We start from the raw sequence: 116,961 nt of genomic DNA on the forward strand, positions 1-116,961 counted from the left end.
GCTTTAGCGAGCTGATATCAGCAGCACCAGGTTACCAGCATCACTCAAGCATGACCGTTCCGCTTCCACACTGCGGCTTTGAGCGAATGACGAACTGTGAAATGATTGCTATGTTTCATTATTATAATGGGGAAGCTGGAGCAGGGACAAGAGAGGGAACGATAAAGAGGCCGGCTAAAAAATAAACAAACAAATAAAAAACTTTTACGGGCACCCTTCTTGTGTAAAACAAACTAGAGATATTAATCTGTACACTGTGCATGTACACACACGCACACACACAGCAATCTGCCTTATCCCCCACCTGCTATTGTTACAGGACAGTAATCAATTATCTCAGTATGATGTCATGGTGCCTACCCTCCCCCAAACAAGCACAGCCCACTTCCATCTTGCTGTGCACTTCAGGTCCACATTGCATCAAGAGTCCAGAAGCAAAAGGACAATCATACATGCATGGACAGAATGCACGGATGTTAGATTTGAAAAATGAGGCTTAATCAAAGGCGTTGACACGATGCAAACTGCAAAGAGGCATTTATACACACATATGCATGCATATGCTGCATTATCTCATACAGCGCTGATTTGATTAGTGCCAAGCGAATCCCTGGGCTTGATCACACCGAGTCATCTGGTCTGCATCCTCAATAACGGTATAATTAAATGAGAGACGGTAATGAAGAGCTATGAATGGGAACATCAAGGGCAAAGTGAGCTCTTTATTTCGGGCTCCTCTCTTTAAAAGGTCCTTAGCTCGGCATAAACAAGGCCTCCCATATGAGGTCATCGCTGTGACAAAGGCCAGATTTTTAAAAAGGGTGCAATGACGTCTTCACAGGAAGCACATAAAAAGTGCCCTGCTTTCTCCCAGTTGTTTACAAAAACCCCAAAACCAGTGCAGTTGGCACGTTGTGTAAATGGTAAATAAAAACAGAGTACAATGATTTGCGAATCCTTTACAATTTATATTCAATTGAATACACTGCAAAGACAAGATACTTAACGTTGTTATTTTTTGCAAATAGGAGCTCTTTTGGAATTTAAAGCCTGCAATATGTTTCAAAAAAGCTGGCACGAGTGGCAAAAAAGACTGAGAAAGTTGAGGAGTGCTCATCAAACACTTATTTGGAACATCCCACAGGTGAACAGGCTAATTGGGAACAGGTGGGTGCTGTCATGCCAAATTTCTTCTCCCTTCTCCCCCCCACCCCCCCTACCCCGCCCATTTATTTCCGGGGTCATGATTAATACAGACGTTTTGTTAACGCTATATTATAAAAATATAACGCTACGTTAAAAAAATATAACGCTACGTTATAAAAATACAGACGTTTTGTTAACGCTATATTATAAAAAAATGTAAAAAACAGTTTACAAACACAAGCTATGGGATGACATAAGAGGAAACGTGACCCCGGAAGTAAATGCGTCATCCCATAGCTTGTGTTTGTAAATTGTTTTTTAATTTTTTTTACAATATAGCGTTAACAAAATGTCTGTATTTTTATAATATAGCGTTATATTTTTATAATATAGCGTTAACAAAACGTCTGTATTAATCATGCCCCCGGAAGTAAATGGGGGGGGTGATATTACAGTCAGTAATATCATCAAAAGGTTCCGAGAATCTGGAGAAATCACCGCACGTATGCGCCAATGCCGTGACCTTCGATCCCTCAGGAGGTACTGCATTAAAAAGCGACATTAGTGTGTAAAGGATATCACCACATTGGCTCAGGAACACTTCAGAAAAGCACTGGCAGTAACTACAGTTCGCCGCTACATCTGTAAGTGCAAATTAAAACTCTGCTATGCAAAGCCAAAGGCATTCATCAACAACACCCAGAAACGCCAAAGGCTTCGCTGGCCCAAGATCATCTAAGATGAAGTGATGCAAAGTGGAAACTTGTTCTGTGGTCTGACTAATCCAAATTTCAAATTGTTTTTAGGAACTGTGGACGTCGTGTCCTGCGGACCAAAGAGGAAAAGAACCATCCGGACTGTTATAGGTGCAAAGTTCAAAAGCCAGCATCTGTGATGGTATGGGGGTGTATTAGTGCCCAAGTCATGAGTAACTCACACATCTGTAAAGGCACCATTAATGCTGATACATACAGGTTTTGGAGCAACATATGTTGCTATCCAAGCAACGTTATCATGGACGCCCCTGGTTATTTTAGCAAGACAATGCCAAGCCACGTGTTACAACAGCCTGGTATCATAGTAAAAGAGTGTGGGTACTTTCCTGGCCCGCCTGCAGTCCAGACCTGTCTCCCATCGAAAATGTGTGGCGCATTACGAAGCGTAAAATACGACAGAAGAGACCCCGGACTGTTGAATGACTGAAGCTCTAACTAAAACAAGAATGGGAAATAATTCCACTTTCAAAGCTTCAACAATTAGTCTCCTCAATTCCCAAACATTTATTGAGTGTTGTTAAAAGAAAATGTGATGTAACACAGTAGTGAACATGCCCTTTCCCAACTACTTTGGCAGGTGTTGCAGCCATGAAATTCTAAGTTAATTATTATTTGCAAAAAAAAAAATAAAGCTTATGAGTTTGATCATCAAATATGTTGTTTGTAGTGCATTCAATTGAATATGGGTTAAAAAGGATTTGCAAATTATTGTATTCCGTTTATATGTACATCAAACACAATTTCACAATTCATGTGGAAACGGGGTTTGTAGTTACAATTCCATCAAGTAAATGTATCCCTATGTGTTAAGGTGATGCATTTTAAATCATCTCTTCTTGCAATTCAATTAGTCTCATCTTCACTTGATCTGCATTTAATTTTGTATTTTAGGGCGTCCCTCTGAGTACATGTTGCCTCTGAGCCAGCTCAGACATGCCTCTTTTCCACCTCTCAAAGCAGGGCTAATCCAACTCCATTTTGAAGTAATACACTCATAATCCTGCACACAATTATCAGGGTGCAAAATTGAAGCTGTCACATATCTGAAGAAATGATGAGCCACCCACATTTTCCAAATTTGAAACAAGATAAAGCCGGGAGACATGTTGAATCTAATCTTGATAGCACGTGGGGAATGATACGATCCATTGTTATTACCTGCTCCAATATTTGATGACATTAGCTGGAGACGTGTTATTGATCACTTAGACTTCATGTGTCAGACAGAGAGGTTGTATGTAATTACAACACGGGACGTGATATTGAACAGGAGATATATTGGAATCCATGTTGGGAATATCTACAGTCTTTTTGTTGGTTACAGTGATATCTTTAAGGCTGTTTTCAAATAGTTGAATATTCAACCATCAACCTCAAAGTACTCCCTGTATGATCAGTGTCAGAGCTTGGTCCGCATTGCCGGCAGTAAGTCGGACACATTTCCAGTGAGGGTTGGACTCCGCCAAGGCTGCCTTTTGTCACAGATTCTGTTCATAACTTATAAGAACAGGTGCAGTCAGGGCGTTGAGAAGATCCGGTTTGGTGGCTGCAGGATTAGGTCTCTGCTTTTTGCAGATGATGTGGTCCTGATGGCTTCATCTGGCCAAGATCTTCAGCTCTCACTGGATATGTTCGCAGACGAGTGTGAAGCAACTAGGATGGGAATCAGCACCTCCAAGTCCGAGTCCATGGTTCTCACCCGGAAAAGGGTGGAGTGTCATCTCCGGGTTGGGGAAGAGACCCTGCCCCAAGTGGAGGAGTTGAAGTACCTCGGAGTCTTGTTCAGGAGCGAGGGAAGCGATCGTGAGATCGACAGGCGGATCGGTGCGGTGTCTTCAGTAATGCGGACGCTTTATCGATCCGTTGTGGTGAAGAAGGAGCTGAGCCGGAAGGAAAAGCTCTCAATTTACCGGTCGATCTACGTTCCCATCCTCACCTAGGGTCACAAGCTTTTGGGTTATGACCGAAAGGAAAAGATCACGGGTACAAGCGGCCGAAATGAGTTTCCTCCGCCGGGTGGCGGAGCTCTCCCTTAGAGATAGGGTGAGAAGCTCTGCCATCCGGGAGGAGCTCAAAGTAAAGCCGCTGCTCCTCCTCATGGAGAGGACCCAGATGAGGTGGTTCGGGCATCTGGTCAGGATGCCACTCGAACGCCTTTATCGAGAGGTGTTTAGGGGATGTCCGACCAGTAGGAGGCCACGGGGAAGACCCAGGACACGTTGGGTAGACTATGTCTCCCAGCTGGCCTGGGAACGCCTCGGGATCCCCCGGGAAGAGCTGGACAACGTGGCTGGGGAGGGGAAAGTCTGGGCTTCTCTGCTTAGGCTGCTGCCCCCACGACCCGACCTCGGATAAGCGGAAGAAGATGGATGGATGGATAAACCTCAAAATCGATCAAAATCCAAGTACAGCGGGTGGGTGTATGAGTACATATTTCTTGTGTGTAAACTAGGGCTGTCAAACAACTCAAACATTTAAACACGATTAATTAAATTGTTCAAAATTAATCGTGATTAATTATTCAGAAAAATATATAATAATTATTAATATTAAAAATAAGTGTACTGTTGGCAGATGAAGTTTGGACAATTTGTTATAGTGAAATATTGTTTTCAAAGTTTATGCTTTTTTTTTTAATGACCTGCAAGTGCGTTTGGTGCCTTGAAAGATTTTGTAGGAATACAGACTTTGTATTAGTGCTCCAGTAGGAACACTTACATTCAAAGAGAATTTACACCATGTCTAGCAGAAAATGTGGTGTGTTATGATCATTGTTTGATTGTCAAAAATGTTCGGTAATGTAGTCTGTGATGTTTCTATCTTTATAAATGCTTCTGATATTCTGTACATTACATGTTGTACAAGTCATAATACTCATATCTCTGCATGACAATGTCTTAACCTTCTGTACATTCTGCAGCTCAGTACTATCAACAGGTACATGTTATAAAAGAATATACACTTTATTTCAATCTGCCACAAAAATGCCCCACTCTATTCCTCAATTGATGTTCTAGATTTCATTTAGGTAGAAATATCAGATTACATAACAAAACATATTTGAACAAAGCATCGTAATGTAAGACATTTTTATTTTGTTTTTTTAGTTAGACCGAATGCAAAGCGAAGCGCTTTTATTTTAAAGCTGGAAATGTGTGATTGATTTGAGAAAACGTGTCTTGAAATGTTTTGATGATATTTTGCAATAAAAAAAGGTGCCTCTTGACTTCCTGCAGACCGTCTTTCATTTCTGTTGCGATTTTATGCCATCTTCTTAAGCAGTCACTGGAACAATCTATATTTTGTTGACAATGCACCTTATGGTTTGTGGGGTTATATAAAACCTCAGGGAGTTGAACGCCACTGCATTACATAAAAAACCCCGTTTCCATATGAGTTGGGAAATTGTGTTAGATGTAAATATAAACGGAATACAAATTTGCAAGTCATTTTCAACCCATATTCAATTGAATATGCTGCAAAGCCACGCTGTTGTAACACGTGCTGATTGTGGCTTGGCATTGTCTTGCTGAAATAAGCAGGGGTGTCCATGAAAAAGACGTCTCTCAGATGGCAGCATATGTTGTTCCAAAACCTGTGTGTACCTTTCAGCATTAATGATGCCTTCACAGATGTGTAAGTTACCCATGCCTTGGGCACTAATGCACCCCATACCATCACAGATGCTGGCTTTTGAACTTTGCGTCGATGACAGTCTGGATGGTTCACTTCCCCTTTGGTCCGGATGACACGATGTCGAATATTCCCAAAAACAATTTGAAATGTGGACTCGTCAGACCACAGAACACTTTTCCACTTTGCATCACTCCGTCTTAGATGATCTCGGGCCCAGAGAAGCCGGCGGCGTTTCTGGATGTTGTTGATAAATGGCTTTCGCTTTGGATAGTAGAGCTTTAAGTTGCACTTAGCGATGTAGCAACACATTGTATTTAGTGACAGTGTTTTTTCTGAAGTGTTCCTGAGCCCATGTGGTGATATCCTTTAGAGATTGATGTCGGTTTTTGATACAGTGCCGTCTGAGGTATCAAAGGTCACGGTCATTCATTGTTGGTTTCCGGCCACGCCGCTTACATGGAGTGATTTCTCCAGATTCTCTGAACCTTTTGATGATATTATGGACCTTAGATGTTGAAATCCCTAAATTTCCTGAAATTGCACTTTGAGAAACCATGTTCTTAAACTATTTGACTATTTGCTCACGCAGTTGTGGACAAAGGGGTGTACCTCGCCCCATCCTTTCTTGTGAAAGACTGAGCATTTTTTGGGAAGCTGTTTTTATACCCAATCATGGCACCCACCTGTTCCCAATTAGCCTGCACACCTGTGGATATGTTCCAAATAAGTGTTTGATGAGCATTCCTCAACTTTATCAGTATTTATTGCCACCTTTCCCAACTTCTTTGTCACGTGTTGCTGGCATCAAAATTTAAATTTAATGATTATTTGCACACAAAAAAAAGTTGATCAGTTTGAACATCAAATATGCGGGTACTTTTCTGGCCCACCTGCTGTCCAGACCTGTCTCCCGTCAAAAATGTGTGGCGCATTATGAAGCGTAAAATACGACAGCGGTTGAACGACAGATAGTTGAACGACTGAAGCTCTACATAAAACAAGAATGAGAAAGAATTCCAAAACGGTGGTGAACATGCCCTTTCCCAACTACTTTGGCACATGTTGCAGCCATGAAATTCTAAGTTTATTATTATTTGCAAAAAAAAAAATAAAATAGTTTATGAGTTTGAACATCAAATATCTTGTCTTTTTAGTGCATTCAATCGAATATGGGTTGAAAAGGATTTGCAAATCATTGTATTCCGTTTATTTTCACATCTAAAATAATTTCCCAACTCAGAAAACGAGATGAGAATGTTGACAAACAAAATCCAATCATATTTAATTTCGCTTAGTTGATAGGTGGGACAATTTCGGAATATATCCAATCACAGCTTTATAACTACTACTTAAGAGGGGTGGGGGTTAGTTGTAAAGGACAGCCAATCAAATATTTTTTATTTTGAGATGAGGAAGTCGCCGCCAAAACCAAAACCAAAATGTGTCGCTTTAACATGTTTCACATCCTAATAAGTGTACAACTGGGAGAAAGTAAAGAAGACATTTAATTTTTACAGCAAAGACGCCATCAGCAGGCGGGTCATCGATCGTGACATCTACACCACGGAAAAGGCTGTCTGTGCCCTCTTCAAATGAGGATGTTGTTGTTCTGGATAAGTTTGCCTGTTGTGTGGAATAGAGAGTTATTGTTAATCAGTTTGGAGTGCACAAATGCAGCGTGAAGAGGTTGGTGCACGCTTTCTTTTTTGCCAAATATACCTGATTGTATTTGTTCGGGTCCCAATGAAGCTTGGCACTCCCTCCATTTCCTTAGCAATCTTCCTAAATAAATGTATTTATTCCTCCCATTGATACACTTCAAAATAAACAGTCTCCTCTTCATTCTAGTTGTTGGTATATTTTTAGCAAACGGAATGTTTCTAGGCACACACTAACTTGAGAGATCTGGTTTTCAGTCGCATAATCTAGGTGTCAGTCCGTTTTTTCAAAAGCCAAACGCGATCAGATTAAGGTGTTTCAATGGTTGATGAGAATTATTTGAAACATCAAACTTATTTAGTGTGTAGAATCGTAGCGTGACGAACCGAACATACTTCTGAGGGGATTGTAAGTGCTCTCAGCCATACTAGACCACAACAGAGTATGTTGGAAGTACAAACCTCGTTTCCATATGAGTTGGGAAATTGTGTTAGATGTACATATAAACGGAATACAATGATTTGCAAATCATTTTCAACCCATATTCAGCTGAATATGCTACAAAGACAACATATTTGATGTTCAAACTGATAAACATTTTTTTTGGGGGTATAGTGCAAGTATTTGTTTTATGACCATAGTTTTGCCTTAGAGCAAGTTTTCTTTTCATAGCCAAGTTTTGTATCTCCATTGTGAGCGCCTTTGGTTTGTTCCTTTTTATAGTATAATTAAAAGATGTCTTTACCTTCACGCCGTGTCCGCTCCAATCACTTTGCACCACGGGAAAACAATCCACACCATAGTTCACATTTCAGGCTCTGGAAACACTCCCCACCCACACTGCTTGGTACCTCATCTGAGCTGCTGTCACTTACATTACCATAGTAACTAATTAGATGGCCATAGTAACTAATTAGATGACCATAACAACTCATTCAGGGGTCACCAACACGGTGCCCGCGGGCACCAGGTAGCCTGTAAGGACCAGATGAGTAGCCCGCTGGCCTGTTCTAAAAATAGCTCAAATAGCAGCACTTACCAGTGAGCTGTCTCTATTTTTTAAATTGTATTTATTTACTAGGAAGCTGGTCTCGCTTTGCTCGACATTCTTAATTCTAAAAGAGACAAAACTCAAATAGAATTTCAAAATCCAAGAAAATATTTCAAAGACTTGGTCTTCACTTGTTTAAATAAATTCATTTATTTTTTTACTTTGCTTCTTATAACTTTCAGAAAGACAATTTCAGAGGAAAAATACAACCTTAAAAATGATTTTAGGATTTTTAAACACACTTTTTACCTTTTAAATTCCTTCCTTTTCTTTTCTGACAATTTAAATTAATGTTCAAGTATTTTTTTTTTTTTTTTATTGTAAAGAATAATAAATACATTTTAATTTAATTCTTCATTTTAAGTTCTGTTTTTTCGACAAAGAATATTGTAAAATATTTCTTCAAATTTATTATGATTAAAATTCAAAAAAATATTCTGGCAAATCTAGAAAATGTGTAGAATCAAATTTAAATCTTATTTCAAAGTCTTTTGAATTTCTTTTAACATTTTTGTTCTGGAAAATCTGGAAGAAATAATGATTTGTCTTTGTTAGAAATATAGCTTGGTCCAATTTCTTATATATTCTAACAAAGTGCAGATTGGATTTTAACCTATTTAAAACATGTCATTAAAATTCTAAAATTAATCTTTTTTAGGAAAAGTTACTAATATTTTTTCAAAAAGATTCGAATTAGCTAGTTTTTCTCTTCATATTTTCCGGTTGAATTTTAAATTTTAAAGAGTCGAAACTGAAGATAAACCATGTTTCAAAATTGTATTAAAATTTTTTTTGTGTTTTCTCCTCTTTTAAACCGTTCAATTAAGTGTTTTTTTCATCATTTAATCTCTACAAAAAACCTTCCGTAAAAGGAAAAAAAATGTACGATGGAATGACAGACAGAAATACCCATTTTTATATATACATATAGATTTATTTATTAAAGGTAAATTGAGCAAATTGGCTATTTCTGGCAATGTATTTAAGTGTGTATCAAACTGGTAGCCCTTCGCATTAATCAGTACCCAAGAAGTAGCTCTTGGTTTCAAAAAGGTTGGTGACCCCTGAACTAATTAGATGACCATAGTAACTAGTGTATCATGCAGATTCCAAGCATTGAAACACTTAGTATAGTCAAGACTTCCGGTCATTATAAAACATCACCGCACATCATAACGACAGTTACATTTTATATCTTAAAGATCTAAAAAAAATATTTGGGAATTTTTGGCGGCCCAGATTGAAAAGCTTAACAGGCCGCGTGTGGCCCCCGGACCTTAATTTGCCCAGGTCTGTTTTAGAGTTTATCTTGCTTTTGTCAAGACAAATTATGAACAACAACTCTCAGTTGTTGCCACAGGAGATCCTCACTTGTTCGCCTGAAATATTAATGCATCCAGACGCAGAAAGCTTAATCAATATTAGCCAGGGCTCACACATGCATGCACAGATGCACACACACTGACTGGATGAACCCTCGTTAATAATTCATGTGAGTTCAAACTCTGAACGTGTCAGCTTGAATGCAAATGCTGTTGACTTGAAAAATTACCTTGCTTAAAAATGAGTTATTCGTCTTTCGTCGGCCTTGATTACTTCACTGATGTTCAGTGCTTTAAATGTGTTGTTTGTGTGTGTAAATGTTGCAATGACAGTGAAAAGTTGTAACACCGAGCTGGCTAAAAAAACAACTAAAACAGGTGACAACCAGGCAGTTTGTCAGTTTTGACAATAATTCACTCTGTAAGGGAACACCTAATTCCTGCTGCAAACATATGCAGCAAGGGGCTTAAAATGGAATCCATGGACAAATTGTCTCTTGAAATGACAGCGTCCAACTAAGGTTGGGTGATATATCGAATATTATCGATGTATCACGGGTTTGTCTCCGTGCGATATAGACACTGACTATATCGTGATATTGGAGTATACTTTCTCACGCAGTTGCTTTTACCTGCGGGCATTACAATGCAGGCGTTTCTCACTCTTTCCTGTCTCCCCTTTTCAGAGCGTTAAAACAAGCGCATCTTCTTCCATACGTCACATACTATAGCGCGTGCAACGTCATATGCCAGGGGTGTCAAACTCAAATACAGAGTGGGCCAAAATTTAAAACTGAACAAAGCCGCGGGTCAAGGTCGAACAAATTAACCTTTTAATAAGGACCCAAACAAGTTTTGAATTGAACATTGAACAAGCAAGGCTTATATACAGTAACTATGTCCCACTCTCCCTTGTGGAAGGGGTCCGGTCCGATCCGGTGGCCATGTACTGCTTGCCTGTGTATCGGCTGGGGACATCTCTGCGCTGCTGATCCGCTTCCGCTTGGGATGGTTTCCTGCTGGCTCCGCTGTGAACGGGACGCTCGCTGCTGTGTTGGATCCGCTTTGGACTGGACTCTCGCGACTGTGTTGGATCCATTATAGATTGAACTTTCACAGTATCATGTTGGACCCGCTCGACATCCATTGCTTTCTTCCTCTCCAAGGTTCTCATAGTCATCATTGTCACCGACGTCCCACTGGGTCATTATTGTCACCGATGTCCCACTGGGTGTGAGTTTTCCTTGCCCTTATGTGGGCCTACCGAAGATGTCGTAGTGGTTTGTGCAGCCCTTTGAGACACTAGTGATTTAGGGCTATATAAGTAAACATTGATTGATGATTGAACTTTATAGTGACATGCAAAATCGAGTTTCTAATAATAATAATTAAAAAATATCAATGGCATAGCAAATACAATTTAAATACAAATTGAATGCCTCTTTTCTATTTGCAGCCTTCTGAGGTAAATATCAAAATATATTGTAGCGTCCCGAAAGAGTTAGTGCTGCAAGGGTTTCTGGGTATTTGTTCTGTTGTGTTTATGTTATGTTACAGTGCAGATGTTCTCCCGAAATGTGTTTTTCATTCTTGTTTGGTGTGGGTTCACAGTGTGGCGCATATTTGTAACAGTGTTAAAATTGTTTATACGGCCACCCTCAGTGTGACCTGTACGGCTGTTGACCAAGTATGCCTTGCATTCACTTATGTGTGTGTAACAGCCGCATATATTATGCGAGTGGGCCTGCACGCTGTTTGTATGGAAGAAATGCGGACGTGACGACAGGTTGTAGAGAATGCTAAAGCACGCCCTCAATATTGTTGTCCGGGTGGAAATCAAGAGAATGCTTGCTCCGGGAGATTTTCGGGAGGGGCACTGAACTTCGGGAGGATTGGCAAGTGTGAGAAATCGCGGTGTTACAGTGGCACCGCTGCTGTGTGATAACGGCGGGCCAGCTGTAATGTTAATTTCATACTGCCTCAAGGGCCAAATTAAATTACACGGCGGGTCAAATCTGGCCCGCGGGCCAGAGTTTGACACCCATGTCATATGCCCTCCTACTTGCTAACCCACCCGGATTTTCCGGGAGACTCCCGAAATTCAGCGGCTCTCCCGAAAACCTCCCGAAAGAAGTTTTCTCCCGGAAATCTCCCGAAATTCACGCCCCCTCCAGCTCCATGCGGACATGAGTGGGGACAGCCTGTTTTCACGTCCGCTTTCCTGTTATATAAACAGCTTGCCTGCCCAATCACGTTACAACATCTACGGATTTTTAATAAAAAACTGCACACACAAGGAGACGAAGCAGATAAACGAGGAAGTCACAGCCATGGTGGCGCCATCTGTAATAGAGTGATTCTATGTTGTCTGTTGCCATCTCCTGGTGAATGTTGGCTATAGCGTTATGGGGTTGCTTTTTGATTGGCCAACGATTTACGTGGTGTTGTGCACCTGACGGCAAGTGACTCTCGCCAGTACGCAAATGGCAGAACAAAGGTTACTCAAATCGTGAAAGGTAAGTGTTGTTGTTTTTTAATAACCAGCAAGCACAGTACAGTTAGTAGAACTGTGTTTTTATTACTGTGTATTTGATAGGTGCCATCTGAAATTCAACTATTTATCTTATTTATATATATAATAGAATAAATACATATGGCTAGAATTCATTGAAAGTCAAGTATTTCACACATATATCTGTATTTATATATATATATATATATATATATATATATATATATAAAATATGTATGAACTACTCGAGTTGATGAACTATACTCGTCCCATCTTAACCATGCCCCCCGCCCAAACCACGCCCCCTCCACACCCCCGACCACGCCCCCTCACCCTCCACCTCCCGAAATCGGAGGTCTCAAGGTTGGCAAGTATGTACGCCCTTGCCGAGTATAGAGGTAGCGGAAAAGGTGATGCTAACAGAGCGGTGCGAGTGGTAATACGAGAGACAGAAAGTGCGAATCTGGTAACAAAAGAAGAATAATTAATTCCCAAGAAAAACAGCACGGGGTCCATCGTCTGGCAGCGGTTTGGCTTCAACATTTATGCGGAAAAAGCGTTGCTACAAAAAGTAGCAGCTCTACTAATGTAGCATCATTTGAAAAGTCACCCGCTAGAGAATGAAGCGTCCTTGAAACTCCGGATATCAACATCTGCGTTCGGTGCCACACCCACAACATGCCGAAGCAACTATTTCCACATCAACGTCCTCTTTGGTCAACAAAAGCACCTTGAAGATTCTAGCGGGGAACTCTCGTTCAACCCTTTTTCGATTACGCTTGCACCTCCTGGTACCCCAGCACCTCCAAAACCCTCAAATCTAGACTACAAACATCCCAGAACAAGCTAGTCCGGTTACTTTTAGACCTCCACCCCAGATCACACCTCACTCCAACCAACTTCTCCAAAGTGGACTGGCTCAGGGTGGAGGGCAGAGTAAAACACCTTGCACTGAGCTTAGTCTATAAAATCCGCTACACCTTCCTGATACCGAAGTACATATCAAACTACTTCCTTAACCTAAATGACTGCCATAACCACACCACCAGCAGGAGCTCCACAAACCATGTTAAACCCAGATTCCGATCTAACAAAGGTCTTAACTCATTCTCTTTGTATGCTACATCATTGTGGAATGCATTCCCAACAGGTATAAAAGTAAGTGCATCTCGATCCTCCTTCAAAACCGCTCTAAAACAACACCTCCAGGCAATTTCAACCCTTTACTAATACCCTCCTCCATCCACATCCCATCTCCCCGGATTGTAAATAACCTAATGTAAATAATCAAATGTATTTCTAATGTGGATACTTGTTCTTATGCTATCTGAACTCAATATGTTCACCACTCGCTGTACATATCCTACAAAGTAAGACCTCCACTGTTTCAATGTCCAATTCTCTGTTGATGCAATTGTTGATGACTGAAGTACTGATATCAACCAAAGCTCCTCATCCCACCCCCCGGATTCCAAATAATGTAAATAATTCAATGTATATACTATGATGATTAACTTGTGTGATGACTGTATCAGTTGAAAAACTTATTCGGGTGTAACCTTTTAGAGGTCAATTGTACGGAATATGTACTGAACTGTGCAACCTACAAATAAAAGTTTCAATCAATCAATCAATGAAACCAATAGTCAACAACAGAAGGAGATAACGTCCGCAATAACCTGCCACATAGTGAAGGACATACACCAGGAGTGTCAAACTCAAATACAGAGTGGGCCAAAATTCTAAACTGAACAAAGCCGCTGGCCAAAGTTGAACAACTTAACCTTTTAATTAGATTAGATTAGATTAGATAGTACTTTATTTATTCAGTCAGGGGAGTTCCTTCAGGAACATTACAATTTTCAGCACAATCCCATTCAAGATCAGACAAACATTACAGGGAGACAGAACAGGATCGCTGACGGGTCTGCCGGCTTCCAGCGCCCCTTACAAAAAAGATGACATACAGGTAAACAAGGGGGGGTGGGGGGGTGGGGGGGATAGAAGATTAAAATAAAATTAAAAATCGGTCTTAGCCTGGGCCCTGGAGTGGGGGTGCAGACTGAGGCCAAGGGAAAAGAACAACTCATAGCCATAGTACACATCCCTCTTACATGTGTGTAAGAGGGAAACATCAAACAACACAAAGGACATTAAAGACATTAAAGCAGCAGATACAACCAGACACTTCTACATACAGCTATGAATAAAAAGTAAAAGAAACATATCCACTGTGGTGGCCTCTGCGGTGTTCCACGCCATCGTCCGCTGGGGAGGGAGCATGGCCAGAGACAGAAGCAGATCCAACAAAGCAACCAATACAGCCGACTCCACTCTCGGCCAATGTCCAGTCCGCATGGATGAGCGAGGACCCAATAGGGACTAGGACTAAGGAATAGGGACCCAAACAAGTTTTGCATTGAATATTGAACAAGCAAGGCTTATATAACTTCATAGTGACATGCAAAATCGAGTTTTGGTGGTAGCGGGGGTGTATATTGTAGCGTCCTGGAAGAGTTAGTGCTGAAAGGGGTTCTGGGTATTTGTTATGTTGTGTTTATGTTGTGTTACGGTGCGGATGTTCTCCCGAAATGTGTTTGTCATTCTTGTTTGGTGTGGGTTCACAGTGTGGTGTAACAGTGTTAAAGTTGTTTATACACCCAACCTCAGAGTGACCTGTATGGCTGTTGACCAAGTATGAATTGCATTCACTTGTGTGTGTGTGTAGAAGCCGCATATATTACGTGACTGGGTCGGCATGCTGTTTGTATGGAGGAAAAGCGGACGTGACGACAGGTTGTAGAGGATGCTAAAAGCAGTACTTTTAAGGCACGCCCCCAATATTGTTGTCCGGGCGGGAATTCGGGAGAATGGTTGCCAAGGGAGATTTTCGGGGGGGGGGAGTGGGGGGGCACTCAAATTCGGGATTATCCTGGAAAAATCGGGAGAATTGGCAAGTATGGGAATTAGCGTTGAATGCGGTGATACAGCGGCACCGCCACTTATTTAATTCCGGCAGGCCAGCTCTAATGTTAATTTATTATTGCCTCAAGGGCCAAATGAAATTACACGGCGGGCCAAATTGGGCCCGCGGGCCAGAGTTTGACACCCATGGCATACACTATTTGATTTCCTATTATGCAGCTAATTTTTATTTGACAGTTATTGAAATATCTTGTGTGACATCATGCACAAAAGTGCACTTTATTTGTTTTAAACTATTGGACTGGTGTTCTGTACAAAAAGTGCACTTTAATTTAGTGTTTTGATATATCATCTTAGTGACATCATGCACAAAAGTGCACTAATTGCTTGTTTTAAAATATATGCAGTCTTGCACTTTGTTTTAAAATGACATGAATGTTTGTGCCACTGCTTAATAACTGTTTAATAAATACAGTTTCCCTCTCTGCATGAATGTTTAAAATGAGCATGTATTAATGCAGTATGAACAATTATGTTTTAATGTACACACATTGTATCATACTGGTGTGGTTATATGCATCAGGTGTTCATTAAAGGCTAAGGCAAAATATCAAGATATATATCGTGTATCGTGACGTGGCTTAAAAATATCAAAATATTAAAAAAACGCCATATCGCCCAGCCCTAATGTCCAACCAGGTAAAGTACAGGTTTTTGGAGGTAAGCATAGTAGGGTGACAATAACTTCCTTAGTTGCAGAAATTAGCCCACTTCAACCCATTTCACACCTTCTATCATTGCCCTCATCACTCACAGTTGCCCTTTCACCTTCCTCTCGCTGCTGTCTCCATCATTCTTTTTCTACCTCTCCCCTGAGCAGGGTGCACGGATCATTGCCATGGAAACAGACAGCCATCACAGGTGGCGATAACAGGTAGCGCAGCGATGCATGACCCCCTTTGGACGTGCTGAATGCCAACGGTGTAGAATGAAAACTAGCAGAGAATGCTCCCTCCTACAAAGTGGACCAGCGTGGAACAATTACGCTCAATGGGCTTCTCACAATAGCGTAACACCATATTAAACACAGACCAAGGCACCGTTGAGTAATAGTGTCACTGGCTTCCCAGAACGTGGTTACTGTATACATTTGTTTCTATTTAATTGCTCGCTATGGACAGATCTGAAGCAGGTCAGGCCAGTCCGGGTCTTGTTAATACAAATCCTCTGCAATACACTGCAGGAACATCTTCTATGATGCAAAACTGCATGGACCACATTTCACTGCACTTTACTCACACACATAAAAAAGCATGTACGACCACATATCTCAATTGCAGACACTCCGTTTATTGCTGGTCTCTGAGGGATTCTGCAGAACCACGCTGCATTGCCATGTGGAGTGCTGAGACAAAAGCTTGACTTTACATGAGTCTGATGTCAAAGTGGCACATTTCTTTAAGTCAGAGGGAAGTTATTGGAATATCTTCCTGATGAATGGTAAAGGGGACACGCACAAGCTATTGAGAGGGGGAAATGCATGGTATATAATAATACGGAATTCTGGAAACTCACCATGAGCAAACACACAGCCGATTCAGGCACGAGCTGGACAGCCATGACCCAATTCTTCTGGTTAATTTCCTTAACGAGAACCCTCTTGCGTTCTTTCTGCTCTGAATCTCCGCTCTCAGTCTAGATGGAGGGACTGGTCTCACCTCCTCCTCCTCCTCTTCGTCCTCGGTCTGTCAGTCACTGAGTGCCGCAGACAGCCTCTGGTCTCCGGTTGTAACACCGGTCTCTGGAGAGTCTGTGGCTCTCCGTTGTCACTGCGACTCTTCAGGCTGATTGGGAAGTGATTCCTCCTCCTTCCGGCGCTTTGATGTGAGAGGAGGGCTGTATTTTGCCCTCCCACATCCAAACACCTCCTTTTCACTTTTTAAAAGCACTCTCTGTAGACTCCCCACCTCCTTCAGCTGACAGTAGATCCTCAAAACTCTCCCTTCCCTCCTAACGCTGCCTTCTGTCTCTTCACAACACAAAGCACACCAGAAAACGCACGTGGGCTTGCGGTCTCGCTTCTCTCTGATAGGATGTGATATTCAGCTCACTAGGCATTTTCCCACACATGGATCTACGAGAAGAACGCTTGTGACAGAGGATAAATGATGTGAACTGAGAAGGAAAGAGAGACAGCAGACCGCGCCTATCAAACCGACTGCAAGGGAATAAGATAGGTATATACGCTTCAGCTTGAGGACAGGTGAACACGTGACAGGGATGTGTAGTGGGTGTCACATCCACCAGCACCTGTGCGTGATTAGATTTTTCAATAGAGCGCAAGATGTTAATAATTTACATAACTGTTAAGTCTGGCTCTAGGCACAGATTGGGTGACAACTTGATAAACGAATGTACCGTATTTTTCGGACTATAAGTCGCAGTTTTTTTCATAGTTTGGCCGGGGGTGCGACATCTACTCCGGAGCGACTTATGTGTGAAATTATTAACACGTTACCGTAAAATATCAAATAATATTATTTGTCTAATTCGCCGAAGAGACGAAGAAAATGTCAGCAACTGTCACACACACACGCCAGCAATCGTCACACAGACGTCAACCAACAAGAATTTGGCGGGGGAGGGTCATGGAATGCTAACTGCAATATGCTACTGCGGTAGCTATTAAAATGGATCATTTCATCGTTGGCGGTAACTTGTAAAAACTGAGAAGGGCTGAACAAAAATGGCACGGAAAAGAAAATCATGTACTGCAGATAACACAATATCAAATTATATCATTTATCTCATTCGCGGAAGAGACCAAGAAAATGTCAGCAATCGTCACACACACGTCAGCAATCGTCACATACACGTTAACCAATAAGAATTCGGCGGGGGAGGGTCATGGCAGAAGTGCATTGTGGGTCATGGAATGCTAACTGCTATATGCTTTATGCCGTAGTTATTAAAATAGATCATTTCATTGTTGGCGGTAACTTATAAAAACTGAGAAGGGCTGAACAAAAATTGGACCGAAAAGGAAATCATGTACTGCCGATTACAAGCTGGACATAGTGAAATATGCAGCAGAAAACGACATGAGTAAGCGGCGCATACATTTGGAGTTGGCAGAGTTGTTTGGAAGCGACATCGAGGAAGAAAACTTCATGGGATTTATCGATTAGGAGTGACAGATTGTTTGGTAAACGTATAGCATGTTCTATATGTTATAGTTATTTGAATGACTCTTAACATAATATGTTACGTTAACATACCAGGCACCTTCTCAGTTGGTTATTTATTCGTCATATAACGCACACTTATTCAGCCTGTTGTTCACTATTCTTTATTTTTTTATTTTAAATTGCCTTTCCAATATCTATTCTTGGTGTTGGATTTTATTAAATACATTTCCCCCAAAAATTCGACATACTACAGTGCGACGTAAATATGTTTTTTTCCTTCTTTATTAAGCATTTTCGACCGGTGCGACGTATATCCGGAGCGACTTATAATCCGAAAAATACGGTAATCATGCCACTGATGGCTGTTTGTATAATATTTGCGTGCATGTTTAAATACACTACAGAAATATAAAAGCTCACAAAAAAAAAAAGCACATCCTAAATTCAACAGTAGCTATACGTGTGGTTCAGTGGGCATGCCTAACCAAGACAGACCCAATGTTGAATAAATTGTGTACACGTAACAAATAATAAACCACAGAACAGTTTATTCAGAACGCTTCACACCGAGCTTGATTAGCATTTGGAACCAAAAGTTAAGGTTGCACGAGTTGCTAATTCCATCCATTCATCCATTTTCTTGCGCTTATCCAAGGTTGGGTCGCGGGGGCAGCAGCCTAAGCAGAGAAGCCCAGACGTTCCTCTCACCAGCCACTGGTCAGGATGCCACCACTCGGGTGGCATCCTGACCAAATGACCGAACCACCTCATCTGGCTCCTCTCCATGTGGAGGAGCAGCGGCTTTACTCTGAGTTCCTCCCAGATGACAGAGCTTCTCACCCTATCTCTAAGGGAGAGACCCGCCACCGGGCGAAGGAAACTCATTTTGGCTGCTTGTACCCATGATCTTTTCCTTTTGGTCATAACCCAACGCTCATCACCATAGGTGAGGATGGGAACGTAGATCGACCGGTAAATTGAGAGCTTTGCCTTCCGGCTCAGCTCCTTTTTCACCACAACGGATCCATACAGTGTCCGCATTACTGAAGACGCTTGCTCACAATAGGGGGAAGAGTTGCTAATTATCACGGTAAACTATATTTTTGTACCTTATTTTTGTACCTTATTTTACGGACTATAAGGCGCACTGAAAATCCTTTTTTTTTTCTCAAAACCCGACAGTGCACCTTATAACCCGGTGCGCCTAAAGTAAAGAATAAGTTTGGTTGAGTATACCCACCTCGAAGCAATTTTATTTTGTACATGGTGTAATGATAAGTGTGACCAGTAGATGGCAGTCAAACATAAGAGATAAGGTAGGCTCGCCGTTTGATGTGCTTCAACATACATGTAAGGTAAGACATTATCTGGCGTTTTGTTTCGCAATATTATGCAGAAGCGACTTTTTCAAACCTTATGGTACCTGCTGATCTGTATTTGGGATCTGCATGAATCCTGAAAATTTAAGTGCTTCCACCTTTGTAGTCCGTGACGACCCAATAGTTGATAAGCTTTTTCTCTATCTTCATGGTATGTGACATCCATCTTCCGCTGTTGCCATTTCTATTATAAAGTAGTGTAAAGTTCTTACTTATATCTGTCAGTAAACTCGCCATGAAAGCGCTAAAACATACCGGTGTAATGAGTTTACATAATTCACCCAAGGAACTTTAGTTATTACAGTTCCGGTCGGACAGATGAGGAAAAATTTGGATTTCGAAAAAGTCAGATTTGGGCCAACCGCTTTGGCCTGCAACATAAACACAATCTTATTTTTTGGCATCTTAGACTTGTGTGGCTCTGCTCGTAGTTTTTTCCATTCAAGATGAGGTGGCGACTTGTCCAGGGTGTACCCTGCCTTCCGCCCGATTGTAGCTGAGATAGGCGCCAGCGCCCCCCGCGACCCCGAAAGGGGATAAGCGGTACAAAATGGATGGAAGGATATTTTCTCACTTCAGTTTTCCTGTAAAAATCTTAGTTGTGATTTTTTTATTTTTTTCTAATTAATTGTATACCCTGTATCCACATTTATTGTTGGCTTTTTGTCATTACATTTTGTGAACTCCATACATAGTCTGTTTCTACTTTTTGGTCCAACTATCAGGCGTTACCGCCAACGTGTGACATGCAAGGTCTTTTTAGTAAAAAATAAATACATAAATAGAATAAACATATGTGTGTGTGTGTGTGTGTGTATATATATATATATATATATATATATATATATATATATATATATATATATATATATATATATATATATATACATATATATATATATATATATACATATATATATATACGTACGTATATACATACATATATATGTATATATACATAGACATACATATATATACATACATTATATATATATACACATAAAAATATACATACATATTATATATACATATATAAATATACATATATATATATATATATATATATATATATATATATATATGTATATATACACATAAAAATATACATACATATTATATATACATATATAAATATACATATATATATATATATATATATATATATATATATATATATATGGGGTGTGGGAAAAAATCGATTCGAATACGAATTGCGATTCTCACGTTGTGCGATTCAGAGTCGTTTTGAATCGGAAAAATATCGTTTTTGAATCGAGAATCGTGTTTAATCGGAAAAAAAAAATCGATATATAATCGAATCGCGACCCCAAGAATCGATATTGAATCGAATCGTGGGACACCCAAAGATTCGCAGCCCTAATACAGGTTAGTGCGTCTGCCTCACAATACGAAGTTCCTGCAGTCCTGGGTTCAAATCCAGGCTCGGGATCTTCCTGTGTGGAGTTTGCATGTTCTCCCCGTGAATGCGTGGGTTCCCTCCGGGTACTCCGGCTTCCTCCCACTTCCAAAGACATGCACCTGGGGATAGGTTGATTGGCAACACTAAATTGGCCCTAGTGTGTGAATGTGCGTGTGAATGTCGTCTGTCTATCTGTGTTGGCCCTGCGATGAGGTGGCGACTTGTCGAGGGTGTACCCCGCCTTCCGCCCGATTGTAGCTGAGATAGGCGCCAGCGCCCCCCGCGACCCCAAAAGGGAATAAGCGGTAGAAAATGGATGGATGGATAATTATTATTTCAGATGAGCAAAATTGCTTGGATTTCCACATATTTAAAGTGCAGGATATTTGCATACATAACATTCAAATGCAACAATTTGCATATTCATACAGTTAATCTGAGCCTAAAAACAAATCAGTCATGCTGTTTTTGTGTGAGGTTTCCCACAGCAAATCCCGCTTATGCTAAACTCTATATCAACTTTTCAGTTTTTCTAGGGCAAGCTCTTTCCTGAATAAACTCTTCAAATGCCTGTAGGAGGAACTTATTGTATTTATGTTTTACCTCCGGTGACTGCAGTGCCAAGAGTGAATTAAAGTTCATGTATTGTGTGTATTAGGAATGTAATGATGAAAGGTAATAATAATAACCGCCGTAAAACTTAGTAATATTATATTTTTAATTAAAATGATCTAAAAACTGTGATTGATAATTTCACCTTGATTAACTCACAGACTTGCCGGCGCCAGCTTAAATGGTAACATGAAAACAAGAGACAGTAACATATGTCCCTGTTAAGAAACAACACCCCAATCTAAATTTATACAAACACAATAATGTCTGAGCAACTAACATAGTCAATTATGTACATTGAATCTACAATCTGTGCTCTCTTACTGTTTCTCTATGAGAATGTTCTTCACTCAGAGGAACGAAGACAAAAGGTGTTTTTAAAGTACCAGTAGAGTGGAAAAACAAGTTGACTTTATATGCTTAATTGTGTTTTATTCAAGGGTTTCCCACACATTCATTTATTTGTGGCGGCCCGCTACGAAAGAATTACGGCCGCCACAAATAAAATAAAAATAAAAAATAAAAATTTGCTCATAAAAGCAATGGGACTCTGTCTGTGAATGGAGCTTGTAGTTACATATTATGTAAAAATGTAAATATTATATAAATATGTATATAAATATGTACATAAAGTGTTATAATTATATTCCAAATCTGCGTTCTTCTTGGTCATCGCCGACTCAATGGAGGCTCTCTATTTCGCTCACAAAACTCACTGAATAACCATCCAAAACCCACCAGCAATACTCCTTATACATATTGTGACGAGAGATGTCCAATAATATCGGCCATACATTTTAAATGCTTTAAAATGTAATATCGGATATTATCGCTATCGGTTTCAAAAAGTAAAGTTTATGACTTTTTTTTAAACGACGCTGTACGAAGTGGTACACGGACGTAGGGAGAAGTTCAGAGCGCCAATAAACCTTAAAGGCACTGCCTTTGCTTGCCGGTCCAATCACATCATATCTACGGCTTTTCAAACACAAGTGAATGCAAGGCATACACTTGTCAACAGTATAAACAAAGTATAAACAACTTTAACACTGTTACAAATATGCGCCACACTGTGAACCCACACCAAACAAGAATTACAAACACATTTTGGGAGAACATCCGCACGGTAACACAACATAAACACAACAGAACAAATATCCAGAACCCCTTGCAGCACTAACTCTTCCGGGACACTACAATACACCCCCCCACCTTAACCCTGCCCACCTAAACCTCCTCATGCTTTCTCAGGGAGAGCATGTCCCCAATTTAAGCTGCTGTTTTAAGGCATGTTAAAAAAAAAAACGCACTTTGTGACTTCAATAATAAATATGGCAGTGCTTTGTTGGCATTTTTTTAACTTTAGTTGATTTTTTTTGTAAAACCTTGTTACATTGTTTAATCCAGTGGGGCATCACAACAAAATTAGGCATAATAATGTGTTAATTCCACAACTGTTTGTATCGTTATTGGTTGATATCGGAATCGGTAATTAAGAGTTGGACAATATCAGAATGCCGGCGAAAAAGCCATTATCGGAAATCTCTAATTGTGACCTTAATATTAACCCTATTGTTATTATAAACCCTAATGTCGACAGACTACTTTTTAGCGGCGAATTAATATGACACAGCTCAGTAGCCCTCTGCTGCTTTACTGTGAGCTCGCCGTGTTGTCCTGCTGCTCCCGCATCATCGCGTCTCGGATCATCGAAATTATTCTAGATTATAAATCATGCCTCTCATCTGGATTATAAAAGGCTTTAGCCTTGAATCTAGAAGTTCTTTATCTGTGACAATTTAAAGTATACTCCGAGATGGAGAGAAACACACAGAATCGAAGAACGACATAGGGAGACTTTTTCATGTTATCCCTTTGTGTGCATCATGATTAATTCTTCATCTAAACGGAAAGATATGTACATTCTTTCAGTCGTCATCACATTGAAAGCAGACAGTGTACAGTAAGCTATCGTTTTATTATGTGTGTATTTCTTGTTTAGTTGAAATTCAAGTACCAATGATTGTCACTCACGCACTAGGTGTGGTGAAATTTGTCCTCTGCATTTGACCTATCCTCTTGTTCACCCCCTGGGAGGTGAGGGGAGCAGTGAGCAACAGCGGTGGCCGCGATCGAGAATCATTTTGGTGATTTAAACCCCAAGTCCAAACTTTGATGCTGAGTGCCAAGCAGGGAGGTAATGGGTCCCATTTTTATAGTCTTTGGTATGACTCAGCCGGGGTTTGAACTCACGACCTACCAATCTCAGGGCGGCCACTCTAACCACAAGACCACTGAGCAGGTCGTATGTATGTCAAATGTAGCACTTAGCAATAGTGCGACATGTGTGTTTCAATAAAACTGGATTTGTTTAGCGGAGCTTCTAAAACTTGTAGATCATCCTTCATATATTCAGGATCGACAACATAACGTTCTGGATCCAAGTTTTAATTGTTATTGGCTCTTACAAAGTCTACATGAGTTGCATTGTTGCTGGTGATGAAAGGATCTCTGCTTCCTACTTCTACGTCAAGCGATGACGTGTCTGGCAAACTCATTATCTCTCAAAATGGCTCAGGAATCTGGGTGATTGAGATCATTTTTAATCATATCTATTTATTGCAAAATTTGGAAGTCTTTCAGTGTCATGCAATAGATATATATGATAAATAAATGATGATAAATGGGTTGTACTTGTATAGCGCTTTTCTACCTTCAAGGTACTCAAAGCGCTTTGACACTACTTCCACATTTACCCATTCACACACACATTCACACACTGATGGAGGGAGCTGCCATACAAGGCGCCAACCAGCACCCATCAGGAGCAAGGGTGAAGTGTCTTGCTCAGGACACAACGGACGTGACGAGGTTGGTACTAGGTGGGGATTGAACCAGGGACCGTCGGGTTGCGCACGGCCACTCTACCACTGCGTCATGCCGCTGAAATATTGAGGCAACATGTTTTTTCACTTTACTGGTACTAAGAACAGCCAGAAATAATAAATAATAACAATGCATTTTATTTGTTAGAAGTGGCGACTTGTCCAAGGGTGGACCCCCCCTTCCGCCCGAATGCAGCTGAGATAGACTCCAGCAACCCCGAAAGGGACAAGCGGTAGAAAATTAATGGATGGACACACTTTTCATTTAAAAAAATCTTCAATCTGCTGGCGCTGGCCGTGTCACGCCCACATTCCGGCAAGGCTGGGGGCGATCAGCAATCTGCACACTTGGTGCTCATGATCAGACCTGGCTTCATAAGCCTGCACAACCTGCCATCCTTCACCGGAATATAACCTTCTGTTGATGTCCCGCAAGCGATCATCGTGCTTTATGCAATCTTGCTCTCTCTCTGTTTTTCTTCCCCGCCATTTTTGATTGTCTCGTGTCCTCTCTGTCGATCATACTGCAGACCTCCGTTGCCGCGTTGACGTTGCTGTGTGTCTCGTCATTCCTTGTCCCCCCCGTTTCCCTGACTGTGTCTTGGATCTCGACCCCCTCTCGCATGGACACAAACCCCCTACGCCTCGCCATTCGCTCATCGGGCTGCCTTCATGCCTTGTTGCTCCTCTCGAGTCAACACTTCTGGTGAACACTCAGCAATTAATTCCTACACATAGTCTTTTACCAGACACACTTTTGGATTTTGTCACAGTCCATTCTCTAGTTAATTTATTAGTATTGTTCATTATTTATTATATGGATATGGTAGATACATAAGAGTAAATAAATAGAGCAATATTTCCCCCTTGTGGTTCTGTGCTGTCACAACTCCCTCCTCCAGCCTTTAAATAGACCCCCCTTTTAGACCTGCTGATCTGCCGCCTGTTTTCTGCTCTGCCCCCCTCTCCTGCGCGGGAGAGGTTATTAGGTGAGCAGAGATGACCCGCTAGCTGTTCAATGTCGGGACCCGGGGTGGACCACTCATATGTGCAACAGTTGGGAACGTCTCTGCCCTGCTGACTTGTCTCCACTCAAGATGATCCCCTGCTGGCCCCACTATGGACTAGAGTCTCTCAATATTAAACTAGATCCATTCGACGTCCATTGCACCGGTCGCCCAGAGGGGTCCACACATCTGCGGTCCCCTCTAAGGTCTCTCATTGTATCCCATTGGGTTGAGTTTTTTCTTGCCCTGAACTGGGCTCCGATCTGAGGATGTCGTTGTGGCTTCTGCAGACCTTTGAGGCACTGCCTCACCTTGCCACCAGGTGGCTTAACCATGAGACGTTCAAAAACGAAGTAATACAATAAAATACGTTTTAATATTTCTCTTTTGGTCAATGTTTTCTATGTGATTTTGGTCTGATAATTTTCATGGTCAAAATCGCGGAAATTCCGTGTTTCCCGATCAAAATAACGCGGCGGACTCAAAGTGAGGTAGACGCAAGTAGTGCCTCCTGAGGCAGACACAGGTAGTGCCTCCTGAGGCAGACAAAGGTATTGCCTCCAGAGGCAGACAAAGGTATTGCCTCCTGAGGCAGACAAAGGTATTGCCTCCTGAGGCAGACACAGGTATTGCCTCCTGAGGCAGACACAGGCAGTGCCACCTGAGGCAGACACAGGCAGTGCCTCCTGAGGCAGCCAAAGGTAGCGCCTCCACGGCTACACACAAAGTGTATTGAGCATGTGCATGCGAGGGGGCGGTGTGTTTATTACCACGGGGAAAAGGCAGGCTACTGTGACTTCTCCAATATTAATTGAACAAATTGCAAAAGATTCAGCAACACAGATCTCCAAAATACTGTGTAATTATACCGTTAAAGCAGACGACTTTTACCTGTGTGTGCGTAGCGCTCATACTTCCTAAAAACGCGTGACGTCCTGCGTACACGTCATCATTACACAACGTTTCCAAGACGAAACTCCCGGTAAATTTAAAATTGTAATTGAGTCAACTAAAAGGGCCGTATTGGCATGTGTTGCAATGTTAATATTTCATCATTGATATATAAACTATCAGACTGCGTGGTGGGTAGTAGTGGGTTTCAGTAGGCCTTTAAGCTATAATATAGAAATGCACGCACTTTCTGACTTTACCTGACTTCACCAGCAGATGGCACTGCAGTGCAGCGCACCAACACTACGGCTGTTGAGTTCCATTGAGGGTTTGCTGTCAGTCGGTCCATTGCGATCCTAAAGTATCAGCGTAAAAATGCATGTTTTATTATAAACAAACTGAGATATATATAAATAATTATATGAGAAATAAGTTTGTAATTGTAGGAAGTATGTCACTCAGTGATCCAGCAGGCAGCGGTGAGCGAGCTATTTTCCCCTTCCAGTGCAACATTCTGTTTTTAATGTTTGTTAAACATGACAAGAGTTGAACGCTACACAGGCATCAAACATGAGAGCATGACGATTTAAAATGAAATGACTGGTAAATATTTCAACACGTATTTTGTCGTCATCATTACGATAATGGTTCAATTTGATGGTTTTGTCTTACCTGTAATGCAAGTTACTATATTCCCTTGAAAGACCCCAAAGCTGCCCCCAAGTGCCTGTATAAAAAATTTATGTTACGTTCATCTTCTACAGCATATTCTGTCAAAAACGAATATAAATATGATGTACTGTATACTTATAAATATAAATCGAGTATTTAAATAATGAGTTTATATACCGAAGACTGCTAATGTAAGGCACATCAGGAACATGCACCAAAGCCTTGAACTGAGGTGTAGTGGCGTGTTTTCTTTACAAAAATGTTTCAGAGGTGGGTAGAGTAGCCAGAAATTGTACTCAAGTAAGAGTACTGTTACTTTAGAGATTTATTACTCAAGTAAAAGTAAGGAGTAGTCACCCAAATATTTACTTGAGTAAAAGTAAAAAGTATGTTGTGAAAAAACTACTCAAGTACTGAGTAACTGATGAGTAACCTGTTCGTTTAATGATTCCAGGAACAAATAATGCACAACAACATAAAAATAGCAATACGCAAATTCAGAGCCAGGAATATCTCTTAAGGAACTAAAACAATATTATATATTAAATAATAATACATTAAAATTAAAAAAAATTAAGGCAAATTGAGCCACAATAACTTAACAGCACCATAGGCTCAGTAGGCATTGATTGATTGATTGATTGATTGATTGATTGAAACTTGTATTAGTAGATTGCACAGTACAGTACATATTCCGTACAATTGACCACTAAATGGTAACACCCCAATAATAGTTTTTCAATGTTTATCAATTATTTAATAAATAACCAAGTCGAGGTGATCTACCTCATATATACATATACATACACACATATCATATATATATATATATATATATATATATATATATATATATATATATACATACCTTTATATATATACAGTATATAATTTATATTTATGTATTTTGCCATTTTTGTTGACATGTTAAAGGTGTTTTAATGAATATACATGCATGTTTAACAGATAGATTCCTATCTTTAATGAAGACAAGAATAAAAGTTGGTGTATTACCTGATTCTGATGACTTGTATTGATTGGAATCAGACAGTAGTGCTGATAACGTCCCGGTTTTCAAATGGAGGAGAAAAAAAGTTCCTCCTTCCTGTCTAATACCACATGAAAGTCGTTGGTTTTTGGCATCTTATTTGTCCAGCTTCCATATTCGTTTTTTATACACTTTACAAGAAATACATTGGCGGCAAACTCCGTAGCTTGCTAGCTTGTTTGCGCTGGCTTTCGGAGACTCTTATTTTGTTAGCGCAGGCGCGATGGAGCAGCACTTTTATTGTGAAGACAGGAACTGTGCGATCAGTCTTTAGGCTTTTGACGGGAAGTACGGTTGAAATAAAGTGTCTTTTTTCCTTTACACTTTTGATTGATTGGTTGGTTGATTGAAACTTTTATTATTAGATTGCGCAGTACAGTACATATTCCGTACAGTTGACCACTAAATGGTAACACCCCAATAAGTTTTTCAACATGTCGGGTTCCACGTGTGACGGTCACGTGACCACCTGGTCCAACTTCACCAGTGACTGCATGTGATTGGTGAAACGCAGGCATGCGTAGTTCTTACTTTGAATGCGTGTCTGACAAAATCAAAACAAACAAAGCGTGCATTAAGAGATGGATTAAAAAAAAAGTAGCGAGTAGCGACCTGATTGCAGATAAATGGAGCGGAGTAAAAGTAGCGTTTCTTCTCTATAAATATACTCAAGTAAAAGTAAAAGTATGTTGCATAAAAACTACTCTTAGAAGTACAATTTATCCCAAAAGTTACTCAAGTAGATGTAACGGAGTAAATGGAGCGCGTTACTACCCACCTCTGAAATGTTTAACCTTTTTTTTTTTTTTTTTGAAGCAAGGCATATTTTTTTCATTAAGAAAATGCGTAGGCACACCACCAGCAGAAAATGTTAAAAAAATGAAACTCCACCGGGTCGTCGTGCCTTATTTTGAGTTTGTTGGTGTTTTCCTGCGTGTAGTGATTTAGTTCTTGTCTTGCGCTGTTATTTTGGTGGCCCTACCTGTTTCCTGTTGCAGTTTCATGTCTTCCTTTGAGCGCTTTGTGTTGGCAAGCAAGGCTATTTAAGTTGTTGCGATCCATCTTTGTGTGGATTGTCATGTCATGTACAGATGTACTTTGTGGACGCCGTAAGTTTTTGCTGTCGTCCAGCAATGTGTTTCTGTTTACGTTGTAGCCAGTCCAGTTTTACTTTCGTTTTGCATAGTCATTGCCTTTCCCTTTCCCTTTTTTGTTCATTTGTGGTTTTAGCATTACATACAGTGGGGCAAAAAAGTATTTAGTCAGCCACCGATTGTGCAAATTATCCCACTTAAAATGATGACAGAGGTCTGTAATTTTCATCATAGGTACACTTAAACTGTGAGAGACAGAATGTGAAAAAAAAAATCCAGGAATTCACATTTATTTGTAAATTATGGTGGAAAATAAGTATTTGGTCAACAATTCAAATCTCTCACTGATGGAAGGAGGTTTTGGCTCAAAATCTCACCATACATGGCCCCATTCATTCTTTCCTCAAGACGGATCAGTCGTACTGTCCCCTTAGCAGAAAAACAGCCCCAAAGTATGATGTTTCCACCCCCATGCTTCACAGTAGGGATGGTGTTCTTGGGATGCAACTCAGTATTCTTCTTCATCCAAACAAACGAGTTGAGTTTATACCAAAATGGATACATGGATGATACAGCAGAGGATTGGGAGAATGTCATGTCGTCAGATGAAACCAAAATAGAACTTTTTGGTATAAACTCAACTCGTCAGGCTTGGAGGAAGATAAATGCTGAGTTTCATCCCAAGAACACCATACCTACTGTAAAACATGGGGGTGGAAGCATCATGCTTTGGGGCTGGTTTTCTGCTAAGGGGACAGGATGATTGATCCGTGTTAAGGAAAGAATGAATGGGGCCATGTATCGTGAGATTTTGAGCCAAAACTTCCTTCCATTAGTGAGAGCTTTGAATGGTTGTCCAAATACTTATTTTCCACCATAATTTACAAATAAATTCTTTGAAATTCCTGCAATGTGAATTCCTGGATTTTTTTTCACATTTTGTCTCTCACAGTTAAAGTGTACCTATGATGAAAATTACAGACCTCTGTCATCATTTTAAGTGGGAGAACTTGCACAATCGGTGGCTGACTAAATACTTTTTTGCCCCACTGTACCTTTTTTACCTGCGCCCTGCCTCCCGCTGTGGTCTGCACTTTGGGATCAAAACAAACCGTCCTCGTCTCACCCGACACATTCCGACTTTTACAATGCAGTAACTACTAGCTGCCACCTACTGACGTGGAGTATTACGTGGTTACCCTGCCGAAGTTTACACAGCACAGAAACTAAGCAACGGCACATTATTTGCAGATTAAAATTATTGATTTGCAAAAAATATTTTTGTGACCAATTATGCGTGGTTGCACAATTTCCCATAATTTCAACCTTTTTTGAGCCAAAGCACAATTTTTTTTTGTTGAAAACATCTGGATGCACACCATCAGCAGAAAATGCAGCAGTCGATATTGACAGTAAAAAGTCGTTCTCACAATTGTTGGATATTAATTCAAACCATTAACCAACCATGCATCACAATAGCTTTTGTCTCAAAGTAGGTCTAGAGTCATGACCTGTCACATAACGACTTATTTTAAGTTTGTTGGTGTTTTCTGTGTGTAGTCTTTTAGTTCTTGTCTTGCGCTCCTATTTTAGTGGCTTTTTCTCTTTTTTGGTATTTTCCTGTAGCAGCTTCATGTCTTCCTTTGAGCAATATTCCTCGCATCTACTATGTTTTATCACTCAAGAATATTTCAGTTGTTTTTATCCTTCTTTATGGGGACATTGTTGACTGCATGTCATGTTCGGATGTACATTGTGGACGCACCGTCTTTGCTCCACAGTAAGTCTTTGCTGTCGTCCAGCATTCTGTTTTTGTTTACTTTGTAGTTTTAGTTTCGTTCATTATAGCCTTCCCTAAGCTTCAATGCCTTTTCTTACGGGCAATTATCTTTTGTTTATATTTGGTTTAAGCATTAGACACCTTTTTACCTGCACGCTGCCTCCCGCTGTTTCCGACATCTACAAAGCAATTAGCTACTCGCTGCTACCTAGAGTATTACACGGTTACTCTGCCAAGCTTGAGACAGCACAGACACTGAACAACGGCACATTATTTGTGGATTTTACCAACTGGTTGACCAAAAATACATTTAACCCAGCAAGGTGAAATCACATGGTTTTAGCACGACATTTATGACTGACGTAGTGCGCTTATTAGCACAGTGTTTTTCAACCTTTTTTGAGCCAAGGCACATTTTTTTGTGTTGAAAATATCCGGAGGCACACCACCAGCAGAAATCGTTAAAAAAACGAAACTCTGTTGATAGTAAAAAGTCGTTGTCGCAATTGTTGGGTATGACTTTAAACCATAACCAACTATGTATCTATATAGCTCTTGTCTCAAAGTAGGTCTACTGTCACCACATGTCACATCACACCATTTTTTTTCTGTTTTCCTGTGTGTAGTGTTTGGTTTCTTGTCTTACGCTCCTATTTTAGTGGCTTTTTCTCTTTTTTGGTATTTCACTACAGCAGTTTCATGTCTTCCTTTGAGCGATATTTCTCGCATCTACCATGTTTTATCACTCAAGAATATTTCAGTTGTTTTTATCCTTCTTTACGGGGACGTTGTTGATTGTCATGTCATGTTCGGATGTACTTTGTGGACGCCGTCTTTGCTCCACAGTAAGTCTTTGCTGTCGTCCAGCATTTTGTTTTTGTTAATTTTGTAGTTTAAGTTTCGTTCTGCATAGCCTTCCCTAAGCGTCAATGCCTTTCCTTAGGAGCACTCACCTTTTGTTTATTTTTGTTTTTTAAGCTTTAGACACCTTTTTACCTGCCCCCTGCCTCCCGCTGTTTCCGACATCTCCAAAGCAATTAGCTACCGACTGCCACCTGCTGATACGGAAGAGTATTACACGGTTACTCTGCCGAGCTCTAGACAGCGCAGATACTTAACAACGGCACATTATTTGTGGATTATAACTACTAGTTTGCAAAAAATACTTTTAACCCAGCTAGGTGATATTACATAATCTCCCACGGACCACCAGACTGTATTTCACCTCACGCTAGTGTGGTTGAAAAACACCGCACTAGGCTATATTGATGATCTTAGGTTTTTGTTTACAATGTACAAACTATAATCTAACTTTAATACTGGACTAGTAAATGTTTATTTCCAGAATCTCACGCACACATGGTGGAGTGAAATGATAATGTTATTACCATAAAGAGGGGGACGCCCGGCTTGTTTCTTTCAGTCACCAGGGGAGAGTGAGTGAGAGAGACTGGGTAAGAGGCTTTTCTGGTTGAGTCCCTGGGTAACTGTCACAAGCAGTCAGTCAGTCACCTGCAGATGATAGTATCAAGGGCACGCCGGGTAACATACACTGTATGCATGCTCCTGCTTCCATTATTGTTGACACACTATAGAAAATATGGGGGGGCCACATGGAGGAAAATGTACTCCCAGGTGGGCCGTACTGGTAAAATCCGTCACGATAATTAAAAAATAAAGATTAGAATTGTTTTCTTTGTTTAAAAATAGAACAAGAACATTCTGTACACATCAGAATGTTGTTGTTTTTTTGTTATTTTACAATTAATAAATACTATATTTGTTATTTATATTTTTTAAATAAATTATGTGATGATTAGGGAGGTAACTGTCATACTTCATATGATTAGTTATTTAAACATAACTCCTAAAATAACATGCATCATGTCTAATAATGCCTTAAATAATGTATCTTTGTGAGTTTTACCAGAAACAAATGCTTTTGTAAGGTTTGCAAACACAAAAAATTGTTTTTTACTCAAAAGGACACTAATGTTCTTAGAATCCTAAAAAACATTTTCTATCTATTAAGATAAAAAAATTATATAAAAATCCAATTACAGTATGTTTTTTATGTAGCTTGATCATTGTCCTCAACTGATGTACTAACATCATGTGGTTTATTTCGTACATATGTAGCGTCATCTACAAGCCCCGTTTCCATATGAGTTGGGAAATTGTGTTAGATGTAAATACAAACGGAATACAATGGTTTGCAAATCCTTTTCAACCCATATTCAGTTGAATGCACTGCAAAGACAATATATTTGATGTTCAAACTCATAAACTTAATTTTTTTGTTGCAAATAATAATTAACTTAGAATTTCCTGGCTGCAACACGTGCCAAAGTAGTTGGGAAAGGGCATGTTCACCACTGTGTTACATCACCTTTTCTTTTAACAACACTCAATAAACGTTTGGGGAACTGAGGAAACTAATTGTTGAAGCTTTGAAAGTGATATCCTTTCCCATTCTTGCTTTATGTAGAGCTTCAGTCGTTCAACAGTCCGGGGTCTCTGCTGTCCTATTTTAAGCTTCATAATGCGCCACACATTTTCGATGGGAGACAGGTCTGGATTGCAGGCGGGCCAGGAAAGTACTCGCACTCTTTTTTTTACGAAGCCCCGCTGTTGTAACACATGGTGAATGTGGCTTGGCAATGTCTTGCTGAAATAAGCAGGGGTGTCAATGAAAAAGACGGCGCTTAGATGGCAGCATATGTTGTTCCAAAACCTGTATGTACCTTTCAGCATTAATGGTGCCTTCACAGATGTGTAAGTTATCCATGTATTGGGCACTAATGCACCCCCATACCATCACAGATGCTGGCTTTTGAACTTTGCGTTGATAACAGTCAGAGAAGCCAGCGGCGTTTCTGGATGTTGTTGATAAATGGCTTTCGCTTTGCATAGTAGAGCTTTAACTTGCACTTACAGATGTAGCGACCAACTGTATTTAGTGACAGTGGTTTTCTGAAGTGTTCCTGAGCACATGTGGTGATATCCTTCAGAGATTTATGTTGTTTTTTGATACAGTGCCGTCTGAGGGATCGAAGGTTACGATCATTCAACGTTGGTTTCCGGCCATGCCGCTTACGTGGAGTGATTTCTCCAGATTCTCTGAACCTTTTGATGATATTATGGACCGTAGATATTCAAATCCCTAAATTTCTTGCAATTGCACTTTTGAGAAACGTTGTTCTTAAACTGTTTGACTATTTGCTCACGCAGTTGTGGACAAAGGGGTGTACCTCGCCCCATCCTTTCTTGTGAAAGACTGAGCATTTTTCGGGAAGCTGTTTTTATACCCAAATCATGGCACCCACCTGTTCTCAATTAGCCTGCACAACTGTGGGATGTTCCAAATAAGTGTTTGATGAGCATTCCTCAACTTTATCAGTATTTATTGCCACCTTTCCCAACTTTTTTGTCACGTGTTGCTGGCATCAAATTCTAAAGTTTATGATTATTTGCAAAAAAAAAAATGTTTATTAGTTTGGACATCAAATATGTTGTCTTTGTCGCATATTCAACTGAATATGCGTTGAAAATGATTTGCAAATCATTGTATTCCGTTTATATTTACAACTAAAACAATTCCCCAACTCATATGGAAACGGGGTTTGCACAAAGATACAAATAATTGCTATTGCGACATCCAGTGTAAACATTTAGAACAGCTGTTTTTTCATGCTATTTTCTATGAATTGATTAACGTGGACCCCGACTTAAACAAGTTGAAAAACTTATTGGGGTGTTACCATTTAGTGGTCAATTGTAGGGAATATGTACTGTACTGTGCAATCTACTAATAAAAGTTTCAATCAATCAATCGATTCCTTCAAAAATTTCCGGTTAAATTTTATACTTAGCAAACTCAACCCGCAGGCCGGAAAAAACCTGATCCGGCCCTTGGTCCGTACATTTGACACCCCTGACATAAAAGATAGATGTATTTGGAAAATTAAAGCTGAGGATTGTCAAATCACCCTGATTAACTTTTCCTTCAACTTTTGTGTTTGAGTATTAAGAAAAAAAATTGTTAAAAAATACTTTACTCACTTACAAAAAAACAAGTCTGGCTTCTCCCTTCTTTCTACCTTCAAAGGGTCAAAACCTCCTACCAGCAGCTTGGTGGGACTTGACCTAGGTCTCATTCACAGATCCGTCTCCTTGAGCTTGGCAAAAACACGCACATTCACACCATGCTAATCCTCCGAGAGGTTCAAGTGTCTTCTTGACCCATCCTTCTCCCTCTCTCTCGGTCTCTCTCTCAGCCTCACGCCGCCCTACACACCCACCTCACTCCACCGCATCCTGTATTAACATTTCCAATCCTCTTTGAGGCAGAGTGACGTCTGCTACTGTCAGAAGCAGAGTTAAGCTGCAGTAGAAACAGTGGCGAGAACCTTTGGTCAGGAATAACCTATCGGAACAGTGCTGGTTTCCAGGGAGCCTCCAGGGAGGAGTTATCTCTGCCACTTAAGAATTGACTCCCATCCCCAGCCGAAGCTCAAACCGTAAGGTGACTAACATGACAAACAAAAAGTCTCCCCAACTGCTGGAAGGAATACAAGAACGACTGATGTGCTAGATTAGTGCTATGCTGGCTCTTGTATTTGAAAATAATTTAATTGCCAATATTCTTCACTTTTGTAAGGATATTCCAGACCAACTAAGAAATCCAGACTTGTTCAATGACATCTCCTTTTTGTTTGGGACACGCTACAGAAACAGATGACAGGACAATATCAGCCAATGTCAGGTGTGTTTGAAAGGTTAGTATGAACATGCACTCTAAGGGCTGGAATGATTCTAATGGCTTTTATCTCAACAGAAAACTCGGAGTGTGTATGTCTGTTGGGTGGTGCTGGGCCCACTTAGTGTGACAGTGCTGTGGGAGCGTGGAGTGTCAAGACCCTGCTGACCGTAAACTGTAGCCCTGGATTTCCTGGAGATGGAAGGTCATAATTATGACCGCTTTGGGGAAGGGGAAAGGGAGAACTACCAGATTGACTACAGGAGGATCGTAGGGGACATGGAACCAGCAAGTCCCCATGTGCCCAACAAGGACGGGGACAACCTTTATAGCACCTATGTCCAACCAACGACGCATGGTCATGGGCATGAGACGGCTGCGCAACGGTATAGTGCGACACGTATCCAAGCTGGGTATGAACCAGAGAGGTTAGTGTCACTCACAGCATACATGTAAGGTTACAGTACGACCAGAATATCACTTCACAACTACCAAGTCCAAGATGTTTTCAGTTTCTTAGTTTCCCGTGCACATTTACAAACCTTCCATAGGAGTTGGGAAATTGTGTTAGATGCAAATATAAACGGAATACAATGATTTGCAAATCCTTTTCAACCCATATTCAGTTGAATGCACTACAAAGACAAGATATTTGATTTTCAAACTCATAAACTTCATTTTTTCTTTTGCAAATATTCATTAACTTGGAATTTCATGGCTGCAACACGTGCCAAAGTAGTTGGGAAAGGGCATGTTCACCACTGTGTTACATCACCTTTTCTTTTAACAACACTCAACAAACGTTTGGGAACTGAGGAAGCTAACTGTTGAAGCTTTGAAAGTGGAATTCATTCCCTTTCTTGTTTTATGTAGAGCTTCAGTCGTTCAACAGTCCGGGGTCTCCGCTGTCGTATTTTACGCTTCATAATGCGCCACACATTTTCGATGGGAGACAGGAAAGTACCCGCACTCTTTTTTTACGAAGCCACGCTGTTGTAACACGTGCTGAATGTGGCTTGGCATTGTCTTGCTGAAATAAGCAGGGGCGTCCATGAAAAAGACAGCGCTTAGATGGCAGCATATGTTGTTCCAAAAACCTGTATGTACCTTTCAGCATTAATGGTGCCTTCTCAGATGTGCAAGTTACCCATGTCTTGGGCACTAATGCACGCCCACACCATCACAAATGCTGGCTTTTGAACTTTGTGTCGATAACAGTCTGGATGGTTCGATTCCCCTTTGGTCCGGATGACACGATGTCGAATATTTCAAATAACAATTTGAAATGTGGACTCGTCAGACCCCAGACCGGTTTTCCACTTTCCATCAGTCCATCTTAGATGATCTCGGGCCCAGAGAAGCCGGCGGCGTTTCTGGATGTTGTTGATAAATGGCTTTCGCTTTGCAGAGTAGAGCTTTAACTTGCACTTACAGATGTAGCGACAAACTGTATTTAGTGACAGTGGTTTTCTGAAGTGTTCCTGAGTCCATGTGGTGATATCCTTTAGAGATTGATGTCGGTCTTTGATACAGGGCCGTCTGAGGGATCAAAGTTCACGCTCATTCAATGTTGGTTTCCGGGCATGCCGCTTGCGTGGAGTGATTTCTCCAGATTCTCTGAACCTTTTGATGATTTATGGACTGTAGATGTTGAAATCCCTAAATTTTTTGCAATTCCACTTTGAGAAACGTTGTTCTTAAACTGTTTGACTATTTGCTCACGCAGTTGTGGACAAAGGGGTGTACCTCGCTCCATCCTTTCTTGTGAAAGACTGAGCATTTTTTGGGAAGCTGTTTTTATACCCAATCATGGCACTCACCTGTTCCCAATTATCCTGCACACCTGTGGGATGTTACAAATAAGTGTTTGATGAGCATGCCTCAACCTTATCAGTATTTATTGCCACCTTTCCCAACTTTATTGTCACGTGTTGCTGGCATGAAATTCTAAAGTTAATGACTACTTGCACAAAAAAAATGTTTATCAGTTTGAACATCATATATGTTGTCTTTGTAGCATATTCAACTGAATATGGGTTGAAAATAATTTGCAAATCTTTGTATTCTGTTTATATTTACATCCAACACAATTTCCCAACTCCTATGGAAACGGGGTTTGTAAAAGTGTTGACTGGGTTTTCCCTGACAAGGACGGATTCTTTTTAGTCCACACTTCCTGTGATGACACTGTCGTTTGCAGTGGGTCTGGCAAGAGCATGTGTGCGAGACAAAGGGCTTTTTTTTTTCCATACCTAGAATGGCACTAAGTAGAGTGTACATCTCTGCCAAGATGGAAACATTTCTAAAGACAGCTTCTGCTTAGGGTGGCCTAATGTTCTCGAACGACTGGAAATGACATATGTGGTACCCATGGCCGCCTTTATGAACAGGTTCACCTGGGGTTTGAGGTTCTGGGCACCCACAAAACCTCAAACCCTACTCAGTGGCCTAGCGGTTAGAGCAGGGGTAGGGAACCTATGGCTCTAGAGCCAGATGTGGCTCTTATGATGACTGCATCTGGCTCTCGGATAAATCTGAGCTGACATTGCTTAACACAATAAGTAATGAATAATTCCACTTGTAATCATAGTGTTAAAAATAACATTCAAAATATAAAACATTCTCATGCATTTTTGTGTTCAAGAAGTTACGTTAATGGTAAGAAGTAATTTATTTATTATTGGTTAGTGTTGGGTTTGCCCTCCTGGGGGGTTCTTCAGACCACCAAGCACCGACAGGAGAGCCTGTTTTAGGGTTAAAATATTGTTGTTGTTTTTTCAATTAGTCTCTCAGTTGCTTTCCAGCAATTGTCTTTTTCTCTTTCGTCTTCATTCGCCCTCTGGCTCCAGCCCCAACCCTGTCTCTTCTCCCGGCTGCTGCTTATAACAGAGCGACAGTTGATTAGATGACAAGGCCCAGGTGGGCCATCTACGCACCTGTCGCTGATTTGGAGGCTGGTCCTGGCAACACCCTGCTTTGCTGCAAGCCCGCAGGCCACGCCCCCTCCACAGTTAGCTTCAGAATAACAATGTTATTACAAAGAATAAGAGACCTATTATACTCTGGAAATGTTGGTCTTACTTAAAAATGCACATGTTTAGTTGTGTTCAGTGTTAAAAAAAAATGATATATGGCTCTTAGGGAAATATATTTTAAAATATTTTGCTTCTTGGCTCTCTCAGCCAAAAAGGTTCCCCACCCCTGGGTTAGAGTGTCCGCTCTGAGATTGGTAGGTTGTGAGTTCAAACCGAGTCATGCCAAAGACTATAAAAATCGGAGCCATTACCTCCCTGCTTGGCACTCAGCATCAAGGGTTGGAATTGGGGGTTAAATCACCAAAAATGAATCCCGGGCTGCTGCCCACTGCTCCCCTCACCTCCCAGAGGGTGAACAAGGGGATGGGTCAAATGAAAAGGACAAATGTCACCACACTTAGTGTGTATGTGACAATCAATGGTACTTTTACTTAACTTTAACTTTAACCTCGGCCCCTTAAGTTAATGCGGCCCAGGTGCATTGTGGTAAGGATGTTTTGCATGCATGTAATACATACAGTCTTGGTCAAAGTTTTACATACACTTGTAAAGAGCTTCATGTCATGGCTGTCTTGAGTTTCTAATAATTTGTACAACTTTTATTTTTTTGTGATAGAGTGATTGGAGCACATACTTGTTGGTCACAAAAACATTCATGAAGTTTGGTTCTTTTATGAATTTATTTTGGGTCTACTGAAAATGTGACCAAATCTGCTTCTGGTTGAATTGTTGACCACTCCTCTTGACAAAATTGGTGCAGTTCAGCTAAATGTGTTGGTTTTCTGACATGGACTTGTTTCTTCAGCATTGTCCAGACGTTTAAGTCAGGACTTTGGGAAGGCCATTCTAAAACCTTACTTCTAGCCGGATTTAGGCATTCCTTTACCACTTTAGATGTGTGTTTGGGGTCATTGTCATTGCGCCCATGACCCAACCTCCTGATGACTTTAGGTTGTCTGAAAGAATTTGGAGGTAATCCTCCTTTTTCACTGTCCCATTTACTCGCTGTAAAGCACCAGTTCTAATGGCAGCAAAACAGGCCCAGAGCATAATACTACCACCACCATGCTTGACAGTAGGTTTGGTGTTCCTGCGATTAAAGGCCTCACTTTTTCTCCTCCTAACATATTGCTGGGTATTGTGGCCAAACAACTAATTTTTGTTTAATCTGACCACAGAAATTTACTCCGGAAGGTCTTATCTGTGTCCATTTTATGCCAGAAAGCTCAGCACTCTAGACCAGTGGTCCCCAACCTTTTTGTATCCGCTTAATAATTTGTCCCGCGGCCCGTGGGGGGGGGTCCTTCTTTTTTTTTTCTTCTTTTTTTTCTTTGTCATGAAAAAGGGAGTTTTTTGTGGTTGGTGCACTAATTGTAAGTGTATATTGTGTTTTGTATGTTGATTTGATTAAAAAATATATATATTTTTTAATTTATTTTTATTTTATTTTATTTTTTAATAAAAATGAATAAAATATTATTCTGCGGACCACTGCTCTAGACATTAACCAGAAGTAGGTCGGAGCTATGTGGTAGGACGAAAATTGTGGCATTTGAGCAATAAATAGTTGACATACTGTTAAACATTGCTTTTCCTGCTTTGTCTAAACCACAAAAAAACGTATGTTTTGATTAGACAGTTGATGCGCTTGTTTGAATGCCGCTCAGGAACATATTTGATTGACGAAATTGAAACCGATTAGCCAAAATGTGCAGGGAAGCGCTGGGCATCGGACAAAAGCGGGGATTAGTTGAATTTGCGTGAATTGGCGCGATCATGACGAATTCCTGTAGGGACTGAAACACCCTGGGCTAACACGTCACGGGTCACTCAACAGACGCAACCTTTTTTAAATTCACACACTCATAAAGTTACACATAATACATGGTGCACTCTGATCTCATGAAACATTTCTTCACGGTACGGCAACACATTTTATTCTCCTTGGTAAACAGTTACAAACTCCGTTTCCATATGAGTTGGGAAATTGTGTTAGATGTAAATATAAACGGAATACAATTATTTGCAAATCATTTTCCACCCATATTCAGTTGAATATGCTACAAAGACAACATATTTGATGTTCAAACTGATAAACATTTTTTTGTGTGCAATTAATCATTAACTTTAGAAATTCATGCCAGCAACACGTGACAAAGAAGTTGGGAAAGGTGGCGATGAATACTGGTAAAGTCGAGGAATGCTCATCAAACACTTATTTGGAACATCCCACAGGTTTGCAGGCTGATTGGGAACAGGTGACTGCCATGATTGGGTATAAAAACAGCTTCCCAAAGAATGCTCAGTCTTTCACAAGAAAGGATGGGGCGAGGTACACCCCTTTGTCCACAACTGCCTGAGCAAATAGTCAAACAGTTTAAGAACAACGTTTCTTAAACGTATTTCAACATCTACGGTCCATGATATCAGCAAAAGGTTCAGAGAATGTGGAGAAATCACTCCACGTAAGCGGCACGGCCAGAAACTAACATTGAATGACCGTCACCTTTGATCCCTCAGACGACACTGTATGAAAAACAGACGTCAATCTCTAAAGGATATCCCCACATGGGCTCAGGAACACTTAAAAAAAACTACCGTCACTAAATACAGTTCGTCGCTACATCAATCAATCAATGATTAGTTATATAGCCCTAAATCACTAGTGTCTCAAAGGGCTGCACAAACCACAACACAAACCACTACGACATCCTCGGTAGGTCCACATAAGGGCAAGGAAAACTCACACCCAGTGGGACGTCGGTGACAATGATGACTATGAGAACCTCGGAGAGGACCACATATGTTGCCCACATATGTGGTCCCCCCCAGGAGACCGAAAGCAATGGATGTCGAGCGGGTCTAACATGATACTGTGAAAGTTCAATCCATAGTGTAAGGACAAGTTAAAGCTCTACTATGCAAAGCGAAAGCCATTTATCAACAACATCCAGAAACGCGGCCGGCTTCTCTGGGCTGAAGTTAATTATTATTTGCAAAAAAAAAAAAATACGTTTTTGAGTTTGCACATCAAATATGTTGTCTTTGTAGTGCATTCACCTGAATATGAGTTGAAAAGGATTTGCAAATCATTGTATTCCGTTTATATTTACATCTAACACAATTTCCCAACTCATATGGAAACAGGGTTTGTACATTTATTTAGGAGTCATTTATTTTTCGGAACAATAACTGAGAACTGTTTGAGTGATTTCAGATGTGTGAGAGATTTCAAGTCAAGTGTGACTAACGGGGTTAAATAGCTGTGCCACAGTGTTGTGTATTTTTCAGATAAATAGGAAGACGAGTAACACAGTAGTGCACATTTTGACAGATGTTCATCCTATTTTGTGCAGTCCTTCAGAAATATAAATACCGTATACGCAGTAATGTGGTAGTTATCTCCTTCTCACCGTGCCCATGTAAAAAGTGGTTCATCTTCACTGCCTATGTTTGAGTTTCCAAGACTTGTCATTATTGAGGATAATGGCAATGCTGACAGAGATTGACAATGGTAAACCCATTCTTCCATAATCAATCAATCAATCAATGTTTATTTATATAGCCCTAAATCACAAGTGTCTCAAAGGGCTGCACAAGCCACAACCACATCCGCGGTACAGAGCCCACATAAGGGCAAGGAAAAACTCACCCCAGTGGGACGTCGGTGACAATGACTATGAGAAACCTTGGAGAGGACCGCATATGTGGGCAACAAACCCCCCCCAAACCCTCTCTGCCCGCCACCCATCTAGGGGAGACTGAAAGCAATGGATGTCAAGCGGGTCTAACTTGATATTGTGAAAGTCCAGTCCATAGTGGATCCAACATAGCAGTGAGAGTCCAGTCCATAGTGGATCCAATATAGTAGATACTGGAGACCCAAACTCTCTCGTACAAAACTTTGGCCTCAGGACAGTTGTATGTTTCAGACATTACCTCCAGAATTTGAGAGTGGCCTTACCAAAAGTTCTAACCTCAACCCAACTGCACACTCGTTCGATTTTCTTGGACTTGCCGTTTTTACCAGAGTGAGAATCTCAACCATGTTGGCAGACCTTTTAACTCGTGGTTGAGGAATGCATTTCAATCAACTAATCCTCACAAGTGTTAATAGAAAACAGAATAATTAGCTTGTTTGAAATACAGTCGCGATCAAAAGTTGTAAAGAGTATAATGTCATGGTTGTCTTGAGTTTCTAATAATTCCATCCATCCATCCATCTTCTTCTGCTTATCTGAGGTCGGGTCGCGGGGGCAGCAGCCTAAGCAAGGAAGCCCAGACTTCCCTCTCCCCAGCTACTTCGTCCAGCTCCTCCCGGGGGATCCCGAGACGTTCCCAGGCCAGGCGGAAGACATAGTCTTCCCAATGTGTCCTGGGTCTTCCCTGTGGCCTCCTACTGGTTGGACGTGCCCTAAAACCTCCCTCGGGTGGCATCCTGACTAGATGCCCGAACAACCTCATCTGACTTCTCTCGATGTGGAGGAGCAGCGGCTTTACTTTGAGTTCCTCCCGGATGGCAGAGCTTCTCACCCTATCTGTTAGGGAGAGCCCCACCACCCGGCGGAGGAAACTCATTTCGGCCGCTTGTACCCGTGATCTTGTCCTTTCGGTCATAACCCAAAGCTAAGGACATTAGGTGAGGATGGGAACGTAGATCGAGCGGTAAATTGAGAGCTTTGCCTTCCTGCTCAGCTCCTTCTTCACCACAACTGATAGATACGGCGTCCGCATTACTGAAGACACTGCACCGTCGATCTCACAATCCACTCTTCCAGACTTCCAGGTACTTGAATTCCTCCACTTGGGGCAAGATCTCCTCCCCAACCCGGAGATGGCACTCCACCCTTTTCCGGGCGAGAACCATGGATTCGGACTTGGAGGTGCTGATTTTCCAATAATTTCTACAACTCTTATTTAGGCCTTTAATCCCAAGAACACCATGCTCACCGTCAAGCAAACACATGTTTGACAAATGAGGAAACCGTTACAGACATACAGTATATGATGTCATGTTTTGTGGTCACGTTCTGTTTGGTTTTGGACTCATTGCACTCTTGTTTATTTTTTCACCATGACTACCAATTAGTTTTCACAAGTCATGTCACACACCTGGTTCATTTGGACTCAGGCACCTGTTAATCACCACACCATTATTTAAACCTGTAGTTGCCAGGCTACCTGCCTGGCAACTACAGGCTCACCCTCTACCATTCTCTACACCAGGGGTCACAAACCTTTTTGAAACCAAGAGCTACTTCTTGGGTACTGATTAATGCAAAGGGCTACCAGTTTGATACACACTTAAATAAATTGCCAGAAATAGCCAATTTGCTCAATTTACCTTTAATAAGTAAATCTATATATATTAAAAAAATGTGTATTTCTGTCTGTCATTCCGTCGTACATTTTTTTTCCTTTTACGGAAGTTTTTTTGTAGAGAATAAATGATGAAAAAAAACACTTAATTGAACGGTTTAAAAGAGGACAAAACACCAAAAAAAATGAAAATTTTATTTTGAAACATAGTTTATCTTCAATTTCGACTCTTTAAAATTCAAAATTCAACCGATAAAAATGAAGACAAGAATTTATGGAACATCATTAGTAATTTTTCCTGATTAAGATTAATTTTAGAATTTTGATGACATATTTTAAATAGGTTAAAATCCAGTCTGCACTTTCTTAGAATATATAACAAATTGGACCAAGCCAAATTTCTAACAAAGACAAATCATTATTTCTTCTAGATTTTCCAGAATTTTTTTTTTTTAAATAAATTCAAAATACTTTGAAATAAGATTTAAATTTGATTCTACAGATTTTCTAGATTTGACATAATATTTTTATTTTATTTTAATCATAATAAGTTTGAAGAAATATTTCACAAATATTATTCGTCGAAAAAACAGAAGCTAAAATCAAGAATTAAATTTAAATGTATTTATTATTCTTTACAATAAAAAATAAAAAAAATACTTGAACATTGATTTAAATTGTAAGGAAAAAAGACAAAGGAATTTAAAAGGTAAAAAAGGTTAAAAAAAATCCTAGAATAAATTTTAAGGTTGTATTTTTTCTCTTAAATTGTCTTTCTGAAAGTTATAAGAAGCAAAGTAAAAAAATAAATGAATTTATTTAAACAAGTGAAGACCAAGTCTTTAAAATATTTTCTTGGATTTTCTAATTCTATTTGAGTTTTGTCTCTCTTAGAATTAGAAATGTCGAGCGAAGCGAGACCAGCTTGCTAGTACATAAATAAAATGTAAAAAATAGAGGCAGCTCACTGGTAAGTGCTGCTATTTGAGCTATTTTTAGAACAGGCCAGCGGGCTACTCATCTGGTCCTTACGGGCACCACGTTGGGGACCCCTGCTCTACACACCCTTGCTCCATGCTGATGATCCATGCTCTTTTTTCATTCCCCGTAAGTTTTGTTATTCATGCCATAGTTTGCGAGTTTTGTTTTATGTCCATAGTTTATGTTGTAGTAATAGTTTTGTTTCATCACCAAGTTTTTGTACCTACTCTGTGAGCGCCTTCGTTTGTTCCTTTTTTTGAGTTGAGATTAGAATGTGTTGTTACCTTCACATCGTGTCCGATCCACTCGCTTTGCACCTCGGGAAAACAAACCACGCCATAGTCCCAGTCTTGATAATATACAGTATCGTACAGTACTAAGAAAACGTGCAGTTCCACAACATCCCATCTTGTCATAGTATTGCTCAGCTGAAAAATGTTGAGTGAATTGACCTGTGAGACAGCGCCTTGTGTTGGATTTATAGCTGCAACACCCTTTTGTTTTCTATAAATAGCGCCATCAAGCCACTTTCTATTTAAGTTGACGTTTAAAAGTATTATGTTCTGGGCCGGGCAGCACGGTGGAAGAGGGTTTTAGTGCATCTGCCTGACAAAACGAAGGTCCTGTGTAGTCCTGAGTTCAATCCCGGGCTCGGGATCTTTCTGTGTGGAGTTTGCACAGCAAAAACTGAAATCTAAGTAAGATTAAATATCTCTAATAAGGGTGATATTTGCTTATTTTCTGTCTGATAAGATCATTCTTATCACTAAGCAGATTTTATGTTCGAGTGTTTTACTTGTTTTAAGGGTCCTAAATGATCTCAGTAAGATATTACAGCTTGTTGCTGAGATTTGATGACCTATGTTGAGTAAAACATGCTTGAAACTAGAATATCAACTTTTGCAAAGCTGTGTCATCAACCCTCACAAGTATAAAACTAAATTTTTAAAGTAGTAATTTCTTCTTTCAAGCATGAAAAAAATGACTGACACAATTGTGTCTCATAATTAAAACAGATGGCAGCCAAATGGACTTCGCTGTTTTATTTTCAATGAAACAATAGAACATACATACTCATATAGTAGTACAATTAGCACAGTACAGTAAACTGACAGTTATTTTTAAACATTTAACACGTGCCATTTCCAACAATTTTGAACAGAAATAGTTCATGCACATTCAGAGGAATTCTTCAAAATTACAATCAATTATGCGCACTAATTGACTGATGATGTCTTGTTATCGATGGAAAAATGCATCAGTAACAAGCTGTTGCCTTGTTACCTTTCCATTAAGAACAATAAATTAGTTTTTAGTATAAGTTTGCTGGTTTCAGGAAATGTTGTCTGGTTGTGTTGGTGACGAACCCCAAGATGCAGAGAAGGCGACAGGCAATGTGCGGGAAAACATGATTTAATCTTCAAAAACAAAAAAACACTAACCAGGAACAGGAAACAGGATGCTAGGAAAACAGGAACTGGAAGACGAGGAACAAAAAGACAGCAAGCTACAAACAGCTACAGAATATAGCTCACCGCTACCGCATACAGCTACACTGACATCGACAAGTAGAAATGACAATAATCCAGCATAGACCGGATGGGAAGGCAGGTTCAAATAGCAGCTGGCTGATTGACACCAGGTGTGGCCAGGTGCCAATCCGCCACAGCTGAGGGGACACAGCACTCAGGGAGACAAACAGGAAACAGAACCAAAACAAGAGCACTGGCAGGAAATACTACACACACAGAGGAAAAACTAAAACACAACCAAACTGTCAGGGGGTAAGCCTGACAAATTTAATGCCGAGCGCATATATTATGTCAGGATATTGGCACTATCATTTACTTAATTTAAGAACATTTTTCAACATATTGAGCAAAAAGGTCATTGTTTTTTCCTACCAATAAAAGTGCACTTGTTATCAGTGAGAATATACTTATTTTATTATTATTAGTGATTCCCAAAGCCCAAAAAAAGTCTGTGGGCTATAGAGCGTTTTCATTTCGGGCTCCAGTACTCTGGAATGCCCTCCCGATAACAGTTCGAGATGCCACCTCAGTAGAAGCATTTAAATCTCACCTTAAAACTCATTTGTATACTCTAGCCTTTAAGTAGACTCCCTTTTTAGACCAGTTGATCTGCCGTTTCTTTTCTATTTCTCCTATGTCCCACTCTCCCTTGTGGAGGGGGTCTGGTCCGATCCGGTGGCCATGTACTGCTTGCCTGTGTATCGGCTGGGGACATCTCTGCGCTGCTGATCCGCCTCCGCTTGGGATGGTTTCCTGCTGGCTCCGCTGTGAGCGGGACTCTCGCTGCTCTGTTGGATCCGCTTTGGACTGGACTTTCGCGACTGTGTTGGATCCAGTATGGATTGAACTTTCACAGTATCATGTTAGACCCGCTCGACATCCATTGCTTTCGTCCTCTCCAAGGTTCTCATAGTCATCATTGTCACCGACGTCCCACTGGGTGTGAGTTTTCCTTGCCCTTATGTGGGCCTACCGAGGATGTGGTAGTGGTTTGTGCAGCCCTTTGAGACACTAGTGATTTAGGGCTATATAAGTAAACATTGATTGATTGATTTAAAGTATTTGTGGGTTCATTAAAATTAGCTAATTTGACTTGTTTTGGAAAGTCTTGACCAGCCAAGTGTTCTTGTTGTATTGGCAGGCTTTGGGAAGGCTGTCCTAAAATCTTAATCCTAGCCTGATTCAGCCATTCCTTTACCACTTTTGACGTGTGTTTGGGGTCATTGTCCTGTTGGAACACCCAACTGCGCCCAAGACCCAACCTCCGGGCTCATGATTTTAAGTTGTCCTGAAGAATTTGGAGGTAATCCTCCTTTTTCTCTCTGTGAAGCACCAGTTCCATTGGCAGCAAAACAGGCCCAGAGCATAATACTACTACCACCATGCTTGACGGTAGGAATGGTGTTCCTCCAAACATATTGCTGGATATTGTGGCCAAACAGCTCAATTTTTCTTTCATCTGACCACAGAACTTTCCTTCAGAAGGTCTTATCTTTGTCCATGGGACGTTAGTTGAAACAAAAATTGAGCTGTTTGGCTTGCGGATGGCTACCAAAAGCGGCTTATTGCAGTGTGTGGAAGTCACTTCCTATCCGTTCCACTATTATACACGGTTCTTAGTTTTTAACATTGTTTTAATGTCCATAGAATTTCTCACAGATTTCTTTCCAGCAGTAAGTGACTTTTCATTCACTTCCGTATCCTATCACCCTCCTGCTCTCGGCCGCTTACTGTTAAAGACAACAGATGATTAGATTAAAACGTGCCACCTGTGAAATCTAATCACCTGCCAGCTGTGTCTCGCCGTCAGCACATGCCCCGCCCTCATCAGATGGTGCTCGTCCTCAGCACCATGGACAGAGGCGGTGACCTTTGCTCCTGCAAGGGCGCTGGCCACACCTCCCTCTACACAGTGAAACTTGCCAAGGGACATGTAAGCAAATATCAACATTGCTGTATGTATACTTTTGACCCAGCAGATTTGGTCGCATTTTCAGTAGACCAATAATAAATTCATAAAAGAACCAAACTTCATGAATGTTTTGAATTAATTTTTTATGAACAGTTATAGAAATGATTGAAAACTCAAGATAGCCATGACATTATGTTCTGTAAACGTTTGATCGCGACTGTATATAGGGAAGATTTGACACTCTGGCACTACTTACGCTGATTTTGTCACTGATTGCACAAAAGCATGCTTTTTACAAATGTGGCGGACTTACTTAGTCGTGCATTCTGAGCCCATATGTGTTTATACTTCAGCACGGCCGACTACCTGATCAGCGGAGGCACAGGCTACGTTCCGGAGGATGGGTTGACGGCGCAGCAGCTCTTTGCTATTGGCGATGGACTCAGATACAAGTAAGATGCAGGTGTTGTAACCATGGACATACTTGTTATTTTACTGAGTGGAGCTCTTATGAGTCAAACACTGAATTGGAATTTTATTCACACGTCACTAAAGCACATGTGCAGATGCTTGCCCCCGCTGCCCTGATTTAAATCACTTATCCCTCACATTTAATCAAATATTATGCTAATGTTATTGACTATTTAAAAACCCCGTTTCCATATGAGTTGGGAAATTGTGTTAGATGTAAATATAAACGGAATACAATGATTTGCAAATCATTTTCAACCCATATTCAGTGGAATATGCTACAAAGACAACATATTTGATAGTCAAACTGATAAACTTTTTTTTTTTTTTTCAAATAATCCCTAATTTTAGAATTTGATGCCAGCAACACGTGACAAAGAAGTTGGGAAAGGTGGCAATAAATACTGATAAAGTTGAGGAATGCTCAACAAACACTTATTTGGAACATCCCACAGGTGTGCAGGCTAATTGGGAACAGGTGGGTGTCATGATTGGGTATAAAAACAACTTCCCAAAAAATGCTCAGTCTTTCACAGGAAAGGATGGGGCGAGGTACACCCCTTTGTCCACAACTGCGTGAGCAAATAGTCAAACAGTTTAAGAACAACGTTTCTCAAAGTGTAATTGCTAGAGATTTAGGGATTTCAACATTTACGATCCATAATATCACCAAAAGGTTCAAAGTATCTGGAGAAATCACACCATGTAAGCGACATGGCCGGAAACCAACATTGAATGACGGTGATCCTATATCCCTCAGACGACACTGTATCAAAAACCGACATCAATCTTTAAAGGATATCACCACATGGGCTCAGGAACACTTCAAAAAACCACTGTCACTAAATACAGTTGGTCGCTACATCTGTAAGTGCAAGTTAAAGCTCTACTATGCAAAGCGAAAGCCATTTATCAACAACATCCAGAAACGCCGTCGTCTTCTCTGGGTCCGAGATCATCTAAGTTAGACTAAAGCAAATTGGAAAAGTGTTCTGTGGTCCGACGAGTCCACATTCCAAATTGTTTTTGGAATTATTCGACATCGTGTCATCCGGACCAAAGGGGACGTGAACCATCCAGACTGTTATCGACGCAAAGTTCAAAAGCCAGCATCTGTGATGGTATGGGGGTGCATTAGGGCCCAAAGCATGGGTAACTTACACATCTGTGAAGGCACCATCAGTGCTGATAGGTACATGCAGGTTCTGGAACAACATATGCTGCCATCTAAGCGCCATCTTTTTCATGGACACCCCTGCTTATTTAAGCAAGACAAAGCCAAACCACATTCAGCATGTGTTACAACAGCGTGGCTTCGTAAAAAAAGAGTGCGGGTACTTTCCTGGCCCGCCTGCAGTCCAGACCTATCTCCCATCGAAAATGTGTGGCGCATTATGATGCGTAAAATACGACAGAGGAGACCCCGGACTGTTGAACGACTGAAGCTCTACATAAAACAAGAATGGGAAAGGATTCCACTTTCAAAGCTTCAACAATTAGTTTCCTCAGTTCCCAAACGTTTATTGAGTGTTGTTAAAAGAAAAGGTGATGTAACACAGTGGTGAACATGCCCTTTCCCAACTACTTTGGCACGTGTTGCAGCCATGAAATTCTAAGTTAATTAGAAATTTGCAAAAAAAAATTAAAACTTTTATGAGTTTGAACATCAAATATCTTGTCTTTTTAGTGCATTCAATTGAATATGGGTTGAAAATGATTTGCAAATCATTGTATTCCGTTTATATTTACATCCAACACAATTTCCCAACTCATATGGAAACAGGGTTTGTACATTGTATAATGCATCAAGCGGGGCATCACAACAGAACTAGGCATAATAATGTGTTAATTTCACGACCGTATATATCGGTGTTGGTTGATATCGGAACTGTTAATTAAGAGTTGGACAGTATCGGGATGTCGGCAGAAAAGCCATTATTGGACATCTCTGTTAGTATCTCCTCCTCCCTGGTGCAGCAGTAAAAGTGCCAAAATACTTCAAAAACAAATGACTTCCAACTTGGAATCAGCGCTCTTTGTTAATTTAAAAGAGTTGTTCAAAAGACTTGACTCGTTCACAAATGTCTCATCGCCAGAGGGCACCCTTCTACTATAAATTGCATGATGAAGTGGGTGTGCCAGGTATTGTGAGTCAATAGTTTCGCACGTATAATTTTGGGTCTATAACGTACGAAGACTTTTAATCAGAATTCCAATCACAGTTCTTTAGATCAGGACTCAGAACCGTTGCTTTACATGACATTACACAAAAGTTTTAGTAACAGTTGCACAATTAGTCACGTTACCCGGTTTTGTATTTCAATTTTGTTAGTTGTTGCAGTGATGAGTAAGTTAAGGAGTTAACTGAGACAAGCAGGAGTATGTTCGGAATGACTTGCACATCCCATACTGTACATTTCACCAGAGTGGTAACATTTCCATGAACTGTTCGGGGGGGAAAAGATATGCATGGCTTTTATATGGAGGATTATTTCGAGTAATACTACTTTCGAGGATGACTGAGTGCAGCTATGGACGTTAAAAGCTGCCTGACTTTGCGTGAGATAATAGTGTCACTGTAGTTTCCCTAATGGGGGGATGAATGCAGGGTTTATCATTGCGGGAGGGATGTAATTCCAAGCATTTCAGCAGCTTTAAAAATGAAATGATGATACATGTTTAGTTTAAAAAAAATAAAGTTTTTTTATGAAAACAAAAGCTAATATAATGATCGCAATATTAGGCATATTTGGACAACATAATAAGATCCAATACAAGTGCTTAACCTAAAAAAAATCAACCACTGTACTGCAAAAAGAGTTGACAAAATATAAGATCCAAATATTATATTTAAGGGGGAGAAAAAGAGAACTAAAAACTAGTGAAATTAATCCGTCCACACAGGTAGGTAATTTTACTTGATAAAACATCATATATATATATATATATATATATATATATATATATATATATATATATATATATATATATATATATATATATATATATATATGTATATGTATATATATATATATATATATATATATATATATATATATATATATATATATATATATATATATATATATATATCCATCCATTTTCTACCGCTTATTCCCTTTCGGGGTCGCGGGGGGCGCTGGCGCCTATCTCAGCTACAATCGGGCCATATATATATATATATATATATATGTATGTATGTAGGTGTGGGAGAAATCACAAGACTACCTCATAGCGGGCGGCATAGCTCGGTTGGTAGAGTGGCCGTGCTAGCAACTTGAGGGTTGCAGGTTCGATTCCCTCTTGTGCCATCCTAGTTACTGCCGGTGTGTCCTTGGGCAAGACACTTTACCCACCTGCTCCCAGTGCCACCCACACTGGTTTAAAATGTAACTTAGATATTGGGTGTCACTATGTAAAGCGCTTTGAGTCACTTGAGAAAAGCGCTATATAAATATAATTCACTTCACTTCACTTCATCTCTACAGAACTGTTTCATTGCGCTCTACCACGGTATCGAGCACTATTCTCTGGATAATCCAATCAAGACATATATATATATATATATATATATATATGTATATATATATACATACATATATATATATATATATTTATTTATATATATATATATATATATACATACTCATATACATATATATATATGACAGTCAACAGTATAAATATGGAGGTGACCTTGGGTCACAGCAGCAGTTTAAGTGTCTTTAGTGATCAAAGGTGAAAAGTGTCTACAGTGATGGTTCACAGTTCGGGGGTGGTCAAGGTAGCTGTCTTTTGTTCAAAAAGACCAAAGTAAAAACGGGGAGGGGGTTAGCATTCACAAGCCTGATGGCCTGTGGGTAAAAATTGTTTGTCAGTCTCATAGTCCTGGATTTCAGGCTCCTGTATGATCTGCCTGATTGTAAGAGGCTGAAGAGACTGTGCTCGGGGTGTGTACTGTCCTTGATGATGTTGTGTGCTCTCCTGGTGGCCCTGTTAAAGTACATGTCCTGTAGTGAGAGGAAGGCTGCTCCTGATCACTCGCATGGAGTGCCTTCCTGTCCTTAGCAGTGCAGTTTCCATACCAGACCGTGATTGAGCTGGTAAGGACACTCAACCGTACTTCTATAGAAATTGCTCAGAATTTTGGGTGGCATGCTAAATTTTCATTCTTAGGAAGTACAGTCGCTGCTGGGCTTTCTTTATTGTTTGTTGGGTGTTGTGATCCCAGGTGAGGTCTTCGCTGATGTGGGTCCCGAGGAATTTAGAGGTTTTCCCCATGTCCACCTTTGTCCCCCACCCATGTACAGAAGTGTGTACTGTGCACTCCTTCTCCGTGGGTCAATAATCATCTCCTTGGTCTTGTCTGTGTTCAAGGAGAGATTATTATCCTGACACCAGGCCACCAGTTCCGCTACCTCCCTTCTGTACGCTGCCTCAGCTCCCCCGGTGATCAGTCCGACGACCGTAGTATCATCCGCAAACTTGATGATACTGGTGTTGTTCTGGGAGGCCACACAGTCGTGTGTGAAGAGAGTGTACAGTAGGGGGCTCAGCATGCAGCCTTGGGGGGTCCCTATACTTAGAACCTTTGTGCCTGATGTCTGCTTGCCGATTCTGACTGACTGGGGCCGGTTTGTGAGAAAGTTCAGGACTTAGTCACAGAGAGTTGGTGTCAGACCAACAGTGAGGAGTTTAGCAGTGAGTTTTTGTGGGATGACCGTGTTAAAAGCAGAGCTGTAGTCGATGAATAATAGCCTGGCATAGGTGTCCTTGCCCTCTAAGTGTGTGAAGGTGGTGTGGATGACGGTGTTGACTGCATCCTCAGTCGACCGGTTCTGCCGGTAGGTAAACTGTAGAGGGTCCAGTGTGTCTGGGATGGTCTTCTTGATGTGTGACATGACTATCCTCTCGAAGCACTTCATCACTATTGGGGTGAGTGCAACAGGGCGATAGTCATTCAGACAGGTCACAGTGTTTTTCTTTGGCAGGGGCACGATGGTGGTGGTCTTGAAGCAGGTGGGCACAACAGCTTGTGCGAGTGACAAGTTGTATATGTCAGCAAGTACGTCAGCCAGCTCTGATGAACACACCCTGACGGCCTGGCCAGGGATGTTGTCTGGGCCGGCTGCCTTCCGTGGGTTTGTTCTCCTCAGAACTGTACGTACCTCTGCTGTTGTCACAGTGAGTGGTGGGTCCTGCGTGCGCTCCGTGCTCAGAACCCCTCTCTGTTGGGTGGTGTTGAGGACCTCGAAGCGGGCGTAGAACTCATTCAGCTCATCTGGCAGTGAGCGTTGGTCTTTTGTGACCCCCCTGCTCCCCTGCTTGTAGTCTGTGATGTGTTCACAATACGAAGGTCCTGCAGTCCTGGGTTTAATCCCAGACTCGGGATCTTTCTGTGTGGAGTTTGCCTTTTCTCCCTGTGAATGCGTGGGTTCCCTCCGGGTACACCGGCTTCCTCCCACTTCCAAAGACAAGCACCTGGGGATAGGTTGATTGGCAACACTACATTGGCCCTAGTGTGTGAATGTTGTCTGTCTATCTGTGTTGGCCCTGCGACGAGGTGGCAACTTGTCCAGGGTGTACCCCGCCTTCCGCCCGATTGTAGCTGAGATAGGGAATAAGCGGTAGAAAATGGATGGATTTGATATACATATATATATATGTATATACATATATATATATATATATATATATATATATATATATATACAAACCCCGTTTCCAAATGAGTTGGGAAATTGTGTTAGATGTAAATATAAACAGAATACAATGATTTGCAAATCCTTTTCGTCCCATATTCAATTGAATGCACTACAAAGAAAAGATATTTGATTTTCAAACTCATATTTGCAAATAATAATTAACTTAAAATTTCATGGCTGCAACACGTGCCAAAGTAGTTGGGAAAGGGCATGTTCACCACTGTGTTACATCATTTTTTCTTTTAACAACACTCAATAAACGTTTAGGAACTGCGGAAACTAATTGTTGAGGCTTTGAAAGTGGAATTCTTTCCCAATCTTGTTTTATGAAGCGCTTCAGTCGTTCAACAGTCCGGGGTCTCCACTGTCGTATTTTATGCTTCATAATGCGCCACACATTTTCGATGGGAGACTGGTCTGGACTGTAGGCAGGCCAGTCTAGTACCCGCTCTCTTTTACTCCGAAGCCACACTGTTGTAACATGTAGCTTGGCATTGTCTTGCTGAAATAAGCAGGGGCGTCCATGATAACGTTGCTTGGACGGCAACATATGTTGCTCCAAAACCTGTATGTACCTTTCAGCATTAATGGTGCCTTCACAGATGTGTAAGTTACCCATGCCTTGGGCACTAATGCACACCATACAATCACACATGCTGGCTTTTCATCTTTGTGCCTAGAAAAATCCGGATGGTTATTTTTCTCTTTGATCCGGACCACACAACGTCCACAGTTTCCCCCAAAAAACTGAAATGTGGACTCGTCAGACCACAGAAATCTTTTCCACCCTGCATCAGTCCTTCTTAGATGATCTCAGGCCCAGAGAAGCTGGCGTCGTTTCTGGGTTTTGTTGATTTCGCTTTGCATTGTAGAGCTTTAACTTGCACTTACAGATATAGCTACAAATTGTATTTATTGACAGTGGTTTTCTGAAGTGTTCCTGAGCCCATGTGGTGATATCCTTTAGAGATTGATTTCGGTTTCTGATACAGTGCTGTCTGAGGGATCGAAGGTGACGGTCATTCAATGTTGGTTTCCGGCCATGCCGCTTATGTGGAGTGATTTCTCCAGATTCTCTGAACCTTTTGATGATATTATGGACCGTAGATGTTGAAATCCTTAAATTTCTTGCAATTGCACTTTGAGAAACGTTTTCTTAAACCGTTTCACTATTTGCTCACGCAGTTGTGGACAAAGGGGTGTACCTCGCCCCATCCTGTCTCGTGAAAGACTGAGCATCTTTTGGGAAGCTGTTTTTAAACCCAATCATGGCACCCACCTGTTCCCACTTAGCCTGCACACCTGTGGGATGTTCCAAATGAGTGTTTGATGAGCATTTCTCAACTTTATCAGTATTTATTGCCACCTTTCCCAACTTCTTTGTCACGTGTTGCTGGCATCAAATTCTAAAGTTAGTGATTATTTGAAAAAAAAAAAATGTTGTCTTTGTAGCATATTCAACTGAATATGGGTTGAAAAAGACTTGCATGTCACACCTATGGATCATGTTCTAAAGTTAATGATTATTTGCAGAAAACAAGATGTCTATCAGTTTGAACATCAAATATCTTGTCTTTGTAGTGCATTCAACTGAATATGGGTTGAAAAGGATTTGCAAATCAATGTATTCCGTTTATATTTACATCTAACACAATTTCCCAACTCATTTGGAAACGGGGTTTGTATATATATATATATATATATATATATATATATATATATATATATATATATATATATATATATATATATATATATATATATATATATACATATATATATATATATATAATGACACAATTTTTAAACGAAAATAGAGAAAATATCAAATTTTGTGCTAAAATTAAGACTATGATTTAAAGTCAACAACTAAAAATTAGATAGGTTGATTGGCAACACTAAATTGGCCCTAGTGTGTGAATGTGTCTATCTGTGTTGGCCCTGTGATGAGGTGGCGACTTGTCCAGGGTGTACCCCGCCTTCCGCCCGATTGTAGCTGAGATAGGCGCCAGCGCCCCCCGCGACCCCGGAAGGGAATAAGCGGTAGGAAATGGATGGATGGAACTAAAAATTAGTGAAAAGCTTTTAAAACTACAAACATTTTGGGGAATGACATTTTAGATCTGGGCACATGGCAAACAGTTGGCGGTGTAAAGTGACAATTACTTTTGATTGACAAAGAAGTATTATCAAAACAATATGTTACTTTTGTTTCAAAAACATTCAATCCAACTCTTGTTGATCCAAACTGAGCAGTATTAGTTTGTAAACAATAAGACCATGAGGTGTGTCAAAGCAATTGTTCTAAAAAGCTTAAATGTGTTTGCATGCTCTAGCTTCTACTTCCAGGTGACAAAATGTTTGTTTTCCTCCCCCCAGTGACTTCTTGATCCTGCCCGGGTTCATAGATTTTACATGTGATGAAGTGGTGAGTATCATTTCTCTTTTTTACAACTCTGCAAGGCTGTCGTCATTTTATCCTCATCTACTCCGGCTCTATTGCTCAGTGAGATTTGCAAACTCTACTGGGACTGGGACTTCATGCGCAGGTCACATGGGTTCTTGCTGAGCGAGCAGGTGCTCATAAATTGGTCACACCTGTGTCCTCCAACACCGAGCAAGAGACTCTGGCTTTTAATGATCGTGTGTTAGTTGTTAGGTTCTTTGTGTGGCCGCCTAAAAGCAAAACTTGCATTTGGTTAACAAATGTGCAGCAAACGCGACACTACAGAGATGGTGTTCTGTGGGAAATGCTAAACGACCTAATCTACCAGCGTTACACACCTTTGTTGAAATACAGTGGGGCAAAAAAGTATTTAGTCAGCCACCGATTGTGCAAGTTCTCCCACTTAAAATGATGACAGAGGTCTGTAATTTTCATCATAGGTACTCTTCAACTGTGAGAGACAGAATTTGAAAAAAAAAATCCAGGATTTTAAAGAATTTATTTGTAAATTATAGTGGAAAATAAGTATGGAAGGAGGTTTTGGCTCAAAATCTCGCAATACATGGCCCCATTCATTCTTTCCTTAACACGGATCAATCGTCCTGTCCCCTTAGCAGAAAAACAGCCCCAAAGCATGATGTTTCCACCCCCATGCTTCACAGTAGGTATGGTGTTCTTGGGATGCAAGTCAGTATTCTTCTTCCTCCAAACACGACGAGTTGAGTTTATACCAAAAAGGTCTATTTTGGTTTCATCTGACCACATGACATTCTCCCAATTCTCTGCTGTATCATCCATGTATCCATTTTGGTATAAACTCAACTCGTCGTGTTTGGAGGAAGAAGAATACTGAGTTGCATCCCGAGAACACCATACCTATTGTGTAGCATGGGGGTGGAAACATCATGCTTTGGGGCTGTTTTTCTGCTAAGGGGACAGAACGATTGATCCCTGCTAAGGAAAGAATGAATGGGGCCGCCATGTATCGTGAGATTTTGAGCCAAAACCTCCTTCCATCAGTGAGAGATTTGAATGGTTGACCAAATATTTATTTTCCACCATAATTTACAAATAAATTCTTTAAAATTCCTACAATGTGAATTCATGGATTTTTTTTCTTTCACATTCTGTCTCTCACAGTTGAAGTGTACCTATGATGAAAATTACAGACCTCTGTCATCATTTTAAGTGGGAGAACTTGCACAATCGCTGGCTGACTAAATACTTTTTTGCCTCACTGTATATCACCCTACTTTGGTGCTGTGGTTTTCCTTTCCTGCAATACAGTACACTCTGTACTGTTTACATCAGACCTGGGCAAATTAAGGCCCGGGGGCCACATGCGGCCCGTTACGCTTTTCAATCTGGCCCTCTGGACATTCCAAAATGATTTTTTTCGATCTTTAAGATGGAAACAGGAGCTGCCATTATGATTTCAAATGACCGTAAGTCTTCACCTATACTAGGGGTCGGCAACACAAAATGGTGAAAGAGCCATATTGGACCAAAAATACAAAAAAAACTAAATCTGTCTGGAGCTGCAAAAATGAAAAGCCATACATGAGTGTTATAATGAAGGCTACACATGACATAAGTATCTATATTAGTAATATTCGCCTACTATCAAAATGACTTTAAAAGTTTTATAAAAATGTCATGATGAAGACAACACATGATGTAAGTGTCTATATCAGTTTTATTAACCTACTATCAAAATGACTTTAAAAGTCTTGTATAAGTGTTATAAGGAAGGCAACATATGATGTGAGTGTCTATATAAGTTATATTAGCCTACTATCAAAATGACTTTAAAAGTTTTATATAAATGTTATGATGAAGACAACACATGATGTAAGTGTCCATATTAGCCTACTATCAGAATGACATTGAAAGTCTTACAAAAGTCTTATAATGAAGACAACACATGACGTAAGTGTCTATATTAGTTTTATTCGCCTACTATCAAAATGACTTTAAAAGTCTTATACAACAGTTATAATGAAGACAACATATGATTTAACTGTCTATATTAGTTATATTCGCCTACTACCAAAGTGACTTTAAAAGTCCTATATAAGTGTTATAATGAAGACAACACATGACCTAAGTGTCTATATTAGTAATATTAGCCTACTATCAAAATGTCTTTAAAAAGTCTTATATGAGTCTTATAATGAAGGCAACACATGACATAAGTATATATATTAGTTATATTTGCCTACTATCAAAATTACTTTAAAAGTTTTATATAAGTGTTATTGAAGGCAACATATGATGTAAGTGTCTATATAAGTTATATTAGCCTACTATCAAAATGACTTTAAATGTCCTATACAAGTGTTATAATGAAGACAACACATGACCTAAGTGTCTATATTAGTAATATTAGCCTACTATCAAAATGACTTTAAAACATTTTATATAAGTGTTTTGATGAAAACAACACATGATGTAAGTGTTTATATTAGCCTCCTGTCAAAATGACTTTGAAAGTCGTAATAAAATCTTATGATGAAGGCAACATATGATGTAAGTGTCTATATTAGTTATATTAGCCTACTATCAAAATTACTTTAAAAGTCTTGTACAAGTGTTATAATGAAGGCAACACATGATGTAAGTGTCTATAATGTGAATTTCTGGATGTTTTTTTCTCATTCTGTCTCTCACAGTTGAAGTGTACCTATGATGAAAATTACAGACATCTGTCAACATTTTAAGTGGGAGAACTTGCACAATCGGTGGCTGACTAAATACTTTTTCGCCTCACTGTATATACAGTATAGGCGTAATATGATCAAACTTTATTGTTTGTACCAACTGTAATATTTTATTGCTAGACATAGGGAGACCGGAAAATAAAAGGTTACAGTAATCGAGACGAGACGTAACGAATGCATGAATAATGATCTCACTGTCGCTAGAAAATATGTTTCCATCACTGCTATTTAAATGCTTTTGTTGCTTGCTCTTTTGTAGGATCTAACCTCTGCATTAACAAGAAAGATCACTCTTAAGACACCTCTTATTTCTTCCCCCATGGATACTGTCACAGAATCATCCATGGCCATCGCTATGGCAGTGAGTGCATCATCGGGTACCCACTTTGCAAGTTGGAATCCTTTTTATTTTAAATATTATCGTTTTGTTTTTTTTTTCTCCTGCCTACGATTCAGTTGATGGGTGGGATTGGAATAATTCATCATAACTGTACTGCTGAGTTCCAGGCCAATGAGGTTCGCAAAGTCAAGGTAAGATAAGAAGTCATCGATGATAGTGAGGTATCACGAATGAAACTAAAAAAGATGTTCACCTACACAATGTTTAAAAAAAAAAAAAAAAAAAAATTACCTAGGTGGTCTACACCAGTGTTTTTCAACCACCGTGCCGTGGAACACTAGTGTGCCGTGGGATACAGTCTGGTGTGCCATCTAATTTCACCTATTTGGGTTAAAAATATATTTTTCACACCAGTGATGTGTTGCTGTTGAGTTATTTTGGATGCTTCGTCAACGTCTTTCATAATGATTGTACAAACCCCGTTTCCATATGAGTTGGGAAATTGTGTTAGATGTAAATATGAACCGAATACAATGATTTGCAAATCCTTTTCAACCCATATTCAGTTGAATGCACTACAAAGACAAGATATTTGATGTTGAAACTCATAAACTTTTTTTTTTTTTTCAAATAATAATTAACTTAGAATTTCATGGCTGCAATACGTGCCAAAGTAGTTGGGAAAGGGCATGTTCACCACACTGTTACATCTCCTTTTTCTTTTAACAACACTCAATAAACGTTTGGGAACTGAGGGAACTAATCGTTGAAGCTTTGAATGTGGAATTATTTCCCTTTTGGCTTGGCATTGTCTTGCTGAAATAAGCAGGAGCGTCCATGAAAAAGACGGTGCTTAGATGGCGGCGTATGTTGTTCCAAAACCTGTATGTACCTTTCAGCATTAATGGTGCCTTCACAGATGTGTAAGTTACCCATGCCTTGGGCACTAATGCACTCCCATACAATCACAGATGCTGGCCTTTGAACTTTGCATCAATAACAGTCTGGATGGTTCGCTTCCCCTTTGGTCCGGATGACAATTTGAAATGTAGACTCGTCAGACCACAGAACACTTTTCCACTCTGCATTAGTCCATCTGAACCTTTTGATGATATTATGGACCATAGATTTTGAAATCCCCACATTTCTTGCCATTGCACTTTGAGAAACGTTGTTCTTAAACTGTTTGACTATTTGCTCACGCAGTTGTGGACAAAGGGGTGTTCCTCGCCCCATCCTTTCTTGTGAAAGATTGAGCATTTTTTGGGAAGCTGTTTTTATACCCAATCATGGCGCCCACCTGTTCCCAATTAGCCTGCACATCTGTGGGATGTTCCAAATAAGTATTTGATGAGCATTCCTCATACTTTATCAGTATTTATTGCCACCTTTCCCAACTTCTTTGTCATGTGTTGCTTGCATCAAATTCTAAAGTTAATGATTATTTGCAAAAAAAAAAATGTTTATCAGTTTGAACATCAAATATGTTGTCTTTGTAGCATATTCAACTGAATATGGGTTGAAAATTATTTGCAAATTCTTGTATTCCGTTTGTATTTACATCTAACACAATTTCCCAACTCATATGGAAACGGGGTTCGTAACAGGACTGAGTCTATCTATCTATCTATCTATCTATCTATCTATCTATCTATCTATCTATCTATCTATCTATCTATCTATCTATCTATCTATCTATCTATCTATCTATCTATCTATCTATCTATCTATTTATCTATCTATCTATCTATCTATCTATCTATCTATCTATCTAACTTAGGCAGCACAGTGTACAGGGGTTAGTGCGTGTACATCACAATACGAAGGTCCTGGGTTCGATCCCCGGACTCGGGGTCTTTCTGTATGGAGTTTGCATGTTCTCCCCGTGACTGCGTGGGTTCCCTCCGGGTACTCCGGCTTCCTCCCACCTCCAAAGACATGCACCTGGGGATAGGTTTATTGGCAACACTAAATTGGCCCTAGTGTGTGAATGTTAGTAAAAGTTAAAGTACCAATGATTGTCACACACACTCTAGGTGTGGTGAAATTATTCTCTGCATTTGACCCATCACCCTTGATCACCCCCTGGCAGGCGAGGGGAGCAGTGGGCAGCAGCGTTGGCCGCGGCTGAGAATCATTTTTGGTGATTTAACCCCCAATTTCAACCCTTGATGCTGAGTGTCAAGCAGGGAGGTAACGGATCCCATTTTTACAGTCTTTGGTATGACTCGGCCCAGGGCAGACACTCTAACCACTAGGCGAGTGTGAATGTTGTCTCTCTATCTGTGTTGGCCCTTGTCCAGGGTGTTGGCCCTTGTCCAGGGTGTACGCCGCCTTTCGCCCAAACGCAGCTGAGATAGGCTCCAGCGCCCCCCATGGGTAGCGGTAGAACATTAATGGATAGAAGTTTAATTATAGGAAGCAGGGACAGGCAGGAGTACATACAGTGGGGCAAAAAAGTATTTAGTCAGCCAGCGATTGTGCAAATTCTCCCACTTAAAATGATGACAGAGGTCTGTAATTTTCATCATAGGTACACTTCAACTGTGAGAGACAGAATGTGAAAGAAAAAAATCCAGGAATTCACATTGTAGGAATTTTAAAGAATTTATTTGTAAATTATGGTGGAAAGTAATTATTTCATCAACCATTCAAAGCTCTCACAGATGGAAGGAGGTTTTGGCTCAAAATCTCACGATACATGGCCCCATTCATTCTTTCCTTAACACGGATCAATCGTCCTGTCCCCTTTGCAGAAAAACAGCCCCAAAGCATGATGTTTCCACCCCCATGCCTCACAGTAGGTATGGTGTTCTTGGGATGCAACTCAGTATTCTTCTTCCTCCAAACACGACGAGTTGAGTTTACACCAAAATGGATACATGAATGATACAGCAGAGGATTGGGAGAATGTCATGTGGTCAGATGAAACCAAAATAGAACTTTTTGGTATAAACTCAACTCGTCGTGTTTGGAGGAAGAAGAATATTGAGTTGCATCCCAAGAACACCATACCTACTGTGAAGCATGGAGGTGGAAACATCATGCTCTGGGCCTGTTTTTCTGCTAAGGGGACAGGACGATTGATCCGTCTTAAGGAAAGAATGAATGGGGCCATGTATCGTGAGATTTTGAGCCAAAACTTCCTTCCATCAGTGAGAGCTTTGAGTGGTTGACCAAATACTTATTTTCCACCATAATTTACAAATAAATTCTTTAAAATTCCTCCAATGTGAATTTTTAATTTTTTTTTTCACATTCTCTCTCTCACAGTTGAAGTGTACCTATGATGAAAATTACAGACCTCTGTCATCATTTTAAGTGGGAGAACTTGCACAATCGGTGGCTGACTAAATACTTTTTTGCTCCACTGTACATTTCATTTCCTTGGGACTCAAATACCACTGGATTTTCCTATGAATAGTTTTGATGTAGTTTTTACATCGGATGCCATTCCCGACACAACCAAGGCCAGGAATTGAACCCATCAAAGGCAGAACTGTCTACCAATGCACCACAATGCATAATTTATATTAGCCGACGGTATAGTAACAAGTAGCTACCTGTTTCTTAACATTTCAAACAATTTTCAAGACTTTCTGAAAAGCAAACCTCAAACATTTTTTTTTTGTTTATTTCAGAAATTTGAGCAGGGTTTCATCACAGACCCGGTGGTAATGAGCCCCCGGCACACGGTAGGAGACGTGTTTGAGGCTAAGATACGCCACGGTTTCTCAGGAATCCCCGTTACGGAGACCGGCAAGATGGGCAGCAAGCTTGTCGGCATTGTTACCTCCAGAGACATTGACTTTCTGTCTGAGAAGGACCATGACAGACCCCTGGAGGAGGTGTGTATGTGCAGTCAATCAAAGAAATACTCACGTTTAAGACTCCATTTGACCCTTCTCCATAGGCAATGACAAAAAGAGAGGATTTAGTGGTTGCGCCTGCGGGTGTCACACTAAAAGAGGCAAATGACATTCTACAACGTAGCAAAAAAGGTACATATGAGGTGTGGTCGAGGAACAATGATCCACACTTGAATCCAAAAATCTTCTCCTTTTATAGGTAAACTTCCAATTGTCAATGACAGTGACGAGCTGGTCGCCATCATTGCCAGGACCGACTTGAAGAAGAACAGAGACTACCCTCTGGCTTCCAAGGATTCCCGCAAACAGCTTCTTTGCGGAGCTGCAATCGACACCAGGGACGACGACAAATACAGACTGGACCTCCTCATGCAGGCTGGAGTCGATGTCGTGGTCCTGGTGGGTTTTGACAGCATTGTTGTTAAGCTCAACTTTATGGACAAACACTAATTGCCCGAACAGGAAATGAAAATAAATCAGATATTTTTGTAAACAATGCTTTTTTTAAATACTTAATATTATAGGACAGGGATTGTCAATCTGGACCAGGAATATAATTCCTAAAAACACTTGGGTGCTCTGGTTGAATAGAGAAACTTGGACCACTGATATCACGTTTGCATTGACATTTCACTTTGCCAAAAAAAAATTGAACACTTGAGTCCATCCATCGATCCATCTTCAACCGCTTATCCAGAATTGGGTCGCGGGGACAAGAGCTCCAGCAGACTCCCCCAGACTTCCCTTTCCAGAGCAACATTAGCAACTTCCTCCTTGGGAACCCTGAAGCGTTCCCAGGCCAGAGAGGAAATGTAAACCCTCCATCTGGTCCTTGGCCTGCCGCGGGGTCTCCTAACAGTGGGTCGTGCAACGAGGACCTCCCTAGGGAGACGCTCGTGAGGCATCTGAATGAGATGCCCGTACCACCTAAGCTGGCTCCTTTCCAAGCGAAGGGGCAGCGGCTCTACTTCGAGTCTCTCTCGGGTGACTGAACTTCTCACCCTATCTCTAAGGGAGATTCCAGCCACCCTTCTGAGGAAACTAATTTCGACGGTTTTTATCCGGGATCTTATTCTTTCGGTCATGACCCACACTTCATGTCCATAGGTGAGAATAGGAATGTCGATACTGCAGCTCAATAGACCGAGAGCTTTGCCTTCTGGCTCAGCTCTTGTTTTGTCACAACAGTGCAGCAGAGAGACTGCAATATTGCTCCAGCAGCTCCGAATCTCCGGATGATTTCCTTCTCAATCTTTCCCTCACTCGTGAACAAGACCCCAAGATACTTAAACTCCTCCACCTGGGACAGAGTTTCGTTCTCTACCTGGACTGTACAAACCATCGATTTCCTGCTGAGAACCATGGCCTCAGATTTGGAGATGCTGATCCTCATTCCAGCCGCTGAACATTCGGCTGCGAACCGATCCAGTGAGAGCTGAAAGTCACGAACCAAAAGTGCCATCAGGAAAACATCATCTGCAAACAGCAGTATACGTCTCGCTCCCCCCGAGACGTATACCCTCTCCACCATGGTCACGATTCTGCCTACAAATCCTGTACATGAAAATCACAAACACTTGAGTCCAAACTTGTGAGTCACTTAACTGGGGCGTTCTTCCAGCGAAGGAGCAGAGGCTCTACTCCGAGTCTCTCTTGGGTGACTGAACTTCTCACCCTATCTCTAAGGGAGATGATTCCAGCCACCATTCTGAAAAAACTCAGTTCGACGGCTTGTATCCACGATCTTATTCTTTCGGCATGACCCACACTTCATGACCATAGGTGAGAGTAGGAATGTAGATACTGTAGCACGGTAGACCAAGACCTTTGCCTTCTGGCTCAGCTCTTGTTTCGTCACAACAGTGCGGCAGAGAGACTGCAATATTACTACCCCAGCTGCTCCAATTCTCTGGCTGATTTCCGACTCAATCTTTCCCTTGCTCGTGAACAAGACCCCAAGATACTTAAACTCCTCCACCTGGGACAGAGTCTCGTTCTCTACATGGACTGTACAAACCATCGGTTTCCTGCTAAAAACCATGGCCTCAGATTTGGGGATGCTGACCCTCATTCCAGCCGTTGAACACTCGGCAGCAAACTGATCCGGTGAGAGCTGAATGTCACGAACCAAAGGTGCCATCGGGACCACATCCTCTGCTAAAAGCAGTGACGCAACCTTTTGCCCCTGAGACGTACACCCTCTCCACCATGGTCACGACTGCCTAGAAATCCTGTCCATGAAAATCACAAACAATTAACTCCAAACTTGTGATTCATTTAATTGGGGCGTTCTTCAAGGCACCCCTTTAAGTCCTGTACTTTTTGGCAGTTAAACATTTGTTTTCATAATGTGATTCATCAAAGCTATGACTACGGTGTTTCTGTAGCTTGTCTGTTTCAATTTTTTAGTTATACGAGTGGTGTTCCTCAAGGTTCCGTTTTAGGTCCTCCTTTTTTCATCATTTAAACTTGTCAACCAGTGACCCGCAAGTTCAGTTAAAAAAAAAAAAGTGTACATTTTTGCAGTAGTTTCTTAAAAAAACTAGTGTGCTGTCAAGGAAGAAGTCCAGCCCCCCCAGTCCTTAGGTTTCTGGAAATGTGTCCCTTAAACCAATTTCGATATATATATATCTACACACGCCCTTTGTAGGGTATAGGCTTTTTGTGTGGGTATTTTCAAGCGTATGTGACCAAAATAGAATCAATATGTATCAATTGTTTTTGCACTTAACTAACAATTTACTGGGCTGAATTCACACTTAACCAAACCGGGCGGTATAGCTCGGTTGGTAGAGCGGCCGTGCCAGCAACTTGAGGGTTGCAGGTTCAATCCCCGCTTCCGCCATCCTAGTCCCTGCCGTTGTGTCCTTGGGCAAGACACTTTACCCACCTGCTCCCAGTGCCACCCACACTGGTTTAAATGTAAAAATTAGATATTGGGTTTCACTATGTAAAGCGCTTTGAGTCACTAGAGAAAAAGCGCTATATAAATATAATTCACTTCACTTCACTTCACTTAAACTGTTATGGTTGTGGTGAAGAAGGAGCTGAGCTGGAAGGCAAAGCTCTCAATTTACCGGTCGATCTACTTTCCCATCCTCACCTATGGTCACGAGCTTTGAGTTATGACCGAAACGACAAGATCACGGGTACAAGCGGCCGAAATGAGCATCCTCTGCCGGGTGGCGGGGCTCTCTCTTAGAGATTGTCTGAGAAGCTCTGTCATCCGGCAGTTGCTCAAAGTAAAGCTGCTGCTCCTCCACATGGAGTGGAGCTAGATGAGGTGGTTCGGGCATCTGGTCAGGATGCCACCCCAACGCCTCACGAGGGAGGTGTTTCGGTCACGTCCGACCGGTAGGAGGCCACGGGGAAGACCAAGGACCCGTTGGGAAGACTATGTCTCCCGGCTGGCTTAGGAATGCTTTGGGATCCCCTGGGAGGAGCTGGGCGAAGTGGCTGGGTTAGAGGGAAGTGTGGGCTTCCCTGCTTAGGCTGCTGCCCCCGTGACCCGACCTCGGATAAGCGGAAGAAGATGGAAGGATTGTTGTAACCTTTGACTTATTCCCAGAGCAATTTAAAGCTGTTCAGCGCTGACAGTGACTTCTTATTCATCTTCTCATTTTCACTAGGACTCCACCCAGGGAAACTCTGTGTATCAAATCAACATGATCAACTACATTAAACAGAAATATCCTGAACTGCAGGTGGTTGGAGGGAATGGTGAGATTGGTCTTGTTTACTGTGGAATCTCGTTTACTGAACATAGTGTTTTGATCTGTGTTGGCCCTGTGATGAGGTGGCAACTTGTCCTGGGTGTACCCCGCCTTCCGCCCGAATGCAGCTGAGATAGGCTCCAGCACCCCCCCGTGACCCCGAACGGGACAAGTGGTAGAAAAATGGATGGATTTAAAAATGTTTGTCCTTGTCTGTTGTCCCTCTAGTTGTGACAGCTGCTCAGGCTCAAAACCTCATTGATGCAGGTGTTGATGCCCTCAGGGTCGGCATGGGCTGCGGTTCCATCTGCATCACCCAGGAAGGTAAAGTGCTTTGTAAAGGTGTCTGTTTGCCTATAATAGTTTTTAATGTGTACACCATAACTATGGTGCAAAAAGTGGGTATGCACCATGTGCGGTGCATAGGGTTGTCTTTAGGGCTGGGCGATATATCGCGGGTTTGTCTCTGTGCGATATAGAAAATGACTATATCGTGATATCCGAGTATACGTTCTCACGCTGTTGCTTTTAGCTGCGGGCATTACACTGCATGCGTTTCCCACTCTTTCTTGTCTCTCCTCACAGAGCCTTAAAGGCCTCCTGAAATGAGATGTTCTTATTTAAACGGGGATAGCAGGTCCATTCTATGTGTCATACTTGATCATTTCGCGATATTGCCATATTTTTGCTGGAACGATTTAGTAGAGAACATCGACGATAAAGTTTGCAACTTCTGGTCGCTAATAAAAAAGCCTTGCCTGTACCGGAAGTAGCAGACGATGTGCGCGTGACGTCATCGCTCCCGTCCAAAGGCAAAACCCAGTAACTCAATTTTGGTCAAAACTGAGCTGATAATAATTTTGGAGTTCCTGGGTGATATGCTTTACATTAGTGTATGCGATATTGTAATTTGTTCCGTAAGTAAGCTGTTGCTACCACATAACCGCGTAGATTCAACAGAAAAACCTAGTATCTCAAGGGACCAATCGGAGCTTCTTTGTCAGTCGCCTTATTGTCTTTAATGAGACATTTGCACGAATGGGGGCCGACGGTCAACCCGATTATGTGATTTTATGGCACGAGGGGATATTTGGAAGATTGGCCCAGGACTTTGCAAGCACCTTCATTAAATGTATTGTTCTTGATTCTTCCCCTTGCATACTCTTTTGGGCAGATAACTGCGGAGGTCAAAATAAAAACTGGACGCTGTACACGGTTCTTGCCCAATGTGCAAACGCAGAATGGGGCCCACCCGAGATTGTGATAAAATATCTGGAGAAAGGGCACACGTTCATGAGAGCAGATTCAATCCATGGCTCAATCGGCAAGAAAATGAAAGCTCAAGAAAACATCTATATGTGACTTTGATGGCAGCACAAGTTGCTCCAAAACCTGTATGTACTTTTCAGCATTAATGGTGCCTTCACAGATGTGTAAGTTACCCATGCCTTGGGCACTAATGCACCCCCATACCATCACAGATGCTGGCTTTTGAACTTTGCATCGATAACAGTCTGGATGGTTCGCTCCCCCTTTGGTCTGGATGACACGATGTCGAATATTTCCAAAAACCATTTGAAATGTGGACTCGTCAGACCAGAGAACACTTTTCCACTTTGCATCAGCCCATCTTAGATGATCTCGGGCCCAGAGAAGCCGGCGACGTTTCTGGATGTTGTTGATAAATGGATTTCCTAATAAGTGTTTGATGAACATTCTTCAACTTTATCAGTATTTATTGCCATCTTTCCCAACTTCTTTGTCACGTGTTGCTGCCATCAAATTCTAAAGTTAATGATTATTTGCAAAAAAAAATGTTTATTAGTTTGCACATCAAATATGTTGTCTTTGGAGCATATTCAACTGAATATGGGTTGAAAATTATTTGTAAATCATCGTATTCCGTTTATAATTACATCTAATACTATTTTCCAACTCATATGGAAACAGGGTTTGTATTAACAACTGTTCTTTTCAGATTAAAATGTTAAGTGTTTGAATGGTTAAAAAATATATTTATATAATTATTTTTCACCGAAGTTGGACTTTTTTGTTTTTGCGCCCCAGTCATGGCATGTGGACGACCACAAGGCACATCAGTGTACAAGGTGGCTGAATACGCCCGCCGCTTTGGAGTGCCCGTGATTGCTGACGGGGGCATTCAGACTGTTGGGCACGTGGTCAAAGCGCTGGCTCTGGGAGCGTCGACAGGTACGAGAGAAAGAAACGACCTCATTATCTGCAACAAAGTGTCTGCCTTTGCAAATACCATATATTTGACAGTTTTTTTATTGTGGTTTTGTAGTTCTTCTTGCCATTTCTTCCGTTTTCTCTGCTTAGTGATGATGGGCTCGCTGCTCGCCGCCACCACGGAGGCTCCAGGAGAATATTTTTTCTCTGATGGGGTGCGTTTGAAAAAGTATCGAGGAATGGGCTCCTTGGATGCCAAGGAGGAAAACAACAGCCAGAAACGCTACTTCAGGTGGGGACCCGGAACCTATTTTGCATAATTTTTGTACAATACCCAAAAGTAGTAAAGTTCTCACATTGTGTAAATGGTAAATACAAACCCCGTTTCCGTATGAGTTGGGAAATTGTGTTAGATGTAAATATAAACGGAATACAATAATTTGGAAATCCTTTTCAATCCATATTCATTTGAATGCACTACAAATACAAGATATATGATGTTCAAACTCATAAACTTTGTTTTTTTTGCAAATAATAATTAACTTAGAATTTCATGGCTGCAACACGTGCCAAAGTAGTTGGGAAAGGGCATGTTCACCACTGTGTTACATCACCTTTTCTTTTAACAACACTCAATAAACGTTTGGGACCCGAGGAAACTAATTGTTGAAGCTTTGAAAGTGGAATTCTTTCCCATTCTTGCTTGATGTACAGCTTAACATGTTCAACAGTCCGGGGTCTCTGTTGTCGTATTTTAGGCTTCAAAATTTTCAGTGGGAGACAGGTTTGGACTGCAGGCAGGGTTTGCTGCTAGCGGGGTGTATAAAATAATCATTGTGTCATGGATACAAAGGATTATGGGTATTTGTTGTGTTGCATTTATGTTGTGTTACTGGGAGGATGTTCTCCCGAAATGTGTGTGTCAATCTTGTTTGGTGTGGCTTCACAACGTGGCGCATTTTACTAAGAGTGTTACATTTTTTTATATCACAACCATTAGTGTACTTTGTCACCCAGTATGCCTTGCAGTCATGTGCGTGTTGCTGCGGAAGCCACACACAACATGATGCTGGACTGACAAACAGATCGTACATGTTGTAGAAGGCGACAAAGCCAATGACTTCATAGCACGCCCTAATACTTATTATCTGGGTGACTGCCTGCAGTCATTCTACAGAATATTATCTTCTCCTATTGTCTTCTTCGCTTTGTGACACGGGTCTTAAATGTCTCTTTGTAAAGGATACCGATCCCAGAACCGTGTATATAGAATATTTCCAGATGGTTCAACCGCCACCCGCCCGAATCTAATTAAAATCTATTTTTTCGTCAGGTCACCCGCCCGACCCGCGGTTTATCCGCGGACTCCGCGGATGAGACCGCAAAACTCGATCTCTACGCCACGTTGTTGTAACACGTGGTGTGGCATTGTCTTGCTGAAATAAGCAGGGGCGTCCATGATAACGTTGCTTGGATGACAACATATGTTGCTCCAAAACCTGTATGGACCTTTCAGCATTAATGGTGCCTTCACAGATGTGTAAGTTACCCATGCATTGGGCACTAATACACCCCCATACCATCACAGATGCTGGCTTTTGAACTTTGCGCCTAGAACAATCCGAATGGTTATTTTCCTCTTTGTTCTGGAGGACACCACATCCTCTGTTTCCAAATATAATTTGAAATGTGGACTTGTCAGACCACAGAACACCTTTCCAGTTTGCATCAGTCCATCTTAGATGAGCTCAGGCCCAGCCAAGCCGGCGGCGTTTCAGGATATTGTTGATAAATGGGTTTGGCTTTGCATGGTAGAGTTTTAACTTTCACTTACAGATGTAGCGACAAACTGTAGATACTGACAGTGATTTTATGAAATGTTCCTGAGCCCTTATGGTGATATTCTTTACACACTGATGTCGGTTTTTGATGCAGTACTGCCTGAGGGATCAAAAATCCATAATATCATTGCTTTCGTGCAGTGATTTCTCCAGATTCTCTGAACTTTTTGATGATTTTACGGACCGTAGATGGTAAAATCCCTAAATTCCTTGCAATAGCTCGTTGAGAAATGTTGTTCTAAAACTGTTCGACAATTTGCTTACAAAGTGGTGACCATCGCCCCATCCTGGTTTGTGAATTACTTGGCATTTCATGGAAGCTGCTTTTATACCCAATCATGGCACCCACCTGTTCCCAATTAGCCTGCACACCTGTGGGGTGTTCCAAATAAGCATTTGATGAACATTCCTCAACTTTATCAGTATTTATTGCCACCTTTCCCAACTTCTTTGTCACGTGTTGCTGGCATCAAATTCTTAAAGTTAATGATTATTTGCAACAAAAAAAAACAAATATCAGTTTGAACGTCAAATATGTTGTCTTTGTAGCATATTCAACTGAATATGGTTTGAAAATGATTAGCAAATCATTGTATTCCGTTTATATTTACATCTAACATAATTTCCCAACTCAAATGGAAACAGGGTTTGTAAGAACAGAATACAAATCCTTTTCAACTTATATTCAACTGAATAGACAGCAAAGACAAGATACTTAACGTTGTAACTGAGAAACTGTGTAATTGTTAGCAAATATTAGCTCAGTTGGAATTTGATGCCTGCAAAATGTTCCAAAAAAGCTGGCACAAGTGGCAAAAAAGACTGAGAAAGTTGAGGAATGCTCATCAAACGCTTATTTTGAACATCCCACAGGTGAACAGGCTAATAGGGAACAGGTGGGTGCCATGATTGGGTATTAAATCAGCTTCCATGAAATGCTCAGCCATTCACAAATAAGGACGGGGAGAGGGTCACCACTTTGTGAACAAATGCGTGAGCAAATTGTCCAACAGTTTAAGAACAAAATTTCTCAACGAGCTATTGTCTGTAATATCATCAAAAGGTTCAGAGAATCTGGGGAACTCACTGCACGTAAGCGGCTAAGCCCGTAATCTTCGATCCCTCAGGCGGTACTGCATCAAAAAGCGATATCAGGGTGTAAAGGATATCACCACTTGGGCTCAGGAACACTTCAGAAAACCACTGTCAGTAACTAAAGTTTGTCGCTACATCTGGAAGTGCAAGTTAAAACTCTACTATGCAAAGAAAAAGCCATTTATCAATAACACCCAGAAACGCTGCCGGCTTTGTATCAGTCCATCTTACTGATGCAAAGTGTAAAAGTGTTCTGTGGTCTGACAATCCACATTTAAAATTGTTTTTGTAAACTGTGGACGTCGTGTCTACCAGACAAAAGAGGAAAAGAACCTTCAGGACTGTTCTCGGCGCAAAATTCAAAAGCCAGCATCTGTGATGGTATGGGGGTGAAGACGTCAGGTTCAAACATCGATGACATCTATTAAACAAGACAAGAAGCAAGGAAACAAACAGACACAGAATTCAATTTTGCTCAATTTGAGGACAAACGTGTCAACCTGTAACCTCTTACAGTGTCACCCACGCTCTAACGGAAAAAAGGTTTAAGTCTCCTTCTTTATTTGGATATTCCCTGTTTACATAACAACAGCTTTTTCTAAAAGTATGGGGGGGGGTATGTAAACAGCCATTGTTTTCGGTCACATTAACACAAAAGAAAAAGATGCCTCGGGCCTGGACTGGTCCTGGATCGAGCTTGGGCAGGTCTTGGATGACAATAGATAACCCCTCCTGTCTCTTCCCATCGTACACAATGGAATTTTACAAGCCTTTGAATTGTTACAACAAAGACAGCTTTCGTCTTGTTCACTATGAATTTAGAGAATGGAAAGTTTTTTTGATAATTTACATACAATTTTTCCGACAGTATTACTGCCCAAGGCATGGATGGGTAACTCACACATCTGTGAAGGCACAGTTAATGCTGAAAGGTACATACAGATTTTGGAGCAACATATGTTGTCATCCAAGCAACGTTATCATGCTTATTTCAGCAAGCCACATTCTGCACGTGTTGCAACAGCGTGGCTTCATAGTAAAAGAGTGAGGGTACTAGAGTCTGTAGTCCAGACCTGTCTCTCATTGAAAATGAGGGACAGGTCTCCTCAGTTCCCAAACGTTTACTGAGTGTTGTTAAAAGGAAAGGTTTTTTATAACACAGTGGTAAAAATCCCCCTGTGCCAACTTTTTGCAATGTGTTGCTGCCGTTAAATTCCAAGTTAATGATTATTTGCAAAAAAAAAAAAAAAAGTTTTTTATTTTTCACATTACATATCTTGTCTTTGCAGTCCATTCAATTGAATATAAGTTGAAAAGGATTTGTATTCTGTTTTTATTTACCATTAACACAAGGTGCCAACTTCACTGGTTTGGGGTTTTGTCCATTCATGGTCTCTCTGTATTATTGTTTTCTTGTGAACAGCGAGGGAGAAAAGGTGAAGGTGGCCCAGGGTGTATCAGGTTCTGTACAAGACAAGGGATCCATCCATAAGTTTGTCCCTTACCTCATTGCTGGCATTCAACATGGCTGTCAGGACATTGGAGCCAAGAGTTTGTCCATCCTACGGTAAGTGCATGTGTGAATGTGTGATCATGTCGTCTCTCTTACTCCCTGGAACCTTTTTAATTCCAATGCACAATATGCAATATATTGATCATCAAAAATTCAATTTTTTTAAGCGTTTAGCGGTAGAAACAGCAAATCAAGCAGAGAAACTGTAAAATATCAATAAATGAGGATTTATTTAATTCATCTTTAGTAAATATAAAATATATTCCGTATTTTTCCGAACATAGGGATTACAAACCCCGTTTCCATATGAGTAAATATAAACGGAATACAATGATTTACAAATAATTTTCAACCCATATTCAATTGAATGCACTACAAAAACAAGATATTTGATGTTCAAACTTATAAACTTTATTTTTTTTGTGCAAATAAGAATTTCATGGCTGCAACACGTGCCAAAGTATGTTCACCACTGTGTTACATCACCTTTTCTTTTAACAACACTCAATAAACGTTTGGGAACTGAGGAAACTAATTTTTGAAGCTTTGAAAGTGGAATTATTTCCCATTCTTGTTTTATGTAGAGCTTCAGTCATTTTACAGTCCGGGGTCTCCGCTGTCGTATTTTACGCTTCATAATGCGCCACACATTTTCGATGGGAGACAGGTTTGGACTGCAGGCGGGCCAGGAAAGTACCCGCACTCTTTTTTACGAAGCCACGCTGTTGTTACACGTGCTGAATGCGGCTTGGCATTGTCTTGCTGGAATAAGCAGGGGCGTCCATGAAAAAGACGCCGCTTGGATGGAAGCATATGTTGTTCCGAAACCTGTATGGACCTTTCAGCATTAATGGTGCCTTCACAGATGTGTAAGTCACCCATGCCTTGGGCACTAATGCACCCCCGTACCATCACAGATGCTGGCTTTTGAACTTTGCATCGATAACAGTCTGGATGGTTCGCTTCCCCTTTGGTCCGGATGACACGATGTCCAATATTTCCAAAAACAATTTGAAATGTGGACTCGTCAGACCACAGAACACTTTTCCTCTTTGCATCAGTCCATCTTAGATGATCTCGGGCCCATTGAAGCTGGCGGCGTTTCTGGATGTTGTTGATAAATGGCTTTCGCTTTGCATAGTAGAGCTTTAACTTGCACTTACAGATGTAGCGACAAACTGTATTTACTGACAGTGGTTTTCTGAACTGTTTCTGAGCCAATGTGGTGATATCCTTTAGATATTGATGTTAGTTTTTGATATAGTGCCTTTTGAGGGATTGAAGGTCACGGTCATTCAATGTTGGTTTCCGGCCATGCCGCTTACGTGGAGTGATTTCTCCAGATTCTCTGAACCTTTTGATGATATAATGGACCGTAGATGTTGAAATCCCTAAATTTCTTGCAATTGCACTTTGAGAAACGTTGTTCTTAAACTCTTTGACTATTTGCTCACGCAGTTGTGGACAAAGGGGTGTACCTCGCCCCATCCTGTCTAGTGAAAGATTGAGCATTTTTTGGGAAGCCGTTTTTATACCCGATCATGGCACTCACCTGTTCCTAATTAGCCTGCACACCTGTTGGATTTTCCAAAAAAGTGTTTAATGAGAATTCCTCAACTTTATCAGTATTTATTGCCACCTTTTCCAACTTCTTTGTCACATTTTGCTGGCATCAAATTCTAAAGTTATTGATTATTTGCAAATAAAAAAAGAAAGTTTATTAGTTAGAACATCAAATATGTTGTCTTTGTAGCATATTCAACTGAATATGGGTGGAAAATGATTTGCAAATCATTGTATTCTGTTTATATTTACATCTAACTCAATTTCCCAACTCATATGAAAACGGGGTTTATATATAAAACATTATAATAGTACTGTATTTATTTACTATTAGTTTTTTTGAGTTTAGGCTCTGCCTTAAAAGCAAATATGCATTCAAAAATGCAAAGACACTACCATCTAGTGGACATAGTGAGGTACTACAATGTAGAACTGCCACTTGCTCCTCAGTAACCTTCTTGTCACAGGTCAATGATGTATTGTGGAGAGCTGAAGTTTGAGAAGAGAACAATGTCCGCTCAGATGGAAGGCGGCGTCCATGGCCTTCACTCGTAAGTTTTAACGCACATTTGTCCTTTTGTCATCACATGTCTTGTCTTCTGTCTCTGGTCTAGTCGTGCATCGGCCCTATTTTTAACATAACGTGTTCTGTCCCTTTGCTTATTTGCATCGCATCAAACTTCTTTTTTTTTTCTCTCTTCCTGTTCTCGCTCATGCTATCACGTTAGATATTCTTTTGTACCATGTAAGTACGAACATACCGGCATTTTCTCCCAACCTCTCCCACTCTTGTCAGCTGTTAGTTCCCACAGTCTTCAGCATCCATGTCGCCGCCACACTAAAAAATGTCCATTTTTGGCGTCTGTCTTTTACGTTTGTAGTTATGAGAAGCGGCTTTACTGAGGCGGGAGGAAAAGGAAACACCCGATCGGGACCCGACGTGCCCACCCCGGCGCTGCTGAGCAGACAAGTGACACACAAGTGACCAAAAATGCTGAAATGTTCATGTTTTATATGATATCCATGATCAATACAGGAGATCCTCGCTATTCCTGGTGAGGGTTCTACTCAATAATTGAGACGCCCAAAATAATTTGATACATGGCTCACTTCATCCCCTCCAAACCCTCTTGCTAGCTTGATATTGACATTCCCCATCATTTTGGATTTACATTTTTTATTTTTAAAAATGCACTATTAGTTAAAAATCAGCTTCATAATCCAGCAAGTCTCTCTTCAATCGCCGACAAAGGAAAGCTAATAAGTACAGTCCAGGTTGAAGCCTAACACCCTTATTATGTATGGATAGGTAGAATATGACAGGATAGTAGGAACTTCTTATATTTATTGCACAATAGGTAAATGATGTGGTGGCAGGGCAGTTTCAAAAAGTCCACCAATATATATATATATATATATATATATATATATATATATATATATACATACAGTGTTTCCCACAGGTCAGGCATCTATTTGTGGTGGTGTGGTCGGGCGGCGTGGGGGGCAGGGGGGGGGATGACCAAGAAGAACATGGAGTTGGAATATAATTACAACACTTTATGTACATATTTATATACATATTTATATAATATTTACATATTTATATGATATGTAACTACAAGCTCCATTCACAGACAGAGTCCCATTCCTTTTATGAGCGGTCGAGGGAGTCAAAAGCCGAGAAAAAAAAAAAAGTGTTTTTTTATTTTTTATTTGTGGCGGCCGTAATTCTTTCGTGGCGGCCCGCCACAAATAAATGAATGTGTGGGAGACCCTGATATATATATATATATATATATATATATATATATATATATATATATATATATATATATATATATATATATACACATATGTATGTATATATATATATATACACAAACACATATAAATATATATACATATATACATACACACACATATATATATACATACATGTATACATACATATATATACATATGTATATATAATGTATTTATATATATGTGTGTGTAAATGGATGGATATATGTATATATACTGGATGTATATATATGTGTATATATGTATATATGCATGTATGTATTTTTGTATATGTATATAAGTATATTTATATGTATATATATATATGTATCTACATGTATATACATTTACGTATGTATGTATATGTATATATGTTTATGTACATATATAAATATATAGATATATGTATATATATATATATAAATATATAGATATATGTATATATATATATATGTATACACATATACATATATATATACATGTACATACATATATGTATGTATGTATGTATATTTATCTATATGTTTGCAGGGTCGAATGTTCAATCGTGGATACGTGGGGATCTACTGCACATCATACATGATTTTGACATGTTTACGAACTACTCTGTTAAAACCTCTCGAACAGACGGCTCATTTATTAGTTGTACACTTAAAATGGCACAGGTGACCCAATAGGTACACCTGCACAATTTTAATGAGATCCCATACAGCCGTATCAAATGTACAGTAATTTCTATTGTTAGAAAAGTATTACTTTGCCGAAGGAATGCACTACATGGAATATTTTGGAGGAGCTTTTTGATGTTTATATCTAATTGCCCCCAGTGCGCCTTTTTTATTTTTTACTTGGTTGGAAAGAAAGGCAATAACATTTTGTTTTCACTGCGTTTTATTTTATCACAAGAGCAAAGCATCACAACAATTTAATTTTATGGAATTGTTTTTTGTTTTTTTTTTGCAGGGGGTTGTGCAAGGGATGGGGAAAGTGTAGCCATGTTGGAGGAGAACATACAACACGTATGTTCCACTCCAGTACATTTGCATTCATTAGCCTCTTACTCCACTGCCTATAGTGCAAATTAATTGTCATGTCCTCCATGTAGTATGTTTGGACAGTAGTAGTGCGTGGTCTCACTCAGGATATTGGGATGAACACACTGAAGGAACCTGTACAAATATGTAATATAATCTAAATTATAACTGATGTCGTGAAGAAGTTATTGTGTACACATTTTATTGGAATTAAACAGAAGACACTGATTGACAATATCTTTCTTTCAATATCAACTAAAGTACGAGGGCACTTAAGATTTACCGTATTTTCCGGACCATAGGGCGCACTGGATTATAAGGCGTGTGAAATGTTCTATATTTTCAATGGAACTTTTAACATTGTTGTGTTTACTCGATTCATATTGCAGTTTACACGTACAGTGGGGCAAAAAAGTATTTAGTCAGCCACCGATTGTGCAAGTTCTCCCACTTAAAATGATGACAGAGGTCTGTAATTTTCATCATAGGTACACTTCAACGGTGAGAGACAGAATGTGAAAAAAAAAAGGAATTTTAAAGAATTTATTTGGGAATTATGGTGGAAAGTAAGTATTTGGTCAACCATTCGAAGCTCTCACTGATGGAAGGAGGTTTTGGCTCAAAATCTCACCATACATGGCCCCATTCATTCTTTCCTTAACACGGATCAATCGTCCTGTCCCCTTAGCAGAAAAACAACCCCAAAGCATGATGTTTCCACCCCCATGCTTCACAGTAGGTGTGGTGTTATTGGGATGCTACTCAGTATTCTTCTTCCTCCAAACACTGTCTCTCACAGTTGAAGTGTACCCATGATGAAAATTACAGACCTCAGTCGTCATTTTAAGTGGGAGAACTTGCACAATCGGTGGCTGACTAAATACTTTTTTGCCACACTGTATCTCTTATGTGCGACTGCCGTCATATTGCAGTCTATACTAGAGATGTCCGATAACATCGGCCTGCCGATAAATGCTTTAAAATGTAATATCGGAAATGATCAGTTTCAAAAAGTAAAATGAATTACTTTTTTAAAACGCCACTTTTCCGGTAAAACACGGACGAGCAGTTGCGTCTTCCAGGTCAGCAGTTCCTCCCACACACCACACGGGATTTGACCACTGCAGCATGAGAGGTTCGCCGGCGAAGCTTGATGACCTCATCAAACCGCCGCGAGCGGAGCATAACACCAACAAGAGTGTGTCGTTGCCGGTGCTGTAGTCGTGGCAAACAAGCCAGCTAGCTCTGTGACTGACTTTTGACTTGTGTCTATGGTTTGGGATTATTTTAAAGTGTGTCTCACGGATTAAAAAACTGGTAATTTGCCATGACTGCAAAAAGTTGGTTATACGATTTGGAACCAAGACGTCTTCCTTTGATACGAGCAATTTGATCTCCCACCTCTTCAAGAATCATAAGGATACACACAATGAATACAAACGGAAGATGGATGAAAAGCAAACACCGAAAGCAGTTTGCAGTGAACGAAGCTGCCCTGTCTCAACGCAGCATTTCAGAAGCCCTGACTGACTGCTTTCACGGTGGCAGAGGGGTTAGTGCGTCTGCCTCACAATACGAAGGTCCTGCAGTCCTGGGTTCAAATCCAGGCTCGGGATCTTTCTGTGTGGAGTTTGCATGTTCTCCCCGTGAATGCGTGGGTTCCCTCCGGGTACTCCGGCTTCCTCCCACTTCCAAAGACATGCACCTGGGGATAGGTTGATTGGCAACACTAAAATTGGCCCTAGTGTGTGAATGTGAGTGTGAATGTTGTCTGTCTATCTGTGTTGGCCCTGCGATGAGGTGGCGACTTGTCCAGGGTGTACCCCGCCTTCCGCCCGATTGTAGCTGAGATAGGCACCAGCGCCCCCGCGACCCCGAACGGGAATAAGCGGCAGAAAATGGGTGGGGATGGGATGGGTGACTGACTGCTAGCTCACCACTAGCTTGCAGAACATTTGTGTTTCTCACACAAATACGTTACAACAGGGCAGATTGAACCCAGTTTATAATTTCCTATTATACAGTAGGTCAGGCAGCCTTGCACTAAATGAGGACTATGTTATAGTTTACTTTAATACTCTAGTATACTCTGGACTGAAGCTGTGTTGAAGTTGCATCCAGTGGGGCATCACAACAAAATTAGGTATGATAATGTGTAATTTCCACGACTGTATATATCGGTGTCGGTTGATATCGGAGTCGGCAATTAAGCGTTGGACAATATCGGCAAAAAAGCCATTATCGGACATCTTTAGTCTATTCGTATCTCTTATGTGTGACTGCCATCTACTGGTCACACTTATCATTTCACCATGTACCGAATAAAATAGCTTCAAGGTCGGTAAGCACAACCAACATTTTTCCGTACATCAGGCGAGTTTTGAGAAAATGAAAGGATATCTAGTGCGGCTTGTAGTCGGAAAAATACGGTAATTGGCAATTGCTTTTAACGAAATGGGGGAAGAGGGGTTCAATATCAGCATGGAATAATCCTATACACACCTTGAACACACCATTATGGCTCTGGTGCTTCAACCAAAGATAGAAAAACATAGGATCAACTTTTCTCCACTGGTGCTTTTTAGCACTTTGACAAAATGGCGACCTTGAAAACAAGCAACTTTCACAGGCAACACCCGTTGAACTTCCCCACAATAATCAGTAGTATGATTACAGTCATACTTGCCAACCTTGAAACCTCCGAATTCGGGAGATAGGGGACTGCGGGGTTGCAGTGGGAGTGGTTTAGTGGTAACGTGGTGTGTATGTTGTAGCGTCCCGGAAGACTTAGTGCTGCAAGGGGTTCTGGGTATTTGTTCTGTTGTGTTTATGTTGTGTTACGGTGCAGATGTTCTCTCGAAATGCGTTTGTCATTCTTGTTTGGTGTGGGTTCACAGTGTGGCGCATATTTGGAACATTGTTAAAGTTTTTTGTACGGCCACCCTCAGTGTGACCAAGTATGACTTGCATTCACTTGTGTGTGTTTAAAAGCTGCATAAATTATGCGACTGGGCCGGCACGCTGTTAGAATGGGGGGAAAACGGATGTGACGACAGGTTGTAGTTAACACTAAACACAGTTCCTTAAAGGCACGCCCCCAACATCGTTGTCCACGGGGAAATCGGGAGATTTTCGGGAGGGGCACTGAAATTCGGGAGTCTCCCGGGAAAATCAGGAGGGTTGGCAAGTATGATTACAGTGACGCTATAAATCTCATATTTATTATATTAACATTAAATATGTACATTACAAATCAATTACTTATTGCTTAAAATCTCCACATATTTGCAAGTTAATTTTTTCTCTAAATCTGTTCTGTGTGCAATTTACAATAACGATGCGACAGTATAGCTACAAGTCAATGGTATCGCTGCAAACGCTAAAAGCATCAATTTCCCTGCACACATTGACAAACTCTGCTTGGGCAGCCATATCCCATTCTAGCTGTTTGCTCTCACTCAGTCTTTTAGTTCCTGCCAGGCGTCCGCATCCCAAGCTGTCTTTGGAAGCCACGCTCAAAGTTCGGTAACGTCTGTGGTAAGACAAGTGAGGGATGGCGCGTGGAAAGCTGTTCTGCGCCATGTGCTGCCCTCTGTTGGCCCAGGAATTGGATCGCGGCTTGACTGTCTCTTTGGGTTTACTGCACAGACCCAAAGTTGATCCAGAGACACTCCCTTTCCAGTCGAACTGCTCTTGTGATGTTGGTGGTTTGATGTTGAGGGACTTAAGTAAAACTTGAGGCTGGGTAGGTTGAGCCTTATCTTGAACCAAATATCCACAGGAAGAGGTTCTGTAAAGAGAACTTTCCAATAAGTCCGAGTCTTGTTTTGAAGTACCTTGCTTGGGAGATTCAAGTGAATGGCTGGAGGAACTAGAGAAGTGTCTTGGCAACCCGAAAATACTGTGTGTGAATAGGGAGTCACTGAACAAAGCCTGGTCAATGCTGCGAGATAAATCAATAGGAGATGGAGGCTGTAAGTCCCCGGTAGAGTCAGCTCCGAGACCAAGACTTATCTGGGAAGATAGCTGGAATTCCAGTGTATTTTTAGGCTTGTGAAGTGGACTTGTCTGTTTGTGTGGAAAAGCAGCTTGGTTTTGGTTAGGCTTTGAGACACAACCCAATCCATTTCTAGGAGGATCCACCATGGAGGTTAAAGGAAGAACTTCTGACTGTCCCCTTGTGGTGACATCATACACTACCATATTTTCTGGTTGGTCTTGTGACAAGGAAAGCACTGGAGAATGTGCACTACCTGGTGAAGCCAGGGTGGTACCTCGAGAGGGGGAGCCCCCGGACAGTCGGGACCAAGATCCTGGTCTGGGATGGTTCTTGAAGGACTTGGTGTGACAAAACAAAGGATGCGTGCCAATGAGAGACAAACCAAGGCACACTCCAGCCTCACATAGCCGACATCCCACCTGATAGCCCCACCAAGGCCAGGGTCGGAAACCACAGCTTTCCACCCCGCCCATACCCAGGGCGTGTAAAAATCCATAAAGTTGTAGACCTCCACATCCTAACAAACACAAGGCGGCTCCGACTCCAGCTCCAGCCGCCCTACCCCAATCATCCACTTTGGCAAAGGGGCAACTTGTGGGTTGAATCATCTCAGGAGATACTCCACACTCCCCATTGTCATTCAGTCTATAGATGTGTTTTGTGTCAACTTGTATTAGACAGTAAAAGATCACGTAAGAGCACGAGAGGAAGAGTGTGAGGCACACAAACACACCGAGAGGGAACAAAAGAATGATAGCGGGGAGGCTAGGATAGAGCTGAAGAAGGCTAACACAGCCCAGAGAAACCCCGAAGTGCATCAAGGTTAAAGACAGTAACAAGCAAGGTTTGGGGAGGGCAGAGAGTGAGGGGGAGATGGCGAGTGAAAGGGAAAGACGCTTGCGTGAACGCAAGGAAAGAATAAAGAAGGCTAAAGAGAACGCGGATGTCAAACAAGGGAATGGAAGTTGAGAGAGCAGAAGAGAGCTTAGAGGTGGAAGATAATCTTGGTGACCGTAGGCATCATAAATCAAACAGAAAGCCTGAATTCCTGCAAATCCTAGGAGGAACAAGTGCAGGAGGGTGAAGTAAGGGATTCCAGAAGGACACCGGCAAGGCAGTCCCAACAAGCAGACCACAGAGATCAGGCCGAATACCGTAAAGACCGATCCAAGACCATAGATGTGGGCTTCCCAAGCAAATCCCCATGTGGCCAAGGCAGAGTTCCAGTCTGAGTACAGAGGTACAAAAAGGCCAGCGCTGTGAGCCAGAGCGGGACCCATCGAGTCACTGGGCGTGAAACCGTCAAGGTAGATGGGGGTCCATGTCGGGGAGGCTGTTCCCCAGGGTTTGACTGATGTGTTGTTGCTGTTGTCTTCTGTCTGGAGAGGGTCATTAGCCTTTGGGACTTTCTTGTCGTCATCAGCATCTGTTGAGGCATCTGTCAAACAACAAGAAAATACCATTTCAGCTAACAAGAAGGGTCAGCATCTGTTGAGGCATCTGTCAAACAACAAGAAAATACCATTTCAGCTAACAAGAAGGGTCAAGGAACGCTAAACTAGGTGTTGTGTCTGTCCTCCAAGATTTACCACAACCAAAATGAAGAGCATACTGACAAAACATGACAAGACAAGCTAACGGCGATCCTGAATTATTATACGTCTTCTGGCAGTCCGGTACCAGGTACATCTGGTCTAACGGACAATGCCAGTAAACAAATCGTTAAATGAACAATAGTAAAATGTGACTACAGTGGAACTCGCAGTCCAGACATGTGCCTAGGCTAAACAATCCGGAACAAAAATGTTTGTCTGGTTCATGGATTATAAAAGTGTAATAATTAATACCATTCATTGTGAGCAGTTGTTGGCTCACTTACTTGACAGACTAACCAAAAGTGAAGTCTGATAGGTTTTTTGTGAATTGTTTCAGCTGTGTTTGCATCATCGTAGCTGGTCAACTAACCACTTAACCTACTCAGTGACCTAGTGGTAGAGCAGTGCTTCTTAACCTTGTTGGAGGCACCGAACCCCACCAGTGGCCGAGTGGTTAGAGCAGTGGTTCTTAACCTTGTTGGAGGTACCGAACCCCACCAGTGGCCGAGTGGTTAGAGCAGTGGTTCTTAACCTTGTTGGAGGTACCGAACCCCACCAGTGGCCGAGTGGTTAGAGCAGTGGTTCTTAACCTTGTTGGAGGTACCGAACCCCACCGGTGGCCGAATGGTTAGAGCAGTGGTTCTTAACCTTGTTGGAGGTACCGAACCCCACCAGTGGCCGAGTGGTTAGAGCAGTGGTTCTTAACCTTGTTGGAGGTTGTATTCATAATACGCCGATATAGAGAAGTTTTTATTTACACGATGAGTCTGGTATGCCTTGACCTCTGCGGCAGAGGCTCTGCCAAATCCCTGAGGCTGACTCACCAAACCCTTAGGGTTCGCTCAAACCCAGGTTAAGAACAACTGGGTTAGAGTATGCCGAGTCATACCAAAGACTCATGAAATGGGACCCATTACCTCCCTTCTTGGCACTCAGCGTCAATGGTTGGAAATGGGGGTTAAATCACCAAAAATGATTCTCGCGCGCGGCACCGCTTCTGCCCACTGCTCCCCTCACCTCCCAGGGGGTGAACAAGGGGATGGGTCAAATGCAGAGGACACATTTCACCACACCTAGAGTGTGTGTGACAATCAATGATGCTTTAACTTATCTTAACTTAACTAAGCACCGTCAAAACATACCTCTCAATCAGGATAAAAAATGAAGTTGTTTTTTGAACTGGAGAAATTCACGGTTTTCCCGAAATTCCATTTTTCAATTCAACATGTTACTACCTCAACATTTCTCGACCGATTTGAAAAACACTAACCATTTCAACTTATTCTGACCATTCAAATTATTTTACCATTTTTCCCAAAAGATCCCGCTTTTCCCGAAGTCCCCAATTTTTCCGAAATTCCCATTGAAATCAATGGGACACTCGTCATAGGTAAAAATTCCCACATTTTTCATTTGTTTCAAACTGTTCCAACTTCAAAGTATTCAGCATGTTCAGGAATTGTGTGCTCTACTTCAACTATTCCAAAAAAAATTCCCGGATTTCCCATAATTCTTTTTTTGTTTTGCATTTTCCCCAATTCACAATGAATTGGCCATTTTTCAAACTTCCACAATTTCCACATTCTTCAACCGATTCAAACCTTTCCACCTTGAACTCATCCTGGACATTCAAACAACCATTTGTCCACATTCAAGAAATTTCCAGCAATTCCCGTTTTTTTGGTAACGTATGTCCACCCTTCTTAAGTTTGACTACTCCTTTCACATTTTTAAACCCATTTCAACCGTTCCAAAACACTCTTCATACTCAGGGAAAAATCCAAGTTAGCTAAGGAACTTGAAAAATTCCCAGTTTTCCCGATATTCCAGGAATTTCTCAAGTAACAACTGTTACTAATTCAAAAATTTCTTGCCCGTTTTAAACAATCCCAACACCAACCAATTGAACTCATTCAGGACATTGATGATCTTAATCATTTTTTTTTTTAATCCAGCTTTTCCCAAAAATTACCAATTTTTCGGAAATTCCCATTGAAATCAATGGGACATTCGTCAAAGTTCCACAATTCCAACATTTTTCATCTGATTCAAACTGTTCCTACTTCAAAATATTCAGCCTGTTCAGGAATTGTGTTCTCTACTTCAACAATTCTTTAAAGATTCCCGGATTTCCCATAAATCTTTTTTTGTTTTGCATTTTCCCCATTCACAATGAATTGTCCATTTTTCAAACGTCCACAATTCCCACATTCTTCAAGCGATTAAAACCTTTCCACCTTCAACTCATCCTGGACATTCAAACTATCATTTGTCCACATTCAAGAAATTTCCAGGAATTCCCGTTTTTTGGTAACCTATTTCCACCCTTCTTAAGTTTGACTACTCCTTTCACATTTTTAAACCCATTTCAACCGTTCCACCGTCAAAACACTCATACTCAGGGAAAAACTTGAACAATTCCCAGTTTTCCCGATATTCCAGGAATTTCTAAATTAACAACTGATACTAATTCAACATTTCTTGACCGATTTAAACAATCCCAACACCAATCAATTCAACTCATTCAGGACATTGATGATCTTAACCATTTTCCAAAAAATCCCGCCTTTCCCGAAATTCTCAATTTTTCTGAAATTCCCGTTGAAATCAATGGGACATTCATCAAAGTTCTACAATTCCAACATTTTTCATTTGATTCAAACGGTTCCAACTTCAAAATATTCAGCCTGTTCAAGAACTGTGTGCTCTACCTTAACAATTCTAAAAAAAAACATTCCCAGATTTCCCATGATTCTTTTTTTGTTTTGCATTTTCCCCATTGACAATGAATTGGCCATTTTTCAAACGTCCACAATTCCCACATTCTTCAACCGATTCAAACCTTTCAACCTTCAACTCATCCTGGACATTCAAACTACCATTGGTCCACATTCAAGAAATTTCCAGGAATTCCCGTTTTTTTGTAACCTATTTCTACCGTTCTTAAGTTTGACTACTCCTTTCACATGTTTAAACCCATTTCAACCGTTCCACCGTCAAAACGCTCTTCATACTCAGGGAAAAAAACAATTTGGTTAAGGAACTTGAAAAATTCCCAGTTTTCCCAATATTCCAGGAATTTCTGTTCCTAATTCAACATTTCTTGACTGATTTAAACAATGCCAACACCAACCAATTCGACTCATTCAGGACCTTCATGCTCTTAATCATTTTCCAAAAAAACAAAACGTTTTTCCCAAAATTCCCAAATTTCCAGGAAATTCCCATTGAAATGAATGGGGCATTTTTCCAACTTGCACAATTCCCACATTTTGCAACCTATTCAAACCATTCCAACATTACCACATTCCACTCACCCTGGACATTCAGACTAACACTTGCCCAAGTTCCAAACCGAATTCCGGTTTCCCTGGAAACTCAAACTCTTCTACATTAAAACTTTTCCAACATTCAAACTGTTTCGGCTTTTAAACGATTTCAACATTTAGACCAGGGGTCACCAACCTTTTTGAAACCAAGAGCTACTTCTTGGGTAGTGATTAATGCGAAGGGCTACCAGTTTGATACACACTTAAATGAATTGCCAGAAATAGCCAATTTGCTCAATTTACCTTTCATAAATAAATAAATATATATATATATATATATATATATATATATATATATATATATATATATATATATATATATATAAAATGGGTATTTCTGTCAGTAATTCCTTTGTATATTTTTTTTCCTTTTATGGAAAGTTTTTTGTAGAGAATAAATGATTAAAAAAACACTTAATTGAACGGTTTAAAAGAGGAGAAAACACGTAAAAAATGAAAATTATATTTTGAAACAGTTTATCCTCAATTACAACTCTTTAAAATTCAACCGGAAAAAAATGAAGAGAAAAACTAGCTAATTCGAATCTTTTTGAAAAAATTAAAAAAAGAATTTATGGAACATAATTAGTCATTTTTACTGATTAAGATTAATTTTAGAATTTGCATGACATGCTTTAAATAGGTTAAAAACCTATTTGCTTTTTGTTAGAATATATAACAAATTGGACCAAACTATTGTTCTAACAAAGCAAAATTATTTATTCTAGATTTTCCAGAACAAAAATTTTAAAAGAAATTCAAAAGACTTTGAAATAAGATTTGAATTGGATTCTACAGATTTTCTAGATTTGCCAGAATTTTATTTTTAAATTTTAAATCATAATAAGTTTAAAGAAATATTTCACAAATATTTTTCGTCAAAAAAACAGAAGCTAAATTGAAGAATTAAATTAAAATGCATTTATTATTCTTTACAATAGTAAAAAAAAAAATACTTGAACATTGATTTAAATTGTCAGGAAAGAAGAAGAAGGAATTTAAAAGGTAAATAGCTATACATGTTTAAAAATCCTACAATCATTTTTAAGGTTGTATTTTTTTCTCTAAAAATGTCTCTGAAAGTTATGAGAAGCAAAGTAAAAAAATAAATGAATTCATTCAAACAAGTGAAGACCAAGTCTTTTAAATATTTTCTTGGATTTTCAAATTCTATTTGAGTTTTGTCTTTTAGAATTAAAAATGTCGAGCAAAGTCAGACCAACTTGCTAGTAAATGAATAAAATTAAAAAAAATTGAGGCAGCTCACTGGTAAGTGCTGCTATTTGAGCTATTTTTAGAACAGGCCAGCGGGCGACTCAACTGGTCCTTACGGGCTACCTGGCGCCCGCAGGCACCGCGTTGGTGACCCCTGATTTAGACCATTCCAATATTCATCCTACGTTCCATTAGCATTTCAGTTCAGCGTCAGCTTTTCAACATTGACATATTACGTGTGAATCAGACAAAACGAGGACCTTCCGGGTGTAGTGACGAGTAGTGCAGAGGAAGTGGAGTATGTGAAGGCAATCCATTATAAAAGACAACAGGCGTGTTGCAGGAACTGTAACTGGGTCATACAGAGTGGGGAGCAAGTCACAAGCCAAATGCCGATATCGACTCCACTGCTGCTCCCATTTTGCTTGGCTGTTGATAAGCACGGACCGAATGTGTTGTGTCGAGTCGCTGAGAACACGGTTAAGTGTGAGGGATCGTCATTGTGCAGCTCATTCATAATGAAACCATGCTCCGATTTAGTGGTTATAAATGGCACGCGTCCTAGTTCTTGTCTTTTTTCATTATAATTTCATTATTTTCATGCTCCGACAAAACCAATAAGGTGCTTTTCTTAGCAGCGCTCATTAAAAACATGGAAAATCCCCTTTACAATAAAAGGATTAACACAGTTCTGTTAGTGCACCAGTCCATGCTGACACAACTTGTACGGTTTACTGTAATTTCTTATGTATGGGACTACGAACATAATAATAATAATAATAATAATAATAATAATATATTTTATTTGTAAAAAAAACACTTTACGCTAGAACAGCCTAATAGCTACAACTAGTATGCATATATCTAAAAAAAACTCATTTAAAAAGAAGGGATTTTAAGCCTTTTTTAAAAGCATCCACAGTCTGTGGTGCCCTCAGGTGGTCAGGGAGAGCGATCCGCAGACTGCAAGCGGCAGAGCAGATAGCCCGGTCTCCCATTGTTCGTAGCTTTGTTCTCGGAGCGGAGGTGTCGTGTGGAGGATTCGGGGGTGAGCAGTTCTTTGAGGTAGAGGGGGGCATTTTCATGGAGGCACTGGTGGGTTAGCAGGGAGACTTACTTCTTCCAGATTTTTCAACGCATTTAAAGTGTTCCACCGTAAAAACATTCCTCTTAATCAGGAAAAAAAATGAAGTTGTTTTTTGAACTGGAAATATTCTCGGTTTTTCCAAAATTCCAGGAAATTCATTCCTCAATTCAACATGTTACTACTTCAACATTTCTCCACCGATTTGAAAAATGTAAAAACCAACCATTTCAACGTATTCAGATCCAATCAAGTTTTTACAATTTTCCCCAAGAATCTTGCTTTTCCGAAAATCCCAATTTTTCTGAAATTCCCATTGAAATCAATGGGACATTCTTCAAAGTTCCACATTTTCCACATTTTTCATCTGATTCAAACTGTTCCAACTTCAAAACATTCGGCCTGTTCAGGAATTGTGTGCTCTACTTCAACAATTAAAAAAAAAAATTCCCGGATATCCCATAGTTCTTTTTTTTCCCCATTCAAAATTACTTGCCTATTTTTCAAACTTTCACCATTTCCACATATTTCGATCTATTCAAACCATTCCACCTTCAACACATTCCACCATTCTGGAAATTCAAACTGTAGTTTTTCCAAGTTCAAAAAATTCCCAGGATTTTCCAAAATTCCTGGATTTCCAAAGCCCTATTTCCACGCATTTCAACTGTTCTACTGTCAAAACATTTCTCTTAATCAGGAAAAAAATGGAAGTTGTTTTTTGAACTGGAAAAATTCCCGGTTTTCTGAAATTCCAGGAATTCAATTTCTCAATTCAACATGTTACTACCCCAACATTTCTCGACCAATTTGAAAAAAGTCAACACCCACCATTTCGACCTATTCAGACCATTCAGTTTTTTTTGTTGTTTTTTTTACCCAATTCCCAATTTTTCTGAAATTCTCATTGAAATCAATGGGACGTTTGTCAAAGTTCCACAATTCCCACATTTTTCATCTGATTCAAACTGTTCCAACTTCAAAATATTCAGCCTGTTCGGGAATTGTGTTCTGTACTTCAACATTTATAAAAAAAAATTCCCGGATTTCCCATAATTCTTTTTATTATTATTATTTTTTTTCATTTTTCCCATTCAAAATGAATTGCTCGTTTTTCAAACTTTCACCATTTCCACATTTTTCGACCTATTAAAACCATTCCACCTTCAACACATTTCCCCATTCTGGAAATTCAAACTGTCATTTTTCCAAGTTCAAAAAATTCCCAGGATTTTACAGAATTCCTGGATTTCCAAAGCCCTATTTTCACACTTTTTTCTGGCGACTACTCCTTCCACATTTTTCCACGCATTTGAACTGTTCTACCATCAAAACATTCCTCTTAATCAGGAAAAAAAATGAAGTTGTTTTTTTAACTGGAAAAATTCCCGGTTTTCCGAAATTCCAGGAATTTCATTTCTCAATTCAACATGTTACTACCTCAATATTTTTTTACCAATTTAAAAAATTTCAACACAAACCACTTCAACTTATTTAGACCAATCAAATTTTTACCATTTTTCCCAAAAATCCCGCTTTTCCCGAAATTCCCTTTGAAATCAATGGGACATTTGTCAAAGTTCCACAATTCCCACATTTTTCATCTGATTCAAACTGTTGCAACCTCAAAGTATTCAGCCTGTTCAGGAATTGTGTTCTCTACTTTAACAATTCTAAAATAAATTCCCGGATTTCCCCAAATTCTTCTTTTTTTTTTTTTTTTTTTCATTTTTCCCATTCAAAATGAATTGCCAGTTTTTCAAACTTTCACCATTTCCACATTTTTCGACCTATTCAAACTATTACACCTTCAACACATTTCACCATTCTGGAAATTCAAACTATATTTTTTCCAAGTTAAAAAAAATTCCAGGATTTTCCAGATTTTCTAGTTTTCCAAAGCCCTATTTATACCTTTTTTTTCTGGCGACTACTCCTTCCACATTTTTCTACACATTTCAACTGTTCTACCATCAAAACATTTCTCTTAATCAGAAAAAAAAAAAAATGAGGTTGTTTTTTGAACTGGGAAAATTCCCGGTTTTCCGAAATTCCAGGAATTCCATTTTACAATTGAACATATTGCTACCTCAACATTTCTCGACCAATTTGAAAAAATTCAACACCAACCACTTAAACTCATTTAGATCAATCAAGTTTTTACCACTTTCCCCAAAAATCCTGCTTTTCCCGAAACTCCCATTTTTTTGTGAAATTCCCATTGAAATCAATGGGACATTTGTCAAAGTTCCACAATTCCCACATTTTTCATCTGATTCAAACTGTTCATACTTCAAAATATTCAGCCTTTTCAGGAATTGTGTTCTCTACTTCAACATTTATAAAAAAAATCCCGAATTTCCCATAATTCTTTTTTTATTTATTTGCATATTCCCCATTCAAAATGAATTGACCGTTTTTCAAACTTTCACCATTTCCACATTTTTCGACCTATTCCAAACGTTCTACCTTCAACACATTTCGACATTCTGGAAATTCAATCCATTATTCTTCCAAGTTCCAAAAAAATCCAGGATTTTCCAGAATTCCTGGTTTTCCAAAGCCCTATTTCCACCCTTTTTTCTGGTGACGACTTCTTCCACATTCATCAACACATTTCAACCGTTTTATCGTCAAAACATTCCTCTCTATCAGGACAAAAAAAGTCTGTTTTTTTTTACAGGAAAAATTCCCGGTTTTCCCGAAATTTCTGAAATTTAGTACCTCAACATTTCTTGACCAATTTGAAAAATTTCAACACCAACCATTTCAACTTACTCAGATCATTCAAGATTTTTTTTTACCATTTTTCCCAAGAATCCCGCTTTTCCCGAAATTCCCATTTTTTCTGAAATTCGCAATGAAATCAATGGGACATTCGTCAAAGTTCCACAATTCCAACATTTTTTATCTGATTCAAACTGTTCCGTCTTCACAATATTCAGCCTGTTCAGGAATTGGGTGCTCTAATTCAACAATTCTAAAACGATTTTTTTTTAAATCCCAGATTTCCCATAATTCTTTGCATTTTCACCATTCAAAATGAATTGACCATTTTTCAAACTTTCACCAGTTCCACATTTTTCGACCTATTCAAACCAATCTACTTTCAACACAGTCCACCATTCTGGAAATTTGAACTATTATTTTTCCAAGTTAAAAAAAATTCCAGGATTTTCAAGAATTTCTGGTTTTCCAAACCCTTATTTCCACCCTTTTTTCTGGCGACTACTCCTTCCACATTTTTCAGTGCATTTCAACCATTCCACAGTCCAAACATTCCTCTTAATCAGGACAAAAAAGGAAGTTGTTTTTGAACCGGAGAAATTCCCGGTTTCCCAAAAATTCCAGGAATTCCGAAATTCCATTTTTCAATTCAACATGTTACTAGCCCAACATTTCTCGAACAATTTGAAAAATGTCAACACCCACCATTTCAACCTATTCAGACCATTCAAGTTTTTTACCATTTCCAAAAAAATCCCGCTTTTCCTGAAATTCCCAATTTTTCGGAAATGCCCATTGAAATCAATAGGACATCCATCAAAGTTCCACAATTCAGCATTTCCGGAATTTTGTGTTCTACTTCAACAATAATAAAAAAAAAAATGCCCGATTTCCCTTTTTTTTTTTTTTTTTTTTTTTTCCATTTTCCCATTCAAAATGATTTGGCTATTTTTTAAACTTTCCCCATTTCCCCAGTTTTCAACAGTTTTCGACCTATTTAAACCATTCTACCTTCAAATTCCCAATTTTTCTGAAATTCCCATTGAAATCAATGGGACTTTCTTCAAAGTTCCACAATTCCCACATTTTCTATCTGATTCAAACTGTTCCAACATCAAAATATTCAGCCTGTTCAGGAATTGTGTGCTCTACTACAACAATTAAAAAAAAAAAATTCCCAGATTTGACATAATTCCTTTTTTTTTTTTTTTTTCATTTGCCCCATTTAAAATTAATTGGACATTTTTGAAACTTTCACCATTACCACATTTTTCAATCTATTCAAACCATTCTACCTTCAACACATTTCACCATTCGAGAAATTCAAACTCTAATTTTTCAAAGTTAAAAAAAAATCCAGGATTTTCCAGAAATACTGGTTTTCCAAAGCCCTATTTCCAGCCTTTTTTCTGGCGACGACTCTTTCCACATTTTTCTACACATTTCAACTGTTCTACCGTCAAAACATTCCTCTTAATCGGGACAAAAAAGGAAGCTGTTTTTTCAACCGGAACATTTACTGGTTTTCCCGAAATTACTGAAATTCCGTAATACCATTTTTCAATTCAACATGTTATTACCTCAACATTTCTCGTCCAATTTGAAAAATTTCAACACTAACTATTTCAACTGATTCACACCATTCAAGATTTTTTCACCATTATTCCCAAGAATCCCGCTTATCTCGAAATTCCCAATTTTTCAGAAATTCCCGTTGAAAACAATGGGACATTCTTCAAAGTTCCACAATTCACACATTTTTCAGCTGATTCTAACTGTTCCAACTTCACAATAATCAGCCTGTTCAGGAATTGTGTGCTCTAATCCAACAACTCTAAAAAAAAAAATTCCCGGATTTCCCATAATTATTATTATTCTTTTTTTGCATTTTCCCCATTCAAAAGGAATTGGCCATTTTTCAAACTTTCACCATTTACACATTTCTTAACCTATTCAAACCATTCCACCTTCAACACATTTCATCATTCTGGAAATTTTAACTATAGTTTTTCCAAGTTCAAAAAAAATTTCAGGATTTTCCAGAATTCCTGGTTTTCCAAAGCCCAATTTCCACCCTCTTTTTGGGGACTACTCCTTCGACATTTTTCTACGCATTTCAACCGTTCCACCGTCAAATCATTCCTCTTAATCAGGACAAAAAACGAAGTGGTTTTTTGAACTGGAAAAATTCCTGTTTTTTCCCGAAATTCCAGGAATTCCGTGACACCATTTCTCAATTCAACATGTTACTACCTCATTTCTCGACCGATTTGAAAAATGTCAACACCAACCATTTCAACTTATTCAGACCATTTAAGTTTGTTTTTTTACCATTTTCCCCCCAAAATTGGACGTAACTTGCCCATTCCTTTGAAATGGGAAACATGTTCTGGGAAATGTGGAAGTCCTGGAAGTATGGAAATGTAGTTAAGTGAAAAATGGTTATGAACATTTTAAGAGTCAAATGGTACAAATAGGACAAAAAATCTGAGAGAAGAAGGCAGACAAAAAATTGGAGCGGAATAATAATTGTAATACTTTTTGTGTGAATTACCGATTTAAGGTTACCGTTAAAATTATAAATCTTACCGGTTCAAATTTTGATGATCAAAAACATGATCAATTAACACACTTTGAAAAACTCACGGTGGTAGCTTTTATTTCCTGGAAAAGTAGCGACTGCGTTAATTGCTAGCTGGCTTAAATGCTAACATTAATACATTATTAACATATCTACTCAATACAGATGATAAACATATAAAATAACAATAATATGAATTTTGAAAAGCAGAACTGAAATGCTAACAGTCAGATAGCTAGCCCGTTAGCATCAGGTAACAAAAAAATGCTATGAGAAGAATGCGGACAAAAAATGTTGAGCGAAATAATAATTATAACTATTTTTATGTGAATTAGCGATGTAAATTTACCGTTAAAATTATAAATAATTTTCCAACAATTAGTACTACCGGTTTAAATTTTGATTAGCCAGCTTAAATGCTAACATAAATACATTAACATATCTCCCTAAGTAAGATGATAAACATATAAAAGAAAAATTACATGAATTCTGAAAAGCAGAACTGAAATGCTAACAGTCAGCTAGCTAGCCCAATAGCATAAGGTAACAAAATAATGCTACTATGGAAAATGTGGAATTCCTGGAAGTGTGGCAATGTAGTTAAATGAAAAATTGTACGTCAGATGGTACGAATCGGACTAAAAAATATGAGAGAAGAAGGCGGACCAAAAAAAAAATGGAGCTGAATAATAGTTGTCATAGCGATGTAAGGTTTTCGTAAAAATTTTGAATCTTACCGGTTAAAATTTTGATGATCAAAAACATCGATTAACGAGCTTTGAAAAACTCTCAGTGGTAACTTTTACTTCCTGGAGAAGCATCGACTGCGTTAATTGCTAGCTAGCTTAAATGCTAACACGAAAACCTTAACATATCTCCTCAATACAAAAAACAAAATAATGGCTTTTAGAAAAATCCAGAACAATAGTTAATGTTCCTTCTGCCAAAAACGTATAATATTGGTTGAAATATTTTAGTACTTTTTGAGCACATTCAACAGTATCGTGATAATAATGATAAGCAAATACATTTGGTCACAGTAACCCCGACTTTGTGAGTTCCTTTTTTTGCATGAATCACACAACTAAAGAAACACTGATGACTTATTAATAGGCTTAATCCAATCTAGATCAAACAAAAATGCCATATTAGTTCAGTAAAACACGTTTACCCCTTTCTGTCTCCACGTTAGATCCCCTGATCGGCACTAAATCCTCTACACCGTCCTTTGTTGTGACTGTTGGTCTCCTGGTGGTTCCGGTGCTCTTGTCAGATCTAGTGTTGGCTGTAAAATCCTCAGTTGGACCATTTGGCGAAGGTGGACCGGAATGAACCTGCCTGTCAGATGGTTGGTCCCAGCTCTTATCCTCAGTTGGACCATTTGGCGAAGGTGGACCGGAATGAACCTTCCTGTCAGGGGGTTGGTCCCAGCTCTTATCCTCAGTTGGACCACTTGGCGAAGGTGGACCGAAATGAGCCTGCCTGTCGGTTGTTTGGTCCCAGCTTTTATCCTCAGTTGGACCATTTGGCGAAGGTGGACCGGAATGAACCTGCCTGTCAGGGGGTTGGTCCCAGCTCTTATCCTCAGTTGGACCATTTGGCGAAGGCGGACCGGAATGAACCTTCCTGTCAGGTGGTTGGTCCCAGCTCTTATCCTCAGTGTGATCATTTGGCAAAGGTGGACTGAAATGAGCCTGCCTGTCAGGTGGTTGGTCCCAACTCTTATCCTCAGTTGGACCGGAATGAACCTTCCTGTCAGGGGGTTGGTCCCAGCTCTTATCCTCAGTTGGACCACTTGGCGAAGGTGGACCGGAATGAACCTGCCTGTCAGATGGTTGGTCCCAGCTCTTATCCTCAGTTGGACCATTTGGCGAAGGTGGACCGGAATGAACCTGCCCGTCAGGTGGTTGGTCCCAGCTCTTATCCTCAGTTGGACCATTTGGCGAAGGTGGACCGGAATGAACCTTCCTGTCAGGGGGTTGGTCCCAGCTCTTATCCTCAGTTGGACCACTTGGCGAAGGTGGACCGAAATGAGCCTGCCTGTCGGTTGTTTGGTCCCAGCTTTTATCCTCAGTTGGACCATTTGGCGAAGGTGGACCGGAATGAACCTGCCTGTCAGGGGGTTGGTCCCAGCTCTTATCCTCAGTTGGACCATTTGGCGAAGGCGGACCGGAATGAACCTTCCTGTCAGGTGGTTGGTCCCAGCTCTTATCCTCAGTGTGATCATTTGGCAAAGGTGGACTGAAATGAGCCTGCCTGTCAGGTGGTTGGTCCCAACTCTTATCCTCAGTTGGACCGGAATGAACCTGCCTGTCAGGTGGTTGGTCCCAGCTCTTATCCTCAGTTGGACCATTTGGCGAAGGTGGACCGGAATGAACCGCTCTGTCAGGCGGTTGGTCCCAGCTCCGTTGTCCTCCAGGCTTTGTGGGATCCAGCACGGATTCATTCGCAGTCAGACCAAGTCTTCCAGGAGAAGGAGCTATGGGTTGAGTGAGTTCTCCGCTACTTTCTGTCGGCCTGTAGTCCCCCCAGACTCCCTGCTGATCATCTCCCCAACCGGAAGAGCGTGGAAGCATGTTTTCCTCAGGAACCGAACCCCATTTGAGAGTTCCGTCAGCCGGTTTCTCTTGGGAATGTTCCCCGGTTAGGACTGGGACGTGCAAAGAGAGAAGCCACCAGAAAAAGAGCGAGAGCTGGTAAAGGGTCCGTGGGAAAAGCATGGTGTAGAAAAATCCTCAATCACATCTTGGACTGGATTTTAGGGTGATCTTTACATGCCTGGAAAAGAACGAAGGATTGAGACGAGGATTGCAGACACGGCTCGATATTTATGTCGCCTGTCACGTTTCAGCGCTCTCACCTCATCAGGAGCTCGCTCTGCCGCGGATTCTGCGGACATGTCGATCGCTGCATCGCCGCTCTCTGGCTGCTCGGTGTCTGCACGCTCTTGTGTCGCTCCCTCCCCTCTCTTGCCCACGTACACACGGGACAGACCCCCACCTCCTCGCGCACAGTGTGGGGCTAAACCCACCGACGGTGCACGGTCAGCAGTTTATTATCAACACATGTTTGAGCTTGGTTTTGTTTTTACAAGTGTATTTCACGCTAACGGGTCCAGAAGACCGCTTCAACAAAACCAGTCTTATGTTTAAAAATAGAAACATTTCAATCGACACCAAACCTGAAAAACTTACTTGTGGTCTGTGCTACTTTACGGCTGTCAATGCTGGATTTGGAACCATCAACTGAGAACATTTGAGGCAACAGCAATGTGATTCTTCAGAAAAATACTCCGCTTATCACGGACGGAAAAGGAAAGTCCTTGCATCCATCCATTTTCTACCGGTTGTCTCTCACGGGGTTGTGTTCAGCTGCATTCGGGCGGAAGGCGGGGTACACCTTTGGGGCCAATTTAGTGTTGCCAATCAACCTATCCTCAGGTCCCGTCTCTGCTCGGGATGGTCTCCTGCTGGCCCCACCATGTACTGGACTCTCTATTATTTTTAGATCTACTATATACTGAAATCTCACTATATTATGTTAGATCCACTATGGACTGGACTATCACACTATTATGTTAGATCCACTATGGACTGGACTCTCACTCTATTATGTAAGATCCACTATATACTCAACTCTCACAATATTATGTGAGATCCAGTATGGCCTGGACTCTCACTATATTATGTTGGATCCACTATGGACAGGACTCTCACACTATTATGTTAGATCCACTACGGACTGGACTCTCACACTATTATGTTAGATCCACTATATACTGAAATCTCACTATATTATGTTAGATCCACTATGGACTGGACTATCACACTATTATGTTAGATCCACTATGGACTGGACTATCACTCTATTATGTAAGATCCACTATATACTGAACTCTCACAATATTATGTGAGATCCAGTATGGCCTGGACTCTCACTATATTATGTTGGATCCACTATGTACTGAACTCTCACAATATTATGTGAGATCCACTATGGACTGGACTCTCACACTATTATGTAAGATCCACTATGTACTGAACTCTCACAATATTATGTGAGATCCACTATGGACTGGACTCTCACACTATTATGTAAGATCCACTATATACTGAACTCTCACAATATTATGTGAGATCCACTGTGGCCTGGACTCTCACTATATTATGTTGGATCCACTATGGACAGGACTCTCACACTATTATGTTAGATCCACTATGGACTGGACTCTCACACTATTATGTTAGATCCACTATGTACTGAACTCTCACAATATTATGTGAGATCCACTATGGACTGGACTCTCACTATTATGGTAGATCAGCAATGAACTGGACTCACACTATTATGTTAGATCCACTATGGACTGGCCTCTCACATTATTATGCTAGATCCACTATGGACTGGACTCTCACAATATTATGTTAAATCCACGATGGACTGGACTCTCACTCTATTATGTTAGATCCACTACGGACTGGACTCTCACACTATTATGTTAGATTCACTATGGACTGGACTCACACTATTATGTTGGATCCACTATATATTGAAATCTCACTATATTATGTGAGATCCACTATGGACTGGACTCTCACTATTATGGTAGATCAGCTATGGACTGGACTCTCACAGTATAATGTTAGATCCACTATGGACTGGACTCTCACAATATTATGTTAAATCCACTATGGACTGGACTCTCACTCTATTATGTTAGATCCACTATGGACTGGACTCTCACTATTATGTTAGATCCACCATGGACTGGACTCACTATAATGTTACATCCAGTATGGACTGGACTCACTATTATGTGATATCCACTATGGACTGGACTCTCACTATTATGTTTGATCCACTATGGACTGGACTCTCTATTATGTTAGATCAACTATGGACTGGACTCACTATTATGTTATATCCACTATGGACTGGCTTCTCACCATTCTGTTAGATCCACTATAGACTGGATTCTCACACTATTATGTTAGATCCACTACGGACTGGACTCACACTATTATGTTAGATCCACTATGGACTGGACTCACTATTATGTTAGATCCACTATGGACTGGACTCCCTATTATGTTAGATCCACTATGGACTGGACTCACTATTATGTTATATCCATTATGGACTGGACTCTCACTATTATGTTTGATCCACTATGGAATGGACTCTCTATTATGTTCGATCCACTATGGACTGGACTCACTATTATGTTTGATCCACTATGGACTGGACTCACTATTATGTTAGATCCACTATGGACTGGACTCACTATTATGTTCGATCCACTATGGACTGGACTCACTATTATGTTAGATCCACTATGGACTGGACTCACTATTATGTTCGATCCACTATGGACTGGACTCACTATTATGTTGGATCCACTATGGACTGGACTCACTATTATGTTGGATCCACTATGGACTGGACTCACTATTATGTTAGATTCACTATGGACTGGACTCACTGTTATGTTAGATCCACTATGGACTGGACTCACTATTATGTTAGATTCACTATGGACTGGACTCACTGTTATGTTAGATCCACTATGGACTGGACTCACTATTATGTTCGATCCACTATGGACTGGACTCACTATTATGTTAGATCCACTATATACTGAACTTCCACAATATTATGTTGGATCCACCATGGACTGGACTCTCACTATTATGTTAAATCCACTATGGACTGGCTTCTCACCATTCTGTTAGATCCACTATGGACTGGATTCTCACACTATTATGTTAGATCCACTACGGACTGGACTCACACTATTATGTTGGATCCACTGTGGACTGGACTCACTATTATGTTAGATCCACTATGGACTGGACTTCCTATTATGTTAGATCCACTATGGACTGGACTCACTATTATGTTAGATCCACTATGGACTGGACTCTCATTATTATGTTTGATCCACTATGGACTGGACTCTCTATTATGTTAGATCAACTATGGACTCGACTCACTATTATGTTAGATCCACTATGGACTGGACTCTCATTATTATGTTCGATCCACTATGGACTTGACTCACTATTATGTTCGATCCACTATAGACTGGACTCACTATTATGTTAAATCCACTATGGACTGGCTTCTCACCATTCTGTTAGATCCACTATGGACTGGCTTCTCACCATTCTGTTAGATCCACTATGGACTGGATTCTCACACTATTATGTTAGATCCACTATGGACTGGATTCTCACACTATTATGTTAGATCCACTATGGACAGGACTCACTATTATGTTAGATCCACTATGGACTGGACTCCCTATTATGTTAGATCCACTATGGACTGGACTCACTATTATGTTATATCCACTATGGACTGGACTCTCACTATTATGTTTGATCCACTTTGGACTGGACTCTCTATTATGTTGGATCAACTATGGACTGGACTCACTATTATGTTAGATCCACTATGGACTGGACTCTCACTATTATGTTCGATCCACTATGGACTGTACTCACTATTATGTTTGATCCACTATGGACTGGACTCACTATTATGTTAGATCCACTATGGACTGGACTCACTATTATGTTCGATCCACTATGGACTGGACTCACTATTATGTTCGATCCACTATGGACTGGACCCACTATTATGTTCGATCCACTATGGACTGGACTCACTATTATGTTTGATCCACTATGGACTGGACTCACTATTATGTTCGATCCACTACAGACTGGACTCACTATTATGTTCGATCCACTATGGACTGGACTCACTATTATGTTCGATCCACTATGGCAAAATTCGTCAGTTCTCCCTCTTCTGTCTACTCACTGTGTCTGCTTGTAAGTACTCTGTGTGCGCGCTGCCGAACATGCCGCCTATGCTCGTAAAACCGGCGATGTCCCGACGTGACGACGACGACGGGGTGGCGGGGGACCGGTACGTTTTAGAGGCGGTATAGTACCGAATATGATTCATTAGTATCACAATACTATACCAATACCAGTATAGTACCTAATATGAAGTACACCAGCAAATAATGCAGACATTCTTATGCAATAGGAGCTGCAGCTGTAGCCAATAAGTGGATCAATACCTGGCATTGAACACAAGTTGATGCTCAAGTGGCATACACCATTTTCATCATGTATGACCGTGTGGGTGAGAGCATGCTCAATACTAATGATTTGACCATCATTACATAACACAAGTAGCGCCGTACTGTATCTTTAAGAGATTGATTGTTGCAAGTGATTGACTTGATTTTAATTGCATGTTCTCATTTATTCAGCGGGGGTGAAACCACGGGCCTCATGGCCTCATTCAATTCCCTCCTTTCCTTCTTTAAAATAGACACTGACCCACATCAGTTACACATCATACCCTTCCACTGGTCAGCTGATATACCATAAAGGCAGGCGGCAGGCAAAGTGAAGGTAAAAAAAAAAAATGTAACCATGACAAAAGCAAGGAATGCCGCATGGTGGTGCAAAGGATTGAACGCACAAAAGCCGATGATCTACCGCCATTTCCGCGGGGATGGCATAAAAATCGTCCTGATTAGTGATCCCCTCGAAAGTGTGACACTTGAGCTCTAATCAGGGGCAGGACTACGAACCAGCGCTGAGCAAGGAAGAGGGTAATATATATAATTTATATGTATTATATATAGGCGATATAATAGACTGTATTTATATTATTTACATGTGAATAATGCTGCATAATAAACTGTATTTATATTATTCACATGTGAATATTGCTGTATAATAAACTGTATTTATAGTATTTACATGTGAATAATGCTGTATAATAGACTGTATTTATGTTATTCACATGTGAATAATGCTGTATAATAGACTGTATTTATATAATTCACATGTGAATATTGCTGTATAATAAACTGTACTTATAGTATTTACATGTGAATAATGCTGTATAATAGACTGTATTCATATTATTTACATGTGAATAATGCTGTATAATAAACAGAATTTATATTATTCATATGTGAATATTGCTGTATAATAAACTGTATTTATAGTATTTACATGTGAATAAAGCTGTATAATAAACTGTATTTATATTATTCACATGTGAATAATTCTGTATAATACGTCAAAGTTAGTTGATGACGAACCCCAAGATGCAGAGAAGGAGGGAGGCATTTTGCAGGAAAACATGATTTGATTTAAAACACTAAGACAAGGAAAAAACAAAGGGTACAAACAAAAAGCGCCCACGTGGGCGGATAACAAACAAAAAGAGCTAACATGGGAACTAGAAAATAAACGCAGCTTAGCATGTAAGGTAGCAAACACAAAAAGGCCTACTGTGGAAGCTAGCAGGTCTCGAGCAGGAAACAAGTCGTACATGAAATATGAAAACAAACTTGGAAGCAGGGAACAAAACGCAGTAAGCTAAAAACCGCAATCAAATAAAGCTTACCGCAACGCTGCATTGACCAAACACAACAGGTAGCAACGACAAGAGGTGCATCGACATGACATCGACAAATCATCCATCCCTGACTGGAGGAACAAAGCAGATAAAATAGGAGCGGGCTGATTGACACCAGTTATGGCCAGGTGCCAACCAGGCGCAGCTGAGGGGAAAACAGCGCACAGGGAAAAAAACAGGAAACAGACAAAATAAGAACGCTGACAGGAACTAAAAACAGGAAACACTAAACACACACACACAGGAAAAATTAAAACACAAACAAACTGTCAGTAGCAAGCCTTACATAATAGACTGTATTTATGTTATTCACATGTGAATAATGCCGTATAATAGACTGTATTTATGTTATTCACGTGGGAATAATGCTGTGTAATAGACTGTTTTTATATTATTCACATGTGAATAATGCTGTATAATAGGCTATATTTATGTTATTCTCGTGTGAATGCTGTATAGTAGACTGCATTTATATTATTCACATGTGAATAATGCTGTATGATAGGCTGTATTTATGTTATTCTCGTGTGAATAATGCTGTATAATAGACTGCATTTATATTATTCACATGTAAACAAATACCTAAGTGTTTATTGTCTATTGTGAGCAAACTTTGCTGCTGATTTTCCCCCAGGGATGAATAAAGTACTTTCTATTCTATTATAATTGTTGGTGGATTTCAAAGTGTTTTTAAGTTTTTTTATGATTTTCATTTGCTGGCTTCATTATTTCTTGACTCTGAATTACAAATGTCTGCACAACTATTTTACCTTCGGGTACCGTTAAAGAAACCTTGACCTTGAAGCACAAGGGGAAACAAACAGAACCAAAAAGAGCACGGTCATGCAAGTAAATACATAATATGAGACATTCTCCAAAAGGAAATGAGGTAAAGCAGGAAAAATAAATAAAAGGATTGAAAATGGCGAGGCGAAACTTTTGGTTTTGTTTTAGTATTTTACTTGTGTGAGGACAAACATGACACAAACTTTCCCAATTGTTAGAACTACCACTGTTTAATGATTGTGTGTATGCTTCACTGATGACACTATTTGGTGAACATCCTTTTGTCCTACTAACATCAGCGGTTCTTGAACTCACCATAGTGTGGACTGTGACGCAATAGTTTGTTTCCATGTAAAATCTTTATTTCATTTTGTCAACCAAACATTTTATGCTGTGCGTGAATGCACAAAGGTGCGCTTTGTTGCTGTTATTGACTTGTTGGAGCGCTAATCAGGCATATTTGGTCAGTGCATGACTGTAAGCTAATCAACGCTAACGCACTATTAAGCCTAGCTGTGTGTACATATTGCATCATTATGCCTCATTTGTAGGTATATTTGAGTTCATTTAATATCCTTTACTTGTATCCTCTTTGTATATAATTTAGTTTTACGTGTCTCATGACACATTATCTGTATGTAATATTGGCTGCATTTCTGATGGTTTGTGTGCCATGTTGTTCCAGAACACAGCAAACGTTACCTCGCTTGCTAAAGTGTCAGGTTCAAACACTGATGACATCTATTAAACAAGACAAGAAGCAAGGAATTAAACAGAGACAGAATTAAATTTTGCTCAATTCAGGAGAGACGCATGGACACTGTACCCTTGTACAGTGTCTCACCACGCTCTGGCAAAAGATTGTACGCCTCCTCCTTTATTTGGACTTTCCCTGATTACATGGCAACAGCTTTTTCTAAGGTACGGGGGTTGTAAACAGCCATCACCTTTAATACAACAGTTCAAAGAAAAGGTGGTAAACAGCTGTTGCCCTAGGTTACAGAACAGTTCAAAGAAAAGGTCGCCTTGAGGGGAGTCAGGCTCTGCTTCATTTTCGCTTTGTAGATCTCGGATCAAGACAATATATATCTGTTGATTACAACGGGGGTTGTAAACAGCCATCGCCTTTAATACAACAGTTCAAAGAAAAGGTGGTAAACAGCTGTTGCCCTAGGTTACAGAACAGTTCAAAGAAAAGGTCGCCTTGAGGGGAGTCAGGCTCTGCTTCATTTTCGCTTTGTAGATCTCGGATCAAGACAATATATATCTGTTGATTACAATACATCAAAGAAACAGAGCACCTTCACGTTGCTTCCCATCCTACACAGTGGAGTTTTACAAGCCTTCTTCTTGGCAAGACAGCGTTTGTCTTCTGGCCGTGAACTCAATGAAATACAAAGTTTTGTAATAAATTTGATACTATTGTTATAACAGAAAGATTGTAATAGATCTATTAAAAGAAGACAGCCTGCCGTTTCCTTTAACTTGGACACACACATCTATTCTTTTGGCCATTAAAAGCCGGAAATTTCCAGGAGTTATCTCACCTTCTGAGTAGCCTCTGACTTACTAATGGTTTCTAATGTTGTAAAAATGTGTAGAATCAATCAATCAATCAATCAATCAATGTTTACTTATATAGCCCTAAATCACTAGTGTCTCAAAGGGCTGCACAAACCACCACGACATCCTCGGTAGGCCCACATAAGGGCAAGGAAAACTCACACCCAGTGGGACGTCGGTGACAATAATGACTATGAGAACCTTAGAGAGGAGGAAAGCAATGGATGTCGAGCGGGTCTAACATGATACTGTGAAAGTTCAATCCACAATGGATCCAACACAGTCGCGAGAGTCCAGTCCAAAGCGGATCCAACACAGCAGCGAGAGTCCCGTTCACAGCGGAGCCAGCAGGAAACCATCCCAAGCGGAGGCGGATCAGCAGCGCAGAGAGGTCCCCAGCCGATACACAGGCAAGCAGTACATGGCCACCGGATCGGACCGGACCCCCTCCACAGGGGAGAGTGGGACATAGAAGAAAAAGAAAAGAAACAGCAGATCAACTGGTCTAAAAAGGGAGTCTATTTAAAGGCTAGAGTATACAAATGAGTTTTAAGGTGAGACTTAAATGCTTCTACTGAGGTGGCATCTCGAACTGTTACCGGGAGGGCATTCCAGAGTACTGGAGCCCGAACGGAAAACGCTCTATAGCCCGCAGACTTCTTTGGGCTTTGGGAATCACTAACAAGCCGGAGTCCTTTGAACGCAGATTTCTTGCCGGGACATATGGTACAATACAATCGGCAAGATAGGCTAGAGCTAGACCGTGTAGTATTTTATACGTAAGTAGTAAAACCTTAAAGTCACATCTTAAGTGCACAGGAAGCCAGTGCAGGTGAGCCAGTACAGGCGTAATGTGATCAAACTTTCTTGTTCTTGTCAAAAGTCTAGCAGCCGCATTTTGTACCAACTGTAATCTTTTAATGCTAGACATGGGGAGACCCGAAAATAATATGTTACAGTAGTCGAGGCGAGACGTAACAAATGCATGGATAATGATCTCAGCGTCTTTAGTGGACAGAATGGAGCGAATTTTAGCGATATTACGGAGATGAAAGAAGGCCGTTTTAGTAACGCTTTTAATGTGTGCCTCAAAGGAGAGAGTTGGGTCGAAGATAATACCCAGATTCTTTACCGTGTCGCCTTGTTTAATTGTTTGGTTGTCAAATGTTAGAGTTGTATTATTAAATAGAGTTCGGTGTCTAGCAGGACCGATAATCAGCATTTCCGTTTTTTTGGCGTTGAGTTGCAAAAAGTTAGCGGCCATCCATTGTTTAATTTCATTAAGACACGCCTCCAGCTGACTACAATCCGGCGTGTTGGTCAGCTTTAGGGGCATGTAGAGTTGGGTGTCATCAGCATAACAATGAAAGCTAACACCGTATTTGCGTATGATGTCACCTAGCGGCAGCATGTAGATGCTGAAGAGTGCATGGCCAAGGACCGAACCCTGGGGAACTCCACACGTTACCTTAACGTAGTCCGAGGTCACATTGTTATGGGAGACACACTGCATCCTATCAGTAAGATAAGAGTTAAACCAAGACAGGGCTAAGTCTGACATACCAATTCGTGTTTTGATACGTTCTAATAAAATATTATGATCGACGGTATCGAAAGCAGCGCTAAGATCGAGGAGCAGCAACATAGATGACGCATCAGAATCCATCGTTAACAATAGATCATTAGTCATTTTTGCGAGGGCTGTCTCCGTGGAGTGATTTGCTCTGAAACCGGATTGAAAGGTTTCACATAGATTGTTAGACGCTAAGTGTTCATTTAACTGCTCCGCAACAATTTTTTCAAGGATTTTTGAAATAAAGGGAAGGTGAGACACCGGTCGGTAGTTTACCATGAGGTCAGGATCGAGGTTAGGTCTTTTAAGAAGAGGATGAATAACCGCTTTTTTGAATGCTAGGGGAACAGTGCCCGAGGAAAGTGATAAGTTTATAATATTTAGCACTGATGGACCTAATAATACAAAGAGCTCCTTGATCAGTTTCCCAGGAAGAGGGTCAAGTAAGCATGTTATCTGTTGTATTCCATTTACACGTTATAACAATTCCTCTAATGTTATTTCCTCAAAACGAGAGAAACTATTTTGGAGGGCAGTATCCGCCGTATATACAATCGTGTCAGTGTTAATAGAACCCCGTTGTAGCTGGGACGCATTGTCTTTAATCTCCTTTCTAATGACTTCAATTTTCTTACTAAAGAATTGCATAAAGTCATCAGCTGAGTGGGTTGAGCTACTGGAAGGGGTCCCTTGTTGGGTTAGCGATGCTACCGTACTAAACAAAAATTTAGGATCGTTTTTATTACGGTGGATGAGATTTGAGTAATATTTAGCTTTAGCTAAGGTAAGCATGCGTTTATAAGTTATTAAACCATCACTCCATGCTTGATGGTGCACCTCAAGTTTAGTCGTGCGCCATTTGCGTTCCAGCTTTCTACATAATAATTTCTGAGCTCTAGTTTCTTCTGTAAACCACGGGGTGCGCTTTTTTGGAGCCTTTTTTAACTTTAGCGGTGCTATGTTATCAATGGTTTCGCGCAGGGTGTCGTTAAAGTTGTTAGTGAGGTTATCAATAGAGCCCACATACTTTGGGAATGGTGCCATTACCGAGGGCAGTAGGTCAGCAAGAGTTGTCGTTGTGGCCGTATTAATGTTGCGGCTGCTATAGTAGTTATTATTATTATTAGTTTGACGAACATGCGTCTGAACCTCGAATTTTATAAGGTAATGATCGGACAATACTTTAGTATACGGGAGTATCGTAACTTTGGAGACGGTGATACCCCTGACAAGCACTAGGTCTATCGTATTACCGTTGCGATGCGTGGGTTCATTTATTATTTGTGTGAGACCACAGCTATCAATTACAGTCTGGAGCGCTACGCACGGTGGGTCCGATGGGGTATTCATATGGATATTAAAGTCCCCCATTATGATTATATTATCGGCGTGTGTCACTAGATCAGCAACGAACTCTGAGAATTCATTGATAAAGTCCGAACAGGGCCCTGGGGGGCGGTAGATAACAGCCAGGTGTAGAGGCAGCGGTGTGACAGACTTCATAGTAAGCACCTCAAACGATTTATATTTATTATTTATGTTAGGACTAAGGTTAAAGTTTTCGTTGTATATTAGTGCAACCCCCCCACCCCTTTTGAGCGGACGGGCAATATGCGCATGTGTAAAGTTAGGAGGACATGCCTCATTTAGCGCAAAAAAGTCGTTTGGTTTAAGCCAGGTTTCGCTGAGACCGATGACGTTAAGATTGTTGTCTCTGATAATATCATTAACTAATAACGTTTTGGGAGACAATGATCTTATGTTTAAAAAACCTATATTATAGGTAGTGGGCTGTTTTAGGGAGTTTTTGATCAAATTATCCGTAGTAGCAATATTAATAATGTTGTGTTTATTATGCCCAGTGCATTTAGTATAGTTACGACCATATCTAGGAATTGATACGACAGGAATTTTCCGATTGTTTGTTTGTTGCTTTGATAAACTGCACGCATCATGGTTAACCACCTCAGTAACGGGGATTTTCCGATTGTTTGTTTGTTGCTTTGATAAACTGCACGCATCATAGTTAGCCACCTCGGTAAAACACATGTCCAACTCTGAAACACTCAAAGCAGAAAAAACGTGTTCTAATTTAACTGACTCCTTACCCAGACCAGTAGTCTCGCATTTTCCATTTAAATCTGGCTGCAGGATGTAGGGAAGTGGTGTTCTGTGGGGATTAGCCTTCTGCTTTGTTTTTAGCCCCGCTCGACATCCGCGTTTCCGATCACACCGCTGGCGTCTGCTCCGTAGACGGCCCCCGCTGCTACTATACTCCCCTGCTTCACAGGCCGCTGGATGTAGCCGCCGACGTATTCCCATGCTAGTTAGCATGTTTAGCACGCACGCGTCTATCAGTCCAAAACGGCCCGATATGTCCACATCCAGAAGTGTCTGGCGGTCGTACGTGATCACGGAGTGACCACGATGTGAGCCAGCCATAAAGTCTGTGGAATTGTCCGGTATTTCTGCCAAATGTTTCATCTTTAGCAGGAGCTCCGCGAGGACGCAGCCCGTCCGGGCGCCGCCATCTTGGGAAACAGCGAAAGAATAAATATTACATTTCCACATTTCTGTCAACGAAGATTTGCTTGAGCCGGCGACACATAGTAATTTTGATAGTAGGCTATTATAGCTAACATAGACACTTACATCATGTGTTGCCTTCATTATAACACTTATATTAGACTTTTAAAGTCATTTTGATAGTAGGCTATAACAGCTAATATCGACACTTACATCATGTGTTGCCTTCATTATAACACTTTTACACAGCTTTTTATTTTTTGTGACTCCAGACAGATTTGTTTTTTGTATTTTTGGTCCAATTTGGCTCTTTCAACGTTTTGGGTTGCCGACCCCTGGTTTAAAAGGCATGATGCGCACCCTGAACTCCATTGTAAAAATGGATGTTTTCACCTTTGTTCTATTTTTATGTTGCGATTAAATCTACCATGTTCACATTGGTTAATTTTGTAGTTATGTTACCTTTGATTTGGCTATTATGGTGTCATTTTGTCAATCGTTACAATTATAATTGTAGTATTTCTATGATGATCAATGAATGTGTTGTGGCAGTTGTGGATGTCACCAATGCGGCGTCACCATGTCACCATTTTTTTCCCTCAGAATTTTCAAGTAACTTAAAATTGTTTTGCCATGCGGATTCGTTGTAATTTGTGCATTTTCAGAACGTGCTTGTTGTATTTATGACCAAAGTCAGAGAAAGGAAAACATTTTTGAAATTGTCTTTATTTTTCATTTATTGTGCCGTGATTTTTTTTTTATACGAGGAATCGATTTTCCTCCCTAAGGCTCGTGAGCTAAAATGAGTTCGACACTCCTGATGTAAAGTAAATTTGTTAATTTGACAGTTTTAGTCACATTTAGTCATTAAGTATAAATAAGAAGTTAATGTCTGAATAATCAAACTAAAAGTAAACAACAATGTGGAGAGGCGGAGCCGACAGTCCGACGGCAGGGCAGGGCATGCTGGAGCCTTGCCCAAGATGGCGGCAAGGAGGCGGAGAATGCGGCTGAGCAGAGAGGCGGGGCGTGCCGGAAGCGACGCTATCTCCTCACATTGTATAAAAGGAGAGATCGAGGCAGAAGGAGGAGAGTCTGCAGCAGCGATCAAAGAGCAACAGAGAGCGAGCCATAGACGAGGACGAAGACGACAGCGGCTGAAAGAGCGGACCGTGAGCGAGCAGTGGAAAAGAGCAGCTGAAAGTGATCCGTCCTGAGAAAAAGTTTTATTGCAAAATAAAGAAGTCAAACCTGCTCAAAAGCCATGTCCTTCCTGGGTGGTCCATTGAACCCGCACAACGACAGCAAGCAACCGTCACAAACACCGTGGTGGCCGAATGGAAATTTTAATTTGATGTCCCAAAGGAGACCAAAAATGTATTTGCAACACCAAAGGTGTTTTGTATGCATTACTGGATTTTATTTATTGTTTATATGTCATATCATGTTGCACTTTCTGTTCTATGGTTACCATCACACTTTTCCTTTTTGCTATCGGTGGCACTCTTTTGTTATGGCATCACTTGAAAAAGCCAAAAAACAACAATCCCATCCGTAATACCCACAGAGCTTAAGTCGTTTGCTGATGCCACTGTGATCCCAGGACGCAGGGAAGGTAGGCAAAGTGCAAGCAGGAGGTCGCTTCATTGGGTACCAGGCAAAACACAGATATCAAACAGGGGCAACAGACAAAACAAGAGCACAGGGTTGGGAAATGATACCAAACTGTCATGTGGGATCACCACTTGTTCCAAAAAACAAAACCGAGAGGTATTTTCGATTGTTTCCCCCACCAGACTGCGGTGAAGTTCTGACCCTCCGTGTCACAAACCAGTAGTCTGGAGAGGACACAGGAAAGCCTCAACCCAGCCGTAAGTAAAGGGGACCGGAGAAGAACAATGGCAGGCCAAACACATGAGGTCAGTGAGTGACATGACCGAATGGTCAGTGCCTTGCCGACTATATGCGTCGGGCCACCCGGTTTCTGTTTGGATAAGTCCTGATCCCGCAAGACAAAGTCAGCAGGGACTGGGGCGGGATCCTGCTGGGACTGAGAGCGGTCAGGACAAGATGCAGAAACAAAGCTGCAAAAGCAAAGTCCGGGGACAACAAAGTGGTTATGTTGGGACAAAGAAATGGCCCTTCAAAGCAAAATGCCTTCATAAAGTACTATGTACTGCTTTAAAAGAGAAAAATAAATAACACTTATTAAAAGTAGTCAGGGTCAGTTATGATAGTTGTTGACATAATGTTGGACGATATACCGGTACTAGTATAGCATCGCGGTACTAATAAATCAAGAACGGTACTGTGGAGGGGGCGTGGACTGCTGGCCTGCAGCGAAGCGGGGTGTCGAAATCAGCGACAGGTGCATAGATGGCCCACCTGGGCCTGTTATGACAAATGCTGAACAGCAACAAAAAGACTTTATTTGGAAAAATACAACTTTGTTGTCAACCTGAATCCTGCTTTCATGTCGGCGATTGATGGTCTGTAGAACCCACTGGGGGGCGGGGGTGCAACCTCCACAGGTACTATGCACTGTTTGAAAAGTGCCGGTTCCTGGGCATGACGGCATGTCGTCACGTCAAGACATTTCTGTTTTTATGTGCAGATGAGCATGTTCGGCAGCGCACAATCACGGAGTACTTACAAGTAGAGACAGTGTGTAGACAGAAAAGGGAGAACGGACATATTTTGGCATAATAACTAAAGATAAAAACTGAAACGCCCTCAGGACTCAGAGGTACTTTAAGACATGGCTAGCTAGCCAGCAGCCAATGTCCATCCACAGTCTGCAGTGTTTTAGCTACTTCTAAATCACTAATCCCGGCCTCCATGGCGACAAATAAAGTACGTTTCTTACAAGTATCATTGTCACTGCAGGAGGAGGAATTGCTAAACATGCTTCACTACACACCGTAGGAGGATACAATAGATCACAATTGTCAGGTTCCACCACTGATGACATCTATTAAACAAGACAAGAAGAAAGGAATTAAACAGAGACAGAATTAAATATGGCTCAAATTGAGGAGAGACACCTGGACACTGTACCTTTGTACAGTGTCTCAACACGCTCGGGCGAAAGCTTGTACGACACCTCTTTTATTTGGACTTTCCCTGATTACATGACAACAGCTGTTTTTAAGGGACGGGGGTCGTAAAGCGCCATCGCCTTTGATTACAACAGTGGAAAAGAAAAGGTCTTAAACAGTTCACAGAAAAGGTCGTAAAACAGTTCAAAGAAGCGGCGCCTGGAGGGGAGTCTGGTTCTGCTTCCTCTTCGCTTCGGTAGTTCTTGGGTCAAGACAATATCTTTCTGTTGTTTGCAATACGTGAAAGAAAGGAAGCAACACCTTCATGTTGCTTCCCATCCTACACAGTGGGGTTTTACAAGCCTTCTTCTTGGTCGATCAAAAAAAGCTTTTGTCTTTTCGCCGGGAACTCATTCCAACTCAAAGTATTGTGATAACTTAGGTTCACTTATTCTAACAACAATGTAAACAAAAACCATGGGTGGATCTACACCTGACATCCACTGTAATGATACCAATTATAGAAGCGTATCTCGTCAACGGGGATAGCAGGTCCATTCTGCGTGTCCTACTTGATCATTTCGCGATATTGCCATATTTTTGCCGAAAGGATTTTGTAGAGAACATAGACGATAAAGTTCGCAACTTTTGGTCGCTAATAAACAAGCCTTGCCTGTACCGGAAGTAGCAGACGATGTGCGCGTGACGTCACGGGTTATAGGGCTCCTCACATCCTCACATTCTTTATAATCATAACCACCAGCAGCAAGTGCAATTTGGACAGAGAAAGTAACGAGTTCCCCATTAATTTGAGCGAGGATGAAAGATTGGTGGATGAGGAAAGTTGAAGTGAAGCACTAAAAAAAAAAAAAAAAAAGGTGACGGCAGTGTGAGTGATTCAGATGTTATTATTATCTTGGGGCGGCATGGCGTAGTGGGTAGAGCGGCCGTGCCAGAAACTTGAGGGTTGCAGGTTCGCTTTCCACCTATTGACATCCAAATCGCTGCCGTTGTGTCCTTGGGCAGGACACTTCACCCTTGCCCCCGGTGCCGCTCACACTGGTGAATGAATGATGAATGAATGATTGGTGGTGGTCGGAGGGGCCGTAGGCGCAGACTGGCAGCCACGCTTCCGTCAGTCTACCCCAGGGCAGCTGTGGCTACTGATGTAGCTTACCACCACCAGGTGTGAATGAATGATGGGTTCCAACTTCTCTGTGAGCGCTTTGAGTATCTAACAATAGAAAAGCACGATATAAATCTAATCCATTATTATTATTATTATTATTATCATTATTACTATTATTATTATTAGACACATTTACTAGGATAATTCTGGAAAATCCCTTATCTGCTTATTGTGTTAATAGTGTTTTAGTGAGATTATAAAGTCATACCTGAACGCCAGTGTCTCTCAGAGAAGCCAATAGAGGAGCCAAGATCACAGCTGCCTTTTTGAGCTACAGGTGGAGGTCGCATAATAATACATAATAATAAATGGGTTGTACTTGTATAGCGCTTTTCTACCTTCAAGGTACTCAAAGCGCTTTGACACTACTTCCACATTTACCCATTCACACACACATTCACACACTGATGGAGGGAGCTGCCATACAAGGCGCCAACCAGCACCCATCAGGAGCAAGGGTGAAGTGTCTTGCTCAGGACACATCCACTCAAGTCTCCGGTAAGAGCCGACTTAATATCACAATTTTCCCATCCAAAAACTTGCTGGTTGACATAGAGAAACATGTGTTAAAGCTTCACAACAAACAAAGAAACACCCGCTGTGTTTCGGTGCTAAAGGCAGCTGCAATCCACCGCTTTCCACCAACAGCATTCTTCTTTGACGTCTCCATTATTAATTGAACAAATTGCAAAAGATTCAGCAACACAGTGATCCAAATTACTGTGTAATTATGCGATGAAAAGAAATGACTTTTAGCCGTAAGTGGTGCTGGGCTAATATGCCCCCTCCAACCCGAGACGTCACAAACATGCGTCATCATTTTGCAACGTTTTCAACAAGAAACTCCGCGGGAAATTTAAATTTGTAATTTAGTAAACTAAAAAGGCCGTACTGGCATGTGTTGCGATGTTAATATTTCATCATTGATATATAAACTATCAGACTGCGTGGTGGGTAGTAGTGGGTTTCAGTAGGCCTTTAATGTGCTTTAAGAATTTTTGTTAAAATAAAGGCAATAATGACATTTTTTGGGGGTCCGCTTTATTTAGAAAAGTACGGGAAAGTATCGAAAACATTTTGGTACCGATACTAAAAAATAGGTACTCTAGTTTGACATGTATAATTGTAACTTCATGTTGTATGATGGTAGTTTCAGTGGTGTACAAATGGAGTAGACCAGGTATCCCCAAACTGCAGTACCGGTACCACTAGTGCAAGAGTCACCAACGCGGGGCCCGCGGGCACCAGGTAGCCCGTAAGGACCAGATGAGTAACCCGCTGGCCTGTTCTAAAAATAACTCAAATAGCAGCACTTACCAGTGAGCTGCCTCTATTTTTAAAATTGTATTTATTTACTAGCAAGCTGGTCTCGCTTTGCTGGACATTTTTAATTCTAAGAGAGACAAAACTCAAATAGAATTTGAAAATCCAAGAAAATATTTTAAAGACTTGGTGTTCACTTGTTTAAATAAATTCATTTATTTTTTTACTTTGCTTCTTATAACTTTCAGAAAGACAATTTTAGAGAAGAAATACAACCTTAAAAATGATTTTAGGATTTTTAATCACATATACCTTTTTACCTTTTAAATTCCTTCCTCTTCTTTCCTGACAATTTAAATCAATGTTCAAGTATATATATATATATATATATATATATATATATATATATATATATATATATATATATATATATATATATATATATATATATATATATATATATATTTGTAAAGAATAATAAACACATTTTAATTTAATTTTTCATTTTAGCTTCTGTTTTTTTGGTTTAAAAATATTTGTGAAATATTTCTTCAAACTTGTTATGATTAAAATTCAAAAAAATTATTGTGGCAAATCTAGAAAATCTGTAGAATCTAATTTAAATCTTATTTCAAAGTATTTTGAATTTCTTTGAAAAATGTTGTTCTGGAAAATCTAGAAGAAATAATGATTTGTCTTTGTTAGAACAATAGCTTGGTCCAATTTGCTATATATTCTAACAAAGTGCAGATTGGATTTTAACCTATTTAAAACATGTCATCAAAATTTTAAAATTAATCTTAATCAGGAAAAATTACTAATGATGTTCAATGAATTATTATTTTGATTGTTTCACAAAGATTCGAATTAGCTAGTTTTTCTCTTTTTTTTCGGTTGAATTTTGAATTTCAAAGCGTCGAAATTGAAGATAAACTAGGTTTCAAAATGTATTTTTCATTTTTTACGTGTTTTCTCTGCTTTTAAACCGTTCAATTAACTGTTTTTTTCATCATTTACTCTTTACAAAAAACCTTCCGTAAAAGGAAAAAAAATTGTACGACGGAATGACAGACAGAAATACCCATTTTTTTATATATATATATAGATTTATTTATTAAAGGTAAATTGAGAAAATTGGCTATTTCTTGCAATCTATTTAAGTTTGTATCAAACTGGTAGCCCTTTGCATTAATCAGTACCCAAGAAGTAGCT

The 116,961-nt window shown here is 40.4% G+C and overlaps 2 protein-coding genes across 2 annotated transcripts; one reads left to right on the forward strand and one right to left on the reverse strand.

Moving 5' to 3' along the window:
- Positions 1-35,360: 35,360 nt before the first annotated feature.
- Positions 35,361-77,429, forward strand: impdh1a (IMP (inosine 5'-monophosphate) dehydrogenase 1a). Its single transcript, XM_061916782.1, has 18 exons — positions 35,361-35,528; positions 35,664-35,768; positions 35,841-36,190; positions 48,895-48,993; positions 57,097-57,145; positions 60,143-60,244; positions 60,340-60,414; positions 63,865-64,071; positions 64,137-64,224; positions 64,292-64,491; positions 67,722-67,812; positions 68,034-68,129; positions 69,873-70,016; positions 70,146-70,287; positions 74,355-74,498; positions 76,475-76,558; positions 76,736-76,752; positions 76,889-77,429. The coding sequence occupies exons 3-18, from the start codon at positions 35,961-35,963 to the stop codon at positions 76,990-76,992; spliced, it is 1,872 nt and encodes a 623-aa protein (XP_061772766.1). The 5' UTR covers positions 35,361-35,528; positions 35,664-35,768; positions 35,841-35,960; the 3' UTR covers positions 76,993-77,429.
- A 1,901-nt stretch (positions 77,430-79,330) lies between these two features.
- prrt4a (proline rich transmembrane protein 4a) lies at positions 79,331-98,324 on the reverse strand. The gene is made up of 3 exons (XM_061916783.1): positions 98,218-98,324; positions 96,529-98,135; positions 79,331-84,264 (listed from the first exon to the last, which is right to left on the reverse strand). The coding sequence occupies exons 2-3, from the start codon at positions 98,075-98,077 to the stop codon at positions 82,178-82,180; spliced, it is 3,636 nt and encodes a 1,211-aa protein (XP_061772767.1). The 5' UTR covers positions 98,078-98,135; positions 98,218-98,324; the 3' UTR covers positions 79,331-82,177.
- Positions 98,325-116,961: the final 18,637 nt, after the last annotated feature.

This window comes from Nerophis ophidion, linkage group LG12 (genome assembly GCF_033978795.1).
Source record: "Nerophis ophidion isolate RoL-2023_Sa linkage group LG12, RoL_Noph_v1.0, whole genome shotgun sequence".
NCBI lineage: Eukaryota > Metazoa > Chordata > Actinopteri > Syngnathiformes > Syngnathidae > Nerophis > Nerophis ophidion.

Coding starts and splice junctions, on each gene's coding strand:
- impdh1a (XM_061916782.1), top strand. CDS start 35,961: ATGGAAGGTCATAATTATGACCGCTTTGGGGAAGGGGAAAGGGAGAAC. Junction 36,191..48,894: donor GCTGGGTATGAACCAGAGAG/GTTAGTGTCACT, acceptor TTTATACTTCAG/CACGGCCGACTACCTGATCA. Junction 60,245..60,339: donor CCATGGCCATCGCTATGGCA/GTGAGTGCATCA, acceptor CCTACGATTCAG/TTGATGGGTGGGATTGGAAT.
- prrt4a (XM_061916783.1), bottom strand. CDS start 98,077: ATGCTTTTCCCACGGACCCTTTACCAGCTCTCGCTCTTTTTCTGGTGG. Junction 84,265..96,528: donor TAACGTGGAGACAGAAAGGG/GTAAACGTGTTT, acceptor GTTGTTTGACAG/ATGCCTCAACAGATGCTGAT.